At 33.0% G+C, this 144,179-nt stretch overlaps 4 protein-coding genes across 5 annotated transcripts; all 4 read left to right on the top strand.

Moving 5' to 3' along the window:
• Nucleotides 1-60,623: 60,623 nt before the first annotated feature.
• Nucleotides 60,624-119,245, top strand: LOC145324750 (uncharacterized). The gene is made up of 5 exons (XM_080167358.1): nucleotides 60,624-60,720; nucleotides 61,354-61,416; nucleotides 72,014-72,115; nucleotides 117,982-118,073; nucleotides 118,684-119,245. Exons 1-5 carry the CDS (start codon nucleotides 60,697-60,699, stop codon nucleotides 118,724-118,726), a joined length of 324 nt encoding a protein of 107 aa, XP_080023484.1. The 5' UTR covers nucleotides 60,624-60,696; the 3' UTR covers nucleotides 118,727-119,245.
• On the top strand, nucleotides 89,212-93,541 carry LOC145324748 (uncharacterized). 2 transcript variants are annotated; one of them, XM_080167354.1, is made up of 6 exons: nucleotides 89,212-89,288; nucleotides 89,918-89,968; nucleotides 90,167-90,220; nucleotides 91,623-91,697; nucleotides 91,885-91,971; nucleotides 93,133-93,536. In XM_080167354.1, exons 1-6 carry the CDS (start codon nucleotides 89,248-89,250, stop codon nucleotides 93,260-93,262), a joined length of 438 nt encoding a protein of 145 aa, XP_080023480.1. In that variant the 5' UTR covers nucleotides 89,212-89,247; the 3' UTR covers nucleotides 93,263-93,536. The 2 variants fall into 2 exon arrangements, with proteins under 2 accessions (XP_080023480.1, XP_080023481.1); XM_080167355.1 differs by lacking the exon at nucleotides 90,167-90,220 and having other exon boundaries at nucleotides 93,133-93,541.
• LOC145324746 (uncharacterized) lies at nucleotides 94,577-97,422 on the top strand. The gene is made up of 4 exons (XM_080167353.1): nucleotides 94,577-94,694; nucleotides 94,955-95,077; nucleotides 95,997-96,086; nucleotides 96,724-97,422. The coding sequence occupies exons 1-4, from the start codon at nucleotides 94,622-94,624 to the stop codon at nucleotides 97,212-97,214; spliced, it is 777 nt and encodes a 258-aa protein (XP_080023479.1). The 5' UTR covers nucleotides 94,577-94,621; the 3' UTR covers nucleotides 97,215-97,422.
• On the top strand, nucleotides 100,107-102,837 carry LOC145324005 (uncharacterized). Its single transcript, XM_080166642.1, has 3 exons — nucleotides 100,107-100,193; nucleotides 101,542-101,676; nucleotides 102,551-102,837. Exons 1-3 carry the CDS (start codon nucleotides 100,133-100,135, stop codon nucleotides 102,835-102,837), a joined length of 483 nt encoding a protein of 160 aa, XP_080022768.1. The 5' UTR covers nucleotides 100,107-100,132.
• Nucleotides 119,246-144,179: the final 24,934 nt, after the last annotated feature.

Genomic DNA, 144,179 nt, shown 5'->3' with positions numbered 1-144,179 from the left:
TCAAAGTTATTGATTGAGCGCAAAACCTTTCCCCTTTAGTTTTGAAATATATTGAAAACATGTATAACATGACAAAACTTTTTTTTATTCTATTGCTAAATATCCAATCCATTTAAGAGTTGATACAGTAGGAATAAAAACATTTTCATTGTGGCTTCGAAAACGGTTAATATCCACTGGATTAGAACCGATTCTCACCGGTACTCAAAATCATGTATCGTAACGTATTTTATTTTTATGCAATTTCTATTTGATTTCAGCCAGTTATATTTTTTGTGTGTCTTGGGATATATTTGAGGAATGGATATGAAATACGTGGATATTGCGACAGGGGAATTTATTTCGCCAATTTAGGTTGTTAATATAGTCCTTAGCTATTGGTCAATACCTTCTTCTATAGTCAGGGGAGGAAATGAGGTAAAGTCATAAAGGGGGGGGGGGGGTATTGTTATCTTAGCCAACTAAGAGAAACCCCAGGGTATGCGAGTATCCCTCACAATATCCACGTATTCTATATCCATTGTTGTAGATGTTGTAAGAAAAAGGCAAAAGTTGGTGATGAAAATAATGTTGTTGCAGTGGCACCTGCTGAAAATGTGGCTGATAATGATCAACCAGACGATCATTCTGTTCCAGTCAAACAATAGTTTCCATTCCTAAATTCAATTTAAACATATATCATTTACTAAGTATATTTGCGAGTACTTTTATTTAATGAAATCTTCCAATTTTTAACATTTACAAAACGGCCTGCTTCATTGCATCAAGATCTATGACAGATCTATTTAGGAAATAAATGTCTATATATGAGCTCTAGTTTTCCAAGCGATAAGTGTTTAAAACTCATAGTGCTCCAATAATCCATAATAAACTCTCATTGACCAGAACAATAAGACCCATTATTTTACTGTATGAAGAATAAATTCATTTTTTTTTATTTCATGTTGCTATTTGAATTATATTGAAGTATTAAATTTCTATCCATAAAACAAAAAATTTAAATTTATAATATAGTAAATAAAAGAAAACTTAGTTTTAAAATAATTTGATACTAGCGATACGTGCGTAATGTGGTCAGATAATAAACTAAAATTTAACAGTTAACTAAACATTTCAACCCTCTCAAGACGATAATTTGAAATAAAAAAATATTAAGATCTAAAAATAGTTTAAAGAAAGAAATCGTCGGGGAGAAGATGATGGAATAGGGTTAATATTCAGAATTCAGATAACCAAAAAAAAAGTAAATAAATCATTGAATAAACCTAGCCAATAGCGAGATAATTATATCAAGCCCAACTCTAGTACAAACAATATATTATCAATAACAAGATTTGGAGCTTGTATAGCGATAATTGTTGTACATCCTCAACAATGAAACTCAAAATTACCCCTTCTGTAAATAAAATTATTGGTTGAAACGTTTGAACACTCAATTTAATAAACCAATCGATCATAATTCAGTAAAAGTCCACAATGTTCTTGAGCCAACGGATAAAAAAATGTAATTATAAAAATTTGGGACTTGTGTAATAATCACCAAAATGTCTCCTCCCTCTTTAGAAACAAGTCCAGATGACTAGATATTTTGCTTTGTTTTCGAACATACATCAAATATAACTATCAATTTTAAAATTATGTTATACGTAAAATGAAAATCTAGAATTTAGATTCTATTAATCTCCTCTATGTCTGTCTATATCTTGGGTGGCAATACAATTTTATATAAAACCATGCATAAAAGAAGAAGTATATTACATGAAATTTTAAACCAGATTAGGTTTAATAAATCAAACAATAAATAATTAGATAAAAAATAACTAGTTCTATTAAGTACACACTAATTTATCATTTACTTCAATAAGAAATTTACACTGACTTTTCAGTACATTCTTTTAAGTTATTGTGACTTTGAAGTATTTCATATGATGTTGCCATATACTAAGTATCTTAGTTGTTGTCATATATGGGTAGTATGTTCTTACAATGAAGCTTAGTTCTTAGTTCAGTAATAACAGCTAATCTCCCTTACTAAACTGCTTATCTGTAGGGAAGGAGGAGACACTGGGCTGTTTATTACACTAGTCCCTAAATTTTTATAATAGCGTTTTCTAATTTGTTGACTTTACACCTTTGGGGACTTTAATTGCATTTTGATTGGTTGGTTTATTAAGTCAAGTGTTAAATCGTTCAAACAACTAATTTTAATCTGAAAAAATGGATAATTTTGTGTATAATAATTGGAGAAGTACATCATTTTATCGGCCATTGTCTTATCTAGTAAGGTCCCTGCTTATCTGTATAAAGATGGTTTAAAATATCTTGTGGTTTTGAAGGATAACTTTGATTTAATAAACCTTCCCTATATATGCTTGTCATATATTACAATAGGTTATTTCAAAATGTATTATACATATTAAAATAACAATTAATAATTGTCAAGATATAAAGTTAATTTTAATGTTATTATGATTAATTTTAGCTTAAAGATAATCTCTACTTTGATTAATAAATTTATTAAGAAAGTACCCAAAGTCTAAGAAAACACGACTAATGAATTTAGTTCAGAGAAAGGGGATACATTGGACTATTTATTACACTAGTCCCCAAAGTTTTATAATAACTTTTTCTTTATCCTTGACTTATCAACTTTTGATTGATTTGTTCATTAAGTTGAGTGTTAAAACGCTTCAATCACTATTTGTAATCTACAGAAGGGGTAATTTTGAGTGTCGTCAATGCCAAAAGTCGTGAAAGTTAGCCAAGATAAGAAACGTCGCGTTAATTTCAAGTACCCAAATTCCAAGAAAACACAAATCATATATATTTTAGATCCATTGTCCTATCCTTATATTTGCTGTCAATAATAAATATTCTTGACTGACAAAAGTCAGGAGTTTAAAGGGATAAGGCAATGTTCGATAAATTTATATACTTCCCCAATGATGATACACAAAGTTACCCCTTCTGTAGAATACAATTTGTGGTTTAAACGTTTGGACATTCAACTTAATGAACCAACCAAGCAAAATATTTAAAAGTTCCCAACATTTTATAAAGCAAACGGATAAGAAATACTACTATAGAAATTTTGGGACCAGTGCCAAAAACAGCCCAATGTCCCCTCTCTCCCTGGACAAAATTGCATTATAATATTAGTAAATACTTTTTAACCAAGGATCACAACATCAATAAAAGCGAAGCTCCGTAATGACTGGACAAACGAACATTAACACTTGTAGAGTGTAAGAAATGAAATGTAATCAAGTCTTTAAGTAAATTCATTGCAAATTGATTAAATAAAGGATACTGTTTAAGGACATACTTACATTTTTAGGACTTTATTATAGAGAAGCTTCGCCTTTAAAATTGTACTCTGTTGTCCTAGGAATCAGTATTCTGAAAATCAATTGAATGGGATAATTACATCAAAAGAAAATTATTGTCAATAAAGTAAAAAATCACAATATGTTTTAAATGAACGTACGGACTTTATGGTGACGAATATAGAGTTGCGTCGCTTTCTAAATTAAACTGTTTTAGAAAAACAAAGTTTGAAACTGATAGGATAATTATAACATGTGTACACAAACATTAAGACGGACGGGTGGACAGACTTTAACTATAGAAAAGATTCGCTTTTGACATAGGAGAAATCGGTGTAACGGAATAGTCAACATTTATACAAAATAACTACGTACGGTTATACAGAAGCTACGCTGTATACAACACTAAAGGTGTATTTGAAGTGTACAGTGTACACCCAAAGCTAAGTATGATAGATCAATATGATTAATCATTTATACAGAGAGTCATTCTTAACAAATTTATCATGCAGCTAAAAGTGCTTTGAAAATCATCAATGACTATAATTTAAAATTGAAGAACCGCTGTATTAGGTTCTAAGCCATACTGAAAAATAATGTATCGTACCATATTACAAAAAATTCTCCAAAATTGATAAAAAAAATCATAAAAAAATCCTATAATTTTTCAAGGTAAATTAAAATCATAGCGCAGATGTAAAACCAACAAACCAAAATTTTAAAAAAGTATTTAAATGTTTTAAACTAACAAATAAGATAGCGTGGTTTCAAGACGTTGGGTATCACTGTAAATTAGAATAAAATGTCCCCTCCTTACTTACAAATTACAAAGTGCAACAAATTAAAAAAACAAACAAAAAAACTCACAGCTTTGAAAAAAAGAGAGAAAAAATGAAAATCTCCAAGAAAATCAGGAAACCTCAAAAAATTAACGTTTTGAAGCATGACCAACAGACAGACGGACTAACAACAAATATATTAGATGTGCATATGTCTTAGAAATCTCCTTCGAAATTTTAGCTGTCTATCTTTATTGACAGCTACACTGCGAATTTTAAAAGAAAAAAAGTTGACCCTTAAAATTCCACCTTGAAGTGATACTTTTCTAATAGTTTATAGTCCACTAAGTCGTAAGCAGTAAAAATTAAAATCCATTAAGTCCCTTCTAACGAGATATTGGCAACTTTTTGCACACATTTTTGCAAACAGCAATTATTTCCTTTATTTGGAGTTTTGGTTAATAACATTTTCATAAAAGTTTTCAGTAATAATCATTTAAGATCCATTGTTGATAAGAAATGACTGAAAAAGTGTGTTTCCATGCAAAATAAGCTTAAAATCTAATGATTTTAAAAATTAGCGATTTAATAGTAAAAAAAAATATTTTTAACTTTTTGATAGCCTGAATATGTTTAATTTAGTTTTTTTTATATAATCTATTCTTTAAAAAGACAGGCATATTCTTTCAGATTTGAAAAAAATTAAAAAAAATAAAAATCGGAATTAATCCAAATTAATCTATAGCCTTTAAAAAATACTTTTGATATTTTTAACCTATATAATCAATAAAATCAATGGAAAATAAAATATTTTTATAAAACAAACTTTTGGAAAAGGTTTAAGATAACTTCATAAAAGTAGCATTTAAGTAGAATATTTTTCTTGTCTTTTAAAAAAATGCAAATTAAACATAGTTAACGACTATTTAATTAGCAAGAATGGTAATAAAATATTTCAATAACTGCTTAAACCTTTTTGTGGCCATGTTATTTACTGAAACAGAAAATCTATTTTGTCAGAATTATAAAAATAATGAAGTATTTTTAAAAAAGCTTGCAAAATAAACGTAATTTTATCAAACTTCCTCACAGTTTATAGAGGGTATTGTTGTAAAATGTTAATTATCAAAATAAAATCTTCAATTTACAACGTTTAAAACACCTAAAAGTAAATTCTAAGCAAAATTAGATTTATTTCCTAGATTTAGAGTAGCTGCACTACTTAAAAAAACATCTAGTATTAAAACCAATCAGCTGATCAAATTGCTATAGACATTATTTGTTGGGTTGTTATTAACTGAAAAAATTTATTTTCTTTTTAATTCTAAAACGATGCTTGCCATGCTAAACGCTAAAAACGCTACGTCCCCAGCAATCATTATGGGCACTAGAATTTAATCCCCTCTATTTTTTAATTTAAGTTTTACAAAAAAAAAACAAGGACCACATCTGTTCAGCGGATAACGAGTTCCTTTGCTAGAGACAGATATACATACATCCCGTTATTTCCATATAAGGACTAGCGGCTACGTACCCTTAAATCCTCTAGGGACACTTGGGGATAGGAAGGGGAGGGAGGGGGGGTGGGGGGGTGGAGAGTCGCAACTACACTTAAGATCATAGTTTTTCAAAAATTTTATTTTTTATTTTTTGTTAGGAGCAATTTTTATATTGTGGAGGTACCCTTTCCCAAAATAGTTATAAACATGGCCAGGACATATGTATATAAAGCTTTAATGTAAAGAAAAACCATATCTGTCTAGCAGTTAGCGAGATCCTTTGAGAAAAATAGATAAATAGACATCATGTTACTGTTATATAAGGATAAAAATCAAAGACACCCAAGCTTTTTTGGGATTCAAATTTAAAAAAGAGTTATGCGACAGGTTTGTGGGTAAAATGATGCACGGAGTATCAAAATGCAGTTTCACACTAACTTAAAACTTATATTGTGGGATCAGAACGAAAATTTTAGTATTATTTTTTTATGAACATTCTTCTTATTAATATTTTTGACAAACTGAATTTGTGATATATTTTTATTCATGAAAGTACCCCCTTGCAAAAATTTCAGAACAAACTAACATGCTAAAATTTATTGGGTTATACTTTGATCATTGTCAAAATAAAACATTTATGACAACAACCATTAGTAGCAAAGCACAAAAAATCTTGTAATGGTCAAATGCACAAAGTGAGAGCAGATGTTAAGTTTTCTTAACAAATACAAATGAGAGGAGAGAATATGTAATATGTCTTTTGAAGCATGACCAACAGACAGACAAAAAGGCATTGTAAAGAATAAATGTCAAAAGAATCTTCACTGAATATTTCAGTTGTCTCCAATAAGACCTAAGAAAATTACATTTTCCCCTTAGTGTTACGGACTAACTAACACACAGAAAAAGTGAATTATAGAGTAGCTTCACCACTAAAGATTTGATTCTGAATAGTATTAGCTCAAACACCCCCTCACTCCTAAACAAAGCAGCTTCACATTGCTGAAATCTAATATGAATTATCATAAACATTAACAGTCCTTTTAAAGAAGATTGTAATTATAGAGTAGCAGCACTTAACTACTTAACTATAATTAAAGAAGAAAGTTATTTGTAGATACAAATTTATTTAAATATGCTCTGATGAAAATTCAATTGTAGCTCTCAGTAGAAAATAAAATATTAATAAAAAAAAAATAAAGGCAGCCGTTAGTAATATTTAAGTAAAAAAGGACCTAAAAACAAAGGTTGTTAAATAAAAGGATGAAGAAAGCGAAAATTTACTTTGAATCACTTATAGTCGGAAATTTATTATCAAACAGGGGACATACACAGAAATTTTAAGACCTCTAGCTCTAATAGTGGCTCAGATAATAGGGGAGGGGGCGTCGAACACCACCCTCCTCACCCCCGACCGATAAAGATGCGGCAAGGGGCCCGAGTGTTAAGAATTAAGTAAATTATACAATATGACATTTAGTCAAATTTCAAACAAATATTTTTTCATTAATTCATTTATAAAAATCAATATTATAAATATGAACTCACAAAGAGACGTTGTATGTTATCATAATACATTTAGTCTGCTATGTAAAACAAAACAAATTTTTTTCTTCTTTCATTGCAGGGATGATTCTGGTACAAAAAAAACAAATTATTTTTAATTTAATTTGATATTACCGTACAATATTTTTTTATATACATAATTTAAGAAATATATTCATAACATCTTCACCTGTCATAAAGACGACATATAAAATCAACATCCTGATAAGGATATTAAAGTTTATGTTAAAAATTTTCAAATTCATTTTATGCTTAAGAAGGAACGAGAAGGAATTGAATCTCAACATTAACTTGTTATTTTGCTTGTATATTTATCATATTTGTTTACAGTTTATTGGTAAAGTTTGGTAATACTTTATTTCGAGTCTATCATGCAGTGAGCTGAGAAAATCACATTTCATCCATAGCGTTACTGACAGACGTACGCCTATAGCTTGTTGATTTGCCCCGCTACTACTACTAGTCTATAATATTAGCCTAAACAGATACCAAATTTAATTCTTACTAATGTAAAATTAATGTTTGATTAAAATTAATTTATCTCATTTCCTTTTACTTGTACCTTGATGCGTTTTTGACTTCTTTTGGTGACATTTAGTCATTTGTAGTAATCTTTCTCGTATTCATTCGAATCCGGTGGATAGGAACCGGTTCTCATCCATACGAAAAAACTATGTCTAGCATCGTATTATATTCAGCTTTCTATGAATATTAAAATGTACAATCATAAGATTAAAACCAGTTTTTTAGCCCATGCCTTCGGCATCTCGGGGCTAAAAAAACTGGTTTAAATGTTATAACTGTACATTTTGTATCCGCGGAAAGCCGTTTATAATACGATGCGAGAAATAACTATTATTTTCAAGCAATAAAATGCAGGGAGGGAGACGACATTGGGCTGTTTATACCCCAAGTCCCCAAAGTTTTATAATAACGTTTTCTCATTCATTGGCTTCACAACTCTGAGGATTTTTTTTATTGAATTTTGATTGGTAGATTCATTAAGTTGAGTGTTCAAATGTTTCAACCACTAAGGAAGGGGTAATTTTGTTTATCATCATTGGGGATTTACATCATTCTATCTGCATTACTTTATCCTTTAGAATACAGTTTTGTTTCTTGTTGTGACTAATCCCTGTGTGGAGCCCCAACCCTATGGGGCTTATACCTGCGAAGCTCTAACCCTCAAGGCGTACAAGGATGGAGATTTTTTTTTTTTTGTGGGGGGGGGGGGTGTGACCCTCCAATTTCAATTAAGGATTTTAAATGAAAACAAGCAAAACACTTGTGTAGAAATTTTTATTATGGGTGATTTCTACTTTGAGGGCGGAGGTACCCTCCTCAAAATAGGATTAACATTTCCTGAACCTATATTCTATATGAAGATTTGCTGTAAATGATATCCATATTGGTTAAACGGATAGCTAGTTCTTATGCTACACACACACATAGTAAGACATCCTGTTACTTTTATATAAGGATCAACCAAATTGTGCTATAAACAAATTTTAAAAATTGACATATCTTTTAGAATACTCGTATATGCGCAGGGTTTTCAGGGATAAGACTATTGCCGTTAAATAGATGTACATCTTCAATGACGGAGCACAAAATTACCCCTCTGTAGATTTCAATTATTCGTTGAAACACTTGGACATTCAACTTAATGAACCAAACAATAAAAAGTACCAAAATTAGTTAAGCCGACAAAATAGAAAACGTTAATTCAAACTTTGGGGAAGTGTAATAAACAGCCCAATGTCCACTTCGTCCCTGTATTTGCGTATATGTATATATGCTACGCTCAATTGACATTTATAGCTGTCAAAATTTGATGGCTGAAACCTCCCTGAAAAGAGTGTTGAGACGTTATAGCTTAAAAACAATCTTTTTTATTTGAGAAAAAGTTTGCTGAGGGCTCTCCCAAAAAAAAGATCTATACTTTACTAACGATGGGGTTAGTTATATTTTTTTGCGATTTCTTTTGGGAGGGCGGTGGTATCCTCTCCCCTATAAAGCTATAAACCTTGCTAGGACCCATGAGAAGTTACCCTGTAAAGAGAATGCTAACTATTCGGCGGTTGCGAGATCCTTCGGTACACACAGACATACACACAGAGACCCTGTTACTTTATTATTAGGATGGTTAGAACCAAATAAGTCTAATAGAAAGCAAGATCTTTTTGGTAAAGACAAATTAACAGAAACCCAGAAACACAAAAATATTTTGTTTTTTAAAAGCAACACCCTTGAAACTGAACTAAAGAAGCGTAGGCACACCCTTGTAACATGGCCAAAAATATAATATGTTGTGGTATTTACCAGAGATAGAGAGGGGACAATGGGGTGTTTATTACACTTGTCCCCAAAGTTTTATAATAACGTTTTTTATTTGTTGGCTTTAAAACTTTGGGGACAATTAATACATTTTGATTGGTTGGCTTATTAAGTTATAAGTTAATTGTCCAAACGTTTAAACCACTAATTGTAATCTACAGTAGGGGTAATTATGTGTATTAACATTGGGGATAAACATCAATTTAGCTGTCATTGTCTTATTCCTTTAGATCCTTGGGTATTTACATCTGTATCTGGTGGGATGCTAATTCAGGGTCTACTATTGTACAGTATTTTTTTGTACACTGGGGTCTTTCATATATTTAATAAAAGTTTCTTTGCTTAAATGTGTAGCAGCTTATAGTCCCTAAAAAATATTACCAATGATATACCAGTATACATTTTACCATTGGTCAATATAAATTTATACTGGCCTATAATTGGTCATTTGTGTTGTATAACGTCATATTTCTATTAGGCACTATAAGATCATTTTCTTTAAACAAACAATATTTCAATTATATTAAGTTAGGTTAAGTTGGCTAAAGTCTAATTTTTATCTGAGCCCCAAGTGGAGTTAGTATTCCATATAGGGCAGAGGTAATAATCCAATGAAATAATGTTGAAAGCAAAACTTCATGATTCAAATCCATGAGTATATATCTGTTTATAATAAGTGGATTTATAATATACGTGGATATTATGACAGGGAAGAATTGTCATTTCAAATTGTAATGGATCTCGTTTATTGCCCTGGTCGTTCATCTAGTAAGAGGGGATGGAATGGGTTAAAGAGAGGGATGAGATGGATCGTTATTTTAGCTACGAGTTTAACTTCATTGGAAAAACACGAAAATGTGGTGTAAGATCCAAGTGATAATACATCCATTATATAATATTGCATGACTGCATATAAGAAATTATGAATGGTATGTTTTTGGTTTATCATACCCTGAGATAGATTATCAACAGGGATTGAGGGATAAGACAATAAACTATCCTATCCCATAAAGTAATACGGTTTTGTCTGTAGCTTAGGATCTCACTAACCACTGAACCGATTAGGTTCTTCATTTTAGAGAGCCTTCACATAGGTCCCATTGTAATTTCAGAATTTTGCTTTTGATTTAGGCCTTGTGTTGTTTTTGGGCTATTTTTCTGCTCGTTTATATCTTTTCAAATACTAATGCCCTAGAGCCTAGGGGCGCAACCGCTAGTAACTAATATTCATTATTGTACTTTGACTTTATAATCTTGTAAAAATCGAGGGAAGAAAGGTTTTAAGATTAACCTAGTCATTATTGTTACCCTCCACTCTGATTTCAATAAACCTATATTTTATTTTCACACCTGTACTTTTTTATATCCTAAAAGATAGCTTATTTAGATATTGTACATATAATTTACTTTGTCTGTCTGTCCGTCAGTCAATCCGTCCATAAATGTATATTTCTCTTTTTTTTCTTCTTTAACATATGTTCGTTTGTTCTCCCATGATTTTTGTGCTTTCAAAAGCTAGCTTCAAAAATCGTCCAAAAAATTTGTAGGTGTCCAAATTTAGGTACGTAGACACGATAATTACGAATATGTATGAGAGGTATGAAGTTTCATCAAAAGGTGTTTTTAGCTTACTTCAAAACAAACAAAATAAACAAAAAAGGCTTTAGTTAAAATCTACCATGTAATACTCATTTCGTGTTATTGAAGATGCTTATTCTGATTTCTAAGTCATTACATTACAAAACCTATACCTTCCTCTTAATAAAGCAAATTATCAACTTATACAAAATATCATGTCAATGTGTTTTTTTTGTACATAAGACAAACTTCGAAAGTTGTTAGTAAGTTTCGCCAAGGCATTCCATACACTTTTAATGCTGAAGTCACGCATCTGACATATACATATAGTAAAAATTAGTTGAATTGGAAATACATACCCTAAACAAAATTTGAAAATTAATATCCCAAATTCGAAGACTGAGGGGTTTTCTTGTAATGTAGATAAACAAAATTATGAAACCTTTAATTAAAGAAACTATTTATGCTAAACATTTCTACTAAAACCAGTATATCTATTCTTATCTTGAAGTTTTAAAATTTAATATTGTTTGATATAAGTACGTCTAAATGGGGGGGATGTAGGAATACCAAACATCCCAAACAAATTAGATATTATGAGAATATTACTCCCAGCCTTATAGAATCCTAACCCCATTGGCATCGACATCCTTGTTTTCTATGACTACTATTATATTAGTTTGACAGGGTAAAAACATTATTTAGCTTATTCACAGAAACACTGAATGATAGGGGGTAATTTTAAGCAAATACAATATGTCGACACTTCAATTTTAAACAATTTTTTGGTACTCTCACACAAAGTGCCTATTGAACATTGAAACACCCCTCTCCTCTTCTTTTTACATTAATTTTAAAAAGGGGAGGCGATTTTTTTCTACATCCAAACCAAGCACGGGTCTAAAAATTTGGGGTTATTAAGATAGAACATAACCTTACCTAACTTAACCTAAAATGGTTAGGAAAAAAAAACCTCAATCTCTAAAATTTTTTATTTATTTCGAAACAAGGGGATGGGGGGGGGGTACTGTGCTCGATTAGCTTTTTTGAGGGATAAGTTCGTGATTTTACAGGCAACGGTAGGCAATTTTAGTCACCTTGTGGTAATACGGCAACAGACAGACGGGCAGTTTACAGAATTGCTACGCAGTGGCTTATCATAACAAGCCTTCTGCACTAATCCCATTATATCACCATTACCTCATGACCGCCGGTGACCCCGCTGCGCAGCGGTCAAACTGGCCTGGCTAAATATGGGGAGGGGCACGGACACGCAGCTATCACGCGCCCCTCACGCAACTATACAACCGGGAGGCGCTGCCTCCCCTTTTACCACAGCTACCCCCACAGACTGTCTACCGCCGTGGGCTAAGCCCTTGTGTCCCACACCCCCTTCAAACCTAACCTATTGTTGTAATCTGTTGTATATATATAGTAAACATCCATTGTAAATGTATTCAGTTAAATATATAATTTCTGTATGACTAAATCCTGCTAGTTTGTTTTGGTAGAATAATTCAAGGCTAGGGCTCGTTGGATTCGAACTCGCAACCGGTGAGCTGAAACGCTTCGGCTTACCACATCTTGGTGTCAGCTGTGAGATCGAGCCCTACAGAAATTAGCCTATTCTACCTCTGATTGGACCCTTTGGCAAGTAAGGGGACAGTCAGCTGCCAACTGAGAAGCCAACTGACCCGTGAGACGGCCTTTTTAGGTCGATTTTCCATCATTTGAACGCATTATGTAGGCCTTTGGGCCTACGGCAAGCAGATTTAGCCTGCTACAAGCGCCAGTTTACGGCGTTTTTTCCGTACCGTGTAGGAGTAGCGCTAGGTGCGCAGCCACGGTAATCGGATAATTTAGCTCAGACGGCTACAAAACTGAGTCTAAATTGGCAGGTGTAGCTGGGACAAGCCCCAGGACACCCAGGCCAAACCTACGAGACGGACAGCTAAGTGCTGGTCTCCCTGAGAAGGCAATGTGTGGCTGCGAAGCTTCAGCACACAAGTAAGGCCTACCACTGCGACGGATAGCAGAATTTGAGCCAAAGGCACGGCAGGACGGGACATTCCCTGCCGCTGCCTCCCAGGATTCGAACCCGAGGCGCTGCAGGAAGGGCCATTCCCTGCCGCCATCTTTCGGGATTCGAACCAGCGGCGCTGCAGGACGGGACATTCCCTGCCGCCGCCATCCATCTGACCCTTGCAGGACGGACATTCCCCTGCTGCCGGTGCTTCCAGAATCACACCTAGAGCTCCTAGTGATAACTACACATAAGTGTGTATAAATGTCAACCAAGTGATAAAAAGAAATATAAAATTGTTGACCCAGTGATAATTGATAAGCTCTAGTGATTCGAAGCTACAGTCTAAGCCACCACCAGCGGTCTACACACACACACACCATGGTAAGCGATACTACCATAGCTGCGGTTCGGCCACCGCCGAAGTTTCTGCCGACCCCAGCCGAGCGGGAGGCCCCCCTGTCTCAAGGGCAGGACCTCCACTTCCCCTGCCACATCAGGGTGAGGTTTCCTACTCCTGACCCTGCCCAGCACGTACAGGTTGATGCCATGGTAGATTCTGGCAACCGTGTACCAGGGTCTGCCGTCATTTCTGAACACCTCATGCACGCAATGGGCGTGCAGCGCATGTTGGTTCCAGACAACACCCAAATCCTGACTGCTAACGAGGAAGGGCAGCCCCTCCAGGTAATTGGAAAATTATATGAATTATATATGGCAGTTTCACACACTCTTATACTCCATCTGTACCACGTGACTGTGGTACGGAATCTCTCACACCCTCTGAACCTAGGAGGGTATTTTCTCAAGGAGTTCGGAACTAGGCTCTGTTTCAACATGCAACCCCCCTGCTTGTGGGTGCGTGGGGAGTTTATCCCACTCCGTGGCGTCCCCATCGACCGGGAGACAGCCGAGAGAGAGTTGAGTTAGGAGGGGCCTCTGCCAGGCCCACTGCCAGAGCAGCCGCGTGTAGTTGAGAAAGGCACGCACTGGGTGGATGCTGCGCTAAACGCCCATAGGGGGACCAACCTGCTAGCCATGGGGTTGCCCCCAGTGCCCAAGGTGCCTCTGGAGAACCTGCCAACGACGTTTCCCGAGATTTCCAGCCCTCCAGAGCCGATCTTCTCCGCCGACACCTTCATCAACGGCCAGCCGTGTCCACCTGGCCCCCTCTACCTGGGGCCCCCAGCAATTCAACCGGCCAAGTCCGAGTCCAGGCCCATCAAATCTGCACCCGGATGCACCCGGAGCCACGCTCAACCCCCAGGAATCAGCCTCCCCCGGCGCCGTGCCCGTCAAGTCGTGGCTGGACGCCTCCGGAGCCACGCATGGCTCCGATGCATCAGCCTCTCCCAGCGCCGAGCCCGTCAAGTCGCGGCCGAACGCCCACGGAGCCCAGGCTGGTCCCAGCGCCCCGGCCTCTCCCAGCGCCGAGCCCGTCAAATCGTGGCTGGACGCCCTCGGAGCCACGCCTGGCTCCAACACCTCAGCCCCTCCCGACGCCGAGCCCGTCAAATCGCGGCCGGTGGCTCCCGGAGCTGAAGCTGACCCCGTGCCAGCCACGTACAGGCTAAGCGCTGTCACTCCAACTGATGGCCAACCACCCCACCTCCGTACGTAAGAGGGTGGTCTTGCCTGGCCGCGGTGTCATGGCTGTCCCTGTTGAACTAGTGGGGCACCGTACCAAGGATGCCATCCAACTATCTGCCCCAGAACAGAGGTTTGGGGAGGATCTTGTCATCCCAGAAGGTCTGTATGCCCACAGGCCTGGCTCCGCCAGCGTGTTCCGAGTGCTGGTGGTAAATGAAGGGGAGATGCCTCTCCTGCTGGACGCCGGCCTCCCCGTGGCTGGGGAGCTGGTCAAGCCTGACATTCTGGAGGTTTCTGACAAGCCTCCCCCTCGTATTCATTCGTTCCAAGAGCCTGTTGAGCCCCCAGATATGCAGGAGCTGTGGGCAGCCCTTGAGATGGAGGAGAACGAATTTCTGCGCAAGGACCCCCTGCTCAAGAAGGAGGTCTGGACCATGCTATCAGAGTACAGAGACGTCTTCTCAAACTCTACCCCCGGCTGCACTGACGTAGTAGAGTTACAGCTGCGCCTCAAGCCAGGGACCCAGCCGATCCGCCAGAGATTTAGGGATCTGAACCCGCGGCAGGAGGCTGAGCTGGAGAAGCAACTGGACACCTGGCTGCAAGAGGGAGTCATAGAGCCTTCAGACTCCGCCTGGAGCAGCCCCCTGGTGCCCATCAAGAAGAAGGACGGGAGCACCCGCTGGGCCGTCGACTACAGGGCCCTCAACAAGTGCCTTGAGCTGGACAGCTACCCCTTGCCCAGGATCCAGCAGCTGGTAGAACGAGCGGGAGGACACCGCGTCTACAGTGCCTTAGACGCGGTGGCTGCGTACTACACCATCCGAGTGTCCGAGGACAGCCGGCCCTGCACCGCCTTCACCACCCCCAGGGGCTTGTACCAATGGAAAAGGATGCCCTTTGGCCTCGCTACAGCACCGTCTGTCTACTCCAGATTTATTGCAGGAGTCCTGAACCCATTAGGCACGGCCAACCTCCAGTCATATCTTGATGACGTCCTGACCTTTCACCAGGATACCTTGGCCCACCTGGCTAGGCTCCGGGAAGTCTTGGAAGCCCACCGCAGGGGAGGAATCCGCCTCAAGCCAGCCAAGACCAAGCTGTTTCGAGCCAAGGTGGACTATCTGGGCCACACCCTCAGCCGTGAGGGGATAGCCATGCAAGAGGATTATATTGACCGCATCCTTGACTGGCCGGCCCCCATCACCCCCAAGGACTTGCTGGCGCTCCTGGGGTTCTTTGGCTACTACCGCCTGTTCATCCCAGAGTATGCCGACCTCACCTACGAGATGAATCGGCAGAAAACGGCCAAGACACTGACCTGGACGGCTGAGATGGAAGCCCAGCTGCTACAGCTCAAGGACAAGTTTCGCCAAGCCCCCATCCGAGCGCCACCCAGGTTTGACTTACCGGCTGTGTTCCAGCTCACCACAGACTTCAGCAGCCGCGCCATCTCTGCCATACTCAGCCAATGCCAGGACGGCAAGGAGAGGCTTATTGCCGCCGTGGGGCGCAAGACAACCGACCCTGAGACTCGCTACCCGTCCTGGAAGGGAGAGATGGCCGCCATCATGTATGGAATTCGGAAATTCCACGGCATCTTGTCCTATGGCAAAGCCCCAACTAAGGCTGAGCTGCGCGGCAAGGAACGGGACGAGCAGCAGTACGCCAGCCGCTTCGCAGCCCTGGGACTCGACGAGCATGGCTGCCTCACCACCACCGACCAGACCCTGACAGGAGAGAGGACAAGATACCTGCTGCCCTCGGCCCTCCAGCAGGACGCGTTTTTTCTGGCCCATGGGACCCCCATGGCCGGGCGCTTTGGGATGGACGCTACTATTGCCCGCGTCGCCATGCATTTCTGGTGGCCCAACCTGTCCCGTGACGTCCGCCTGATGGTTCAGACTTGCCCTGAGTGTGTACAGAAGGTCACCAAGGAAATGTTGAAGTTAGGAATACACGTGCCCTCCCGCCAGGGGTATCCACAGCAAGTCCTGTTTATTGACCTGGTGGGGCCCCTGCCAGAGACCCCAGCCGGGAACCGCTACATCCTAACCTGTCAGGATGGGTTCAGCCGGTTTGTCAGCCTCTACGCCATCCCCAACAAGCGCACCCTCACGGTGGCTGAAGCCCTACTGCACCGCCACCTGGCCACGTTTGGATGTCCCCTGAAGATCCACTCTGACAATGGGATGGAGTTTACTGGCCAGGTATTCAAGGAACTGGCCTCCAAGCTCGAGATCAGCCTGACACATCCACCGCCCTACAACCCGCAGTCCAACCGGGTGGAGAGGTTCCATCGGACGCTCAACACAGGCATGCGGCTGTTCCTAGACAGAGACGACAACAACTGGGAGCCACACTTGCCTGCCATTGCCTTCGCCTACAATACCAAGGCCTGCAGATCCACGGGCGTGACCCCGTTCCTGGCCTACTTTGGGAGAGAGGCCAAGCTTCCGGTGGACATGGTGCTCCGGCTGCCAGACACTGAGTATGCCTCAGTCCCAGCCAACGTCCAAGCTCTCCTGCAACGCTACCATGCCGTGTACGACGCAATCCAGCAGCGAGAGGAGGGAACCATCTGAAGGAGCGCGGCCGCCTACGAAGGCACGGCCAAGTACGAAGTTGGAGACCTGGTCTGGTATCTGGCCCCCCGCCTGGTGCCAGGGAAGTCAGCCAAGATTACCAAGAGATGGACTGGCCCTTGGAAGATAATGCGACAAGCCACAGACGTCCATTATGTCATCAAACCTGCATCTCCAACAGCCAAGATCTCGGAAATCACCGCGCATGTAGGCCGATTGCGCAAGTACACCGGAGATGTAACTGCCCATCAGATTCCAACAGACATCCAAGGCGACCTGGACGGCGACGAGGACGCCACTGAGCTGCCCGCCGGAGCTGCGGCACTGCCAGCTAGTGACCCAGGACAGTTCCCAGTGTACCAGCCGGCAGCCGCCGCCCCACAGCCTAGCGGCCAGGATTGCGACCCTGTAGAAGAGAACCTGCAGCACCAACCTAACGAACCACCGCCGCCGCCGCCAGCCCCAGAGCCACCTAGGGATGCCATCTGGAACCCAGATACTGACATGGAGCCCCTGCCGGCCAGCAGCGAGCCTGCAGGAGGAGAAGCGGCCACTGAGATGGAAGAGGCGGCCCCAGAGGATGAAGCTGAAGCGATGTGTCCCCTGCTGATGACAGCCGTCCCCATCCGAGTGGGAGCTAGGAGGCCAAGCAACCTGGACCAGGCAGGCGCCCCCATGGAATTTTACGCGCCTTCCTCCATCGTTATTCCCCCCTTGGGAGCCTCCAGAGTTAGCCTAGGCCTCAGTGTCCAGCTACCAGCCGAGACAGAACTAGTCCTGCAAACAAGGCAAAACTTCCAACGACGGGGCCTGGCTGTCGCCAACCCACGGCTGGAAGCCAACCGGGAGTTGACAATGCTGATATCCAACCACAGCCAGACCGAGCAGCGAGTGTCCCGCGGAGCCTGTATAGCCAGAGCTGTCCTCCACCGAGCTGTGCCCCAGGAAGATGTTGTCGTGCGCAGACAGAGGCTGCCGTATCCCCAGGTTCAAGGCCTGGTGGCTCGAGAGCCCCGCAGCCCTTGAAGGGGAGGTTGTGGTAATACGGCAACAGACAGACGGGCAGTTTACAGAATTGCTACGCAGTGGCTTATCATAACAAGCCTTCTGCACTAATCCCATTATATCACCATTACCTCATGACCGCCGGTGACCCCGCTGCGCAGCGGTCAAACTGGCCTGGCTAAATATGGGGAGGGGCACGGACACGCAGCTATCACGCGCCCCTCACGCAACTATACAACCGGGAGGCGCTGCCTCCCCTTTTACCACAGCTACCCCCACAGACTGTCTACCGCCGTGGGCTAAGCCCTTGTGTCCCACACCCCCTTCAAACCTAACCTATTGTTATAATCTGTTGTATATATAATATATAGTAAACATCCATTGTAAATGTATTCAGTTAAATATATAATTTCTGTATGACTAAATCCTGCTAGTTTGTTTTGGTAGAATAATTCAAGGCTAGGGCTCGTTGGATTCGAACTCGCAACCGGTAAGCTGAAACGCTTCGGCTTACCACAACCTCTCTATGATATAGTTTTTTTTGTTGCTTTTTTCCTCCTTCAAGCTTTATTAAATCTTTATATTAACTTTACAACTTTAAATCAGGGCTCGGCAGCCGCCCGTCAGCCTTAGGAAAATCAACCTTTTACATAATTTGTTTTCATTAAATAATAATCCACCATCATATAAATATAACACTTAAACTCTACATATATTTTGAACACATTCATTCTTGTTAAACAAATAAAATTTATCATAAAGAAAGTTAGGTTTTTCATAACAATACATATTTTTTCGCTGATAAAACCTAATGAACCAACTAATAAACAATGATATTACTAAGTGAAATCTATGTATTATTTGTGGAAATAATTATTCTTTTTTAAATTGACATGCGCTTATAAAACTTAATAAACCAACCAATAACAAAATTCATGATCATCCACAAGTTGTTAAACTAACAAATTAGAAAACGTTAAAATAATTGTAATAAACAGCACAATGTCCCCCCCTCATTGGATATTACTGTATGAAATCTATGTACTATTTGTGGACATAATTATCCTTGTCCAAATTGACATGCGCCCCCAGAAAACTTGTAAAACAACTGCACTTATGTAGAACAAAAGTTGGTGCTTTTACACAAATTATATTGTTAAGCACTGCCCCCCCCCCCACTCGCCAGTCCCCCCTTGTTCTTAAAATATGTTCAAAATGAGGATGAGTGTTATTTTTTTATTACTTTAGATTATATTAGGTTAGGTTAAGTGGGTACAAGGATTAGATCACAGAAGGCATAGAAAAAAAACCCTATCACTTATTTCCAATTTTTTTAAAGAGGAGGGGTTAAAAGTGCTTAATATTTACTTTGTGTGAAAGTACCCAAAATTTTTATCAAAAAATTGTGACAAGGAATTAGTCACTCTCGCCAAACAGACATTGCTCAGTTCAGCCCCAAATTATATTAGGTACAATCCTTATATTAAAGTAACAGGATGTCTGTAAGCTATTCACTGGACTGACATGATTTTCTATTTGTCAAAGGAAAGGCTTATAACTTTTTTTGGAGAGAGTAACTCCACCCTCCCTAGAGAAACCTCTCCTGGAAAAAGGAACCCCTGAATGGATGTATATCTGCCAAAGTAGTGGGATGCATGTGTTTCTATCTAAATGAATTTTTTTTATTATAACAAAACTTGTATTTTTCTATTTTAAACCTTTCGTAATATGGGGGATTTTGATCTCACCCCTTTGATTGAAACTGTAGAACAGGTCTTCAGTTACAATTGATGGATTAAAAAGATAACATATTACAATTTTTTATTCGTTTGATTAATTCACATAAAAATATACTTTGTATTAAACATATTCAAAAGTAGTAGGAGCAGGGAGGGAGGAATCATTGGGGATATTATACAAGTTCCCAAAGTTTGATAATAATGTTTTCTAATGGTTTAATAACTTTAGTGACCTGTATTAAATTTTGATTTTGTTCGTTTATTAAGTTGAGTGTCCAAACATTTTAACCACTAATTGAAATCTAAAATTGGGTAAGTTTGTGTATCATCAATGGGGGTGTAGATAAACTTTTCGGTCATTTACCATTTCGAGCAGGAATTACCTGAATGTTGGAACCTAAAGACAAATGTAGTAGACAAGAATTAAATGTTTAAAATGGAAGTACGGACATTCTGTTAATGATTATAGAGCTGCTACGCTTTCTAAATCGTACCTAACTACAACAGGAATCACCATGCAAAGTTTGAAATTGATATGACAAATCTAAGTTAGATTATCTAACATGCATAAATTAACGAAAAAAAGCTATCTGATCCGGACGGACGTACAGACGGGCGGACCGACCCTAATTATAGAAAAACTTCGCTTTAAAAATACATTAATTTATTTTTTTTCATTTATCATCTAAAATAAAACTGTACATAAATAAAGTAAGAAAAGATTAGATCTCCAGCACATTTTAATTGGTTAAGCATTAAGCAATAATATCTGGGATTATTTCCTGGGTCAATAGAAAGCTTCACTAAAAAAGTGTGCTGTTATTTTGAAAAAAAGTGTAAATAGGTTGCGTGATTTTTGATTAAATCTTTAAACCAGTATTCTGGTCCAGTATAGTAGAATAAATGTCGTCTTCTGTGTAAAATAAATTAGAATTTTCTTTCCTTATATAACAGGTTAAGTAAGAGGTTAAGTCTTTGATACTTTTATACTTGCTATTCGTTATTCCTATTTAAATAGGTTCTTGTAGGTCCCAGGAAGGTTTAGACTAATATAGACATTTTTGGAAAGCTTCAAATAGGTCCTTTGTTAGTTATAGATTATCTAATTCTTGAAGACAATTATTTTCAAACACCCTTCCTTCCCTTGTAATAAAGAGCCCCTAGGTGCAAGGTGGCAAAGCTACTAGTCTTGATAGAAAGTGAATTCACCACTAGTTTTAGGGTCTTAAAACTCTCTTTGCGGAAAAAATGCCTAAAAATTTATTGTTTAGTTTTGGATCAAAAAAATTGAAGTTAAAAATCTAAAATTACCTCAAATATTCTATTAATTTTTTTTCTCTTCAAATGTATTTTGTATGTTTCTAAAACTTCATACAAAAGCATATCATCCACGATATGTTGAATGTTGATACATCAGGAAAATATAATTTTATATTGTTGAATACTAGCAGGTGCGCATCTAGCCTCTAGGAGCTCTCAGGAGAGCAGAAAATGGCCTAGAATCATCCAGAGACCTATGGGAAGCTTCCATAAAATGGAGAGCTCTATTGGTTCGTTATTTCAAGAAATCTTATGCTTCATGCCAAAAAAAACCTTACTACTTTATATAATAGGATAATAGTTTACATCTGGCCTGTATAAATTTATCTATTTCTTACTTTATTTATTTTTACTGCAACAATATTTCTTGGGCAGATTTAAATAAAACAAGTAGGACATCATACAAATGTTCAGAAACACTATTACTGAATAAGCTTATGTACAGCAGACGAAAAAAATATCAATCAATTATAATCATTAATCAAATATTCTGAGAAGTATTTTTGAAGGACAGATGAACAAAGTGAATTATAGAGTGAATGTTTAATGGTCGAACAGCAACAAAATTTGTTAGATAGTTATTGCATGGATGTTCAATCTACATAGTAGCTGAGAAAATCCAAGACAAAATATCCCAGCAGTCAAATGGCAGTCACCAAAATCACGCAGTTACCATAGTCGTACAGGGCGATCGACAGATAACAATATTCAATTATAGAGTAATTTTGCTACTACATAATAATTGTTTATTTGTGTAACTAGATTAGATACTTTTGGATTTGAACTTTATTGAGACCTATGATTAAAAGTTCAGCTAGATAAGGAAATTTGACAAGCAAGTGTTCTACCGACAGATTAACCAACCATCAATAAATATGTATCTCGTGTCTTAATAAAAGAAAGACGTCACGTCTTATTAAATGATACTTGTAACGCATAACAGACAAACAATAACATAAAAACTATATGGCAGTATTTATATATATAATATTTGGAGATAACGAAAATACACTATAAGTATTCGTGTCCGTCCGCATTTTAAAAAATCTATGAATAATCTTGTATGATAGTCCGTCGGTTATTTTTGTTTTTAAAGCAGACAAACAAAAAGTTATTTTTGGTAACATTTAAACTTTTTTAAATAGGTAAATTTAAACTTTTTTAAATAGGTAAATTTAAACTTTTTAAAATAGGTGAATTAAAACTTTCTGCCAAACTAACTTTACAGCTAATAAAATTTTTCTAATATTTTATATTTAAATGTATTTTTTTGTTTGTTTGGCTTAGCCACCTTTAAACGTTTTTATTCTTGCTTTATTAGAAACATAATTTATTTATCTTGCTTCCTATCAATGTGATATTTCATCCTTGTTTTTTATTAAATGTATTTGTAAATAATTTTAAAAAAAATTGTCTTAGTTTCGCTAAAAATGAACATTATCATTCTTGCAATGGTTTGGTATGTATGACTCAGAGTAACGTAAAAGCAATATATTTCCCTTGCCATCTAAAGTCACCAAAGTCCTCTCTTTTGCCTTGCCTCCGACAAACCTCCCCCATTTCTCCGTCCCAGTTACACATTGCTCCGAGAAGAATAAAAGTTTTCCCAACAAAGCTACCAATTATCTCAATATTAACATATCAACACAGATTTTAATTTTAATAGATTGATATCTTATAGATGTATGTAAACAGTTAAGATTTTTTGAGTTTGAAGTAAAAAATCTAGCAAATTACAAACCTTTAGGGTAATCTTTGGTAGTGAGCTATTTTTCATCTCTAGAGAAGTCCTTAGAGACTATTAGTGTAGCCAATACCTTAAAGCAATTGGATGTTTCTCAAGGTGTTATATAAAAGTCTTTAAAAATTAAATAAATCAATAATTCGATATTTATTTTTTCTTTTAATATATTAATATTTCTTTGGATTAAGGTTATGTATCTACCAATGAAATGTAAGTAACTATCTAAAATCAAGATAAGTTATGTAAATGATATTATGTAGATCGTTTTCAGCTGTTATGAAGGAATGCTCGAATGAGAAACCATCCCCCATGGCCCTCTTGAAACCTAAAATTACTCCAACCCACCCCATCACACATCTACCTCTTTAATGCCCGAGTTATTTCACATTCTTTCATTGCTCCTCCCCTCACATCTCATTCCCCCTGTGCAAATACACACATCCATTTCTCTGATGTTTATGTTTTAGTAGTAGGTTTTATTCTTTATCATAGTGAGGTGAAACAGTATCAAATGCCTTTCTTAAGTCTGAAAAATATTGTTCTTTAAATTTTTATTAAGTTTAAATATTTGTTAAATTATATTTTATTAGGAATGTTAAATATTATATCAAATCTTCTAAAATAAATCCAATTTGAAATCTAGGAAAATTTCTAATATATTGAAATTGAATCTTGTAAATTAAATTAGGATCAGATTTGTTGAATTTAGAATACCATAAAATACATACTTGTAAGTTTATAGTAGAGTGTTGAAAATCAAGAATAGCAACAGTTGGTTTTGCAAAAAATATATGAGAATTGATAGAGACTTTTTCAGGGGAAAACAATGCAATAAATTATTGTGTAAAAAATAAGAAATTGAAGATTGATATTTTATTCATCTTAAAAAGTAAATTGAAATAGTGAAAATTGTTAAGATTAAAAATTTTAAAATGTAATTTACTTATGCCAAAATCTCTGACTTTTCTCTCACAATTGCTTGGGTCTTGATAATATTAATCATCACAAGAACTAAGGATGGTTCCTATAATAATTTATATCATAGTGTTACAAGAAAATTATACTTTGTTTTAGCATTAAGCTGCAATGATCACCAGATGTTAAAATACCTTTAGTCCCCAACTTAAGCACATTGATGGTTGATATAAAATATAGTGATAGGAACAATATTTATTGGCTCAGTGTGTTCAAGGTAGCACAGTAATTTGGCACAACCTACAATAACAAATAGTTAATCAACAATTGGATGATATCAAAATATGTTGATTCTAAAAACAAGGGTGACAACATCCATAAAAGTGAAGCTCTGAAATGTTGTTTAAAGACATACTTATATTTTTAGGACTTGGTTCTAGAGATGCTCTGCTTTTAACATTATGTTTTGTTGTTTTAGGAATCAGTATTCCAACAATCAGATAAATACGATAATAATATCATATTAACAAGGATGACAACATCCATAAAAGCGAAGCACTGAAACGGTAGGACAAACGGACATTAACACTTGTATAGTGTCAGAACTGAATAACCATAATATAATTGTATAGGAGTCAAAGCAAAATTGTAAGTAGATTTGTTGAATAACTGCTTGATTCATTATAATGTTTATGGACATACTTACATTTTTAGGACTTGATTATAGAGTTGCTTCGCTTATTACATTATATTTTGTTGTCCCAGGAATCAATATACCAAAAATCAGATCAATCGGATGATTAGATCACATAAAAATTTGTTGTTAAAAAAGTAGAAAATCAACATGTTTAGAATGGACGTACGGACATTTTGGTGATGATTATAGAGTTGCTACGCTTTCTAAATCGTACCTAACTACTAAAGGAATCACCATGCAAAATTTGAAATCGATAGGACAATCCTAACATGCCTAAATTAACGAAAAAAGCTATCCGTTACGGACGGATGTACAGACAGACCGACCCTAATTATAGAAAAGCTTTGCTTTTAAAAAGGTTGTAAAAATGTTAAATATATAAGATTTATCCGTTACGGACAGACAGACGCATCGGCTTACCCTATTTATAGAAAAGCTTGGCTTGAAAAAGTAAAGATTTGGAGGATGATTCGTTTTTAAAACAGATGACAATTATGTCCATAAATATTGAAAAGTATTGGACATCAACGAGATAAGACAAATAAACTTGGATAAAATAAAACAATTGTTATCAGGGTAAGAAACTGCTTAAATAGAAAGGCTTATGTATAATGAAAACTTGGCAGAAAATGTATTTACTTATAAGTAATCCTAAGGTTTTTTGTCTGAAGCTTAAGATACCAATCACAACTGAAATGTTAGGGTTTCCTATTTTAGGTCAGCTTCACATAGGTTCCGGGATGGTTTTAATTTTATTAGTTTTCAGATTAAAGTTTTGGGATGGTTTTAGGCGATTTTTCTAGCACCTTTCTGCCCTTAGAATAAATAGTATGTAAATTAAATAGCTAGATTTTTGTAATTCATTCTTAAGATTTTGATGTACTTAGGAACATTAACTTTCAATTGCATTTCTTCTTTTGCAAAAATTCTTGCAAATTTGAAACTAGGCAAGATATTAGATTTAATTATTAAATTTGCTTGCCAATTTAAATTGAGTTCCTAAGAAAATATAAATATTAATGAAAGGTTATTATTGATATTTAAATTAAGATTTTAATATAATTGATAATATATATCATACCTAAATATATATATGGTGCATTATTTGCCAAATGTACCACTTTTCTGCACTACCTCTCCGATTTTGTTAATACTCTATATTTTGGTCCGTTGGGTCATTCAAGGATGCTGGATGGCCAAAAAAAAGTTTCAGAGTCCCTGGATGTCTAGATATCTAGCTATCTATGAAGGTAGGTAACAAAAATGTAAAAAACACCCATTTTTTCACAATTTTAAAAATTATTTTTTAATTAATCTTACATCCAATCTATACATTTTATACACCAAAATGATCGTTTATTCATGTTAAAAGCGCACATAATGCTATTTTGGCCAAAACTCTAATTTTATAGGGTGTCCAACAAAAAGTGTATTTTGGATATCTAGCGTAATACCCAAAATACCTGTCCGAAAAAAATCATTTTTTTTGGCTTAAATCCTGTGTTTTATCTGTGTGCATATGTGGTATATAACGGTTCGGACCACCCGGGACTATAAGGTTGTCAAATTTCACTTTGGGACACCCTGTAAATGTGATTTTTGCGTCTGTAGAGCTAAAACTTGGTCCAAATTGGCTATTTTTTTCAAATTACTCTAATATGTGTCTTAGTATGTTTGGCCATAGTGTTTTCTGACCAGATCAATATTTTCATATTTTTTGGACACCCTGTATTTTCAAAAAAAAGAGAAAAAATTTTGTTGTTTTTTTAAAAAATTTTTTTCTATTTTTAAGTTACTTAAAACTGTCATATAGATACAGATTTTGACTAATAACAATAATATTTGCCTATTTTACAATTTTTTACACTTTTGGGACACCCTGTGCATGTTTTTGAAAAATGATGGTTTTTGCACATTTTTGGGGGAAAGGAGTCGTTTTAGGGCCATAGACTATTTCTTCATTTTTGTAGAACTTTTCAAGACACATCATTTGTTATTTATGCAAAAACTGCAAAAACCGAACCGTTTTGCCGTTATTCAGCGCCAAAGGCAGAATTTTTTACGTTTTTTGCCTTTCCCGAGGTTCTAATGGGCATTTGTGGTAAGAAGACGTTGATTTATCAAGATAACTGTGAAATACTTTTATTTAGGCATTTTAATTTACTAAATTTCATGTGAAGTAAATTTTTTTTGTATATCCAACCGATTTTTGTAAAAAGGAATTTCAAATTCACATGATTTATGTTTCTTTTATCACTTATGTTATAGCAATTATTTATGTTATATTCACTTCATTTTCTTGTTTTAACAATTGAAATCCATTTTGACGAAAAACAGTTAGCTGCACAAAAAATTTTACTGTATATGAAATTTAGTAAATTAAATTACCTAAATAAAAGTATTTAAGAGGGATCTTGATAAATCAACGTTTTCTTACCACAAATGCCCATTAAACCTCCGGAACGGCAAAAACGTAAAAAAATTCCGCCTTTGGCGCTGAATAACGGCAAAACGGTTCGGTTTTTGCGGTTTCTGCATAAATAACATATGATGTGTCTTGAAAAGCTCTACAAAAATGAAGAAATAGTCTATGGCCCTAAAACGACTCCTTCCCCCCAAAAATGGGCAAAAACCATCATTTTTCAAAAACATGCACAGGGTGTCCCAAAAGTGTAAAAAATTGAAAAATAGGCAAATATTATTGTTATTAGTCAAAATCTGTATCTATATGACAGTTTTAAGTAACTTAAAAATAGGAAAAAAAATTAAAAAAAAAACTAAATTTTTTTTTCTCTTTTTTTGAAAATACAGGGTGTCCAAAAAATATGAAAATATTGATCTGGTCAGAAAACACTATGGCCAAACATACTAAGACACATATTAGAGTAATTTGAAAAAAATAGCCAATTTGGACCAAGTTTTAGCTCTACAGACGCAAAAATCACATTTACAGGGTGTCCCAAAGTGAAATTTGACAACCTTATAGTCCCAGGTGGTCCGAACCGTTATATACTACATATGCACACAGATAAAACACAAAATTTAAGCCAAAAAAAATGATTTTTTTCGGACAGGTATTTTGGGTATTACGCTAGATATCCAAAATACACTTTTTGTTGGACACCCTATAAAATTAGAGTTTTGGCCAAAATAGCATTATGTGCGCTTTTAACATGAATAAACGATCATTTTGGTGTATAAAATGTATAGATTGGATGTAAGATTGATGAAAAAATTAATTTTTAAAATTGTGAAAAAATGGGTGTTTTTTACATTTTTGTTACCTACCTTCATAGATAGCTAGATATCTAGACATCCAGGGACTCTGAAACTTTTTTTTGGCCATCCAGCATCCTTGAATGACCCAACGGACCAAAATATAGAGTATTAACAAAATCGGAGAGGTAGTGCAGAAAAGTGGTACATTTGGCAAATAATGCACCATATATACAATTCATTGAGAGGGAGAGAAAGAAAGAAAGATAATAATATGATTTTTGTAAAATAATTTTGTAGGGGAAGAATGGGGAATGTATATTTTTAATAGGGTCTTGTTATATTAACAAGGATGATAACATCCATAAAAGCGAAGCACTGAAACGGTAGGACAAACGTACATTAACACTTGTATAGTATCTAAATTGAATAAACAGAATATAAAAACTTCTTTTACAGAATTATGTTTATGGACATACTTACATTTTTAGGACTTGATTATAGAGTTGCTTCGCTTATAATATTGTACTTTGTTGTCCCAGGAGTCAGTATACCAAAAATCAGATCAATCGGATAATTAGATCCCATAAAAATTTGTTGTTAAACATTTCAAAAATCAACATGTTTAAAATGGACGTACGTACATTCTGGTAATGGTTATAGAGTTGCTTTCTAAATCATACTTTAATACTAAAGGAATCACCATGCAAAATTTAAAATCGATAGGACAATTCTAACATGCCTAAATTAACGAAAAAAGCTATCCGTTACGGACGAACCGACCCTAATTATAGAAAAGCTTCGCTTTTAAAAACATTATTTTAATCAAAATGAAAATAAATAAGATGTTTTAAAAGACACCCTGTATTTTGAGAGAGAATATGTAATAGTTTTGTCTTATTACATGCAATATATTGATTAATAGAGAAACCAATATTGGAGATCATTGGGCCTTTAACGTTACATGAATAACAAATAGCTTCAGGACATAAGGACATATACTCTAATTTTATAGAGACGTTTCTATTTCAGCTTAGCTACTCAATAAGTATGGCTATGGCTTGTCCATCTGTTTATCTTGTTCTTAACTTTAATTCCATCTGTACTATATTTAAACACACAGTTGTAAAGACAAAAATCGTAAAAATATAACATGCATTATTAACTTTACAAAGTGTCTAAAAAATCAGCCATGTGACGTCATAAAAAATGAGGGATAATCCATCTCTTTTTCAGGGGTTTTTTTTCCACTTCTCCTCACATCTCGATAAATTTTATGACGTAACAGGGCTAATTTTGTACACTTTGTAAAATTACCTTTCATTAGCTTTGCTACTGACTGACTATCTAAATGCAGAGTAATTTAATAAAATGGGTAATAAATCTATAATAATATACATTATTTTTAACTACTACTTTATTAAGATTAATTGACTCTAAAAATATTTCAATGTTTTTATAGAGATATATTTGTTGCTTAAAAAAAGATATTTAAAAAAAAATTCTCAAAACTCTTGCCAATAATATTTTTTTTAGATTTGATTTTATATGTCAGCAAATTCTATCCGTCTAAAAATTAAATTATTTAGAATTAAAATATCTCTTGTTAGATAATTTAACGATATAGGTTAAAATTCTATCATAATTTTTAATTAAATACTTTGCAAAAGTCAAGCTGTATCTTAATTGTTTAATGAAAAATATTTTTTATAGAACTAATTAAAACTTTTTACTATGAAAAAATAATTATTTACTATTTTGATTTTCTCTTGATTTGGAGTTATGTTTTACTAATTATTTCAAAATATCCCCTTTTGCTGGTCATTATCACAAAAGGGTATTATTTACATGAAAGTTGTTATTAATGGTACGCCTTGATTACACTAACAATAATAGTTTATCTGGCTTATACTGGACTAAAATCTAGGTTAATTTTTGCAAGTATTTTCCTCACAGAGAGAGGGGACAAAAGGATTTTTATTACACTAGTCCCCAAAGTTTTATAATAACGTATCCTTTTTCGTTGACTTACCAACTTTTGGGACTTTTAATCAATTTTGATTTGGTTTATTGGGTTGAGTGTCCACAAATTGTAACTACAGAAGGGATAATTATGTTTATTAACTATTAACATTGGTAATGTACATTAATTTCAGCCATTACCCTATCCCTTTAGATCACGAAATTTTATTTCTTACAATAAGACTTTCTCTAAGCGATTTTAAGAAGGAGATTTTAACTTTATATTTAATATTTGTAATTGTAGAAAATAAGGAAAATTAAATAAAAGATAATTTAATCTAAATCCAAATTATTTTGTCTTTGTTAAGTTTAAATTTAACTCTTTCATCAAATGCTTCTAAAGAATATATTCATCCTTGTTTGACAATTGCAACCAATATGAGAAAAGAAAATTTCATATTAAAACAAAGATGTATCTTCTTGCATTGTTCTTATCCTTGTTCTACAACATATGTAACTATTATGACAGAGAAAGAAAATATGATTTATTTCTAAACAAAGATGTAGAATGGTTGTTTATGCATGTTATAGATATGTCTATTTACTTGCCAGAAATATATGACAGATGAATAAGGTACTCTACAGTTACTCTGTAAAGGATATTAGGGTGTCACAGTTTTTTATCTTTATTTCCAAGAGGAGTATTTTTTTTATTTGGCTATACAGAATTCAAAATGGAATTACAAAGTTTTAAATAATAAAAACCAAAGCTTCAAAAAGCTTATGTAACAAACTATTCATTTCAGGATCTTTATTTAATACTTTTCTTTATTGTGAAATACAGTAATTTTTATATGAATTAGAAGGAAATTATTCTTATATTATAAAAATGATACAAATATGAATTTTAGTACAGCCCAATATATCAATTTATCAACACCAAACTATCATGAAATTTGATTCACCCTACTCTATAGATACTAAAACTAATACTAATACTAAAACACAAAGCTTTTTAGTATATTATAGTTGAGAGGTTCCAATCAATTATTTTCTTTATCCTAAAAATAACTTATATTACATTATTAGAGCTATTAAAGTAAAAAGGGGGTAATTTTTTCTATCAGCATAGATGATGCAAATTCATTTTCTGCCATTGTCTTATCCTTTAAGATGCCTACTAATAAAGTCATCTATCTAAAAGGATAAGACAATAACCAATAAATTGATGTATATCCCCAATTATTGTACACAAAATTATCCCTTATATAGATTACAATTAGAGGTTGAAGCGTTTGGGCACTTAATGGACTAACCAATCAAAATTCCATTCAAAAATCCTCAAAGTTGTTGAACCAACTATTAAGAAAACAGTTTTATAAAACTTTGGGGACTAGTGCAATAAACACTGGAAAGCCAAATGTCCCCTCACTCCCTTGAATAGATTTTATCTTAAGGGAATATAAATATTTTCAACTTTCCAATTGTATTATAAAAAAGAAATATGAGCTGGGGTGTGTATGTAATGTACACACATAAATAATGTTTACAAGTATATTAATTATATCAGTATAACAACAAAAACTGGAGAATGTTTATAAAGGATCCATTAATATAAAAAAAGCTTTCATCTAAACAGGAAAATCTAAATTCATAAGAAAGTATACAGTATACACTTTGTTTTCCTTAAGCCGGCTTAAAAAGCCAGGTGGCTGAAAAAAACAGGAAATCATAGTGTGATATAGTAAGTCTATTAAGTAAAACTACACTAAGAATTCCTTTCATTTTTCTCACTTTTTCACAGAAATTGGCTTAGAAAATTCAGCCAATATTGAAAAAAATCTCCACTTTGATTCTCATGAAAGCGTTGTTATTGATTATACGTCTGATAATAGAGGTAATAAAATTTTTTTAAAAAGAGAAATATAAATTTAGTAGGTTTAAAATCACAAAACTTATCGTTCAAATCCAAATGAAAATTCAACTGGAGGAAAACCAGTTAGCAAATCCTAACTTCTTTATTTATGAACGGATTTCAAAAATTCTTTCACTAAACCCAGGGTGGGGAGGTATCGAGTGGGGTTGAGGGGGGAGAGGGGGGCGACCTCACCCCCCTAAAATTTTTTATTAAATTTTTGTTTCTTAACCAATTAAAAAAATTCTTTCACACATGACATCACCAACCCCCGGAGAAAGAGGGAGGGGGAGGGGGGCCCGCAGGTATTTCCCCCAAATTTTTGTATAACTTTCTTGTTTCTTAACTAATTTTAAAAATTCTTTCACACACGTAATCACCAAACCTCAAGGGAGGGGGGGGGGAGTAAGTCCCTGCATTCCTTAATCCAAACCTCCTAACAATGCGGGCAAACCTAACCTTAACTAAACACACCCTAACCTAACCTCCCTTTTCTGGACCCTGCGGGAAGCTCCAATCCTAAAAGTCTTTATTTCCAACCCTGTAGGGAACTGCTTAACCATTACTTAACCTTACATAACTAAACTAAAATGACAACATTCAGTTAAGTAAATCTCAAAAAAACAGACGAATATTGAAATATAGAGTAGCTGCAAATTAGCCCTCCTTACTTTAAATAAGGAAAACTTTAAATTTGTCGTTTTTTTTGCTTATTGCTTATTATTGCATGTATATAAATTACTAGGATTCAGGGAGGAGACAATGGAATGTAAATTAAAATTCTCCCCCCCCAAAAAATCGTCTAATTTGTCTTTATGTAGTTGATACTTTCTTATGATAAGATAGGACATTTTTTCGGCATTGACTAATCCCTCCCTGTTGTAATCTGAAAAAGTATATTTCATTTTATTAGAAAAAGTAGCCTTTTGATACTGCCTCGTTGTTGAAAGTTTTAATTAATACCTAAATATTTTCCGAATAAAAAAAGTAAATAAAAAATGCTGCAGTTTTTAATCGCATGGGATGTCAAAGTGACCTATTTCATTGAAAGGCAATACATTTTTTAAACTGTTTCCATGGAGGAAGAATTTTCTTCCTTTTTCATCATACAGGGAAGGGGCATTAGGCTGTTTATTACTCTAGTCCCCAAAGTTTTATAATAACGTTTTTTTTATTTGTAGGTGTAATAACTTTGGGGTTTTTTAGAATTTTATATAGCTTATCCCTTTAAGTCTCTGAGTTTATGGCTAATATACCCATTATACAAGTTTCCGTTTGCTAAAAAACAATAGATTTATTGCTCTAGATGGTTATTCAGAAACACATATTAAAAAGAATTTTTTGGCAGAAGAAGATAATTTTTACAATTGACATATGTGTTACATTGAGTAATAATACCTTCAAAATTAATGATTTGGTCGAAAACTTCCTATACTATTTTCCTTATTGGTATAATTCTGAAATTGTAGATCTAAACCTATTATGTCTATTGCCAAATTTTTCAAATACTTTTAAATAAGTGTTCTTTTAAAACAGCAAAAAAATAGTTTTTCTATGATTAGGGTTAGTACGTCCGTCCGTCAGTGGTTAATTTAGGCAGGTTATAATTGCCATATCAAGTTCAAACTTTCAGGGACAAACCTTTAGCAAATATTACTGTTAATTGTATCCTAAGCTTCACATTCAATCATTTTGTAAGCCTTATTATTTATTCATATAAACAAAAAAACGGAAAAGTTTGTTACCAATGAAATATATGGACGCTAGACTATTGCAGAACAGCGAGGAGGTACAACAAACATTACCAGAAAAATGAAATGTGATAGTTTTTTGTTGTTTTCAATGTACACTTGGTGCATCTGTTTAGATTCCTCTCATAAATTAGCATCTATTTATTCTATTTGTCCCTGTCAGTCATGCTAATAAAGACATAAATAAAAAGAATTGAAACATTGATTTCCCCAAAGTTTTATAATAACATTTTCTTATTCGTTGGCTTTAAAACTTTAGGTACTCTTAATGAATTTTGAATGGTTAGTTTATTAAATTGAGAGTCCATACGTTTCAAGCACCTAACATAAGGGGTTATTTTGTGTATCAACATTGAGGATGTACATCAATTAGTCAGCCATAATCTTATCCCTTTAGATCCCTGTGAATTTTTTTTTATTTAAAAGTTAAAGACAATGTTTAATTTTAACGGAAAGAAGGTGTATCAACTTTTTTTTTATAGCTAGCCGGTTCTTTTAGTAAGTAGTAGATGTAAAATTTTTCATAGAATTCAGATATGCAATCGGTTTTTTTTGTAGACCTCTTATTTTTTAAGTAATTTAAGTTTAATAAAAAAAAAATTAAGTCGATTTTAAGGTACTAAAATGCAACCAAAAAAAGAAAGAAAATGTTCATTATGAACAAAAATAGTAAGATCTTTAATTTGACACCTTACTTTTTCAATTCTGTCAGGTAATTATTGAAAAAATCGATTTTTTTAAACCCACGAGAATAAAAACTCTGAACTTAATTTTATCATTTCACAGGTAAAAAAATATGGGTTCATATATACCTTTAGAATCAGAAAAATATTACCAATCCATTGTAAGCAAAATTGAAAAAAAAAAGTTTACAATATAGTATATAAACTACAATAAAAGAAATTATATGAAAATATCATATTATATTGTACAGGCAACGTCTTAATTCTTGAATTGAGTATAAAAATGGGAAGGGGGTAAAGAGGGGGTAAAGAGGGGGTAAAAAAGGGAAGACGATAGTGTTGCCTGAACAAAAAATATAATTGGCCATTTGTTTATTTTTTTATTTTTTTACTTTTTTTCAATTTTGCTTACAATGGATTCGTAATATTTTTCTGATTCTAAAGGTATATATGAACCCATGTTTTTTATGTCTGTTTGAGAAAATATTTAGGTCTAAAGTTTTTATTAAACCGAGGTTAAAAAAACAGATTTTTTCAATAATTACTCAACAGAATTTTAAAAGTAAGGTGTCAAATTAAAGATCTTACTATTTTTGTTCTTACTGGCCATTTTCTTCTTTTATTTTGTTGCGTTTTAGTATTTTAAAACCGACTTAATTATTTTTTTAAAAAACTTAAATTACTTTAAAAATAAGAGGTCTACAAAAAAACCGATTGCATATCTGAATTCTATGAAAAATTTTACATCTACTACTTACTAAAAGAACCGGCTAGCTATAAAAAAAAAAGTTGATACACCTTCTTTACAAAAAAAGACACATTTTTTTGCAGCTACTCTTCATCTTACTTTGGCTGAATCTTCTCCATAACTACTATGGCTGTCCGTCCGTATGTCAGGTTTAGGTGATAACGCAATATTCTCGGCCCATAATTAAGATAGAGGACTCATTTTTTGTGCCAATTCTGTAAATATTTGTCTCTGAGTCTGTTAGTCAGGTGACCAAAGGCAAAAATGTACAATTATAGAAATGTGAATTTCTGATTTGTTATTTCAGATGGATAGATAGATAGATATATTGTATATTGAATGTCATATATATTGATAGGTATATGATTAGCGCAACTCCCTGGCAAAACCCTGTTCACGCCACTGAATAATGAATTCTACAGAGAGAGAGGGGACATTGCGCTGTTTATTACATTACAAGTCCCCAAAGTGTTATGATAACGTTTTCTTTTTTATTGGCTTCACAACTTTGGGGACTTTTGATAAATTTTGATTGGTTGGTTTATTAAATTAAGTGTCCATACGTTTCAACCACTAATTGTAATCTACATAAGGGGTTATTTTGTGAAATAACATTGGGGATGTACATCAACTTTAACTTTATTTTACAAGGATAAAAAGTTAAAAACATCCTTAAAATCAGATCTTAAAAAATTTACAAATTTTTAATTATAGTTTTGAGCAAGGTAACTATATTTTGGTTGTAAAATTTTTGGTCAAATTATAGAGTTGCTTACCTTATAGAAGAATCGCTATTATAATTCCAAATGGACATACATACTGTCATAGATAAAGATTATAACCATAGAGTTGTTTTGCTTCCAAAATGATAGCTTTTTTGTAATCAGAATCAACAACAATTTTGTTTAAGATTTATAACCGATAAGACAATTCTTTTATTTTACATGAACTTAAGTTTTCTGTTTTGCTGTACATAAACGTATGGACGTACTGGAATACTCAAGTTATAGAGTAGCTATTCCACCAATAAAAAGGAGCTACACCACAATACGTCACCTATTACATTTATATACAGATAATAAAGTTGGGTGGGTGAATATATCTAACTCGAATATCAATTATTAAATTAAAACTATTGCTTACTGTAACCCACTTATCTTTAATATAAATTATTCTTTAATACCTTTTTATATCCGAAACTAGAGTTAACAATTTGCAATAATTATGCTTCAAAACTTGTTTAGCAAAATAAATGATTTTTGAAATAATGATAAAACAAGTTGTCTTTTCAGTTTTCTGTGGTTTTAGAGTGCATTTGTAATCAGAGAAAGAGCTGAGGGGACATTATGCTGTTGTTATACTAGTCCCCAAGTTTTATAATAAAGTTTGTTATTCGTTGGCTCAATAACTTTGGGGACTTTAATTGAATTTTGATCTGTTGGTTTATTAGGTTGAGTGATCAAATGTTTCAACCACTAATTCAATTAACAGAAGGAATAATTTTGTGTATTATCATTGGCGATGTACATCAATTTATGGGCCATAGTCTTATCCCGGATTTATAAATGGATATAGAATATACGTGGATGAAATCAAAGGAGAAAAATTGTCGTCAATTTAGGTTGCAATTTTCCCCTACATTTTTTGGTTGGGCCGTTTATCCAGTAGGAGGAAAGAGGATGGGGGAGATTTTTATTTAAGCCCGCTTCAGAGTTTACTTGATTATTATAGAACATGAAATTCTGGTGTAAGATCCAAGTAATAATACATCCATTGATTTAAAGTACTTTAATTCATAAATTATATTAATTCAGATGCAGCCAAAATCAAACGGCTGAAGGCACAGTTGCCATGCCCTGCTTTTAACAGTAGTTGCCAAGTTGGCAATAGAAGTTTAGAGAGAAGAAAACAATCATTTTTAAGAGAGGAAAAAAATTCAACCTTTCCAACTGTAATATTTAGAATTTAGATAGCATTTTATCTGTTTTCTTGCATTTATTAAATAAATAGCCCAAAACCACAATAAGACACTTAAAATTCAAACAATTGTCAAGATCTTAAGCTTCGCACAAAAAAAAACTTTGTACTAAAGGGATAAGACAATGGATGATAAATTTATTTTGATCTTCAGTGATGTTAAATAAATTGCCCTCTTTCTGTTAATTAAAATAATAGTTTAAAAGATTTTAAAAGTTAGGACACCATTCTAGCTTAATTCGTTCGCTAGTTATCGAAGAAATAAGTAATTTTCAAGATGTAAGTCCATCGATACAAGTTTTGGCTCACTAAAATTGAAGTTACAAGTCGTGGTCCAGCCCCCTTAGAGTTGGAATCTTGACCCCAAATTTTGTACACGTGTGTAGCATATTGAGACGGACATTTTGCCACCTTGAAGTCCAAAATCGGTTGAGAAACAAAAAAGTTTTTCTAGGAAAAACTGATTTTTTGGATTTTAGTGAGCCAAAACTTGCATCAAAAAATCAAACATCGTTTGGTCTACCCCCCTAAAAATTGTCCAAAGTTAACCAAATTTTTTGTGTGAGTCCGTGGGGTCGGGACGGTCATTTAGACACCTTAACATTGATTCTAGCTCAATCCGTTCGCTAGTTATCGAAGAAACATGGATTTTGTCAATTTGGTATTTAATGTTTTTAAACATTTATAAGTGTAATTTTGAAATTTAGTGTATTTTCTTGGGGAACTATGATGTGCGTCTATCTTGGAAAGTCCACGGTGACCCTATATGGACTCGGTGGAGGTTTTAGCATTAAATGGCAACACAAAAGTGTCTACTAAGCTAGTCTATGATGTAAAACTGTCCTTTAGAGGGGAGATAGAGCCCTTTTAGCTTAGCATAGATGGCTTATAAGTAGACTACGGTTGGAGATATCTTAACAACGGTTAAAGATCTTTGGTTCTAGGTTCAAGAGGGCTACTTTGGGGATACCCTGGCTTAGCTGGGTAGTAGATAACCTAGGTATTGGTGTCCTGGCTTAAGAAAGAGTGTCTTTAGGCTGGATTACGGTAGTCTAATTGCGCTTAAGTAGGGAAAGGGAGCCTATAACTGGGCGAGGGTTAAGGGTAGAGTAGTCTAACCTTCTCCCGCTTGACAAGGGTTACTGTATATGCACAATAAATGGTTTCAATATCTCAATAGAAAAACAAGAAATTAAGCCATTTTCTACTTTCAATGCAGGGATTCGAACCTTAAACCTTCAACTAGAACTGTGACCTGTTAGTATGTTATAACTGAAGGTTAGAAATTTCAAAAAATGTAAAGACCAAAATTTTGTAACAAATATTGCCATTTGTAGAAGGGAAAAATAAATAAAAATTAATTTGATAAATAATCAAACTTTGAAAGGGCCTCAAACCTGCAACCTTTGAGATATGAACTTAATTTCTTGTACAAAAATTTCAAATAGATAAGTCTATTAGCTAGCTTTTGAAAAAACCAGAAAAGATAAGTTAGATTAGATTAGAGTTGACTGATTTCCAAAAAATCACTTGGAGGTGGTACATAGTTATAAGAAATGTATATACACAATAAATGGTTTCAATGACTCAATAGACAAACAAGAATTACATTGATGTAACATAAAAAAAATATCAAAACTTTAAAATGGCCTCACACCTGCCACCTTAGAGATATGGCATTGATATGTTGTGCAATAATAGCAAATAAATAAGTCTATTATCAAGTTTTGAAATTTTGTTAAAATCCTAAAAAACCTCGGAACTAGAATGCTATTTAGGTTAAATCAGCAATGTTAGGTTAGGTAAGGTTGTAGTTGACTGATTTTCAAAAATCAACTGGAGGATGTTGATAGTTATGAGAAATGTATATGCACAATAAATGGTTTCAATAAAAGACAAACAAGAAATTGAATTTTTTATGAGCTTATTTCCAAAATACAGCCATTTTCCACTTTCAATGCGGGGTTTCGTACCTTTAACCTTTAGCTAGACCTTTGACCTTTCAGTATGTTATAACTGCACGTCAGACAATTCTAAAAGTATAAAAACCAAAAAATTTGGTCAATTAGGAGCTGAGCTACGATTTTTTAAACATCAAAATTATCATTATGGATTGGTTTTTTGAGGCTCGAGGCCGCCAGAGGCCCCCAATCACTTGCTTAAGAAGGAGCAAAAACGCCAGCTCGTCAAGCTGATATCATTAGACACTTAAACTTAATCTGATTTATTTTGGAAGATTTTTGGATCATGACTAATTTAAAGGGTTTGCAAAAATGCGTACATTTTTAAAAATCAAATAGCGCGGCATGTGTTAATAGTAGAAAAATGTTATGCATATCGTTAGAATCGTCATAAACTCTAGTGGTGTTTAAGAACTATTCCTGTGCTACGTATAGATTAGGAGCTACGTGGTAAAATGTTCCAACTTGCTTAAAATTTTCAACATGTCTCACATTTTCCAATGTAGCTTCTATACTACAAATAGCCTGTATGTGTTACATATATTTCCAAAAACTAGAGTTTATGACAATTCTAACGGTATGTGTAACATTTTTCTACTATTAACACAAGCCGCACAATTTGATTTTTTTAAATGTACGCATTTTTGCAAACCCTTTAAATTAGTCATGATCCAAAAATCTTCCAAAAATAGGTATTTTGGAAAAACTGGTTTTTAAGGCAGAATTTGTTAAAAATCGCCAAATATTTTTTCTCATACAAAATGCCCCACACCAATGAAGAAATTAAGATATAAATTATTAATTTCTGTCAATGGCAAGTGGGTTAAATTAAGCAATACTTTTAACTTATTAAAAAAAAACACCCTGTATAAATATCCAAAATTTTGTGCGAACATCCGAGAGAATGTGTTTGCAAAACTTTGAGCAACAGTATAATTTTCAGACTACTTTGCCTCTAAGAAAGCTTAATTTATTTGAAAATACGAAAAATAATTGAGTATATGCAATGCCATAGGTCCCGTGATGGTTCTAGGCTATTTCAATTTTAGATTTAAGTCTTGGTTTTAAGCTATTTTTTAAGCCCTTTTAGATACAGAACCATCCTAAAAATGAAAGTATGTCCCATATTTAATTTATTTTGCAACAAATCTATGTTGTCTGATGTTGTCATCCTTGTTTTGGTAAATTTATGTGCTTTTATGTGATTTTTAAAAAATCATTATCCAAAATAATCCTTCTATTAAAGTAACAGTGTGTGTGTGTGTGTGTGTGTGTGTTTGTCTGTCTGTGTGTATCGAAGGATCTCGCTAACCACCGAACCGAGATGGTTTTCTTTTACAATGTAGCTTTTTATAGATCATTGTAAGGTTCATAACTATTTTGGGGGAGGGTACCACCACCCTCTGTTACAATACCTATAACCTTTTGATATTCATTTTATATATGTTAAATCATACATGAAAACTTTTTTCATATTTAAGGAGTTAAGAAACATAGAACAATCTTAGAAGTTAAATATTTAAGTTAAATTAATTCAATTTATTTATTAGTAGCAAAGCTTCTCTTTAATTTACTTTGTCTCTTCATCAGTCCGCCAGTCTGTAACGCTATGGGGGACATGCAATTTTCTCAGCTTCCATTGTAGATAGACAGCGAAGATTCTATATCAGTGAGCATTAAGTGTAAATTTATCTTTTACTGTTAAAGAAAACAAGGATGACAACATCCATAAAAAGAAAGGGATCATGGAAAGAAAACAAAGTCATTCCTTAATTAGGACAGAAGTCACCTTCCTAGGAAGGACATAAGTAGCTTCCCTTATGTGAGAATTTGTTAGATGAAGGGCATAACTTGTCTCCCTTAACAAAGATTTTGCAAGATGGAGGACATAAGTAGCCTCCCTTCACCACACAAAACCTAGCTTTTTGGTCCTTCACATAGCAAATTCTTGCAAAACATAGCAAATTCTTGCAAAACATAGCTTTTTGGTCCTTCACATAGCAAATTCTTGCAAAACATAGCAAATTCTTGCAAAACATAGCATTTCTGTCCTTCGCATAGCAAATTCTTGCAAATCATAGCAAATTCTTGCTAAACATAGCAAGTTCTTGCAAAACATAGCAAATTCTTGCAAAACATAGCATTTCTGTCCTTCACATAGCAAATTCTTGCAAAACATAGCAAATTCTTGCAAAACATAGCAAATTCTTGCAAAACATAGCAAATTCTTGCAAAAAATAGCATTTCTGTCCTTCACATAGCAAATTCTTGCAAAACATAGCAAATTCTTGCAAAACATAGCAAATTCTTGCAAAACATAGCAAATTCTTGCAAAACATATATATAGGGGTCCCAAACTCAAAAACAAAGTTTCAGCGCTCTCTGACCACCTGTTCTCGAGATATGGGCACCTGGTGTCCTTGGTACCCGCGGTTAGATTTGGGAAATGGTTTGAATCCTTAAAAAATTTGGCTAAGTACAAAAATATTTTGACACTTAATAATTTTCAAATTTTTGATCAAAATTATTCCAAAAAAATTTTGGACTTATTCTTTTTTTTGCATGTCGACCAGGGTATTTTCTTCAAAAATTTGTTAAGGATTCGAACCATTTCCCAAATCTAACCATGGGTACCAAGGACACCAGGTGCCCGTATCTCAAGAATAGGTGGTCTGAGAGCGCTTAAACTCTGTTTTTGAGTTTGGGACCCCTATATATATGTTTTGCAAGAATTTGCTATGTTTTGCAAGAATTTGCTATGTTTTGCAAGAATTTGCTATGTTTTGCAAGAATTTGCTATGTTTTGCAAGAATTTGCTATGTTTTGCAAGAATTTGCTATGTGAAGGACAGAAATGCTATGTTTTGCAAGAATTTTCTATGTTTTGCAAGAATTTGCTATGTTTTGCAAGAATTTGCTATGTGAAGGACAGAAATGCTATATTTTGCAAGAATTTGCTATGTTTTGCAAGAACTAGCTATGTGAAGGACAGAAATGCTATGTTTTGCAAGAATTTGCTATGTTTTGCAAGAATTTGCTATGCTTTGCAAGAATTTACTATGTGAAGGACAGAAATGCTATGTTTTGCAAGAATTTGCTATGTTTTGCAAGAATTAGCTATGTTTAGCAAGAATTTGCTATGATTTGCAAGAATTTGCTATGTGAAGGACAGAAATGCTATGTTTTGCAAGAATTTGCTATGTTTTGCAAGAATTTGCTATGCTTTGCAAGAATTTGCTATGTTTTGCAAGAATTTGCTATGTTTTGCAAGAATTTGCTATGTGAAGGACAGAAATGCTATGTTTTGTGAGGTTTTGCTAAGTGAAGGACAGAAAAGCTAAGTTTTGCAAGATAAAGGACATAAGCAGCCTTCCTAATGTAAGAATTTGTCAGACAAAGGACATAAGTCACCTCCCTTAAGTTAGATTTTGTTAGATGAAGGACATAAGTAGCCTTCCTTAGACCAATTTCCAGTGACTTCTGTCCTAATTAGGAATGACTTTGTTTTCTTTCCATGATCCAGAAAGCCAAGGACTATAGAACATTAACACATGTAGAGAGTTAAAACTTTGGGTACTTATATTTAAATTGATAAGTGTACTGGCTTCTTAAATTTTAAAATGTCCCAACCTTTTAACCAATAATTTTAATCTAAAGAATAAATAAATTTGATAATCATCATTGAAGACGCATAAAAATTTATCTTATATTGTCTTATCCCTTAGAAATCCTGCATAAAATAGATGTTTTAAAATAATAGAATTAAATAATTTATTGTCTGAGATTTTCACATACTCTAATATTCTGTTTATTCCAGATGGTTAATATAGCGATACCCCCCATCCCCTCCAAACAATAGAGGAACATATTGACCAATATCTGAAAACTATATTAGCATCTAAAAGGATGTCATTTTGTCTGCATGTATGTCCATAAAATCTCGTAATCGGCTAGACCGATCGTTTCACAATTTTAATTGTCCCAATGTCCCCTCCCTTCCTGAATATTTTGATTGTAGAATTTTAGGTAAAATTAACCTATTGTTATTTATTTACATTATTATAAGTAAAATATGAAAATTATTTTACAGGGAGGGATGGGGCATTAGGCGGTATATTACACTAGTCTCCAAAGTTTTATGATAACGCTTTCTTATTCGTTGGCTTAAAAATTTAGGAGTCTTTTAATAAATTTTAAATGGTTAATTTAAAAAAAAGTAAAGGGTCCAAATGTTACAACCACAAATTATAATCTACAGAAGGGGTAATTTTGTGAATCATCATTGGGTATGTAAATCAATTTATCGGCTATTGTCTTATCCCTTTAGATCCCTGTTAAAATAAGACTTTTATTTTATAGTTTCTAGCGGATACGGCCCTAAAGGCCTCAAGAGCACATGAGGGAGGGGAGGTTTGAGAAATTTAATAGTTAAACATTAGACAGATTAAAAGAGAAAATTTTATATTAAAAGCATATACAACAGAAATACATACAGAAAAATAGACAAATATCATTCCATACTAAAAATAATAACTGACTGTCCAATCGACAGACAGACGTACAACAAAATATAGAGTAGCGTCGCTAAAAGAAATAGACAGATACTATAAAGGCTACAAGCCTTCCCCTACATTAAAAAAGATTAATGACTGTCCAATAGACAAACAGATGTATGTACAACAAACAAACTAAATTATTAAATATAGAGTAGCTTCGCTGAAAGAAATATACATATACAATAAAGCTAAAGACCTCCCCTGAAAGCAATAAAATGTTAATGACCGACCAACAAACGGACAGATGTACAACAAACAAACTAAATATAGAGTTGCTTCACTGAAATAGATAGATATGATAAGCCTCAAGAACTCCCATACCAGCCAAAAAAGCATTACTGAACGACCAACAGACAAACAGATGTAAGGCGAAAAATTTTTGAAAAAAATAACATGGTCTCAAATGATTCCAAATTGCCTAATTCGGCGAGAAATGCAATAAAAAAAATTTTACCCCCCCCCGAAAAAAATTTTTTTTTGGGGGGGTGGGGGGTCGACGATAATTTTAAAAGTAAATTTGGCCCCATAGAAGCTTAAATCCAAAATTAGCTCCCTCTAGCTCTAAGGGTTCTCGAGTATCATAGCATTTAAGATATTTTATTTAACATCAAACATAAAGCCCACTAACCAGTCCTACTAGATTTTTATTTTGTGATATCAATGAAAAAAATCAATAGTAAGCTTTGCTCCTACATATTGCCCCAAGAAAAATTTAAAAAGATGTATCCTATATTTAATAACAAGAACAAATAAAAGATGAATTGAAATTTCTTCATAATAGTGGCAAATCTTATTATCATTAGTTTTAAAAAATTTTTTTAATTATTAAACTTTAATAATTAAAGTAAGGCATTAGGCAGTGGACTGGTGCAGGTGTAATATTATATATATTGCTTCGTAAAGCAGGGCGCATTCTGTCACTGAAGAATATGGCTCATCACTTTTCAGAAGCTTCAATAAAAAGGAGATCCATATCAGTCGTGATCTTTGGGTGCAAATAAACACACAGACATATCATTAGAGACAAGTTTGAATAATAATATTAATCAAGTATATAATAGTATATAATCGAGTAAGCAAACTAAAGCGAAGCTACCAAAAATCCTTCTCATTTTGTGTATTTCCGTTAAAATTAAATATTATCCCAGATATTTGAAAGATTGTAACTAAAGATTTCAACTTGAAAACCGACATTTATTCTGAAAGATAAGAAGCAGTAAACAGAAAAAAATTAGCATTTTTAATTTTTAAAACATTTGCTGTTTATTTATTAACAGCATCATTTTGTTCATTGTCATAGGAATCGTTTTATACATTAAATCAATATTGTATATGAATGTAAAATATCACTTTTGATAAAAAGAGACCTTTTCGCTATTATAGAGTTGCATTTATAGCTTATAGATTATAGAAATATTTATTTTTTACTGTTTTTTAGAATATATATCCTTGATTTCTGAATTTTGATGTTTTTGGGGGGAGAAAAAAGGACTCATACAAGAACTTTTTTTCTGGGACATGCGCAGGGTTTCAGGGACAGGTACTCTAAAGATAAGTAAAATTACTGAACATTATTTAAAGAAAAAAACTTATGTAGAATGATATATCTTTTAAACATGGAGGGATTCAATTCGATAAAGAGTACACTTGGGTTTAAGGGCGAAGCTGATACAATTAGTTATAATTAATTTTTGTAACATTAAAATTAGAAGGATTAAATAAAATATACAATAGAGGCAAAAAAAAACTCAGGGAGGGAGAGGAAATCAGGCGTTTTATTACCTTTGTCTCCAAAGTTTTATGGTAAGGTTTTCTTATTCGTTTGCTTAACAACTTTGGATATTTTAGAATTTTGATTGGTTGGTTCATAAAATTAGGGTTGGGCCGGATACTTTTTTGGCCGGATACCGGATATCCGGCTGATTTCAAATGCCGGATATCCGGTAACCGGCCGGATATCCGGCCAACGCCGGATATCCGGCAAATATCCGGTTATCCGGCCAAATAACCGGATATCCGGCCGGATAACCGGCCAAATTACCAGATATTAAAGTAGTAAAAAAAAAAATTTCTTCAGAAATCTTATATAAATTTACATAAAGTTAAACTTATTCAGAAAAAGTGTTCTTCTAGCTTCAATAATAAGAAAATTAGAGCCATTTAAGATTTTAAAAAGCAGAGATTTTTGGTGTAAAGTATAAAAAATTATAGAGCCGGATATCCGGCCGGATAGTTTCAATATCCGGTAACCGGCCGGATATTGAAAATGGCCGGATATCCGGCCACACCGGATATCCGGCCCAACCCTACATAAAATTGAGTGCTACTTTAATAAATGCCAAAAATTAAATGGTAATGCGTTTAGTTCTAGTTTTATATCTTAAACCATTAATAAATAAGGTTTCGTGCTTTTATGGATTTTTAGGTTTTATGGTTTAATGCATCTTAAAATTACTTTTTTGACCTTTACCTTTTAAGGAATTTACCATAAACAAGGATGACAACATCCATAAAAGCGAAGCTCTGAAACGGTGAAACGAACAAACATTATTACTTCAAGAGTATCAGAACTGAATAATCAGAATATAAACGTATATAAGTAGAAACAAAACTGTAAGTAAATTTGTTAAAAAACTACGTAAATACAGGATTTTGTTTTAGGACATACTTACAATTTGAAAACTTGATTATAGAGATGCTTTGCTTATAACATTTTACTTTATTGTCCTAGGAATCATTCGGATAATATTTTCACATAATAATTTATTGTTAAAAAGTAAAAAATCAACATGTTTAAAATAGACTTACGGACATTCTGGTAACACTTATAGAGTTGCTACGCTTTCTAAATCGTACCAAACTACTACAGGAATCACTATGCAAAGTTTGGAATTGATATGAAAATTCTAACCTATTTCAATTAACGAAAAGAGCTATCTGTCTGTGACGTATGGACGTACGTACAGACGGACCAACCCTAATTATAGAAAAGGTTCGCTTTTTAAAAATCAGTAAATACTCTTTTTATAAAAACAAGGATGAAAACATCCATAAAAGAGAAGCACCGAAACGGTAGGACAAACGGACATTAACACTTGTGTAGTGTCAGAACTGAATAATTAGAATATAAATGTATAAGAGTCGAAGCAAAATTGTAAGTAAATTTGTTGAAAAACTGCTTGGTACAGAATAATGTTTATGGACATACTTACATTTTTAGGACTTGATTATATAGTTGCTTCGCTTATAATATTGTTCTTTGTTCTCCCAGGAATCAATATACCAAAAATCAGATCAAACGGATAATTAGATCACATAAAAAATTGTTGTTAAAAAGTAGAAAAATCAACATGTTTAAAATGAACGTACGGACATTCTGGTAATGATTATAGAGTTGCTATGCGTTCTTAATCGTATCTAACTACTACAGGAATCATCATGCAGAGTTTGAAATCGATAGGACAATTCTAACATGCCTAAGTTAACGAATAAAAGCTATCTATCTTGGACGGACGGACGGACCGACCTAAATTATAGAAAAGCTTCGCTTTTAAAAATAGTTCAGCAATCCTGTAATATAAAATAGTAAGGTTTTTTTGTCTAAAGCTTAAAATCTCGATACTGTTTGGTTAATTTGATTGTACTTTTCCGGAAGTTTTATTAATATATTTGGGATCTTAAAAAGGCTTAATTGGATAACAAAAAGGTAGAGTTTCGTGATTTTTTTATTCTGAAAATATAAAAGCTTAAAATCAAATTCATAGTGTAAAATATTCAGCCACTTTTAAGCCAATACACTATGAATCCAAGATTCTTATCTTTACAACCCTGGTATCATATTTCATTTACACTATGAAATCCCCAGTTTACACTATGAATTCCAAAAAATTGGCTTAAAACTTGAATTTTAAGCCGGCTTAGGAATTCATAGAATATACAAAAAATATTATTTCTTGTAAAAATATAAATTTTTACCTCTTTAAAAAAGCAATATAAACTATTATCAAAGCAACTTTATAATTTTTTTGCCAGTCTGGTAATGTGAAATTAATTGTTATTTACACAAATTTAATGAAATAATAATACATTTATTGCATGAGTAATATCTCTATAACTGACTTTGTCCGTACGTAAATATGTATGTGCTCATGTAAATTTAATAGGGTGTTCTATTCATTTACTTTTCATAAAACGTATTGTGAAGTTTTTCTTAATCGATTTAAAACTCATTTGTTGATTCTGTTTATTTCATTTTTGATATTTACATAAGTAATTCACTACTTTATATTGTTATCATCATTGTTTTTTTTGCCTTTAAAAGTATTAAATCTTATTTTCAGCAATGACTTTTAAGTTGTTAATAGGCCTCCTTAATTCAGAGCTGGATCTTTAAATGTGTAGCCGTTGCCGTTGCCGCTGCCAGAGGTACAGCCACTAAAATAATAGTGATCGTTAAATCTAATTGGCTACGCGTTGACACGGCTATAAAGACAACCACTTTTTGATTTTTCAGTAAAAATATTTTTAAAATAATAATAATAATACGTAAAAAATTCAAACACTTAAAAATCCTTGTTTCATTGGCAGCACTGGCATTGGCGACGGCTACGACTACGGCCACGGCTACGGCAACGGCTACACATTTAAAGATCCAGCTTAGGTAAACTCTAAGAAAACACTATAAAGTAGCTAAAGTAACTAATCTACAAAATGTAATCTTCTTAATTTGTATGTTAATTACAAATGAGTTCCCATAAGAAAATTTTAATCAGAGACAATAGTAAAAAAGGGAATTTTTTTAAAAAAAAATTACTTTTTATTTAAACTTTTGTTTTAGAAGGAAGAAGGATAAGAACCGAACACATAATTTTCCACCATATTAAAATAAAAATCATAGAATTTATAACAGTTTTGTAAGCCCGGGCCATCTGTAACTATTCTAGGTATGTTATTTATTTTGCAATGCCTATTTTTAGGGCTGTCTTATTTTCTGCAACATTATACCTGTCCATGATTTTTACACTATTAGTGCTTTGGGGGAAATTTCTGCAACATTATACCTGTCCATGATTTGGACACTATTAGTGCTTTGAGGGAAATTTCTGCAACATTATACCTGTCCATGATTTGGACACTATTAGTGCTTTGGGGGAAATTTCTGCAACATTATACCTGTCCATGATTTGGACACTATTAGTGCTTTGGGGGAAATTTCTGCAACATTATACCTGTCCATGATTTGGACACTATTAGTGCTTTGGGGGAAATTTCTACAACATTATACCTGTCCTTGATTTGGACACTATTAGTGCTTTGGGGGAAATTTCTGCATATAAATGTACATTTTACACATCTAATTAGTGCCAGGACTAAGGTATTATCAACAAGCGAAATAAATCTAAAATAAATTCTGATGGGCAAATGTAGAGGGCGTCAATTTTACGATTTGTTGCCCCCCAAGGACAGCTCAAACAAGGTTTCGTAATTTTTTCTGAATTAATTTCATTGTTAGTTAAAAAAAAACAATTAAATCCAGTACATATGTGGAAATTAAAAAGGAATTAACAAAAAAAGATGATTAATGTAAAACAAATTTAAAAGATTACAATATTTTATTTATAATTATCAGTAATCTTAAGATAACTGATTTTGTCATTTACAAAGTAGCTACACTCTGCCAATAAATTAGCAATACTTAGCTGCCACTTAGATCTTCTTAAACATACAATTATCTTTTATTTTCTCTAGACTTCTCTGGCTAGATTCTATTTCTATAATCTACTCTTATTTAGAAATTTATATCCCACACTTTTTCCACTTTTTCTAGAGATCTGAAATAAGACAATATAAATTAATTTAAAACTCCCATAATGATAAACGGTCTACAATACAGAGTATAATGATGTCTGTCTGTCCTTCTGTCCGTCCGTCTGTCTTTCCGTACTTACGTCTGTCCCTTAAGATCTCGGTAACCATTGAACCAATTAGATTCTACTCTTCATGGAATATACCTACTGGTCCTGTGGTGGTTTTAGGCTATTTTCTTTGTGTGTGGGACACCCCCAACCCTCTAAAAACAAACCCCTCCCCATTTTTATTTTTTTTTATAAAATTTTTTAGAAGTTTTTTTTTGCACAGGTTTTGCGAATTCGCCATTTATTTGCGAAAATTGGCGACTCATTCGCAATTTTTTCAGCTGGGTATGTAATAAAAGATGTAATGATTCCCACGATAGGAACTTAAATAATTTTTTTTAATTGCCTCTTGGGGCTTCGCCAATAGAGGCTAGGGGCGAAAATAAATATATTTTTACATGTAATTTTACATGTAATGCATCCCTGTAAAGAATAGTTCAATGTTAATATTACATTTTTAACATTCAATAAAGTTTTTAAAAAATAATACAAATTTACTTTTCTTAACTTGAAGATTCCGTTGGATTGAATTTAACTAAGTTATCTCAGCTATAAACAATTAACTGACAGCTCGGTAGAGGGAATAACCTCCCACCCACTCTATTATCACAGCTTCTGGTTGAGCCAGAGGGCTAGAAATTTATTTATGCAATTTTCCTCTTTCAGAATTTGCCATTATTGATAGGTCAATGTCATATTTTGCTGCAATCAACTCTTTTTTTAGCATCCTTTGTTTAAACGTTCTTTTAAAGTGAGAATTTTAAAAGAACATTTAATGGTTAAGTATTTCAAAAGTTAGCAAATAAAAATTATTTTCTACAGTGGGTGTGTTAAAGTTCAAATTAATGTTTAGGATATTGCTAGTGCTTAGTGTATTAATAGGAATACAGATACTATCAATATCTCATTAAGAAGCACAAAATAATAGATTAACAACAGATTAATAGATTTTCTTTACTCTTATTACATACCTTGTACTTATAATAAATCATTTCCAATTATTTAGAGTAGTAAAATGTGTTTTGTCTGTAGCAAAGGATCTCGCTGAATACTAAACCGGTTGAGTTCTCCATTTCTAAGTAAGCTTAATATGACTCGGGATAGTTTTAGGCTATTTTATTTTTAGATTTGGGTCTTGGGATTGATTCAGGCTTTTTTTCTGTACTTTACTACCAAACAACACATAGCCCCTAGATCCTCGGGGCGCAGCCGCTAGAACCTAAAATTAGAAAAGCTGTTTTGCAAGTAAAACAAGAAAACTATTATTAAAACATGTATTATTTTCTAAATATAATATTTAATGTTATTATTATTATAGAAATGTTATTTTTTACTGATAAAATTAGATAATGTCCATTAAAACCTTATGTCACATATATAGTAACCAACATAAAGCCATACTTTTATTGAGTAACTGCACTACCAAAAATATAGCTACTATGCCGTATTTTTATCTGGGCTTTAATTCAAATGAGAACTTTTACCTAATCCTGGCTTTTAAAGATATGTTGAGAAGGATAAATTATGTTTCTTGCGTGCGAGGAATCTCACATTCCAGAGTTTTTAAAATAATTTTCCATGATTTTTTTTTCTTGTGTTTTTTTCTTGTTTAGAATTTTAAAATCTTATCTATTCAATACATTATAACATTTATTTGGATGAAGCTTAAGGTATTGCTAACCATTGGACCGTTAGGGCTTTGGTTTTCAGGGCTGGTCATATAATCTGGTGTAGGGGAGGGGAAAACTCCTTTAAAAAAATTCACAGCCTATCGCCCATCCCCCCCCCCCCACCAAAAAAATTATATCTACAAGTGTTTGTTTTTCAATTAATCAAAATAATAAAAATATGTTTAAAAACTGTTTTTAGCCTTTAACAGAAGAATTGTTAATGATGTTATAGGCTGACATTTTACTCAACAGAATACATATCTATCTATCCATCCATTTACAGAAGGATTATAAATAAACTGCATAAGTTCTGGTCCTGATTTATTACGGTAATAAATTTGATTTTTTTTATTTTTTTAAACTTAGAATGTGTACTTGAAGAAGATGATTAAAGTCCCTCCACATATTATGACGTCATACAATAGAATAGTATAAATGAGGCCAATGAGAGGTTAGTATACACTGTAATTGACCAAAGGTAAAATTTATGCTGGTCTCTCATTGGTTATTTTATCTTATGACGTCATAATCTGTGGAGGGACTTTAATCATCTTCGTAGTTAAAATTATTTGTTTGCTCGCAATATATTCACATAATCTGAAATACATTTTTGTGACTGTTTTTCCTTTTCTTCTTTTTATTAAATACTCTATTTAAATACCTGCCTTTCTTTTGTAGGGGGAGAAAGTCACTCAAAAATTAGCCATGTGACGTCAAAACAATATAATAAAAGTTCTTAAGTTTTTAAGACAACCACTGGAGTCTTGTTTTTTTTAAACTATGGGTCCAGTTTAATTTACAGTCCAACATTAGAGCAAAACACTAGAGGGAGAAAGGTTTAAATAATTGTATCTCCCCATCGCATCAACCTTGTGCAACCTTTCCTATTGTGTTCCTTCCTATTAAGAAGCAGACGAAAGAGGTCTTTGAAAAAGGACGGGAGGTAGTTGTCTGTATATACATCTATACTATATCTCTGTTATCCAACCCCACTAATTATAACTTAACCAAAAATATCAAAATCTTATGTAAACAAACTAATATTCTATTCAGGTTTTACAGTTAGGGAGTTGAATCCATTTTTATAGAAGCAGAAATATAATCTATGATTATGGTTTGGACCCTCTAAAACTGTAATCTACCCTTCCACTTTCCCCTTTCTTGGTGAAGATATCTTCAACGCCGATACGATTTTTGAAATATAAGATTCCACTTTTGTCTCTCTTGTTAAAGATATCTTCACCAAGAGAGGCAAAAGTGGAATCTTAAATTTCAAATATCGTATCGGCGTTGAAGATATCTTCACCAAGAGAAGGGAAAGTGGAATCTTACATTTCAAAAATCGTATCGGCGTTGAAGATATCTTCACCAAGAGAGGGGAAAGTAGAATCTTACATTTAAAAAATCGTATCGGCGTTGAAGATATCTTCACCAAGAGAGGGGAAAGTGGAAAGGTAGATTACAGTTTTAGAGGGTCCAAACCATAATCATAGATTATATTTCTGCTTCTATAAAAATGGATTCAACTCCCTAACTGTTTTAATTATATAGTTTAATTTCGGGTTATAATTATATCTTTACAGTATGGCTTCGTAACTGGTTTATATAGACTAGATTAGAACCAGTTCTCCGCCATACTGAAAAATCATTTAAAACATCGTATTACATATAATTTCCATCAACTATTAAAAAACCAAAATTTTATTAATTAATACGAGTTTTGTGAGCCTAGGCCTTCCTCCGCTTTGGATTTTCCATTTTAATATCCGCGGAAATCTGCCTTTAATACGATACTATAAATAACTACTTTCCTTTATCTTTATCATATCCATTTATCTATCTATCTACCTGAGATGGATCTTTAAATCATTTTAGTGGTGAGCCAGATCGGGGTGAGCCAACTTTCCACCAATTAGAGCACAGCATTTTATAAAATGCCGCGCTGTGATTGGCTGAAATTCGGCTCACCCCGATCTGGCTCACCACTAAAATGATTTAAAGATCCAGCTCTGGAATTATAAATGATGGTATATTTATGTTGACATTTAACCGGCTGCAGTCGTATTGTGTTCATATTAAGAACCATACATTAGGTGAGAAGAAAAAGTCGCTCAATAAATCAGCATATGACGTCATAAAAACGAGGGATTATCCATCTCTTTTTTAGGGGTTTTCTTTTCCACTCCTCCTCTCCTCATCCCTCATTTTTATGACGTCACATGCTGATTTTTTGAGCGACTTTCACCCCACGTATACATTAGAATCAAGTAATTAAAGGGATAAGACAATGGGAGATAAATTTTTGTACATCTTCAAAGTGATCGACAAAATTAATTTTTCTTTTTTGGTTGAAAAATTTAGACACTGAGCCAATAAATCATTCCACAAACAAAGGCTCTTTTATTTGATTAGCAAATAGATTCGCTTTAATGGATTTTTTATGTCTTTTTTTCTTATACTTTCTCCTTTATTTAATCAGTATTGTATTTCATCTCCTAATATATATAAGCCATTAATTATATTGCAGATATTCTATAATAGACCTTTTCACTCAGTATTTCTATTAGTTTCTAAAATTGTAGGATTTTATGCTTAGGGCAAATTGATAGGTTTCGTGATTAATTTTGTCTTTATTTTGTTTTAATATTTTTATTTAACTTTAGTGAAGAGTCTTTTTTTCAATACATTTTATATGTTCTAAATAATAGACCGATAGGAAGTTATTTCGGGGATCTTTCTGGACAAACATTTAGCTATTCTTCAATTATAGTTGCTTAACTACTAATTATTTTCTACATTTGTTTATTTACTGGATATGACTATGTTTATTCTTATTTGTAAATATAAATTTTCACATTTGTGTAGGGCTATTATCCTTATACTAAAGTAACAGGATGTTTGTCTGTGTGTCTGTACCGAAGGATCTCGCTAACCGCTGAACCGATCGGGTTCTCCTTAACAAGGTAGCTTCTCATAGGTCCCGGGAAGGTTTATAACAATTTTGGGGAAGGGTACCACCATCCTCCCAAGATAAATCACAATAAAATATTTCCACCGCATAGTGTCGCTAGCGTAGTCGCGCTACGTAGAGACATGAATTTAACAGCTGATATCATAGACAGATTATTTTTCAAATTAGATATTTAAAATAAAAAAACACATTTAAATGCCACTAGAGGCCTCTAAGGGCGTAGCCGCTAGTATGCTATTAAAACATGATAATTATATTAACATGATGTTTGTCTGGCTGTCTGTCTCTCTGTATGTCTGTAGCTAAGGATGATTTCAAAATATGGTTCTGTCCTATTCTAAAGCTTCTTGTAGGTCCAGGGAAGGTTTATACCTATTTTGGGGGAGGGTAACACAATAACTTTATCAACTGACGTCACTGTTTCTTGTGTTTAGGGTAAAGGGAATGCCATTCTGACAAACAATTTTAAAGGAAAATTTCCTCACATCTCCCTTCCCCTTTTTCCTCCCCTTCTTACCCACCCATCTTCAGTCAGATATATGAAAAAACAAGATATACCTCAGCTAACTTCCAAAGGTTTCGTGATTTTTTGTAGAATTGATTGTTACAATATGGACCTCATTTATTGGTGTTTTTGTTCATCAAGTAGGTTTTGAGGGGTTAGGGTATCGTTATTTTAGCCATCTGCGAGTTTTCCTTTATTAGAGTGAAGATGATTAAAGTTCCTCCACATATTATGACGTCATACGATAGAATAGCCAATGAGAGGCAAGTATACACTGTAATTGACCAATAATAAAATTTATGCTGACCTCTCATTGGTTATTCTATCGTATGACGTCATAATCTGTGGAGGGACTTTAATCATCTTCTATGAAAATCTGATGCAACATCCAAGTAATAATATATCTATTATGTATTACTGGAATAAATAAAGTTTTATTTACACATTGCGTTGTGGTTACATAACATCTAGACTTTTCTCTACCTTCTATCAAACAATAATATATTAAAACTTTTATTTTTGTTTTATTCAATACTAGCGGCTACGTCCCTAGAGGCCTCTAGTGGCACTTTAAATGTTTTTTTTTATTTCAAATATCTAGTTAGAAAAAAAATTCTATGTTGCCTACAAATCTCTACGTAAAAAAGTTTTTTTTGTAATTTTTCTTGGAAGGTTGGTGGTACCCTCAAACAAAATATAAACCTTCCCGGGACCTACTAGAGAAGCTAGTCTGTGAAGGAGAACCCGATCGTTTTAGCGGTTAGCGAGATCCTTCGGTACAAACAGACAAACAAACAGAAAACCGGTTACTTTATTATAAGGATTATTGACTTCGTCCCTAGTCTACATACCTCGCTATAAGTTTTTGTTTTGAACCAACAAAGCACATTTAAAAGTCCGTCCGTACGTCCGTCCGTAATGGATAGCTTTTTTCGTTAATTTAGGCATGTTAGAACTGTCCTATCGATTTAAAATTTTGCATGGTGATTAGTTAGGTACGATTTAGAAAGCGTAGCAACTCTATAATCATCACCAAAATGTCCGTACGTCCATTTTAAACATGTTGATTTTTTAACTTTTTTAACAACAAATATTTATGTGATCTAATCATCCGATTGATCTGATTTTTGGTATATTGATTCCTGGGACAACAAAGTATAATGTAATAAGCGAAGCAACTCTATAAGCAAGTCCTAAAAATGTAAGTATGCCCATAAACATTATCCTGAATCAAGCAGTTTTTCAACAAATTTACTTACAATTTTGCTTTGACTCTTATACATTTATATTATGATTATTGAGTTATGACAATATACAAGTGTTAATGTCTGTTTGTCCTAACGTTTCAGTGCACGCTTTTATGGACGTTGTCATCCTTGTTTATAAGAGAGGGGGGGGGGGTTCTGAGATACATATCTTAGAGTAGGAAAGGTTTTGGGTATGATAACCAGGGCTAAGAAGTTTTTGAGATCTTACTTAGCACAGAGACTTTAGTTGAAATAGTAAAAGATTTGTTTTTAATACTAGAAAACAATATTATTATATACCCTCTAAACATTTTTTTCATTTTTAATCCATAAATTTTTACCAAATTGTATCTTTTAATACTTAAGGACCAACTAATAGGACTTGTAAAAAAGCTTTGCTTCTAATTTAATAGAAAATTTGTTTTTGTGATAAATTTATTTATTTGTATATGTCAGTGTGTTTTTTTCAGTAAAGAAAACAGAACAAAAGTTTTACTCACAAAGTTATCTCTTTTCAAAGATTTTAAAGTAAAGTTGTAATAAAATATTTACTTTCCATATAGATGTATTAAAATTTGATTGGATTTTTACCAGAATTTGACAGCCTCGCGTAAGCCACGCGTAAGCCTCAGGTAAATCAACCTTATACAAATTTTAAAAATCAGCTAGAAGTCTAAACCTGACCTAAATATGGCGAGCCTGCTTTTCAAAAGAATTTTAAAAGCATCCATACGGGTTTAAATTTGAGTTCTAATCTGACAGCGCGGCTACAGAGCCCTTATTTTACTAATCAAAAAAGACTGTTTACAATTTTAGTAAATATATAAACGTATATACAACTCAATTTTGGGGCAGATTTATTTTGTTTATTAATAGAAAATCTTGATAATAAGTTAATATGTAATAGGTTGTATGTTTTCTAAGTAATACATTTTTTTTAATGATCATAGTTTTTTGTAGTATTTCAAAACTTTTACAAAAGATTTTCTTTACATGTGTTGTAAATGACACGAAAAGTTGGAAAAAGAAAAAGAAAATAATTAGTAAGTTACTTTTTAAGAAAACTTTTTTTCATCAGTATCCCTTCAACCCCCTTACCCTTCGTACTTGGCAAAAAAAAAAGGAATGTAGTGATGGGGGAGGTGGGGGGTAGCGGGGTATTTCACTAAATGTATTTCTCGTATTCATTCGAATCCGGTGGATAGGAACCGGTTCTCATCCATACGAAAAAACCATGTCTAGCATCGTATTATAAACCGCTTTCTATGAATATAAAAATTTACAATCATAAGACAAAAACCAGTTTTTTAGCCTATGCCTTCGGCACCTCGAGAATAAAAAAAAACTAGTTTTAATCTTATAATTGTACATTCTATATCCGCGGAAAGCCGTTTATAATACGATGAAAGAAATAACTATTCTTTTGTTGCAGTAATCTAGCCTAGGTTAATTAAAATCTGGGACTAATTATAATGGTATCCATAGTATGATTAGTGCTGTATGTAATTTTATCGTCCATTGGCTTATCCCTTTAGATCCCTAGATAACAGTCAAAAGCTAGTAATAAGTAACATATAAAAATAAACTCAAGAACGATGAATAATTTTTTTATAACATAATTTTTTGAATCTTATCGTTCACTGTTCACTTTATTATGAGTGGAAAAACAGGAAATAGATTAAAACCATCCCAATTGTTATGTAAAGGTTCCCTAAAATCGAGACCTCAAACAGTTTAGAGTTAGCGAGATATTAACAAACAAATAAAAACAAAAAAATTATATGGTAGGATTAATTTGTATGTTCATGTACTTTCTGATCACTGAATTAGCTAATTCAACATGTTTTATAAGTCAACAAGGATGACAACATCCATAAAAGCGAAGCACTGAAACGGTAGGACAAACGGACATAAACACTTGTATAGAGTAAAAACTGAATAATGATTTAATATAAATGTATAAGAGTCGAAGCAAAATTGTAAGTAAATTTGTTAAAAACTGCTTAGTACAGGATAATGTTATGGACTTACTTACATTTTTATGACTTGATTATAGAGTTGCTTTGCTAATAACATAATACTTTTTTGTCCCAGAAATCAGTATACCAAAAATCAGATCAATCGGATAATTAGATCACATACAAATTTGTTGTTAAAAAAGTAAAAAAATCAACATGTTTAAAATGGACGTACGGACATTCTGGTAGTGATTATAGAGTTGCTACGCTTTCTAAATTGTACATAACTATTACAGGAATCAACATACAAAGTTTGACATCGATAGGACAATTCTAACATGTCTAAATTAACGAAAAAAGCTATCCGTTACAGACGTACGGACGGACCGACCCTAATTATAGAAAACCTTCGCTTTTAAAAACAAATTGTCAACCTATGGTTGGATTGAAGCAAAGGGGAAAAAAAGCTTGTGTGCTGTTAAAATAATTAGCTGCTCTAAATGTATTATATAATTAATTCTGTGTCAGTAATTGCACACTCATTTTAGCATGCTTTACTTAATTATCATCAATAAAGAAATTAAGTGTACAAGAATATATAATTTTCTTTCTAAAATAATTTGGCTTAGACAATAAGGAAATGTAAAAAATACAAATCATAGTTAACAAGAGCAATTGTGGTCAAATTAACTTTATACATTAAAAAAAAATGTTATAAATAGCTTACATTGTCAATTAATATTTTCATAAAATTTAGGTATGACTGCAGTAAATCTGTTAAGGTTTTGAAGGTTTATTATTTGAAAGATTTACCTTAAAACCTTTTTAGGTTAAGATTATTTGTTGGAAAAGAACGTGTACTAACTTTTGTAATTTTTTTTAAATAGCTAGTCGGTGTTTTTAGTAAGTAGAAGATATAAAATGATTCATAGAATTTATATATGAAATCGTATTTTTTGTAGACCTATTATTTTTTAAAGTAATTTAAGTTTTTTAAAAATAAGTTGTTTTTAAGGTACTGAAACACAACAAAAAAAAGAAGAAAATTGCCATTATGAACAAAAATAGTAAGATCTTTAATTTGGCACCTTACTTTTTGAATTCTGTTGAGTAATTATTGAAAGAATCTATCTTGTTGAAGCCCGGTGAATCAAAACTTTGAACTTTGGGAGCTCGTTGCGAATGGGTTAAATAAAAATCACAAAAGTTAGGATACGTTCTTTAGAGACTTCCAGTATAAAAATTCAAAAGATTTTCAGAAAACGAATGAAAAAACATAGTTATAAAACTTTGATAGCTGTTAATGTCGTATGGATAAATCAGAGAATGATCATTTTAATTACATCATTGTCAGTATACTACTATTTTTACAGACGGACACTCAAATTGTAGAGACGTCTCGCTATGATAATAATTGTTCATTTAACCCTGATATCCTAGTCCTACAAACCTTTTAAACTGAAGTTAATTTTAGGATCTATTCAAGTTTTTAAAACAAGTTGATATTGACCTACCTCTTTTATTAGTAGCTACTCTATAATTCACTTTGTCCGTCAGTCAGTCAGTTCGTAACGCTATGGGGAAAATGTAATTTTCTCAGCTCCTATACAAGATAGACAGCTGAAATTTGTAGGGAAGATTCTTATGACATATGCACATCTAATCTATACAATGTTTTGTCCATCTGTCTGTTATTTAGGGTGCTAGATCGATTTCTAGGTTTTCAAGTTTGCGTGATCTTCTCAATTCCTTTTCAAGATAGAGGGCTAAAATTTTCAGGGATTAATTAATTTTAGATTCTACCTATTTTTACGAAGTTTTGATAGGATTTGTCTATTAATCTGGATGCTAGATCGATTCCTAGATTTTTAGGTTTTCTTGATTTTCTCGATTCCTATTCAAAATTGACGGCTAAAATTATCAGGGATGGAGTATGCTCATATTATAAATATTTCCATCAAGTTTCATAAAGATTTGTTTATTAATTGAGGTGCTAGATCGATTCCTAGATTTTTAGTTTTCAAGATTTTAAAGGTTGCGTGATTTTAAAGGTCTATTTTATCATGTTAAATGTTTATTGTATGACACTGCACTATAGTAAATTTTCCCAATATCCATTCATAATTTTTGAGCTTAGCTACATATGGATGTTATCATCCTTGTTTATATTATAAATGTTGTTTTAAAAGCCAGGGAGTAATTCATTCATAAAGCCATATCCCTCCCCTTAATTTAGAAATTACGTTTTTCATGTATTGGCTTTAGATCTTTCATTAGATCTTGATGGGTTAGAATAAACTAGAAGTGTCCAAACTATTTCGCCAATAATATTTGTATACTGAATTATAATTTTGATATTTATGATTTAGTGAATACATCTATTTATCGTCCATTGTCTTATCTCCTATGATCCCTGTAAATAGCGCACTAAAGGCATTAAATAAAGCATAATTGCTTTATAACTTAATTTGCAAAATACTATAGAAGCATTTAGCATACTTCATTTGCAAAGCACAATTTTATTCAATATATTGTGAAAGAAATGCTACATCATTATGAAACTCTAAAAGCATAGCTTTTATATTTATAAAGTCGGTCAGTCCTTTCGTAACGGATAGATCTGGTCGCTAATTTATGTATGTTAGAATTGTTCTAACAATTTACAACTTTGCTTGGTGATTTTTCAAAATATGGTATAAATATTAGATAATATCTATGATTTTTGCAATTAATGATTTTTAGATTAATATGACACAAAGATATAAACTTTCAAAGCTGACAAAAAATAATGTTAGTTTGTCCAACAGAAGTGAATCTCTTCTACAATTACAAAGTATTCAATGTCTCTCCCAAATCTTTGTATTAGGTTTAACCATCTTATAACATATATTAACAAATATATTTGTTTTCAGAAAAAAAATAAAAATCTGCTTACTATTGAAGTTGACAGATTATCAGAATGACAGAGTTGGAGGAAGTGGAGGTATGAAAAAAGTTTTGGTTTAATTTTTCCAGTATGGCTTTAAAACCGATTAATATCCTCTGGATTAGAACCGGTTCTAAGCCATATATCGTATTACAGAAAATTTTCTAAGATTATTAAAAAAATCATAAGATTAATGCCAGTTTTGTTAACCCGGGCTTTGGTCCCTCGGGACTAACAAAACTTTTCATTTTAATATCCGAGGAAAGCTGTCTTTATTACGTTTTCGATAAATATTTATCTGTTATGCTACTCTAGCAATTAAATGTGTCTGTCTGTCTGTCTGTCCGTCATGAACGTAACTTTGTATTATTTTACTTATTAACAGGTTTGATTCCTAGGACAACAAAGCACAATTTTATAAGCAAAGCATCTCTATAATCGAGTCCTAAATATGTAAATATGTCCTTGGACATTATCCTGTATTCAAGCAGTTTTTCAACCAATTTTTTTACAATTTTGTTTCGACATTTATACATTTATATTCTTATTATTCAGTTCTGACTTTTTACAAGTGTTAATATTCGTTTGTTGTACCGTTTCAAAGCTTAACTTTAAGTGATGTTGTCATCCTTGTTTTTTAAAACTTTTCTGGTAATTTTCATGCTGTCGATTATCCTTTTATTTGTTGAGGTGGTGGTTGAGAAAACTCAAAGAGAAATTGAAGATGAAATCAAGCGGAAAAAAGAGAGACAGGTTTATTTATTTTATGTATATATATATTTACTAGCGGCTAGGCCACTAGAGCCCTCTAGGGGCACTTGAGGAGGGGGGAGTTGAATTTGATAACCCATTTTAAAGTTTAGATTTTAAAAGAAAAAAGAAAAAAAATTAGGGGAGGGGGGCGTGTTGGCCACCCCACATTTAAATTTTTTTTGAGGGGAAATTTATGTAGGGGCGAAATATCTATCTATCTTTCTATTCTATCTATCTATCTATCTATCTATCTATCTATCTATCTATCTATCTATCTATCTATCTATCTATCTATCTATCTATCTATCTATCTATCTATCTATCTATCTATCTATCTATCTATCTATCTATCTATCTATCTATCTATATATATATATATATATATATATATCTATCTATTCTATCTATCTATCTATCTATCTATCAATCTATCAATCTATCAATCTATCAATCTATCGATCTATCTATCGATCTATCTAACTATCTATCTATCTATCTAGCTATCTATCTATCTATCTATATTTCTATCTATCTAGCTATCAATCTATATATCTATCTATCAATCTATATATCTATCTATCTATCTATCTATCTATATATCTATATATCTATCTATATATCTATCTATCTATCATTCTCTGTGTACATCTATCTATCTGTTATATATAAACCAGAGACAAATATTTAAATTAAAAGGTCAAGAGATGAAATATTAGAAAAGAGAATCTAACAATAGAATTTATTGGAAAATATTCTCTACAACATTTCTTTTTATTGCATTTCTTGTGGTTTTCAATAGAAATATTGCTGAAACCTTTTTATCATATGTATTCCTCTATTTAGCATTTTTTATTTTATTTTTTGTACATATTGCATTTGAAATATGAATTGATATAGAGCGGGTTAAGATTAATTTTAATAACTTTTTGATTGATTGGTCTATTTAGTTCAGAGAGTCGGGCTGAGAACACGCATTTTGCAAGCTCTCCCCGCCCTACCCCATGTGTTAAGCTCAGTTCTACCTTCCCCCTCTCTCTCAACTAGTTCCCCTCTCCCCACTGCCCGTGGTCACTCCGCAGTTGGAGGAAAGGGAAGACACTGTAGCCAGAGGGCACCTCGTATTTAGGCCTGGCAATGTGTATGTGTTAACGTATCGGTCAATTGTTAACACAAATAGTGAAAATAAAACATTAATGAATTAAAAAATTTAAATTTATGTGTAACCTAATCGCTTTAATTTAATCTAATGAACAATTTATAGTGAAAACACTCTCTAAATCTTTTTGATAATTTATCGGTCTGGCAACATTTTACCGGCGCAAAGTACTCCCGACAAATAAGCTCTCCCATTGGCTAACATTTTTTCGCGTCCCACTATTGGTCAGCTGATACACACTCACTCAGCGCCCTCGGATCCGCCATCTTCACTTCATCATGGCCTGTAGTACGTGTGACAACCCAGAATATTGGTCAAAATTTAAAACAAATTTGGACGCAGCTTTGGATGTTAAGTTTAAAGAATACGATGCGAATATAGCCAAGGTAAGGGATGAGCTTATTCATAGTACGTTTGCCAGTCATAAAACCGAAATAAACGATATTAAATTGAGAGTCTCAGATTTAAATGTTAAAATACAATCTATCGAAGGCATTGAAAATTTCGTCGATGCTAAATCTGTTGCAAGTGAACAAAAAGCGATTAGGACCACGATTACACAACAAAAAGACTATTTAAACTCTGTCGAATCGTCGAGAGAAAATTTCGTAAAATTTCAACTTCTACAAAACTCGATAAGAGAGCAAAGATGTCGCGATTGGAGTTGTAGAATAGTGAACTTTCAGCAGCCATGGAGCCGTGAAAATATCACTGAGTTTATAATATTCAGAAACATTATAAGGCCCACCCTTGAAGCCGCCGTTAAACGAGGGGAATTAGAATATATCCCCTCACATTTTTGTGATATCGTTGAGCGTGCTCATATGCTCCCATATACAAAGGGCCAGATCCCCGTTTTTATTTTTCGTTTTATGTCTAGATCCTACCTTGACGCGTGGATGAACAATAAGAAGGCTGTGCTTGACCGTTACAACGCCGAGGTCAAGAGGTTCAACCCCAGGAATAACGTGTCACCGGTCCCGTTCTTTCCCAACAGATTAGTCCAGGCGAAACAAGATATGTCAGACCTCAATAGGAAGACCATGACCTTTGTATATGCCACCAACCAGATTTCGAGGGCCAAAGTCGCTGGCCAATATGTTCAATTCCAACTCAAGAACGGCAGCCGCTGGATACGCTGCCTTAACCCGTTCGGCAAAGACCTGAAGGAAATGGCTCAACCCATACCTGGAAGCGAGGATTTTTTTCTGTCTGAGGCACCGCCAATCCTTCGTTTCAACAAGCTAACGCCTGAGGAAAGGAAAACATTCTTCTCGATTCAGGCTGATTTAACAGAAGATGACTTCCCAAGGCAGTTTAGTACAATTACTGCCCACCCAGCCAGCACGATTCAACATAATTTAACGTCTGCCCCTGCCCCAGCTCTTGAGGACCTGGCTGTGTTTCCTCCCATAGTTTCTGCTGTAAGTAGTGCCGCAACTGCAACCGCCGCACATAGTGCCGCACATGCCGCCGTTGCACCAGCTGCACAGTCAGTACCTGCCGCCGCCGCATCCGCCGCCGCCGCTGCCGAGGAATTCACTGCCGCACCTGCCGCCGCGCTCACCGCCGCACCTGCCGCCGTGACCGCCGCCATATCTACACCTACTGCCGCACTTGCCGCCGCGTCTGCCGCCGTACCTGCAGCATCTATTGCCGCACCTACCGCCGCACACGCCGCCGCACTTGCCGCCACGTCTGCCGCCGCATCTGCCGCATCTGCCGCATCTGCATTTGCCGTTGACTCAGCACCTTCTGATCCTGTTGCCACGAGGGCATTTACCGTTGACTCAGCACCTTCTGATCCTGTTGCCACGAGGGCCAAAGCTAGAGAAAGCAAGAAAGCAACAAAGGCGGTAATCTCAACATAGTTAAGTATCTTGTACAGCGAAAAAAGGTACCTAACTAAAAACATTCAGCATAGTTATTGTTTTTTTTCGGAACGATTTGAATATTTTGAGTTAATCCTGATCCATATGACGTGGACTTTATAGCAATAATAATGATATTATATATATATATATATTACTTAAATTTGATAGAGCGTCTATGTCGCATATTAATCTTAAAACTATGATCTCAATCATACCCCTGTTTTCTTTTCTTTTTCTGATTAACATATAAAATATATGGAACTTGTATGAAAATGAGTAGGGGGAACTAAACTAGCTTTTAAATGTGTTGCCACCCCCAACACACACATAAACTAAACGCAATCGGAATAAACATAGCAAATATAGTAATTTTTTTCGTTTCAACGATAATATTTTGTATATTAACTATCTTTATTTGTCCATTAATATCTACTGTGTTTCAGATGTCCATACTTGACGTTAAAACGATTCCTCCTGCGGTGCTCCTGGACCAGCTCTACTATGACAAACCTCCCTAATGAACAGATTAACCAGGATAACGGTAACTTAAACGATAACATTGGTCTAAATCTTATGAATCCGATTTACGGCGATTACTTTAACGACTTCGAAAATGAATTTGGAATAAATTGTGTTTTTTCAAGTGAACAAGGTATCGTACAAAAACTGAAAACATTCAATGAAAACCTTCTCAATATTTTTAGTATTAATTGTCAGTCATTACATTCTAAATATAATGATATTGTCTCCACTGTAGACTTCTTCAGACAACATGATATCCACTTAAATGTTCTATGCTTTCAAGAATTATGGCTAAATAAGGATGTAAATATGGATTGCTATGGAATTAATAATTATGATTGGCACGTTAAACTCCGATCAAATAACAGGGGGGGAGGGGTGGGTATTCTAGTAAGCAAATATTATAAAGTAGATAAACTATTTGATAAGTTCTCATTTAAAGAAAATATCCTTGAATCTATTTGCTTAAAAATTTCCTACAATGGCCTAAAATTTTGTTTATTAAATTGCTACCGCCCACCCAATCAAAGCAATGCTGAAATTGAGGAATTTTTTGAACTTTTTTTAGACTTGATTGATAGAATAGCAGCATTAAATATACCATACTTCATTGTGGGAGATTTCAATTTTGACCTTTTTAAAATAAGTAATATAAACAGCAATTCCATGAGAATTATTGAGTCTTTTTCTTTTAACGGTATAATAAATACTGTTACCAGAGCCACTAGAGTTACTAGAACCACTGCAACCCTTCTTGATTTGTTCGGGGTAGGTAACTTTATTCAAAACCTAATGTCATCTTTTGTTTTAACTTCAAAAATTTCCGATCACTTGCCAATTATTAATTCATTCCGAATAGACAAAGTAAATAAGCCCAAACTTCCAGATTTTTTTGAAAAAAGAGAATTGAATGATGAAAACTTTGATGCCTTAAACTATGCACTCTACCACACTAACTGGAATCACGTTTTAAGTCAGGACAATACAAACATAGCTTACGATAACTTTATTTCAACCTTTTTGAGACTTTATAATGAAAAATGTCCAGTTAGAAAAAAACGAAAAAACAAACGTACCCAGCCCCAGCAGCCTTTCATGTCAGATTACTTATTGCGTTGTAGATTGCATAGAGATATTTTGTACAGCAACTTTTTAAAAGATAAAACAATTGAAAATGAAAGTATTTACAATGTCTATAGGAATAATTACAATAGGCAAGTGAGAAGAGCAAAGATTGACTATTATAGAAAACAAATAAGGGATGCAAATGGAGATGGGAAAAAACTTTGGAAAACTCTTAAGGAAGTCATTGGGTTTAATAAGTCTTCCCCTGAGTGCACATACCTTCAAGTAGGCCCTAACAAAATTGAAAATGACCAAGAAATAGCTAACGAATTTAATCGTTATTTTAGTCAAATTGGGTCTTCCCTAAGGCCTGAAATTCCTTCCACCCCCAAAAATTTCTTTGAATACTTACCACCCCCATGTCAAGATTCCCTCTTCTTTGAACCATTGTACCCCTTCAAAGTTATTAATATTATTCGTAGCATCAAACCTAAGCGTTCCACAGACATCAATGATGTCTCGATGTATGTTCTGTCTCGCTGTGCTGATACCATTGCCACTCCCCTAACACATGTTTATAATTTATCACTTCAAAATGGCACTTTTCCTGAAAAAATGAAAACTTCCAAAATAGTTGTCCTTCACAAATCAGGTTCACTCAGCGAGGCAGATAATCATCGAGGCATTAGTCTCATTGATAACTTTTCCAAACCCATTGAAAAATATGTCTGTGATACGCTGGTTAAGTTTTTAGAGGATAGGTCTTTTTTTAGCAATCGCCAGTTTGGCTTCATGAAAGGGATCTCAACCTTTCACAATGTATTGAACCTAAGCACAATGATCACCCAAGCACTCAGTCGAAACGCTTCCTGCATGGCCATATTCTTGGACATAAGGAAGTGTTTCGACATGATAAATAGGGACATCCTTTTTAGCAAACTGGAGAACTCAGGGATAAGGGGGGTTGCACTCGAGTGGTTCCGCAGTTACTATGCAAATAGGAAGCAGCGTGTATTTTTTAAGGGCCTTTTCTCCTCTACAATTGAATTCATTATCATTGGCGTACTTCAGGGGTCAGTCCTGGGACCAATTCTTTTTTTGATTTTTATCAATGACCTGGTTTCATGCAGTGAAGAGATCCTAATCAATCTCTTTGCTGATGACGCAGTAGGCTTCATTGAAAAGCAGAATATTATTCAATTAATCAACCTTGCAAGGGAGCTTGTCCCCAGACTGACCCAATGGTACAATGCCAATAAGCTTCTCATACACCCCCGCAAGACCAAATGTATGGTCTTTTCCTCCCCCCGAGAGATACTCACCCCCGCTGAGCTCGCTGCTAAGACCAACTTCGAAGTTTATGTAAACATGAACAATCACAATGAAAATGATGAGTCAAAAATCACTAAGTTGGATCTTGTGAGCGGTACCAACGAGGGTAGTATCAAACACTTAGGAATTCAATTAGACGAGAAAATGAAGTTTTCTTATCATCTTGAAAAAGTCTATAGCAAAGTGTCTAAAATAATTTATAGTATGAAAGTAATGCGTCATTTGTTGGACAAGAAACACCTAAAGCTACTCTATACGTCTTACATTAAGTCGAATATCGAATATTGTTGTCTCCTGTTCACTGCCTGCCCTATGTATCTGTTAGCACCAATTATTAAGTTACAAAAGCAAGCCATTAGAATAATTGAAAACTTGCCAAGCAGAGCTCACACAGCTGAATTTTTTAAATCTAATGGCATACTTCCATTCAACCTATTAATTGAATTCAATGTTTGTAAATTCATGCACGCCTATAAATCAGGCATTTTTCCCAAAATCTTTGAAAACACTTGGAACTTTGTTCAAGACAGACATACGTATGGCACAAGGAACAGGAACAACTTTGCTTACGAACCGGGCACCAATAGAAACTTTCTCCTGCACGCCCCTCTTAACTCTTTCCCAACTATTTTTAACAACCTTCCACTTGAAATTAAACTAATTGATAATAAAAATATTTTCAAGCAAAAATGTTTTACTTATTACCTAAATAAGATTGAGTTTTAAAATGCAAATATTTTCTTTTCTTTTTACTCAACAAATGCTTTTCCAATATTAAAACTCTGTTCTTTTGAATTTTGAATTTGAATTTTTGTTTTAAGTTTCTATCCGTACTTTTTAGTACTTTTTAGCCCTCGACTTTCTGTAAGCATTAAATTATTTTGTTAAAATACAATAAAACTGCATTTCCTTAACCTCAAACCACACCGAATAGGTTCCGTAGGAACCGACACACACATACCCAAGTATAGAGTAGCTTGGCATAGTTTGTTTTTTATCCATTTTACTGTTTTACATTTTACATTTGACTTTATATTATTTTTTCCAGTAGCTAACGAATCGCGCAACCTCTATCTATCTATATAATAAAAATAACAAAGTTTTGGTTGAATTTTGGCCGAAAATATATTTTATTTATTTAAATTTAGATATCGAAATTTATTATGATGACTATCGCAGACTGGTTAAGCTCATGAGTAGTGGGCATAGCCATCTACTCGTCGTAGTCGCTGGAGTCGTCGAGGACGTCTGGTTCCTGTTGGAGTAGCTCCTCCAGAAGGTCCTGCTGGACGGTGACCAGGCGGTCCATTGTGGCGATGGCGTCCATGTTGGCCTGGAAGGAACGGGCGTACGTGGGCATTACTGATATTAACCTCACGACTAACCCATAGTTGGAATACAGCATGCGGAGGACTTCCTCATCGATGGCATCGTTGCGGAATCTCCGCCACATCAGCATGTCGCCCTCGTGCACAACGCCCATCAACCTGCGCTTGACCATAAACCAGAGGTCCAGACAGCGCCTGTCTACCCCCGGAAATGGGAGTAGATCAGGCACTGCCGCGAGGTTTAGCAGCTGCTGGACGCCGTGCACGGGTACAGGATCATCGACTTCATCGCTAGAATTGAGCATAGCGATGAGCTCCTGCACCTGATCATGGAGGGGAACATTTTCCTCACCTCCAGCATCCTCCGGAATTTCCGGCGCCCCGTCTGGTATAGCACCTTGGCCTTGTCCTACTTCTTCTTCTTGATCTGACATCTTGGAAACAATTGACCCTTGACCTTACCTACCCCATATTTATACCCCCTTTGTGTTTTAATACCATGCATTATGCAATCTTTAATTCAAATTATTAATTAGTAATAACACTTTCCCCACTTCCGTTTCCCGCGCAATTTTCCCCTATGCTTTACAACCAATTGTTTCCCTCCCGCCCTTTTTTCATTGCCCTTTTTTCATTTTCATTTTTCTTTATTCTGCTGTGCTATACCAGGAAACCACTCTTCCCCCCACCCCATATTTCCACCCCATATTTTCCTCTACCCCCCCCCCCCCCAAATACATGCACATACCAAAAGATAAGCGCCGCTCCGTCTGTCTGGCTGGTAGCCACGACCGCGCACAAACCACTCACCACGCCCCTTTTTCTTCTCTTCGTTTTCCCCCCCCCTCCTCCCCTACACCTTTTCAATTCCTTGTTTTCTCTCCCTTAATAAACTGGTCTCTCACTTCATCAACCTATATCTTTTATCCTTATTCTTTTGATGCTAATACAAGATTATTCCATAGCAACATATTAACATATTAACAGACATCCTATTGCTTTATACATCTTTCAAATAATAAAATAAAAGTTCATAGCAAGATATCTAGGATTTATTAATTAAAACAAACCAATGAATTTATGGTACATTTTGAAATTATGTTTTTTTTAAGTTTTCAAATTCCTTTCCAAATTTTCAAATTTTAACAGTATTATTTCTCACAAAACAGTTTTTTTTTTAATAGCCATATCAGACACATCTTGTAACGATTTTGTAGCTTTTTTTTCTGTTGATATTGTTGATTTTTGTGGATGTTTTGCGGATGTTTTCACGAATATTTTTGCGGATATCTTGTATATGAAGTCGCAAAGAACTTGACCATAACTGGTCCTGACCGGTAGTGGCCACTTTCTGGAGCTAAAGTTGGAGACAGGCCCCCTCTTGTGCAGTTATCCGCTGAGCAATTTCACTTAATTTAGTTTCATGATACTCCAAGTCTTTGTTTGGGTTGTACAGAGTGAGTGCCAACTCGGTTTCTAGATAACCTTGATGGTATAGTAGACGGACTACCTCACGACGCACTTCCTCACTGACATTGCCACCATTAACTTTATTGAGAAGTCGTTGATATGTTATTGTCAATCTATTGCGTAGCGGCTGCCACATTTGTTGGTATTCTTCCTCTCCGAACATTTTCGTGCCTAAACAGCAGTAAGATTAAAACTCCACTAAAAGCTAAGCTATGACCAAATTGTGCGCGCAATAGCACGCCACCTTCTTTTTATCTTACCATGACCTACATTTACCCTTCTCTTTCAAAAAAAAAAGTGAAATTAATGGATTAATGTAAACGTTTTTCGAGCACAAACCACTCTCCCCTCACCTCCCCCCTCCTCTCTCACCCCCCCCCCCCATATTGATGCCCCATTCACAGCTATGCTGTGACCAGTTCTCAAAACATAAAAATCAGATTCCGGAGGAATCGAACCTTACACATCTAGGGATACATTCCCATTATCTCAAAATACCAAAATCAGATTCCGTAGGAATCGCACATGACCTATTTTTATTGTACATTTGTACATTTGAGGATTATTATATCCCTTCTCAAGAAATAAAAATCAGATTCCGTAGGAATCGAAACCAATTATTACACCTTGTTCACTTAGGTACATGATACGTTATATATTATCTTATTTTATTTGGATTTTTGGATTGGACCAGCGTTATCGCGATATTTATCGTTATCCTGTAATTATTGGTGTGGAGATGTCCTTAGACCCGGACATAACTCCACTCTATAATGAAAATAATCTGTTACAAAGGAAACTGTCTAGGTAGAGCTAAAAAGGGATCACAACGGGAATAGCGACTTCTTTTGAAGGTTTTGGTTCCTTAATTGTTCCGAATTTACGCTTGGAGAAGTTGCAACTGATAGTAGGAGGATGTCTGAAATACACAGCAAGATATTGTATTCTATCCTTGTTAAGATTTATTATTTATTTGCACATATAACATTGTATCGGCTTGGCAAGCGTCAAAGTACACCAGTGGCTCCACAACCCTAAATGGGTTATGCCAACTATCTGGTACAATGTTGCATGGAATTTTTCTAGTAAAATGTTATTTTTATCCTATTCGAACTGGCCTGGTAACTAGGTGGAGACGAAGTTCGGTCAATTCCATGCTAGGTACTTAATAATAGTTATTATGTATATTGTTATCAAACCTGCATCAAACATAACAAAACAGAAGAATCAAACCAATCAAAGCATAGTAACTTAATGTATGATATATATCTAATAAAATATGTTGTACCTTTGAGGAAAATAAATCTTATCTTATCTTATCTTATCTTATCTTATTTTTTTACAACTGCTGATCAGTAATTTATTAGATTGAGGTTTTTATATCGTAATAGCATCAAAGGAATCAATACCGGAAAGAGGGGAAGGTATGCAGGAAAAATAATAACCCGAGACTTAAATCTATAAACAAAATACCCTACAACTATCCAGGACCTATGTAAAGCTCCACTGTAATAAGGAACTCAATCGGTTCAGTAATTTTGAAATCTTAAGGTACAGTCAAAAGCTCTTACTTTATTAAACAAAATGGTTACATAACATGTATGTTATTTATAGAACATTTTTACTTTGATTAGACTAATCCTGTAGAATTTTCAGGTTTTTAAATTGCCCTCTTATCCCCTTTTTAAAAATCCAAATCAATAAGACTGAGTTACAGTTACTGAGACTTACATACCTTTGCTATAATATATAAGAAATGATTGTTTAGGTTGTAAATGTCTTGGGGCGGTTTTAAGCTTTTTACTTTCCTATTAGTTAAAGATGAAACTATTACTGTTATATTTTTTTAGATTTTTCTTGATGACGTTGGAGTAGCTGTAGCCATGATAAGCATCACCCTACTTGCAGTCGTTGTTGTCATACTAAAAGTCCTCATTTTTGATCCACCTGCGGTAAGCTATCAATTTTAGTAAATCTTAAATTGTACACAGAAATAAACGACCACACAAAATCATACTGAATAAAAGTCCTGATATCTGTGATTTCACTCAAACCTATTTGTGGACCATGAAATTGCACCTTCTCTGTTTGTTACAGTTTTTTAGGAAAAAGCGAGCCATTTTTATCCCCTGATAATCTAGCTAAGGGTTCCTATGTCTATAGGGTACTATAGACCTGCCCTCTTAACCTTTACCTTAACTAAAAAGAACATTAAACATATTAATCACTTTGTTTTGTTCTTATACAATTTTAGAAAGACTCTACCTTATATTTGAAGTGTATTATAGAATTGCTTAAATTTTGTTTTTGCAATGATGATTTATTTTCTGATATCATTTAGTATCATTTTTGGGCATTTTAGTTGCATCAACTGAAATGTAGGTTATACTCTAAATTAAACTAAAATTCATCTAAAATATTTGCTGTCATCCTTGCCAAAATATCTTATTAGAATTCATGAAGACCAAATAATATACAAGACCTAATTAACTTTTTGCCAATATAGTTTGATCTATAATTATTTTTTTGGATGATTAATTTCCTAATCATGTTAGCAGCTGAAGTGTTAATAACAAATTATGCATTCTTCATCAGGGAGTAAGGGAGGGGACAATGGGCAATTAATTCAATTTAAGAGGGTTCGCTGAAAAGCAACGAAAACCAGATTTTTCAAGAAAATTTTACCAAAATTGTAAGGGGATCATGGTAACCTGATTTAGAACAAAATTAGTTCTAAGAAAAAAATCATTTACTTGAAAATTAAATTATCAACACATCACAATGTAGTAAACATTCTGTAATTAATCACTAGAAAAATCTTGTTTAAACCACCCTCAACCCTTCTAATATATTTATAACTGACCCCAAAATTCAAGCAGTTCTTAAATTATTTAATACATAAATATCACAGTAGAGTTTCTATACATGAAAAGACATTTTCTTGGGAAAAAATATTTGTTAACACCAGCGATAAATAACAAACTTTTCTGTCTGCATATTCAAAACTAGCTCAGATAGTTAGCGGGGCATTGATGCGCAAGTCCCCAAAATCAGTAAGAATCTGCTGTATTCGTGCACATTCCCTTTAAGCCAGTCCCCAAAGTCTGAGACTACTTAAAAATTGAATATTCGATCCATTGTCCCCTCCCTTACTCCCTGATTCTTCATACATACATTAAATAACATATCCTAATAATAAAGTAAAAGGATGTTTGTTTGTTTCTTTCTTTGTCTGTACCGAAGAATCTCTCTAACCGCTGAACCGATTGGGTTATAATTAACAGGGTAGCTTCTCATAGGTACCGGGAAGGTTTATAACTTCAGACAGACGAACATCCTGTAACTTTTACATGAGGATTTTAAATAGTAATTTATACTACAATTTTTAAAAAATATTTAAGAAATATTCTGTTTTTTGTAAACTCTCCTTTCAAGATAATGAGTAATAATAGTTATTTATCGCATTGTATTATAAACAGCTTTCCGCGGATATAGAATGTACAATAATAAGATTAAAACTCGTTTTTTTTAGCCCCGAGGTGCCGAAGGCACGGGCTAAAAAAAACTGGTTTTAATTTTATGATTGTACATTGTTATATTCGTAGAAAGCTGGATATAATACGATGCTATACATAGTTTTTTCGTATGGATGAGAACCGGTTCCTATCCACCGGATTCGAATGAATACGAGAAACACAATTATAAACATAATGCATATCTATTACTATCTTTTGTCAGAAGTCAATATATATAAAAAACATATATTAATATTTATTATCTTCCCATTGCATAATTAGGGAAGCATTAATAATTAAGAATTTAAAAACAGATTTTCAGTAGACATAAATAAAGAATAGATATATAGGGGGGGAGGGGGGATTGATCAAGAAATTTTTTTTTTTTTATGTTTTAATATCTAAATTTGTATATTGACTTCCAGACCGACGGACTGTGTAAATTATATACTTGATGCTCATTGGTTTAGATAATCTTTTAAAAAAATATCTCGAATTGCGGCCGAGATTTCCATTTTCCAGATTGCGTCAGTGATGGACGGGCGGAAAAACAGATAAAATGAATTATAGAAAAGCTACATTAATAAAAAGTTTAAAATTACTGAAAATATATTGTATCAAAAACAAATCTACAACAGCCACATTTTTTGGATACTTGTAAAAGGAAAGTTTAAGATATTAATAAATAAATATTGAATCCACCAAGAAATGCTGCTGTCTATAATGTCTAAATATTTAAAATCAATTTGTAATTTACCATCCTTGTTATGTCACAGCAACCCATTTTTACAGCCCACAAATTGACTGTAAAATTACTCTCTACATGTCCTTTCCTTTCCCTTCTCTCTTTCTCTTTTATTTCCTAGTTCTCTTGGGATCTGTTGATACAATGAAGTAAAAAGACATAAATTTGTAAAATTACATCTTTCTGAGTGAAAAAAGACATTAAGTTTGTACTCTGCTTTTTAGAGATGCATAAAAAAGTTATCCTATTGATTCTAGGAGTGGATACACCCCTATAGAATTGAAAAGATATTGTAACATTAGAGTAAAACAATAGAGGGAAAAGGGGTAAAATAACTGTATGTCACCACCCCATGAACCCTTGTCGACTTTCAATCGGGTCTTTGAATATCAGCAATAACGTCGTTAATTTTAACACAGCCAAGTTCCTTCAAAGGAGCAGAAAGCAATTTGCTAGCAGACAAAAAGTTATGCATCTATACTATAGAGATTTATTATTGTAACTAAAACAAATTAAATCTAAGGTTAATTTTAATTTGTAAGTCTCTATGGCTAAAAAATTAATGCTGTATGGCAGAATCATTCCATCTCTAGGGAGTATTTTGGATAAATCTTTTGTTAGCAGAGCTTAACAATACATCTGGGAATATACATGAATCAAGGTGATAATACCTACAAGTCATATACTTGTTAACAATACAGCTGGGAATATATACATGAATCAAGGTGATGATACCTACAGGCCATATACTTGTTAACAATACAGCTGGGAATATACATAAATCAAGGTGATAATACCTACAAGTAATATACTTGTTAACAATACAGCTGGGAATATACATGAATCAAGGTGATGATACCTACAAGTATATACATTTAATTCTTTCATGCCTAGCAATGAAACATGGCGATTTAAATGGAAATAATTACAAATATTGATTATGCATTTTTTAATCTTGAAAAATATCAACATGCTCTGTACTATTTGTGATAGTTAGGACATAAAAAATATTTTTGATATTTTTGCAAATAATTGAAATAATTGTGAAATGAAAAAAGGCAAATATATGTTTGGCAAAAAAATTTGCAAATTTGTTTGGCAAAATTTTTAAAAAAGGAGCAGTAAAATATGATGACAAGAACGTCGTAGTACCTATCTTCAAATTTGTATATCTACTAAGTATATTTACTCATATTAATAGAAACCCTGTCAAACGTTGCATGATTTTTAAACATTGTGTATATTATCCTTGATGGTAATATCTAATAATAATAACACGGATATATGTAGATTCTTTATTCGTCTCATGGCCTTGTATAAAGGTCCATCAATTAACGTTAATACAAAAAGATTGGCATCCTATGAAAAATAATTTGAGACTTAAGATTTTAAACATAAGCCTAAATAACATATGTCTACTTGGCATAAAAAATAAGATGTTTTTCCGCTGGCTACCGTCAGCGGCGGCTGCCAGCCTTGGCCGAAATTTATATTATGATAATTTTAATATAAAATTTAAATAAAATAAAAATTTTCAAAAATAAGTAAAAAAAAAACATAGGTCATGAAATAAGCACAAATGACTGACTGCCTTATAGTAGCAAATTCTTTATCAAACTTGGGACAAACACATTTTGTTTAGCCCTCCAGCTCTAATAGGAGCTGATATAACAAGATGCAGAAAGGGTTACGAATAAAAATGAGTCCTTTATCAACCAAAACCAATTAGACTACTTTTGTTCGAATTCTAGATAGTTTCTATACAAAATGTATAAAGAACAATAATTGCCACAAAAAGCCTTGATTCTTTGACCCAATAATATACTAACATCTACTTTATTGGTAACGCTCTAATATCTAAATAATAATAAAATGGTTGTTTGTTCATATGTCTTATATTTAACTATCTAATCTTGAAATAGATATAAATAAGAAATTGTTTAATTAAGCCTTTAATATTTTACTTGACTTATAATATAACATATATAAATTCATTTTCTTTAAAAGGATTTCTAAACATTTAAAAAATCTCTCAACCTCACTTTATAATTACAAAACTTTCTAGTTTTTAATGACAAAACCTTCTGTTTTATTAATCATTTGAAACATTAAGTTGAACATTATGTATAAATGCTTGCATTTTTGCCGCTAGATTCTTAAATATTTTTCTAGTATGGCTTCGAAACCAAGTAATATCCGTTGGATTAGAACCGGTTCTTAGCCATACTGAAAAATGTATATCATCGTAGGACAGACTATTAGCATAAGCGTCATAAAATTAATACCAGTTTTGTTATCCCAGGTCTTTTTTCATTTTAATATTCGCGAAAAGCTGTCTATAATAAGATGCGAAAAATAACTATCACAAAGTTTTAACCTATACCTTAAATAATTTTGAATTAAGAAATAAAAAAGCCCCTTTGATAAAATTGGTTTTATGGCCTAGAAGAGAAGGGCCTAGACATATTAAATACTTTATTGTTTTTACAACTATTTGTTAACATAAAAGCAATCAATAAAAATTGTTCAACAACATATTTCATTGACTAATAAAGGTATGAGGAAATAAAGCATATTTAAACATCTTTGCATTGTTACTATTTGAAGGAATTCGGTATGAATTGTGATTCACGATGATTGCAGGATATATTGCACGTCTAGTGTCCATAAATTTTTACAAAGTTAAAAGGGTCCGTGATACTAAACAGTTTTAAAAAGCGAAGCTTTTCTATAATTAGCGTCGGTCCGTACGTAACGGATAGCTCTTTTCGTTAATTAAGACATGTTAGAATTGTTCTATCGATTTTAAACTTTGCATGCTGATTCCGATAGGAGTTAGGTACAAGTTAGAAAGCTAAGAAACTCTATAATTGTTATCAAAAAGTCTGTACGTTCATTTTAAACATGTTGCTTTTTAACTTTTTTAGCATCGAATTTTTATGTAATAAAATTATCCGATTGGCCTTAGATTTTTGGAATACTGATTCTTAGGACAACAAAGTTGTATATAATACAGTACGATGAATAAATTATTATATGACAAATAATCTAAAAAAATCAAGAAGTATTATGATAATTAATTATCTACAGGGTGCGCCACATAAATCCGGACTTTTTTCAAACGGCCATAGCACCAAAACTACTTGACCAATCATGACGTTTGACCACACTATAAAAAGCTTGGGTAGTTATCTTTTTGCCCATAAAAATTTTTAGACGATGGAGGACGTGTTCTCCAAGCTGGCAGCGCTTATGTTCAACATGGCAGAATCGAAACGCGCTGATAGTTTACCCTGGATTCTTGACTAGGGCCCACTAAATCTGACCTCAGCCCATCTGTAGGTGAGGTAGAGTTATGCAACTTGCTGGGGATACTGTTAGATACGTAAGTAAGACACTAAAAAAGACTAGAGCTCTCTATCTGAAATGGCTTGGCCGTAGTACTCCATCAAAGTGAAACGTGACAGATTTTGAGAGGTCAAAAACGTCAAAAATCGTGAAAATTCGTGAAAATTTCTCGGTTCTCGACTACATGGGCCCATTTGTAACCTTAAAACTCGTTTTAGACTATGTGTTGCGATGATAACCCTAGCTTAATCTTCATGCCATTTCCAAAAAGGTATTGCACGTTGTTCTAGCTTAATTGTGGCCCAAATGAGAGCCGCCGTGTCGAAGGGTAGCTTGAAAGTTGGGTGAATTTGGATCCTGCAGTTACTCACGTCCCTAAGGAGATATGGCCTCCCAGCAGCCCCGATCTTCATCCAATTGACTTTTGGGCCTGGAGCGCCATTAAAGCATGAACCAATAAAGGCGCCCATACAACAAAGACCTCCCTCATTACCACTATGAAGGAGAACTTCGCCAGCTTGGACAGGGACATGGTGACCAGGGTCTGGGGGCGGTTCAGGGGGCGGGTAGAGGTGGTGATTGAGGCTGGCGGCGATTTTATTGAATAATCTAATAGTTATATAGCTAGTTTGCTTCCCAGTTTTTAAAATTCAATAAAATCTTTGAAATTGACGATTTTATGTTCATTTTTCTAAAAATAAGAAAAAGTCCGGATTTATGTGGCGCACCCTGTATATCCTTGAGAATTTTGCAAATTTGCCATTTTCCAAATATTCTGAGTATGCCTTTGTTGTATCCTTTACATACATAAATAGATGAGTCAATATATGGTCAGTCAGGAATAAAGGATATCTAGTCTAAATTAATGTCATACACCTGACTTGAATAGCAAGTATTGTTTTGACAATTAAACACGCGCAACTAAATACTATACAACATAGTAGCATAAGGAAGCAGGCTGCAGCTTATAGTACCTTATAAAAAAATGATGTCATACAATACAAATGACCAATGATAGGCCAGTATACATTATATTAACCAATGAAAAATTACGTCATACAATACAAATGACCAATTATAAGCCAGTATACATTATATTAACCAATGATAAATTACGTCATACAATACAAATAACCAATGATAGGCCAGTATACCTTTATATTGACCAATGGTAAAATGAATACTGGTCTATCATTGGTCATTTGTATTGTATGACGTTATTCTTTATCAGTCACTACAAGCTGCTATACAGTTAAGACTTCTATATAAAAGTAGTACAATCAAAGGGATAGTTGTCTGTTATATGTCTGTGCATCGTACCCTTTATCTCTGAAGTTTAAGATATAAATAACCTTCAAGTAACATGACCAATATTTATGTACAAGTACACGGATCATCTTGAGATTTAAGCATAAATTATCATATGTAAGTTTGAAGGCTGTAAATAAAATAAATTATAGTTTAAAACAAGGATAACAACATCCATAAAAGCTAAGCAAAAAACAATGGATAAGAGGGAAAACAGATCTATAGTATAGATGTATATACATATAACTATATCCCCCCTTTTTAATGACCTTTTCGTCTGCTAGCAAATTGTTTTCTGCTAATTGGCTGTGGTAATATTTCCGACACTATTTGATTTTCAATGTCCCAATTGAGAGTCGGAACAAGGTCATTGGTATAGGGAAATACAGTTGGAGGGAATTTTAAAAATATTCAAATAGAATTTTGTGAAATCAAGCATCACGAAACCTTTCTTACATATTATTACATTTTTTTGTATTCATATTTTTAGCATGACGGAGAGACCGACAAACAAAGTTAATTACATATTGGGTGCTCAAAAAAAGATTTATAATACAAAAAATATTTGTGACAAAATTGAGAAATATACTGATTTTATCTATAAAGACTTTGCTGCCAGCCGTTTGACAGCTATCTGTAATCAAAATATTTTGTCAAAACTTTATAGGTGACTTTTTTAAATACTTGCATGAAGTAATCCTGTATTATAGCTTAAGGAAACCGCTCTTTTAAGGTGGGTAAGGTCGTGATTGCTTAAAAAATAATTGAAAAATAAATTGTTGATTTTAAGTGTTGATTTATGGCTACTGATGTAAGCATTGATAAAAGATATTTGTATTGTCTATAACAGGACGGATGTTTAATAAAAAAGTATCTAGCTTTGGGTAGGGTTTTCTCAACGTTTTACAATTCAACTAAGGCGTTAAAAATGTTTAACTAAGAACATCAAAAGTTTTAGGACGACCTTAAATTATAATATTTTCATGAATTTTACACCACGGTTGTAAAAATCAATACTAATATCAATAACCAAACATGCAAAGATTGTTAACATTTTTTGTTTTTCAATTTCGCTTAGATGAAATTTTCTTTTAAAAAATGATATAGACATACCAAACATATGAATGCTACGCATTAAAAAAGTATAATTTGTAAAAAAAAAACTTCAAGTTATGTGACTTCTGTTTATATTTGTCTCAATTTTGGATCCATAGTCTAAAAAACAAAAAAAATTAATTCGAGAATAAAAAAATTTTAAGTTTCTTTATGATTTTGTATGGATTTTTGAACTATTTGTATTTATACATCTTTGTCCAAATCTATGATCGGTCACTTTCATATATCCTAATCAAAAGGAAGGGTAGCTTGCATTTTCTCATATACGTTTTATAGACCCTCTTTTATCTCCTCCCTCTTTCTCGGTTTGCACTTTTTTATATTTAATCTCAGGTTATAAGCCATATTAAAAATGTGAATCGATTTATTATTAATTGGATGCTGCACCAGAGTTTAATGTTCTCTGATGAAGTGCTGCTCGCAATACCCTTCATCCATCCAATTTAGCCCATCCTCTCCTCTTGCAATGGATGATCAAACTAACCAGTAAATCTGGTCCATATTAGCAAGCTAAATTGAGTATTACTGTAAATTAAAGAAATTTTTTTCCTGTCAATATATCCACTTACATTGTATATCCATTTGAATGTGTCATATTCAGTGATTGTATTACAATGACTGATGAAAAAATTTGTATTTTACTCATTAATATTCAATATTTTAAACAAAATTTCTGAAATTATTAATTTCTCTTACATTCAAAAATAATGTTAGCTTGTTTTATCTGTGCTAATTATGGACAAAATTGTCTTTTTGCTGTCAAGTATGATTTGTAAGGAGGCTGTGTAAATAAGATTTATTGAAAATGAAAGGATATTTGAAGATGGATTGCAAATTTTTGCACGCATTCCTTTTCAAATAAGGAGTGTTTTTTTTACATGTCTGTGTTAGAGTATAATTTTGGTAGCGATGATACTCTACGAGTCACATTTGGTGGTCAGTCTGTATTTTCAATACAAGTGTCCAAACGTTTTAACCACTAATTGTAATCTACAGAAGGGGTAATTTTGTGCGTAATAATTAGCGATGTACATCGCTTGTATTTGACGTAATAGTCCTTGTTTCCTTTTTTGGCGAGATACTTTTTTTCTATATTTATCACTTTTTTCTTGCTGCATATATCTGAAAACTCATCATTACTTCTTGGTCGAAGCGGCCATTACTCAATAATTTCAAATATTCACTTGGAATACATTGCAAATATAATTCATCTAAATTTGTTTTGGCTTGCTTAATCATAAATATTAAAACACAAGAACATATACAAAGCACAGATTAGATTGAGTTATGTGTGACGTCATAAAAAAAAACCTTTTATCCATCTCTTTTTTAGGGGTTTCTTTTCCACCTTTAGACGTTTTTTTATTGGCGTCACACATGACACTTTCCACTGTCCCAATTTATTGTTTGAAAGTTTTTGGTTTGATAATTGTGAACAATACTAGGCTTACCAATAAAACTGTGCAATTCTGAATAAAAATAGACAAATTCAACTACTTTCTGAATTAACAAGGTTCACAACATCCATAAAAGCGAAGCTTTGAAATGGAAGTGTTAATGCAAAAGTGCAAACAATATTGTAAGTAAATTTGTTGCAAAACTGCATAAATAGATGATACTGTGATAAATTAGGACATACTTACATTATTAGGACTTGATTGTAGAGATGCTTCGCTTATAAAATTGTACCTTGTTGTAATAGGAATCAGTATTGAAAAAAATCAGATGAAACGGATAATTTTAACATACAAAAATTTGTTGTCAAAAATTTGTCATAGGAATTATCATGCAAAGCTGAAATCGACAGGACAATTCTAACCTGTTTAAATTAACGAATAGAGCTTACCATTACGGACGTAGGGACCAACTCTATTTACTGAAAAGCTTCGCTTTTAAAAATTCTGCATAGGTTTGACAAGAAATGTCCGTAGAAAATTGAAATATCAAAACCACTACTTCTCATCTTTTATCTCATTGAAATGCATAGAAATTTCAGCAACAAAAGGATTTGTAAAGTGCCCCTAGTATTTAGGAGATAGAGGGCAAAAAATAGCCAAAGTTGTATAAAAATGTTTTATTCGTTAAAGGAACCCTGCAAGAAAAGATCTTGGACAAAGTAGCCTCCTAGTGAAAGTAGCCTCGTAAGGAAAGTAGCCTCCACTGTTAATTAAGGTCATGGCCGCAGCGCTCGGCCCCCTGGCCTGCCTAGCCGCAGGTGCTCAGCCCCCTTGCCTATAACCTAACCTAACCCAACCTAAAAATTGCAAAAACAATGTTAAAAATTGTAAAAAAAACATTAAAACTTAAAATCTACCAACCACTTTTTGTAAAATCCACGAAATTCTAAACCATCTATGTATTAACAGTTGAATATATTTTTCTTAAATAAATGTCCTGAGAATAACATAAGTTAGGTTAGGTTAGGTTATAAGCTAGGGGGCCAAGCGCCCGCGGCTAGGCAGGCCAGGGGGCCGAGCGCTGCGGCCATGACCTTTATTAACAGTCAGACATTGTACCTCAAGTGCTCTAAATTCGAAATTAGGCCAATATCTCAAAAATGAATATAACATATTAATTATCTTATATGATTTTGTTTATTTATTTTTATTTTCAAAAAAATAATCATCTATGCAATAATGTGAATATAGCAAAACTAATTGATTTTTATATTTTCTGTATTTTTAAGAAAAGGTAATTAAGTTTGTAATATTGGGTAAGAAAAGGTAATTAGTGATGTAATATTCGTCAATTTAGCATCCTTAATGATGTAAGTAAAAGGAGTTAATTTTCTAATTTTTTGGAGAAGGGGATTTCTATTTATTTCCGAAAAAAATCACTCAACCTTGCATTTATTGACTTTTGAAAATATTAGTACTTGAAGTTTTTAACAAATAATTATATTTGGTTTGTCATTATTGGGTTCATAACAATTTATCTACTTTGGGGCTACTTTGTCCCATCCCTTAAGATCCCTGTTATTAGAAGACAGTCAACCTGCTAGCAAAAGTTGTAAAAATTAGAAGTAACTTCAAAACCTAATGTTACGTACATACCAAAGTCAGTTGTATGGAGACAGTAGCTACCAAATTAAAATCCATAATTTTCTAGGCCTCAGTTTCGCTTCGCTTCTCTTTTAAGAACACCTCTTTATTCTTAGATAAATAAGTTTGGTCAAATCAAGATTTTTTACAGATTTTTTTTTCCCTGAAGAGTAGAATCCAATCAGTGGTTACCGAGATCTTAAGGGACAGACAGACGGACAGACATCAAGCTACTTTGTATTAGAGAATAGAGATATACACATTTTTAATAGCGAAGCTTTTCTATAATAATGGTCAATCCGTCCGTCCGTCCGAGATAGATAGCTTTTATTCGTTAATTTAGGCATGTTAGAATTGTCCTATCAATTATGTTATAATAGTGCTTAAAGTAATAGAGATCTTTTGTAAATAATGCATGTATTTTCTTGTCGTTTTACACCCCAAATTATAGAGTAGACTCAAACTTGAATACTTTGGTCCTTTACAAATTTTTGCAAATAATCAACAAGAGATATATTTGTTTTAAAGTGTTAAAACATACACTTAATCATCCTTTTAAGTTTTCTATATGTCTCTTATGTTTCAGCCAACACCATATAAACAGCCCCAACAAGAACGAACCATACCATGAGACCAATGATTTACATGAAATTATCAAAATCAAACAAAGAATATTAATCATAACCATTACTTATTATACATATTCTACTAAAATATAATAAAGAAAAGAAATTCAGGTGTTATTTTGTTTACAATATATTAGAATATCAATGACGTCAGAAAAAATTAACAATTAACCAACGAGAAGCCAGTATTCACTTTTAGCGGCAATGGTAAAATATATAGCGATCTCTCATTGGTTAATTGTTAATTTTTTCTGACGTCATAGTCAGACACTTTTACGAGGTTCAGAAATAAGGTACGCATTATTATTAAATAATACCTATTCTCACGGAAATCGAATTACAGAGTTCTAAAAATCCAAGAAAAATTTTACGGAACATCCAAAAATATAAAAGCCTCGCTTTTAAAAACTTTTTGGCCATTTGTTTCCTATTTCTTTTCTTATATTTGATGTGAAGAAATGTACATATTTGCCGCCAGTATTTCTATTGGTGGAGGTAGAATTTGCTCATCTGTGATTGGTTGAAAGCGGCGGCATTATTCATATCATCCTTATACTATACTAATTTTGAAGGGAATAATTGTGAACTTTTAGGTTTAATATCTGGTATTTGTTTTATAATATCTTCGAGAAGTTATAGTAGACTTTTTTGGTTGATTTTTCAATCCATCTATCTATCTATATTATATATTATAGAATTAACTTGAATTAGTAGCGCAGAATTTTATAAATAAAGATAAATTTAGCAGGTAATGTCAATAATTATTTTTTGTCCCTAAATAACTAAATATCAAACAAGTGTTTTTTTAAATAATTCATTTGAAATAATGAACAAAAATGATCATTTTCAAAAGCGAAGCTTTTTTAGAATAATGGTCTGGGCGTCTGTCCATCCGAACATAACTTTAGTTTGCAAGGTGAAAACAATAAGTGGGTGGAGATTTTTCGGTTTCTTTTAAAATGTATGAAATGGAATTTATTGGGTAATAGTTGGTGCAGGAAGCAAACTTTAAAATTACACAATACACATACAATATTATTTACTCCACCTTTTTTTTTTGTTTATGATTTGAAATATACATTGTTATATTGGTAGTTTTAATGGAATTTATTGGGTAATAGTTGGTGCAGGAAGCAAACTTTAAAATTACACAATACACATACAATATTATTTACTCCACCTTTTTTTTTTGTTTATGATTTGAAATATACATTGTTATATTGGTAGTTTTAATTTGGTCGTGACCAGATATGCCAGGTCCAATTAGAAGAAAACATGAAAAGCCAAAAGGTAGTTCCGCCGTAATGGGCAATTACCTTGCTCCTACCACCCGAGCCCAAAGTCAAAATCAGGATGCTCCAAAAGTTGTCCTGGGAAACTACTATGGAGCTGGCAAACAAGAACCTCCAGAACATATAAACAGCGCTTTAAAAATTAAAAATATGATCGTCGGCGACGTTCATAGCCAAGCTAACCTGCTAATGAACCAAGAACTAGCAGGAGGAGAACTAGCAGGTACAGGAGGCAACAGACTTGATGTTGGTCTTTTAGTTGTTGGCAACTTGCATATAGGTGGAGACGCTGGTGTTCAACCCCCTCCCCCCCCTGTAGAACTTCCTATCCCAGCTGCAGATCAGGCGGAACCAGAAGGTGGAGACGCTGTTGTTGAACAACCAGAAGTTGACCCACCTGTTGTTGCAGAGGATGAAGTAGTGCCGCGGCCGCCGCTGCAAGTTGTTGGTGAACAGGCTGGACAAGCGGAACTAGAAGTTGGAGCCGTTGCTGTTGAACAACCAGAAGTTGACCCACCTGTTGTTGCAGAGGATGAAGTAGTGCCGCGGCCGCCGCCGCAAGTTGTTGGTGAACAGGCTGGACAAGCGGAACTAGAAGTTGGAGCCGTTGCTGTTGAACAACCAGAAGTTGACCCACCTGTTGTTGCAGAGGATGAAGTAGTGCCGCGGCCGCCGCCGCAAGTTGTTGGTGAACAGGTTGGCCGTAGTGCTGTAAATATAAACATAAACGTTGGAGGGTTAAACCACAATAATATTAATGTTTCATGTACTTTAATGTAAAATGTAAATTGTTTGTAATATAATTGTAGAACTTTATAAACTAATTTATTTATTGTGTCATGATGAGTATTTTAAGTCATTAAGTCAATATAAATAAATATGGTAACAAAATATCACAATTGTTTTTATGAATCAATACACGGACGTAAACACCATAATTGTAAAAACCTTCGCTATCAAAATGTTGTTCTAAAAACAATAAGGCCATACAGTTTGTTCTGTAATTTAATTTTAATCAATTTTACGACCATTTGAATTATATAACATGTGTAAATACTTAATATAAATTTGAAAACCTTAGCTACTCTCAAACTAGGGACTGTTCGTATGCATAGAAAATAAAAACAGTCATTATTTATTAAGATTTAATATCATGTCCTTGTAAATTTAAACGCATTTTTTCTCTTCTATGCCTAAGAAATGTAAAATATTTATTTGGTAGTTTATATTAGAAACAAGGATGAAAACATCCATGAAAGTGAAGCTTTGTAACGGTAGAACAAATGAACATTAACACTTGTAGAGTGTCAGAACTGAATAATCGAAACATAAATATATAAAAGTCGAAACAAAATGTTAAATAAAGGGTATTTTCTAAGGACAAACTTACATTTCTAGGACTAAATTTTAAATATGATTAGCTTATGTCATTGTGTACTTTGTTGTACTAGAGGCTAGGGGCGAAGCAGTAAGTTTTTTTTAAGCTTAAGATCTCAATAACTATTGAACCGATTGAATTTTCTATTTGAGGTAAGCTTCACATAGGTCCCGTGATGGTTTTAGGCTATTTCATTATCTTGGGATGATTTCTAGCCGAAAATCGACATAAACATCTTATCTTTTTCAAATTCAAATTCAAATATTTATTGGTTGGGACAAAACAACATATACATTATTCATAAGTGGTAATTACATTGCATTAAGAATTTATTAATAAACTGTCCTAATATATAAAGTAGTAAGCGTTTTTAGTCTGTAGCGAAGGATCTCGCTGACCGCTAAACCTATCGGGTTCTCCTTAACAGGGTAGCTTCTCATAGGTCCCGGGATGGTTTATAATTATTTTTGCGGAGGGTACCACCACCCTCCGAAGAGGAATCACCCCTAGAAAAAAATTACCCACCCCCAAATTTTTAAAAATTTAGTCTTGGGATTTAAACCTCCTCAAGTGCCCCTAGAGGCCTCTAGGGGCGTAGCCGCTAGTTTTTTATATAAACAATAAATACTATAGGTTTAACACAATATAATACAAGTATCCAAGGACTGAAAAACGCCTGTGGGCGTTGTTGACAGCCTTTTAATTTTAGACTCCGATTTAAATGTTTTTTTTTTAAGCGGTCTTTTATATAAGTAATATATACAGCAATATGCAAGGAAGGGTGTTTAGGAAAAGTAGGGGGGGGGGGGGGGATAGGAAAGTGGAGAAAAAATGGGGTCTCTGTGCGATTATAAAAAATGTATATATTTTAAGCAATCAAAAGGTAAGCTACAGGTTGACTTGAACTTATTTGTTTATAAGGGTTAGGGGGGGGGGTATAGCTTAAAATCCTAGCAATTTCTTTGGAAGGAAGAGTTGTGGTACTTTACCCCAAGTGTTCAAATAATAGTGTCATAGATAGATAGAGTGTTTATTCCTTCCACACCACTGCTGCTCTGTACGTTACTGAGCTGAGCAAAGGGGGAGGGGGGAGGCTTTTTCTTAAACATGGACTTGTATTCTAACTTTTCCACCGGATGAAACTTTTTAAATTGAACTAATATTATGAAAATAGCTTAAAACCTATCCTTAAGTTATATATGTGCTAGCCGCTCAACTAATATGGTTCTCAGCTTCAAATTAAACCACCTCTAATATCTTAGAGGCTTAGATAACAATATTATTTGAGATGCAAAGAATTTAGTGTGAGGGAGGGGGAAAAATGTAAATAATCCCATTCCCTCTTTCCCTCGCCAAACAAGAATCATCATATATCATGTAACAAAATACAACATTTCTTTTTTTGTTTGCGGTCAAATAACATGACCTTGTTTTTTGAGCCCCTTCCCCCATCTCATGATCACACATATCCAGCGATAATTTTAAGAAGCGCAGCTTCTATTTAATTTGTTTGTCTGTACGTCACAACGTATCTTCATCAAAATAAACTTTGTATGTAACCTAAAGTTAAAACAAATGTATTAAACATTTTTTAAACATCAATAAAAGTTTTAGACATGCTTCAAGCTGAAACTGGTTTAAATTTGTAAAATGTTTTCCTTGTTTCACTAATATGTCATGATTATTAGGAAATGAAATCTCGGTGGCGAGGCGACGTCACGTCATATGATATTCTATTCTTTCTTTGGGGGGGGGGGGGGAGGGGCGATGTCTATTTTTAGAAAGCATTGTTGACAATGACATGACAATGGAGGACACGAGAAAAAGGGGACAATGAGCTATAATTACACAAGTCCCCAAAGTTTTTTAATGACGTTTTCTTATTCGTTGGCCCAGCAACTTTGGGGACTTTTGATTGGTTGATTATCTAAGTTGAGTGTTTAATCGTTTCTACTACTAATTTTAATCTACAGAAGTGGTATTTTTGTGTAAAAAATAAGACAAGAAATAAATCCATAAAAGTTTCTAGCTACATAGTTATTTGATATCATAAGAAATAAATCTTTAAGAAATTAACTTTTCATAAACTAATTTAAGAACCAGAAATATTTCTTCGCTTATTACATTACATGATTATACTTTGTGTTGTACAAGTTGTTAAGCCAACGAATAAGTAAACGTTATCATAAAACTTACATCCTAATTATAGAAAAGCTTTGCTTTTAAAAATATTAGTAAAATCCATTCATTAAATGTGTGTCTTTCTTATTTGAGTTTTCTTTAAAATTCATAAATAAATTAAACATGTTATTTATTTTATATATATTACTAGCGGCTACGCCCCTAAAAGCCCCTAGGGGTACTTAATTAGGAGGGGGGAAAGTCGACTCTATCTCATTTTAAATTTGGTGACTGACGGTAGGTATATTCAAAATTCACCTGTGTCATATATAACGTATTTTCCGGTCAAATTTAACAACCCTCCCCTCCCCCCACCCTATACATTTAATCTTTCTTACGGGCCACGGGACGGCAGGCAGAGAGGAATTGATGAAGGGGGAGGGGAGGGCATTCACGTATTTATAATGCTACAACAAGTTTGAAGGGGGAGGGAGGATAGGGTGATATTGTGACATTGTATTGTAAGGCAGTTTATTTTAAGCATTTGTATGTTGTTGACCTTTGCATTATGATTTTTCAGTGAAAACAATCAGAATGAATGATTCAGAAATCAGATATATGGTTCACAAGGACAGGTTATATCTATCAATTTTGTTTCTATTTGTAGACCAGTCTGTCTGTACTACGATGTCGAAGCTATAAAAAAAATGGACTGTTAATAATTGCTACTCTCACACTCTTTTTGTTGCCAGATTTCCCATAAAAATTTTAGAAAAAAACTTCTTCATTTATTAACATTGCATCTGAATTTTTGTTTCTCTTTTACAATATAAAGATAATATTACTTACTTTCAAACCTACAAATGTTTTTTTGCGAAATATTTTACTGTATTCTTATTATGAATATCCAAAAATATGTCAGTGTATGACATATTTTATTTGATCTAATTATCAGATTGATCTGATTTTCGGTATATTGATTCCTGGGACAACAAAGTATAATGTAATAAGCGAGGCAACTCTATAATCAAGTCCTAAAAATGAAAGAATGTCCATAAACATTATCCTGTATAAAGTAGTTTTTCAACTTAAATTTTGCATTGACTCTTACACATTCATATTCTGATTATTCAGTTCTGACACTATGTAAGTGTTAATGTCCGTTTGTCCTACCGTTTCAGTGCTTCGCTTTTATGGATGTTGTCATCCTTGTTTAAGATTTGAAAAATAAGGTTTTAGTTTTTACTTAAATTTTATATTTTAGTGAACCAGATGAAATTTACCTAAATACTGATGTCATTGCCAACCCATCAAGGTAAATTTAACCCATTAATACTGACACGAAGGCGGGAAAATAGCATAAAACCATACCACAAGATATGTATCAAGCTTACCGGATAAGTAAAACCAATTCAGGACGCCAATTTCTGTAATCTTTAGCTGTAAAAAAGGGTTTGGGGGGAAGTCCACTCCTTCTTTCAATTATATTTCTTAAATATTCATTTTGTTATAGTTCTGCAGATCTACAAGCTGTGACAAATCTTGATGGGGTACTGGTTGGGGCAAGGTAAAAAATCAATTATAAACTTCTACTTCCTTGGTGAAAAATTTGGTTTAAATTATATTCTTATTTAATTCGTTAGCGTTATTTACTCCCTTCACCCTTTTATTTGGCAACCTTTTTCCAAAGGTGCTTTCATACTTATTAAAAAAGACAAGTAGAATTTGTGTTTAAAGATTTCTGAGGGATATTTTAGTATTTGGTAACTTAAAATGCTTAGTTTAAGGCAAACAAAATATTTTTACAGGATATTTTAGTATTTGGTAACTTAAAATGCTTAGTTTAAGGCAAACAAAATATTTTTACTCTTTACCTGTATGACCCTGCCAGGTTTGCTGGCATCCTGTGCCAGCAAGGATGGAGATATTTAAAATTTCGCCATTATATTGAAAGATATATGGATACTTATTGCTATTTAAATAAAATTTCTGCAAAATTTTAACGAAATAGATTATAGAGTAGCTTCAATAAAAATAAAAATGCTACCATTTCCTGTTTTGTTATGTACAGCATAAACAGATTACAACTTTTCCTCGGGGAGGGAGAGGACATTGGGCTGTTAATTAGTTTTATATTAACGATTTTTTTATAGGCTTATCATGTTTGGGGATTTTATTGGATTTTGGTTGATTCAGTGTTCAAACATTTAAACCACTAACTTTAATCTACAAAAAGGGAAATTTTGTGTATCATCATTGGGGATGTACACCAATTTTTCGGCCATTGTCTTATCCCTTAAGATCCCTGATATTTACTACATAAGTTTAAAAATATATTTGTAATAATTCTAAAATTTAGTTGATTTTAGTTGATTGATTCATTAAGTTGTGTGTTCAAACGTTTCAGCCAATAATTTTAATCTGCAAAAGGGGAAATTTGTGTATCATCATTAGGGATTTACACCAATTTATCGGCCATTGTCTTATCCCTTAAGATCTCTGGCTTTTCGTACATAAGTTTAAAAATATATTTATAATAATTCTAAAATTTAGTTGATTTTGGTAGATTGATTAGTTAAGTTGAGTGTTCAAACGTTTCAGCCAATAATTTTAATCTACAAAATGAGAAATTTTGTGTATCATCATTTGGGATGTACACTAATTTATTGGCCATTGTCTTTAATTGGATTTATTGAGTAGTGAATATGTAATTGGCGCGAAGCGACAGAAAATTTTTGGATAATTCATGAAACACTGGGAGAATTTTGGTTTGGAGGTTGAAGGGGCAAAATGGGGCATTTTTGTTGACCGAGGGGGGGGGGCAAAATGGGGCATTTTTCGACATTTAGGGTGAGGCAGGGGGGGCAGTGGCTAGGGGGGGGGGGGCAGGGGGGCCGTTTTGGGCGCTAGGGGGGGGGGGGCGATTTCGTAATATTAAACAAATATAGATTAAACAACTAACTATCTAGGAGTACCCTGCAGGAGGCTGATACCTGGTCCCAGGATATCGCAATCGCAGGTCCTTCACATCAATGGGCTGAAAGGTAAATTTCATTGGAAATTGAAGTTTTTAGCAGTAATTGAGCCAAAAAAAGGGTTTCCAAAAAAACAAGGATGAAAACATTACTAAAAGGATTAGTTGAAAGAAATGTCTTTAGCAGGAAGATTTGCACAAACTTTCGTAATATTAAACAAATATAGATTAAACAACTAATGTATCTAACTATCTAGGAGTACCCTGAAGCTGCAAGGGCAGCAGGCTGATTCCTGGTCCCACGATAACGCAATCGCAGGTCCTTCACATCAATGGGCTGAAAGGTAAATTTCATTGAATTTCAATATTTGTTCATCCTTGCTTATTTTTAATGATCTGTCTTTTTGTTTTCCATCATTGTAGTAATTATCAAGAAATAATGCGAGACAATGCGTAAAATAACTAGGGAAGTAGCATTCCATAATTGAATGATCAGTGTCTGCTTTTACGTTACATTTCAAGCAAAGATTATTATCCAATAATTTCATTTCATACAATTTGTTTCTACTTATAAGAGTACGATTAAATTGTTCAAACAGAAAACTTTTATAGTATAAAACAATAGGTAGCGACAGAATTTTATTAAAGCTATTTTTGAAAACCTCAAATTCTGGATTGTATTTTTTATCCATTTTTCTAGTTTTAAATGAAGGGGGGACAAATTGATCTTGCAATAATTCTTTGTTTGTTTTTTTAAAATGAAAGGTATATATTCTGGGAGAGTTTTCAAAAAGCTTTATGATAGGCTTCAAAACAAACTTTTGTTTTGATTCAGTTAAACAAATTAAGTTATTAAATTCAAAACCACTACACATATTTTCCACCACTTTTTGTAGTTTTTATAAAACTGGTTTCTCAGTAAGATTTTCTTTAATGGCAGAATTTAACAATGGCCGATATAAAACTTTGTGCTGTATTTTGATGAAATCAAGAATTGATGCAATGGTGTTTAGTCCATGGTGTTTAGTCCATGCTCGTTTAGTTCCATTATATCAACATTGTTAAATTTGACATTCTTTGCCCATACAGATGAAGTAATATTTGAATGAAGAAAGGTTTCTCTATGCTTTTCTAAAAGTACTAAAAATCCTTTGGCTTTTCTAAACATTAGTCCACTTTCTAATGGATAAAAGGTTCTAAAATTTTTAATATATTTATGAAAGATTTCAGATCCAAGGTTGTCAAAAATACTACTTATTGGTACATGTTTGTGAGACAAAAGTCTTGCAATATTTGAGTTTGGAAAAAGATGGGCGTGCTTTAGTAAATTTAAAAAAGCATTAAACCAAATAATAAATGATTGTTGAGATGGTAGCAACATATTTAGCCCACCATGAGAAAAATCCATCTCTATTCTATTTTTTGCAACCTTGTATCTATAAGAATTATTCGCATAAATAGTATAACTTGTCGGCTTAATTAAACTAAATTAGTTTTCTATTTAGTCATTTTGGGCAAGGGCATACCTCCCTGCATATGGGCCTGAAACGGACTTCATCTACAACATCGACATCCAGTAATAATAGTAATAATAGCAGCGTTAACAGCCAGAACAATTTACAAAGGTATTTTTAAATCCTAAGTGCCCCTAGAAACTTCTAGGGGCGTAGTCACGAGTATAAATATAGATATATATAAACGCCTGTGTAAAATAGAAAATCAGAAGAAATGATGGATCAAGTCAAGCTGAGTATGCCAATAGCCTGTTTTGGCACACGCTACTTGACTTGGGAGAATATTGGCATACTCTACTTGACTAGGGGGAATATTGGCACACTCTGCTTTACTTGGCGTAATATTGGCATACTCTGCTTTACTTGTCAAGATATGCTTTTCCTATAGTTTTGAATTTATGGACGTTATCCTCTTAGAATTTCCTTTTTCAATTTTGAAAATTTGAGTACCCCCCCCCCCCTAATTAATCCCCTAATCCCCTCCTAAATAATTCTTATCTCCGCCCCTTTTAAGACATAAATATATTTATACCAATAACAAGGATGACAACATCCATGAAAGCGAAGCAAAAAAGCTCAAACCTATAGACAAACTAACTATATTCTAACATATTATAGAATGCCATTTATTATAATATAGAAAAAAATAATATTATCTAGAAGCATAATCACAGAACCATTATAAACTTGTCAAAACTTGCTTGATATTATTGACCTTGAATGTAGAGTAGCTTTGCAAACAAATTATTTTTATTGCGTGTGAAAGAAATATGGAATAATGTCGGTCGGAATTTAATCAAATAAATCGGAAAATATGTTAAATTCATATTAATTCATTAATCATTAAATTATATTTTTTTGCAGCTTTGAAAGAGCTAAAGAATGTGAACACAGTATTTGCCAAAGAAGTCTTCGAATGCATGAGAAAGAGATGTCACGCTATAGTGACTGAAAACGGTACTTTTTACATTACCAATAAATGTGTTACTTAAATACACTTTTCAATTATCCTTTCCTTAATAAAGTAATAGGATGTGTTTTTGTCTATCTGTTTTACCGAAGGATCTCGCTAACTGCAGAACCGATCTGGTTCTCCTTAACAGGTCTCATAGGTCCCAGGAAGTTTTTGGAAAGAGTCCCACTACCCTCTCTAGAGAAATCGACGAAAACTAAATTTATTTGGGCCTTTTCAAATCATACTTTGAAAATCCCATTATTTCATGAAAAATTTAAGAATGCATATATAAAAGACTTATAGAATTAATGTAATAGTTCTGCATGTTTTTTATAATTAGGAAACTAAGAATGAGGAATTTAAAAGTATGATATGAAAGCTTTTAAAAATTGTTAAAATCGCCGTGGAAATGTATAGAAATTTATTGCTGATAGATCAAAAAATGATATTTATAAATAATTGTAAATAATTTCAGCTGGTTGGAAGTCAAGTCTGTTTTTAAATATACATTCAAAAACCTGGCTGATGAAACAGCTTAAACAACAGAAACCAAGCCCCCTTCTGAGCTTTAAAGAAATGGAATCAGTATTAGAAGAAGGTATATATCAAAATGATAACAATTTCAAAACCTTATCTACTAAACCCTGAGTGATCAGCCCCACGCCCCAGTAAAGGTTTCTAGGTTTCTAATTTAGAGGAGGGAATCAACACCCTATCAATAAGAATGTTTAAATCTGAAAGTCAATGAAGAAAATGAGATATTTATTATAAATTTTTGTCAGTGGTAAGAGGGTTAAATGAATCAATACTTTTATTCCATTAAATAAAAAATAAAAGACATCTTTATTTTTTTTTCAGGCAAGACAGCATCCAGGCTGATGGGTGAGAGACTCATCTTGCTAAACATAATGCAAGAACGAGGACGGAGCGCCAACGTTGAAGGCCGAGGCCAGCCAATTGCTTTGAATGCTTCTGAAGATGGTATGAAAATTTAAATAATGCTAACCTAGCCTAGTCGCCCCCCCCCCATATAAGGGTAACATAATGTTTTGAGGGTAACATGATGTTTGTCTGATTGGAAAACCATCTCAGGACCTATAAAAGCTCCACTGGAAAGGAGAACCATATCGGTTCAGCAGTTAGCGAAATCCTTCTCTAGATACAAAAAAGCTTACTAATTTATATAGTTAACTAGCGGCTACGGCCCTAGAGGCCTCTAGGGGCACTTGAGGAGGGGAGAGTCAAATTTGATAATCAATTATTATATTAGATTTGAAAAGAAAAAGTTAAAAAAAAATTGGGGGGGGGGGAATATTTTTTTTGGGTGGGGTGGGTTTCCTCCCCCCATTTTTATTTTTAGTTTAAAATTATTTTAAAAAAGTTTTTGGGGGAGTGTAATTTTTTTCTAGGGGCGATTTCTCTTAGGAGGGTGGTGGTACCCTCCCCCAAAATAGTTATAAACCTTCCCAGAGCCTATGAGAAGCTACCCTGTTAAGGAGAACCCGATCGGTTCAGCGGTTAGCGAGATCCTTCGGTACAAACACACAGACACACAAACAAACAGACACGCATCCTGTTACTTTAGTATAAGGATATCACCCAAAAAATAGGCCCGCCCCCACTCTCTTTTTTTACCCCCTCCCCTTTTTCTCTACCCCAAAACCGCCCGCCCAAAACTGCCCGCCCAAAAGAGCCCGCCCAAAATGACAACCCTGGTTGTAAGGGGGTGGGATTACTTGATCATGGGCCTTCTAATACCTATCCCTTCTGTGTGGTTCAAAATGCAGCGCTGTGATTGGCTGAAATTTTGGCGCGTCCCGATCTAAATCACCACTAAAATGATTTAAAGATCAAGCTCTGTTCTAGTTAATGTATAATAAAAATTTGCTATTGTATTTAGATGATACGATGAGCATTGATGACGCCATAGATGAACATTTATACCAGCCACTGAACCCAGACGATTCGGCAGAAAACTCAGAGGAAGAAGGTAAATCTAAATAAGGGCTGTTGACATTGGAGGGGGGGGAGGGGTAGATGTTTCAACCACCTATTGTACTCAACAGAAAGGATAGGTTTGTGTATTGATTCATCATTGGGTATGCACGTCCATTTATCAACCATTGTCTTAGCCATCTAGATCGCTGTACTTAAAGTTAAAACCCCCCTTACCCCCCTGTACCCCCCCCCAACGGTTTTTCATTTTACCCCCCCCCCCCCATTTAAAATTTACCCCCAACCATTTATGAGGGGGTATTTACCCCCCCCCAAAAAAAAAAAATAAAAAATCTGTAATAAAAAAAATTAAACCCCCCAAAAAATTTTACCCCGGGGTAAATTTCAGGTGGGTAATGACCCCCCCTCCCCCAAGCAATTTTTTTTTTTTTTGGGGGGGGGGTAAAAAAATTTGCTCAAAAGACGCATTAAGGGAAAGCACTGAACATCTTTTTTTCCATTAAGTCAATACAAACATAATGTATATATATAAATATAAACAAGTCCCAAAAATGTTGCCATTTCATAGGAAAACTGCAGGAATATTGCTGTAGTTATTATTTTGTTTGAACAATAAAGTGTTATACAGTTAAACTAGAGTTTTAGGAAATTAATTTGCATTGACATTTTAGATTTGCTGGAACTAGTGAAGTTTACCAAGACGCAGCAAGAGAAGAAAGAACCCATTAGGAAGGAAAAGATGTCTTCATTGCAAGAACGCCTGGAATCAGAGCTTAGAGAGGGACTAAATAGCTGGTCTGAGAATACTGAACGAGATGAAATGTTAATGGATCTCTTTTTCAACAATCTGAAAGCAAATAAAATGAAAACATGGAAAGAAAGTACCCTGCATGCTATCAACTACAGTGAAAATAAAGATGAATTAAGTTACCCAAAGAGTATCCGGGCGTTGGCAACGCATATGACAAACCTTCCAGTTGCCAACGCCCACGTCGAGAGGATATTCTCTCAACTTAAATTGCTGTACCACAATAGAAGATTAAACCTTGATCAAGAGCAAGCTAACGAGATTTTATTTCTTGGAATCAACAACTGCATACCAGATGTGACAGTAGAAGATTTGGAGAGAGAAATCTACCAGGGCCGCAGCAAGCATATCTGAGTTTTTGGTTCTTAATCTTAGTTGCAAAACAAAAAATAAGTTGAATGAAAACAATTCTCAATTTACTTTTACATAATTCTGGCTTGAATTACAATAAAAGTTACATAGAAAAGTTCATATCCAAATTAATTATGTTCCTTGTTATATGAAGTACTATGATTATGTTTATCAATCTATTATACTTATGTTATATCTTATTATTTGATAATTGCTGTACATTGTTTATTGTAGAAAATAATAAATATTTAAATGTCAAAATGTTTGTATATTTGTTGTATGTAAAAGCGGCTCAATACCAGCTGAGTATCCACGTGGATATTCCTGTATAATTTGTTAATTTATACATGTTAGAATTGCCATATTGATTTAATACAAAAAGTACGATTCAGGGATTTTTGGTCCAAAGAAAATATTGGATTAGTAGATTGATATACAGAAAGGGTGTGCAAAATAAATGCGGACATCTTTTAAATTGAAATTGCGCGGTTTGTGTGAACAGTAGAGAAATGTTACGCATATCGTTAGAACCGTTAGAAAGCCTACTTTTCGGAAATATAAAAACGATTCCTCTGCTACGTATAGTTTAGGAGCGATGTGGTAAAATGTACCAACTGCCTTAAAACTTGACTTGTGAGTAAATCATTAAAGATTAAAGTATACCAAAAATATGTACTTTTTAAAAATTCAAATTGCCTGGCTTGTGTTAATAGTAGAACAACGTTATGCATACCATTAGAACCGCTATGAAGTCTATTTTATGTAAATATAAAAACCAATACTGTGCTATGTATAATTTAGGAGCTACGTAGTAGAATGTCCCAACTGACTTAAATCTTGACTTGCAAGTAAATCATTAAAGATAAAAAAGGGTGTGCAAAAATGTGGACATTTTTAAAATTCAAATGAGGAATCATTCTTATATTTCCTTTTTAAATTTAAGTTCCAAAGAGTAAAAAAAATATTTTGGGGGGGAAGGGGGGTGAAGAAACCCTAAAAAAATAGTTTAAAACCTTCCTAGGACCTATAAGAAGCTTCACTGTAAAGGAGAACAATATCGGTTCAGCGGTTAGCGAGATCCTTCGGGACAGACAAAAAATGTTTACTACTTTATATAATAGGATATAGGTTTTATTACCTTTTAATGTCATCCAATTCAAACTACAAATATACTACTTTATTTACACAAAATATAGCAGTTGCGTCCCTAGCATCTAGGAGCTCTCTATTCTATTAATTTCAAATAAAAGATCTCACTAATCGACGGACTGTTATGGTTCTTCTTTCAATGAAGCTTCTTATTTTCAGCTATCTCTTCCCTCAAATTCCCCTAGAGATATCGAGGGGGGGGGGGGCGGAGGTGAAGCCGCTAGTATGTATACATTAATAATTATTTATACATCAATTTATCATGCATTGTCTTATCTCTTGAATAAAAGTTTTAAAACAAGAATTACAACATCCATACATACCAAAATATGACTCATGCAGTCTTAACTGTCTGTAATACGATGCAATCAATTGTCTTCTTAACTATTATATTTTTTTAAAGATACCAAAACTTATGGTAATTTAAGCATAATATAAATGTATTATTTTTGACAAAATTATACGTCAAAGTTTACATACAATTGAGTCCATACATACTAACATATTACTGACAAGAATGACAACATCCATACATATTAAAATATTTTATGAATTTTATTTTAGTCATGTTTATTTTTAGGGTCTTTAAAAGCTAAATCTCTGAGTATCCATTAGACATTAGAGGGGAGGAATAAACACTCATTCAAAGATAACGTTTACTGTTTTATATTCACAAAAAGACAAAATAACAATTTGATTCAAGACATGTTGTTTTTTTCAATTATGAGAAATTTGTAAGAAGTGAAACTTGTAGCAGGCTAATATAACGACACCCCTATCCAGCCCCTTTAACCTGTCCAATCCCCTTCTACTAGGTAAACGAACTAACAAATAAATTATGTCCGTTAAAGCAACCTAAAATGACGACTATTTTTCTCCTGCCATAATATGTAATAAGCGGTTTTGATGATTTAAAATGTAATTAAAATGTGGAACCAAGGTTAGGATACAAAATAAAGAAAAGAATTGCTACATTTATAAATTGCAATAGCCATTCCCCGCCCATTTTATACAACCCCTCCCCCCACCCCCCCTCCCCGATTTACCGATTTCCTGACCCCTTTGATTTTATAATATTTCCTTTCCTGGAGACAAACAGGAGACAGACACTGGGGAGACTACTGACTAGTGTAATAAACAGCCCATTGCCCCTCCCTTTTTTTTTGGGGGGGGGGGGGGGGTTATAAAGGTGTCACATGTCAACCTATCTTAAGAGTAAAACCCTTCCTCCCCCACCCCCACCCATATATGTTTGGTATTGAATTGACCTCAAAAGGGTATGTAAAGATAAATTTTTTTCATTTTACATTTTACAAATTTGTAATTTAAATTGTAGGTTGGCGACGAACGAAGTTACTTGGATACTAAGGGGAGAGGCGGATGTCAACAGAGGAACTCAACTAAAAAAAGAGTTGAAGAAACGGCGGCGCAACCGCCGAAAACCGCCGAGAAAAGGCAAAATAAATTTCGGCTTATCTGAAGGTAATTATGAAATTACATTTTCTCGCATACAGCCCCTTTATAATAATGCCTTTCTAGTTTCTATTCCTTTTCAATGCCTTTCTCTTTCCTTTAAATGCGTAATAAATACGCATAAAGTTATTATTTTTTAATATTTTTGTAAAGTGTTAACACGTTTGTTGAGTCATTTTTAATACTTATTATTAATTATAATATAACTGCATTTACATTGTGAAAAATACTAATTATTAATTATTATTTATTAGCTTAATTTATTTCAGTAAATAAAATTATTAAAATATTATAATATAATGAAATCTAGCGTCAGAAGGAGCCAGCGAATCCAAGAACGCCGTCAACGACTTGACCAAGGTATAATATATATTCTATTTATTAAAAGCGAAGCTTTTCTATAATTAGGGTCGGTCCGTCCGTCCGTACGTCCGAACGTCCGTACGTCCGTACGTCCGTCCGAGACAGTTAGCTTTTGTCCGTTAATTTAGGCATGTTAGAATTGTCCTATCGATTTCAAACTTTGCATGGTGATTCCTTTAGTAGTTAGGTACGATTTAGAAAGCGTAGCAACTCTATAATCATTACCAAAATGTCCGTACGTCCATTTTAAACATGTTGATTTTTTTTACTTTTTAAAATATCTTTTTTCCGTTAATTTAGGCATGTTAGAATTGTCCTATCGATTTCAAATTTTGCATGGTGATTCCTGTAATAGTTAGGTACGAGTTAGAAAGCGTAGCAACTCTATAATCATTACCAGAATGTCCGTACGTCCATTTTAAACATGTTAATTTTTTTACATTTTTAACAACAAATTTGTATGTAACCTAATTATCCGATTGGTCTGATTTTTGGTATACTGATTCCTGGAACAACAAAGTATACTATTATAAGCGAAGTAACTCTATAATCAAGTTCTAAAAATGTAAGTATGTCCATAATCATTATCCTGTATCAAGCAGTTTTTCAACAAATTTACTTACAATTTTGCTTTGACTCTTATACATTCGCATTCTAATTATTCAGTTCTGACATTATACAAGTGTTAATGTCCGTTTGTCCTACCTTTTCAGAGCTTCGCTTTTATGGATGTTGTCATCCTTGTTTTTATAGTTATTCCACCAAGTGTAATATAATGAATAAATAATCCTTATACTAAAGGATCTCGCTAACCGATGAACCGATCGGGTTCTCCTTTTTACCTTTTTAAAAGCGAAGCTTTTCTATAATTATGGTCGGTCCGTCCGATTTAGAAAGCGTAGCAACTCTATAATCATTACCAGAATGTCCGTACGTCCATTTTAAACATGTTGATTTTTCGTCCGAGATAGTTAGCTTTTATTCGTTAATTTAGGCATGTTAGAATTGTCCTATCGATTTCAAACTTTGCATGATGTAGTTACGTACGATTTAGAAAGCGAAGCAACTCTATAAGCATTACCAGAATGTCCGTACGTCCCTTTTAAACATGTTGATTTTTCTACTTTTATAACAACAAAATTTTATGTGATCTAATTATCCGTTTGATCTGGTTTTTGGTATATTGATTCCTTGGACAACAAAGAATAATATTATAAGCGAAGCAACTCTATAATTAAGTCCTAGAAATGTAAGTATGACCATAAACATTATCCTGTATGAAGCAGTTTTCCAACAAATTTACTTAAAATTTTGCTTCGACTCTATACATTTATAATTTATTAAGGTGTCGCTGTTCCTCTTCCTGTTCCTGTTGAGGCCCCCCTCCGAGATGATCCGGTTGTGGCTGCTATTGCACCCCAGCCTGATGGCCAGCGTCGAGTTCGACGACAACGACGCCGTAATGCTGCAAGACAATTAGGTAGGTATTATATATAATGGGGACTCCTGCGTTTGTCCAGTAACCTTACTCTAAAATAATAAATTCACCTTTTGGAATTAATTTAATTAATTAATTGCGTTGAGATATTTTACAGTTAGGGAGTTGAATCCATTTTTATAGAAGCAGAAATATAATCTATGATTATGGTTTGGACCCTCTAAAACTGTAATCTACCCTTCCACTTTCCCCTCTCTTGGTGAAGATATCTTCAACGCCGATACGATTTTTGAAATATAAGATTCCACTTTTGTCTCTCTTGTTGAAGATATCTTCACCAAGAGAGGCAAAAGTGGAATCTTAAATTTCAAAAATCGTATCGGCGTTGAAGATATCTTCACCAAGAGAGGGGAAAGTGGAATCTTACATTTCAAAAATCGTATCGGCGTTGAAGATATCTTCACCAAGAGAGGGGAAAGTAGAATCTTACATTTCAAAAATCGTATCGGCGTTGAAGATATCTTCACCAAGAGAGGGGAAAGTGGAAAGGTAGATTACAGTTTTAGAGGGTCCAAACCATAATCATAGATTATATTTCTGCTTCTATAAAAATGGATTCAACTCCCTAACTGTTTTATGGTTTGGAAAAAATAACCATTTATTTTAAATTAATAGTAAATATCATACAGAATTGCTTACATGATTATTATAAAACAAGGATGAAAACATCCATAAAAGAGAAGCTCCAAAAAATGCGTCAAAAAATCTAAGCTGGATCTTTAATTAAAATGTATTTTTTTGGGCTTTTATGGAACTAATTGTAATCTACAGAAGGGAAAATCACTGGGGATGTACATCGATCTATCGACCACCCTCCTGAGAGATTTTAATTTTAATTTTGATTTAATTTATTAAGGTCAACAGGTTATCCAACAGATGGGGAACAACAATCATGTCAATGTTCCCCATCAACCACCACAACCGGACCATCCTCAACAGCCGGACCACCCTCAACAGCAGGACGACCCTCCAGAGCCCCTTCCCGAACCACAGCCACAGCCAGGAGACAACAATCCACCTCCCCCACCCCCGCCACAGCAAGAACGTCAACCTCGGCGTGTTGCACCTATTTTCAATTTGACAATAGGTGCGCACGCCACAGTAAATATCAACAATAATCAATTTGAATTCTATTTACCTTAATATTTATAATTTTGTAATATTATTTCATAATAGAATTCAAATTGATTATTGTTGATATTTACTGTTAATTTATTGTTAATTTTGTAATATTATTTCTATTTTGTGTTGTTATCCCCCCCCCCCCCCCCCCCCCCGACTAAATGACTGGATTAGGTTAGGCTAGGTTAGGTTATATGGCTAGGGGGCCGAGCGCCCGCGGTTATTTTTATTGGTGGGGGGGGGGGGGGGGATAAAAATTGTAAAAATCTATTTTGTATTTTGTATATACTATTTTTGATATATTTACTTTATTTACTAGAATTCCAATTATCCCCCCCCCCCCCCCCCCGACTAAATGACTGGATTAGGTTAGGCTAGGTTAGGTTATATGGCTAGGGGGCCGAGCGCCCGCGGTTATTTTTATTGGTGGGGGGGGGGGGGATAAAAATTTTAAAAATCTATTTTGTATTTTGTATATACTATTTTTGATATATTTATAGTTTATTTACTTGGAACCTCGTAAAAGTGTCGAACTATGACGTCAGAAAAAATTAACAATTAACCAATGAGAAGCCAGTATTCACTGTAATTGACCAATGGTAAATATATAGCGGTCTCTCATTGGTTAATTGTTATTTTTTCTGACGTCATAGTTTGACACTTTCACGAGGTTCATTAACATTTACTTGTCAATATATAATTCATATAATTCATATAATTATTTTTTATTTAATTTTTTAAAATATTTCTATAATTAGGGTCGGTCCGTCTGTACATGTGACCTTAATCTGACCGTCAGAGATGGATGGATAGCTTTTTTAAGTCTATCTCTAGGATTCACAGACTTATGTCAACGATATACTAACTTTAACAAGTGAATATGTTTCTTTAAAAACACTTAAAACTTTTATTGCAAAACCGTAGCAAAATGGTTTAAAAATCTTTTTTAAGTACCTAACCTAGCGAAGCAACAAAAAGAAAGGGCGTTCATGTACAAAATATACATACACCTACATAAATAAAAGTGTGCGAATTAAAATGACCAACTGGACTTTTAGGTATCAAAGCTACTCTATAATAAGGCGTGTTCGTAGGAACATTTTGGGTTACGTAAATTCCTTTGCTATCAATTTAAGATATTATAACCACTGCTCTATAACTCACTTTATCTGTTAGACACTGACAAATGTTAGTTTTTTATTCTGTTCTAATGGATGTTGTCATCCTTGTTAATTGTTTTCCTTGCATTGAAAATTATACTTTTTGGCCCAATAGAAATATTTTACCCCTCTTTCCATCTCTCCAAGGACATTTATACAACTTTGCTTTCAGTTTTTGTTTTGTTAATTTGTTAATTTAGAAATTAGTGGAAATTTCTCAGGAGAAAAAGAGTGGGAGGAGTTTTCCTTGTATAATTTGGTTCAAGATGAAGGAATGGACTATGTTGTAAGCGAAACATCTCAATAATCTAGTCATAAAAATGTCAGTATGTCCTTAAACAGTAGCATATACTTAAGCAGTTTTGCAACAAATTTACTATAATCGCATTAATTTTATATGGACTTATGCATTTTTATCCTGTAAATGTTAGTTTGTCCTTTCATTTCAGAGCTTCGATTTTATATTATTGTCAACTATATTTTTTAGAAGTAATCCTTAATGTTTTCTATCTGCCCAAATACTTAGATATTATTTTCTTTGTTTGAACTTGAAGGGATTACTTGGAAATTCGATATTCTCCCCCCCCCCCCTCACAAAAGATAGAGTTAAAACTATGTTACAGGGATAATGAGTGTGAAAATTGGGAGGAGCAATTTATAAATTCATGTTCAGAGGCGTATATTATAACACAATTAAGAATTATGAAACCATATCCAGGAAGGAGGTAATAAAATTTGAATACCAAGGTTTTTTAAATGGTTGAACCTAGTGTGACAAAGAGGGAGGAGAAATTTATAGATTCCAAGAAAGAGGCGTATATCATAATACAATTAAGAATTATGAAACCATATCCAGGAAGGAGGTAATAAAATTTGAATACCAAGGTTTTTTAAATGGTTGAACCTAGTGTGACAAAGAGGGAGGAGAAATTTATAGATTCCAAGAAAGAGGCGTATATCAAAATACAATTAAGAATTATGAAACCATATTAAGGAAGGATGTAATAAAATTTGAATACCAAGATTCCTAAATCCCTGTGTTTGACTTTCAATTCAGGGTTAAATTGAAAATGAAAGTTAAATAATAAATCAATGTTAATCGTCTCATTTAGTTATTAAGAATAGAGGGTAAGAGGGGGGGGGGGGGGGGTGAAGGTTATTTTTGTCAAATTTTTAACATATTCACTTACTAACAAGGATGACAACATCCATAAAAGCGAAGCACTGAAACAGTAGGACAAACGGACATTAAGACTTGTATAGTGTCTGAACTTAATAATAAGAATATAAATATAAGTCAGCTACTCTATAAATTAATATGCTCGCTCGTCTTTGAAAACGAAATTTCTGACAACTATAATTATATGGTGAATTATATTTTTTACATCTTTCTCAACATCTATATCGTACCTAACTACTAGAGGTATGGTATTAGCGTGCAAAGTTTGAAATCGAAAGGACAATTCTAACATACCTAAATTAATGAATTGATGGACAAACCTAATCCTAATTATATAAAAGCTTCGCTTTTAAAAATATCATCCTTATAATAAAGTAACAGGATGTGTGTTTGTCTTTGTGTACCAAAGGATCTTGATAACTGCTGAACCGGTTGGGTACAGTAACTTCACATAGGTCTCGGGAAGGTATATAATATTTTTGGGGGAGGGTACCACCACCCTCCCAAGAGAAATTGCCCCTAGAAAAATATTACCTCTCTCCCCCCCCCCCAAAAAAAAATAAACTCCCCCCTCATCAAGTAACCCTAGAGGCCTCTAGGGGCGAGGCGTAGCCGCTGGTAATAAGAATAAGAATATTTTTCATTAAAAAGATTTTCGCTAGGTTTAGTGATTTTATAATAAACTAAAATTATCATATTCTTAAAAAAATATTTGAACATAACAAACAAAATCCATTAACCTGGGGATATTTCTTTAATTATACAATATTACAAAGCTGATTGTTTTTTTGCTATATTTTACATTCACAAAATATAATTAAGTCTGTAATATTCTGACTTATTCACAGCTAATGATGTTTACTTCCTTCTTAATGGATGAATATTACATATTTTCAAACAAAATTTTATGTAATTTTGCCTAATTAGTATTGTCGCAAATTGGCTATAAAACACGAATTTTAATTTCGTGAGCTCGAGTTACTATGACTGTTAACAGTGGAGACTACTTTCCTTAGGAGGCTACTTTTCTTAAGTAAATGTCCTGAGGCTACTTTGTCCGGATGTTATTTTGTCCGGAGGCTTCTTTGTCCGATGCTACTTTGTCCAAGGCTACTTTGTCCAAGATCTGCAAGAAATATACTGCTTTAACTACTGAAAGACAGCCATGACCCAATACCCAAAATTTGAAGCCTCCATCTTCAATAACCAATAAGTTATAGACATTTCAAAATGATATTTATAGTTCAATGAAAATTTTGAAAGTTTTTCCTTGCTAATAATAAAAATTCCATTATTAAAAATTATAAGCTTATTTTTTTTCAGAAACTTAGGATGCCAGTAACTGATAACATTTTCACAATAAAAACACCCTTTTTTATAGTCGAAATCATTAAAAAAAATTCAGTTTAATTTGCGTTGTACTGAGAGTACTGTAGTGTGAGAATGAGGACCCAATTTTTAAAATAAATTTTGACTATGAAAATGGGTGTTTTTATTGTAAAAATGTTATCAGTTACTGGCAGCCTAAATTTCTGACAAAAATAAGCTTTCAATTTTGCTTCTAGAAAACATAATTTAATACTGAAATTTCTATCATGAGCAATGAAAATCTTTCAAAATTTTCATTGTACTAAAAAAATTATTTTGAAATGTCTGTAACTTTTTTGTTATTGAAGCTAGAGGCTTCAAATTTTGGGTATTGGGTCTACTTGTGGCAGTCTTTCAGCAGTTAAAACGGTGTATTTCTTGCAGGGTTCCTTTAACTTGTAAACTTTAAAAAACCTAATTGTTTTGTGTTCAAAGTAGCTGTGCCTAAACTTTTTAACCAATAATTATTATCTACAAAATAATTTTGTGTATCAACATTGTAGATGTTCATAAAATTATCATGCATTAACATTACCCTGAAGCTTGCAGATTATGCAAAACCCCTAAAGTGATTCAGGGTATGAAATTATCATTTTCTCTTGAATTTTTAATGTCAGGATATTATAATCCAGGGGTACGACAATGGCAGATAAATTAATGTACATCCCCAATATTAATACACAAAATTATCCCTTCTGTAGACAAACCCCAAACTGTCCAGATTTGAGCAAGACGATTCCAGTTGCGTCATATACGTTTCGGGAAAGAAAAAGGGAAGGGGGGAAGAAAATCTCTTCAAAAGTGATGGGAGAAAAGGGAAGATATTTTCTTTCCCCCTTTTCTTTTTATATGACGTCATAGGAATCGTTTTGCTCAAATCTGGACAGTTTGGGGTTGTCCCTTCTGTAGATTAAAATTAGTGGTTGAAACTTTAGAACACTAAATATAATAACCAATCAAAGTAAACTGAAGTCCCTAAAGTTGCTGAGCCAACGAATAAGAAAACTTTGGGACTAGTGCAATAAGCAGCCCATTGTCCCATCTCTCTCTTATTATGATCTAAGGCAGCCGCTAACAAGTAAGAAACATTTCGCTTTGCGTTAGTTTTCTACGTGATTATGAAGGCAGAAAAATTGTGTTTAGTATAATATAAAACATTAAAGTTACCTTTTTTTTGTAAATTTAATTATAAAAAGAAAACTATTTAATCTAGCCTCTGTAATTTCAACTCATAATAGAGGATAAGTTTTGATAAGTAAAGGAGCCCATGTATAATCAACAATTAAAAAATCTTTTACTTTAGATAAAAACCTGACTGTAGATTGATTTTAAAAATATTTTTTTACTATCCATTCACACTTATTTAATTTAACCAACCAAAGAATTTTTTATCCAATCTTAACCAGACAAATGCCATCTAGCTAAAAAAGATGCGTAGTTTTTATTTCTGGCAACCAGAAAATCCGCAGAAATCGAATTAACGAGATCCAAAAAAGTTTCATTAAAAAAAACCTTACACCAAAAAGAACAAACAATAAATATAACGACGACTTAGTTTCTTTTTCCTTTTTAATACAAATTTTTTAAACTAATTTTCAGGCATGCATATATTTTATAATATTCTTTTCTGAGAAACATAAAAAGGATTTTTAACATGAACAAAAAGTTACTTTTAGTTCTAATGAAAGATACTCTTTTTTCTTGTAATAATATTACTTTTGTACATTAAAAAAAACCGCATTGTCTCTATTTTATATTTAAACATGCATGTCGTAATGAATAATAAAATCCAGCCATTTGATATACCTAGAAAGAAAAAAAAGAATATTTTCTCCCTGTGGGTAAAAGAAATTTTTAATTATAAGGGTGAAAAAAAGGTTTTTGAAAAATATAGTGAATTATTAAAAAGTGAGGTGACATAGTAATATAAAAATAATTGGGTGTAGTCCTTTTCGTAACATCGCACCTTATGGGGCGATTCTTTGTATTTAAAACAGTAGCGTATCTCCTATTTCTAGCCCTTGCGGAGGGGCTCTAACCCTGTGGGGCAATCAACTAACCAAATACAACCTAACCTAACCTAAAATAACCTATAAAAAGCCATTTTAAAAATACGACGAATCACCTCTTATGGGGCCATGTTACGAAAGGGACGATTCCCAAATAATTAAATATGTTTTTTTTTGTGGGACAGTCATTCATTTAGTAGCGAAGCATTGTTATGAAAATTAAATGCCTTTAATTTTTTCAGCAGCTTATTTGTAATGGCTCCAATACTGTATACTATGTCTGTATGTTTATTAGCTCTCTCCATTTCTTCTTTTTGGTATTAAATCTTGTTAGATAAACTTTTTTTCTGTACTGAGAATTTTTAATTTTTGATTACTTTGTTTCCAAGTGACAGGCCTTTAATTACTGATTAAAACTGTGTCTTATTTATGCATAATTTTTTTCACTTTGGGACACCCTAAAAAGGTTAAAAATGAAAATACTTTGTTTTGTCAGGTATGTCCAAGGGTGTGTTTATTGTTTACCCCCTCCCCACATACACACACCCAAAACGCATTTGGGGATGTCATAGGCACCATGTATATTTAAGAAGAAAAAAATGTTATTTTACTCATCCCCCCCCCCCCCAACCAAAAAATTTACCAACAACCATTTTGGTGGAAGTATTTACTCTCCCTTCCCCAAATAAAATAGGATTTTAAAGAATTTCGTCTTTTTATCTCCCCCACCCAAATAAAAAAGCTTTGATGTCCATGATCATGGCTCTGAATACAATATAGTTCCACCTGATAAAAACAATGTAATAGTTTGTTGGATCATATGGCCTTTAAAGTAAACAATGCATTGGGTTTGTCCAATCTCCAATGTCTGAATCAAGACATTAATAATATTTTTAGGTGTTTCTAAACAAATTATATTCTAAGACAAAAAGAAGTAGGATTGTCTAAATTATTTTTAAAAAACGAAAAACAGTTAGCTTGCACCATAAAAATATCTGTTTTGATAAATAATCTTATCTTATATCATACAGGGTGTTTTTTTTAATAGGACAAAAGTATTGCTTAACCCATTAGCTTAAACCCATACCGAGACCAATGTAAAGTTTCCCTAAAATGGAGAACTCAATCAGTTTAGCAGTATCAAACCTTAAGATACTGACAAAATATCTTACTAAGTTTATATAATAGGATAGGCCCAACAAGTGTTATTTATAATTTTAAATTCTATCAGTCTAATAATAAAAGCGGAAAGAGTTTATAAAGACGACACAAAAACATTTATAAAAATTACTTATTTTTTTCTTTTTTTAGATTCTTTAATGATTTTAACGTTTTTATTATGTAAATGAATAAAGTTTTATTCAAACTTAAAGGATTTAATCTTTTTCTTTGAAATTTATATGTCTAAACAGTAAAAATATGAAGTTCTTTACTACGAAATCTCAAATCATTAGATTTTAATTAAGTTTATTTATAAAAATAAAGAATAAATTTGGCAAAAAATATAGCTACAAAAAGGATTACTGCTTTATAAAACTACCTTGATTGTAAAATTGCATTGATTTTGTTTAATAACTATAAAAAATGAGTTTTTATGTGATGCGTTGCTTATTATCAAACCTAAAAGTGCATTTTATTCAATGATAGAGTGAAAAAAACATATACCTTGTTTTATAGTTTTTTTTCTCTCTCTTTTTATTTATTTATATAATATGTATATTAAAAATAAAAAGTATTTATTTCTTTAAATATTCATACTTTGCTAAAATGCCCTGGTTACTTTTTGCAATATATTCGCTCTAAAAAGGATTCAGAATCTGACTTTTGCATTTAAAATGATAGATTTTATACCAATTATTATGTTTACTGCAGAAAAAAATTATTTTTGTGTTTATATGCAATTTTCTATAATAAAATGTGAGAAATGCCTTTTTTCACACGTAGGGCGAAAAAACTAACACTGAAAATAAAATGTATGTCTTGAACATGTCCTAAACTCATAGATAAAAACTTTCATAAGAACATTTATTTCAAAATATGCCATTTAAGGCATGAAATTAATTTTGCAAATTAACATTGCAAATGTTTGCAAATAACTTTTGAAAATGGTTTCTGCGGATTTTCTAATTTACATAGGTGTTTTCTGCACATTTTCCCCTTTCCAAAAATACCTTCCTCGTTAAGATTGGCTTCAAGAAAGTATTTACTTTCCAAAAATGATATGTGCATTGATGGACAACAGAATATTTTTTTACAGTTGTGGCAGACGTACTCCTAAAGTACATACACAGACCATCAAAAGTTGTTTTCTGGTTAATGAATTTATATGAGAATGAAATTTTAATTTTGAATAATTTTACTGCAAGTTGAATAGATATTTTTGTACTTTTGAAAAAAAAAAATTGCTCTAAACATTTTAACGAAAGGCCTTTTCTGTTGTTTCTTACTGCAAATTATTTCAGTAGAAACATTCTCAGATTGTTGTAATACTGAGGGCATGGCGGCTCAAAATTGCTGCACCCTAAAATGATAAAAAACAAGGATAACAACATCCATAAAAGCGAAGCACTGAAACGGTAGGACAAACGGACATTAACACTTGTATAGTGTCTCAACTGAATAATCAGAATATAAAAGTATAAGATTCGAAGCAAAATTGTAAGTAATTTTTTGAAAAACTACTTGATACTGTTTATGATAATGTTTATGATAATGTTTATGGACATACTTACATTTTTAGGACTTGATTATAGAGTTGCTTCGCTTATAATATTGTTTTTTGTTGTTTCAGGAATCAATATACCAAAAATCAGATCAAACGGATAATTAGATCACATAAAAATTTGTTGTTAAAAAAGTAAAAAAATCAACATGTTTAAAATGGACATACGAACATTCTGGTAATGAATAGAGTTGCTATGCTTTCTAAATCGTTTTTAACTCCTACAGGAATCATCATGCAAAGTTTGAAATCGATAAGACAATTCTAACATGCCTAAATTAACGAATAAAAGCTATCTATCTCGGACGGACGGACTTACCCTAATTATAGAAAAGCTTCGCTTTTAAAAAACAGCAAGTTAGTAATGTTTAAATCACTGGGCTACATCTTTAATATTCCTTTCAGCTGGAGTCTTAATTGTTGGTGGGTGATGTAATTGGTTATAGTTTTCAGTGTAGGATAAGAGAATGTAAAAAAAAATTTCAATTAATTATTGAGAAGTTATGATCTAAAAGTCAGTAAAATCGGTATCCCAAGCTTCTCTGCAAAGAGTGTGATTCATTACTGTTATTCAATTTGGAACACCTGCCATTCTCAATAATAAGGTAATAACAAGGGGCTCTTAGGAGATATTGGGTCGTCAAGTATAGTGTCAGAACTGAATAATCAGAATATAAATGTATAAGAGTCAAAGCAAAATTGTAAGTAAATTTGTTAAAAAACTGCTTGATACAGGATAATGTTTATGGACATACTTACATTTTTAGGACTTGATTATAGAGTTGTTTCGTTTATTACATCATACTTTGTTGTCCCAGGAATCAATATACCAAAAATCAGATCAATCCGATGATTAGATCACATAAAGATTTGATGTTAAAAAAGAAAAAAAATCAACATGTTTAAAATGGACATACGGACATTTTGGTAATGATTATAGAGTTGCTACGCTTTCTAAATCGTACCTAACTACTACAGGAATCACCATGCATAGTTTGAAATCATTAGGACAATTCTAACATGCCTAAATTAACGAAAAAAGCTATCCCTTACGGACGGACCGACCTTTATCAAAGAAAAGCTTCGCTTTTAAAAAGGTTATCAATCTATTTTATGACGACCTAGAAACAATGGCTTGTCAATCAAGCAATCAAAGACAAATATATAAACAATTGTTAAACAAAACTTTGTTTCAGAAAAAGGAAATTGAATTTGAAATGATTATGTGTCAAATTTACATATTATTCTATTCTGCCTTGTAAAAAGAGTGGAGTGATGTAGAGATTGATTATTCTGCCAAAAATTTAGATGCAAAAATACACATAAAGGGTGTGCAAAAAAATGCGCAGATTTTTAAAATTCAAATTACGCAGCTGTGTTAATGGTAGAAAAATGATTCGCATACCGTTGAAACTGCCATGAACTGTATTTTTTGTAAATATAAGAACGGTTCCTGTGCTATAAATAATCTAGGAGATAGGTATGTCCTAAAATTTACTCTCAAGTCAAGTTTTAAGTCAGTTGGGACATTTTAACATGTAGCTCCTATACTATGTGTAGCATAGGATCCGTTCTTATATTTCCTAAAAGTAGACTTAATAGTGATTCTTACAGTATGCGTACCTTTTTTCTACTATTAACACAAGCCGCGCAATTTGAACTTTAAAAATCAACGCATTTTTTTGCACACCTTTTGCAATATACTGTAGAAAATGTCATAAATTATATTACATTTTTTTTGTTGTACAATCTAAACTACAAAGCTTTGCAAATGGATTTTTAGATATTTTGATATGATGCATTTTAATGTTCATTTAAATGAAATATAATAAATTTCAGTAAAAACTAAAAATCATCAAATTGTTTTTTTTCTGTGCAAACTTCAATCAGACAAAGCCACCTAAAAATTAAATGAGATATACTATTATTTTCACAATCACTGTACAATTTTAATTCCTTAAAAAATTTGGAATAGTTCTTTTTTCTGAACTGCCTGAACACTCAACGTCATAAATAAGGGTGTAACTCCTGCAACCAAAAATATACTCTAAAGAACCAAGAATATACTAAAAGATAAAATAATTATGATCACACTATACATTTACTGATTTGTAGTTTTACTATTGAATACTTCATAAAAAAAATAAGATGATAGTTAATAAAATGAAATAATAAAAACGAAGATGTTGTTAAGCCAAGAAATTTTATAATTAATGTCCGATATGACAGTTTTTTTTGTAAAGCTAAAATAATTAATCCAAACATTGTTTCATTTCTTACCCTGCATCAAGTATAATGTTGCAAAATACATGCAAAAAAGATATAAATATTACAAATATGACTTTTATAAGGTTATTCCACCTATAACATTAAGTTTTATTATTTTTTCATGCATTTTTGCATGATTTTGTTGCAAAGATTTTCAATGATACCAAAGATCCAAGGAATATTTACCAAAACAAGTGAAGAAAGGACAACTCAGACGTGTTCCATTAGTCAAAAATTTACATTTGTGTCTCTCTTATCCTAAATCTCTATTATCTAAATGGAGATCTTAAATACTTTGCAAATTAGTGCGAAGTTTTAGCAATCTCAAAGATAAAAGTAGTTTAAACATACTATTTTGGTAAAACAAGAATAGCAATTTTCATATATTTATCTTTATAAATTAAATATAAGTGAATTGTACCTGAAGCAAGGTATTTTGAAGAAATGTGGTCTTATTTAGGGAAGCTTTATATATGTTTTGTGCTTTAGCAATGTGCCCCTTTTTTTCAGAGTATTGCCATTAAACAAAAGGACTCTGAGAATATTATCTCTTTCGTTTACTCTATCTACATTTCTATCCATTTTTCTCTTATATACAAAATTCTGTTTAGCATATTGTTTCCAATTTCTTCAATACTTTTGTAATAGCAAAGTCTTATCAATAGAGAAGTTTTGCATATAAAAATGTCTGTTTTTTTTCAGCCACCTGGCTTTTTAAGCCGGCTTAAGGTAAACAAAGTGTATACCATCCTTTTCTTGCAAAAATAAAATGTGCAAGATGTTGGTTTAGGTTGTTTAGTTTTAGATGTCATTTTCCATGTACTATCATTAATGTAAATATTGGTGTAATCTTTTAAGATTTTATATTTATATTTTTACAACCACCCTACAAAGGCCATTTAATGTTTTTTTTTTAATTGGAAGTAGGTAATAGTTTTTATCAATAACATACCTTCAAACATTATTGTTTTGCTTCTAAGAAGATAAGTTTTAGATTGCAAAACTTAATAAGCAAAATGCATAAAAAATTATCATTATATAATAGATTGTCTATTTTAAAACATAGGCTTAAAATTAAAAACGATGATATTAGCAATATTATTCATAAGAAGTTTTCTCGTATTCATTCGAATCCGGTGGATAGGAACCGGTTCTCATCCATACGAAAAAACTATGTCTAGCATCGTATTATATCCAGTTTTCTACAAATATAGAAATGTACAATCATAAGATTAAAACCAGTTTTTTTAGCCGGTGCCTCCGGCACCTCGGGGCTAAAAAAACTAGTTTTAATCTTATAATTGTACACTCTATAACCGCGGAAATCCGTTTATAATACGATACAAGAAATAACTATTATGATGTTTATACATTATTGTTAAGAAAGTTTCTTGATTGATATATAAAAAACATGTTTCTTAAGTTGCCTTATTATATGCAGCTGACTATTCCTAAATGTTTCATTAATTTCAAATTTAATTCTTAGCCTACCATTTGCATATAATGCTTAAAAAGAAGTAACAGGATGTCTGTTTGTTTGTTTGTATGTCTGTTTGTCTGTACCGAAGGATCTTGCTAACCGCTATACTGATCGGGTTCTCCTTAAAAGGGAAGCTTCTCAGGTCCAGGTAAGGTTTAGAACTATTTTGGGGGAGGGTATCACCACCCTTCCAAGAGAAATCATAAAAAAAAAAATATTATACGTAGAGACTTGAACGCAACATAGACATGTTATATAAAAAAAAACATTTTTAGTGCCACTAAAGGCTTCTAGGGGGCGTATTTAACTGATAGTCTGATATATTACATACAAAAGAAGGATAAAATATTTTACTGTTTCTTGGCTAGACATGATTCATCAATTTAATCGCAAAAAAGTATTGGCAAAGTTAGAGATTTTAATTAAGATTTAATACATATTGCACGACCTTATAGCATTTAACTATCAGGGAGTTAGGGAGGGGACAATGGATCAAATATTCAATTTTTTGAAGTCTCAGACTTTGGGTACTGGCTTAAAGGGAATGTGCAAAAATTTAGCCGTTTCTGACTGAGTTTTGGTACTAGCGCATGAAATGCTGCTACTCATTGTGTTAGTTTTGAATATAGCAGACAAAGAGTAGTTTAAATATAAAAGTTAAGAATACACGGCCCTACTCCTATACTTTATTTAACTCCCCTCTCCCACACCTCCCTTTTTTAAAGCAGACAATAGGGAAAGGGAGAAGGGAGGTGGGGGCTAGGGAAATAAAAAGGATAAAAAGGGGCAGGCAGGCGTGCGGGGACATATTCTTGCCAGCCAGATAGCAGTTTGCCGGGTCCAATAATCTTGTAATATAACAATCACACCATAAAACCTCAATATATTTCATCAAAAACAAGTTTTAAATTTGCTTTACATGACTCTATGGAAATATATTATTCTAAGCCCCTTTTTTCCCTGTTCATATCCCTCGCCCCCACCTCTCTTTTCCCTTTCCCTGTCATCCAGAGTTCCAGGGAGATTTTCTAGTATTTATTTACAAAATGGTTAAATAAGACTGATATACTGGTAATCTAATTTTCAAATGATTGCTTTTATTCTTGGAACTTTTTTCTTGGTTTATAGTTTATTAAATCTAATTAACAATCCATTTACAATTTCCTCCAAAATTTCTGGATTAATCTGGATTTCATGGCCTTTCTTTGAAAACTCTTAAATTGAATTAATTTTCCCCTCCCTTACTCCCTATTTAACTATCCTATTATATAAAGTAGTTAGCTTTTTTTGTCTGTAGCGAAGAATCTTGCTAACCGTTGAGCCGATATAGTTCTCCTTAACAGTGAAGTTTCTTATAGGTCCAGGAAAGGTTTTTAACTATTCTTTTAACTGCCCCCCCCCCCTAATGTTTTCCTAGAGGCCTCTAGGGGCGTAGCCGCTAGTAGTATATGATTGGGTAAAGAGCAATGGATAAATAATTAATCATTACCCATATCTTATATGTATCATTATACCTTTAAAAAATCTAGTAAAACAGCGGAAAACAATTGAATTTGCAATGAACTTCCATTGTATTTCAAATTGAAAATATGCTTAACAATATAGGACACAATCGTTATAACTCATTATGTTACTGTCTGCATTTATTTAAAGGCATCATAATCTAACCTTCAATAAACATAATTATTAGTAGCGAAGCTACTCTATAATTTTTAGTAGCGAAGCTACTCTATAATTTGAAATGTCCGTCTGTCCGTCTGTCCGTATGTCCGTCTGTCCGTATGTCCGTCTTAGTTTGGGGGAAACGTGATTTTCTCGGCTCCTATAAAAGATAAAAGGCTGAAATTTTTTGACAACATTCCCATTATCAAGGAGCACAATTAACTAAAAAACATCAATGGCGATAGGACCGCTTTTTTGCAGGTTTTAGGCTATTTTTGTATTTTTCACATTTTTCTCCATATCTTTGGTGTTTATAGTCCGATTTCCAAAATTTTTTCAGTTATAGAATCAAAATTAAATTTCCTGTCGTTTCAAGAAAACAACTATGATGGTCAGACTGCCTTTAGGCAGGTTTTAGGCTATTTTTGTATTTTTCACATTTTTCTCCATACCTTTGGTGTTTATGGCCCAATTTCCAAAGTTTTTCAGTTATAGATATCAAAATTAAATTTCCTTTCGTTTCAAGAACACATCAATGGCGGTCAGACTGCCTTTTTGCAGGTTTTTGGCTATTTTTATATTTTTCACATTTTTCTTCATATCTTTGGTGTTTATGGTCCGTTTTTTTAAAATTTTTGTAGTTAAAAATATCAAAATTAAATTTCCCGTTGTTCTGAGCATCCAGTATGTAATTTACTTTGACCGTCAGTCTGTTAGTCATAGTACTGAAATATAAATAAATATTAAGAAATTAAAAACAAATGTTGAAAAGGTTTCGTGATTTTTTCCTAATATACATGCTTTTGTCAACTAATATCTAAATTCTTAATTTAATTGTTTATGCTTCGCTACTTATGGATGTTGTCATCCTTGTTATTTCTAATAGATCATATGCAACTTAAATTTTGCCTTTGTTCTCATAGAAAATGTATAATTAACACCATTGAAAAAATCAATTATCAGTATTTGATTTATTATTGTTAAAATTTTGGTACTTTAGATAAAATCTCGTAATTTAGGAGCCTTTTAAGTGTATGAAATGTTCGTATTGGTGTGCATTTTAAACCTAAAATTATGAGTTATAAATTGTTTGCATTTTTGGCTTGGTCTATAATATGTACCATAAAATTAACACTTTATCAAAAAAGTTAAAAATTTTAGTTTGTATGATTTATTGTATTTCTAAGTGGTTAAGAGTTTACATAATAAAGTTTAAAATTTAAGCTAAATTTTGCAATTCAAATAATTATCATCTTTGTTTTCTAAGGTGATTTACAAATGAATAAATCTTCCAATTGATAGTTTCTTAATTTCAGCCTGATCCTAGCGTGGTAACATTCAAACCTCTGAGCCAACAAGAATATTCTATTATCAAATACACTGCAAATGGATATATTCCATGCAATGGGTAAGCTTTATCTTATTAGCATAGCTATTCTATAATTTGTATAATATGCTGTTTGCTTACTTTTTGCATTAGGTAAAATAAATCACATTAGAGTTTGGCCTAAGATAAAGTAAGTATTATCTTTATAACTAAGAAGTTAAAGACAAATATATTTTTAAAGAATTGTCATAAACCTTAAGACTGAAAATTCAGGGTTGAACTTATCCTAATACAGCTAGCACCGCAAGGCATTTTGACAACAACAATAAAATAAGTAAAAAAGATTAGAAGTTAGAATTTGGACTTTACTGTACTTGTTGTTTAGATGTTGACAATTTTGATATTGCAAATCTAAAACATACCTAGCTTTCACAAACACTCAAATGATTAAACTTTAAAAAGCAACAAGGATTGTAATCTCAGAAAACAGTAAGTTATTTTAAAAATAACAAAAATTTTATTTGTATTACTTTTATCACTTTTCATTTGGTTAGTTTCTTTGTAAAATTGTTACTGTCATTAAATTTAAAAAAGAGTTATTGAGTTTCACCATGCATAATTCAACAAAATAGGTTTTCAAATTATCAACAAATCATAATATTTTATTGGACCGATTTGTGTTTGTTTGTAGGTATGTGCCTTGCAAGAAGGGGGAAGGAGAGGAGAATACATAAATTTTGTACACAAAAGTTTCTACAAACATATAAAGACATTTATATTTATACTTTTACATATATTATGTAACACATATTGTATTTGGAATTTTTCTTAAAGAGTCTCTTTGACATTCTTTCCGCCCTTCCTTGAAAAAGATTTCGAAAAATATAATATAGGTGTTCTAACTATGTAGTAAATTTTGTAATTTTACATTATATCAAAATTAAAGATTTTTGTGGGATTGAAAAAAACCTCTGAGACTTTAGAAGGAAAATACCATTTACATATTATATAAAAAAATCTTGAAAAGAATCATATAAACAAAATAAATCTTTCTATACAGTTCTTTTAAAGCAGAAAACAAAAATTATAATTGTACATTGCTTTCTATTGGAAAAAGATAGCTTTCTAAAACAAAGGTTTTAATGTTAACTAAAAAAAATTCTGCCTTTAAAAAAATTATAATTTCTTTCTGACATTTAGTTTTTATAATTCAAAAGCTACCAAAACAAGCAACAATTATCTTTTTGCATATAGAAATCCGATCAAGACTGTTAACATTTTCTAGCTTTATTTTTAAGTTACTGGCTTTAATTGTACTTCTAATAAAAGACTTATATTTGAATCAAATTTGTGATTTTCAGCATATGTTGAATGTGTAAAGTAAATTAATTTAATTATTAATAAATTGTTTCAATATTAATGAAGAAAAATTAGTAAACAAGGATGAAACCATTTACTTATAATCAGTATAAAATATAAAAATGTAACTTTCAGAGTTGGTAATCTTCCTAAATACAATTAGTTGATTAAAACCATAAAGAAGATTGCAGTGACATATGATTGTTGAAACCCTCAAGGGTGTAGGGATTTGGCAACTGGAAAAAAAGGATTTACCATACTAATATAGATATTAATGAAAAAGAAGCTTAATTCCTAGATCATATAATGATTAAAATAATTTCCAAAACTATAAAGTAATAATTATTTGCCAAATAAATAATATTTGGTTCTGATTAAGGAAAGACAATGAAAGTTAAATACAAATCTTTATTTTATCAATTTGTTATCAAACCCAAATGACTAAATCTATTTGATTTGTGTCTTTTTCGGAAAGGAGGTACTTTTAATCTTCCATTGTCAAATACCTTAATCCATGAGTGTTATTATGTATTACTGGTTATTATGCTTTAATTTTTGTAAATGTGGTTAATTAAGATAGCCTGATATCTAGTTGCCGAATGTGTACGCAGTTTCCTGGGTGTTTCCTCATCCTCGCTCAATATTTACTACTAGCTACAAATCTTCAAACTTCCCTTAAAAAAATCAAAATTTGAATGTGTAAACGATTTATACAATATACATTATAAATTTGAATTTTTTAAATTTTGATTTTTTTTTTTTGAAGTTTGAAGCTTTTTTAGCTAGTAGTAAATATTGAGCTAGGATGAGGAAACACTCAGGAAACTGCGTACACTTTCGGCAACTAGATATCAGGCTATCTTAATTAATGATGAAAAAACATGCTATGAGTACGTGTCAACAATAAATTTTTAAAATGTACTTTTTTGTTCAAATTTTCTCTTCCTTTTTAGACAAGAATAAACTGTTAAAGCTATTATCAGAGATTAAATACATAGTCATGGACAATTGCCAAAATGTTGCTATGTATTCCTGTTTCCATATGCCACTCAGAAAAGTGTCCACTGAACAATAAAATGGTTGGGCAACTCAAATATGTTTGTTACAAAAATTTTCTTTTTGGTGGGAATGGATATATCATTACTTAAATCTTATATTAGATGTTCATGTTCTCTAATAAAGTGATAAAATAATGTCCCCCCCCCCCTCCTTTTACCGACTCACCACCCCTCTTAATGGATGAACGAACTAATCAATAATTGAGCTCTATGTTAGCAACCTAAATTGATGACCATTTTTCCCCTCTCATAATATTTTTGGGGTTTAGTAAAATTTTAGAATTGTCTTTTATTTTGAAAAAGATGGTTTTCTTTTCAAGATTAATTTTAGAATTGTATTTTATTTTAGTTTTATGAAGAATATATTGAGAATCTTTTTTAAAGAATGTTTTCTCATATGCCCATGGAAATTATCAGAATAAGAAAACAACTGCACTATGTTCCAGAGAGTGACAAATAATCGTTTTTTACATTTTGGAAAATACACTTTTAAACAATTGTTTAGTAATATACACAAGTTTTTGGAAATAAAGCCGAAAGAATTAGCTCTTTACTATGAAAAATAAAACTTTTATGTGTAATTATACCAGAGGTATGGAATTAAGTTCCTTTTCATCATTGTTAACATCTATTTTTAAGGTCAACTAAACTACATTTCAAATCAGTGTGGACCCTTTATTTTTAAAGCTATTTTTAAGTATTATATATTTTTGGAATCAGTATGTAATAATTTATACGTTTAGCCTTTAAAAGAAGTCAAATCTCCATTTTTTGTTGTAATTGTAGATGGTTTTCTTAGCCTACCCGATTTCTGTAAAATAGACAATTTTCTTCTAATGAAAATTTTACGTTTGGTTCCAGATCTCTTAAGCGCAAAAGAGCGCAAGTAAATCCTCTTACATGGTAATATTAGATGTATGTATAATATCAGAGAACTTTACCCTGTGTATGCGAAAGTATGCGAAGTTTTTTTTTTTAAGCCCTAAAGATACTGGGTCTATCAAAAAATAACAATTTTTAAAGATATAAAAGTAATTTATTTTCTACTTATTTAAAACACATATTCATTTAAACTAAAAGTAAAGAAAAGTTTTAAATAAAGATTATCCCCCTAAATGTCTAGGCTCTTATCTGAACCATTTTACCTTTTCATTGGGGGGGGGGGGGGGGAATGCCCACCTTATATCCACATCTGAACCCATTAAAGCTAGAAGTTTAAAAAATTTAATGTCGTTTCGTAGTTCAAATATATATTCTTATTTAATTCGTTAGCATTATTTACTCCCTTCACCCTTTTATAAAGCAACCTTTTTCCAAAGGTGCTTTCATACAAAAAACCAAGTAGAATTTGTATTGTTTAAGATAGAAAATGCTTCCTTTCAAGTAAATTGAAAATAAAATGAAAGTCTTACATATCAGAGATTTATAGGGATTAGACAATGGCCGGGAAATTAATGTACATTCCCAATGCTAATAAACAAAATTACCTCTTCTATAAATTACAATTAGTGATTGAAACGTTTGGACACTCAACTAATAAACCAACCAATCAAAATTCAATAAAAGTCTAGCAAATTGTTATGCCTACCAATAAGAAAACGCTATTTGGTGAATTTGGGGACAATTATAATAAACAGCCCATTGTCCCCTCCCTCCCTACATATACACACAGAAAATAAATAAGAAATAGGCTCATCTGTATGTTAACTTTAGATTAGAAATCTCAAAATATAAATTTCGGCGGCGGTGGTCGGCGGGAAAACGGCGGCAGATTTTCATATGATTTCAGTAGGTCATACATACTTGTTAGAAAAGCTTATGTTTAAATTTACAGGCCAAAAATTGCGGTCTCAAGAGCTGTTTTAAGATTTCTGAGGGATCAGGACCTGCAGGATCATATCTGGACCCTGAAATTGACTTAAACACTTAAATTTGATATTGGCATGTACTAGTATAGGATATTTTAGTATTTGGTAACTTAAAATGCTTAGTTTAAGGCAAACAAAATATTTTTGCTCTTTACCTGTATGACCCTGCCAGGTTTGCTGGCATCCTGTGCCAGCCAGGACGGAGATATTTAAAATTTCGCCATTATATTAATAGATATATGGATACTTATTGCTATTTAAATATAAATTTCATCAAAATTTTAAAATATACACTCTCTATGATTTTTTGTCATTTTTTGGCTTTTCTGGAACACGGTGAACTGGTCACTTCCTTGTTCAGAATATTCAAGATGAAGGTAAGAGGGGAGGAGAGGGGGAGTTAAAGAAGTCATTACCCCTCCGATAATAATTTTACCAATTCTTTTTCAACCAGGAGGTGCACACAAGTCTAAAACCTCCGCAAAATCAAAAAAATATTATGCTGGCATCCTGTGCGGGCCAGAAATGGATATTTTAATAGTTAATTTTCGCATCGTATTATAAACAGCTTTCCGCGGATATAGAATGTACAATTATAAGATTAAAACCAGTTTTTTTAGTCCCGAGATGCTGAAGGCATATTTAAAAGTCACTTAGTTATAGATTAATAATAACAAAATTAGTTAAGGATTTATGTACTTTATAAAAAAGATTTTCTCGTATTCATTCGAATCCGGTGGATAGGAACCGGTTCTCATCCATACGAAAAAACTTTGTCTAGCATCGTTTTATATCCAGCTTTCTACAAATATAAAAATGTACAAATATAAGATTAAAACCAGTTTTTTAGCCGGTGCCTTCCTCGGGGCTTAAAAAACTGGTTTTAATTTTATAATTTTAACAGGGGCGTCCAAGCTTTTTATTTTAGGGGGGGTAAAATTTTTTTAAGTTGGGGGTAATTCGGTTTTAGGGGGGGTAAAATGGCGCGCGAAGAGCGCCGCAAATTTTTTTTACCCCCCCAAAATTTTTACCCCGGGGGTAAAATTTGCTTGGGGGGGGTAATTACCCCCCCTTGAAATCTGTTGGCAGGGGTAAAATTTGTTTACCCCCCCAAAATTTACCCCCAGGGTAAAATTTTTTGGGGGGGTAATTTAAATTTTATTAAAAATTTAGTATTAAAAATGCGCGCAAAAATTTTTTTTGTTAGAGATTTTCTATTTTTGGGGGGGGTATTTACCCCCCCAAAATTGTTTGGGGGGGGTAAATACCCCCTCCTAAATGGTTGGGGGTGCTTACGGCACCCCCAGGGTAGGGGTAAACTTTAAATGGGGGGGGGGGGGTAAAATGAAAAAATTTTGGGGGTGCCTACGGCACCCCCAAATTCGTTTGGGGGGGTAATCGCCCCATTACCCCCCCCCCCTTGGACGTCTATGAATTGTACATTTTTATATTTGTAGAAAGCTGGATATAAAACGATGCTAGAAAAAACTAATTATACCCTACTTGCAATTAATCTTCTTCCGTGTTTGTTTGATGGACAACCTGTAGGATTAAATTAATAATAATATGCCATCACTTAGATTCGGATAAATACTCTCAATGACTTTAAACTTAAAATTCACAAAAGCCAAAAATCTATCTTAAAATTGCTTAAATACAGGATTCTTAATATGGACATACTTACATTTTAAGAATGGATTATACAGACATTTCATCAAAAACATTTTGCCAAGTCGTCCTAGAAATCATTATACCGAAAATGAGAAGAGTAGAATAAATATATCACAAATTTTATTTTAAATTGATAAACTTTTTAGAAGAAATAATTGCTAAGCTTTCTAAATTTTACTTACTGTTAAAATATCATTATACTATGAAATTAATAGGACAATTCTAACAAGGCTTAATTATTATTAAATAAAGGCAATTAATTGTATCTATTAGCCCCAAAAATGTTTAGTATTAATGTCACTCTCGCCATGAGTAATTCGCAAATTATATTTAAATTCAATTACAAATATGTGCAGTGGGTTTAAAGTATGACAAGGTAGAGGTCATATGTCATGCAGACATGCCTACCAAGGATATTAAGGTAGAGGTCATATGTCATGCAGACATGCCTACCAAGGATATTAAGGTAGAGGTCATATGTCATGCAGACATGCCTACCAAGGATATTAAGGTAGAGGTCATATGTCATGCAGACATGCCTACCAAGGATATTAAGGTAGAGGTCATATGTCATGCAGACATGCCTACCAGGTATGACAAGGTAGAGGTCATATGTCATGCAGACATGCCTACCAAGGATATTAAGGTAGAGGTCATATGTCATGCAGACATGCCTACCAGGGATATTAAGGTAGAGGTTATATGTCATGCAGACATGCCTACCAAGGATATTAAGCGGTAGGACAATATAGGATGAATTTATAGACATACCATGAAGATAAACAAAATTATGCCCCATATGTAGATTAAAATAATTGGTGGAAAATGTGGACGTTGCTAGTTTAAACGAAGAAGCCAAGATTTAAGAAGAGTGCCCAAAGTTTTTAAGCCAACGAATAAGAACAAGTATCACTAAACTTTGAATTCCAGTAAAATCAACAACCAAAAGTCCCCTCCTTCTATCCACTTTCTTTTTATAGGAAAGCTTTATACAGGTTCAAAATTTTATTTTAAGTATTATGCTTGTGTTATGCTGCTGGGATAAATTAAATTTTGACTTTTTTTGACTGAGAAACAATTTTACGACTAACAAGAAAGTGCTGGTTTTTAATACTCAATCAGGATTAATAAGTAATTTTGATCCAATGAGATATCTTGCATAAAAAGCAAAGTCTATTGGCTCCTCACTTTATGGATTGTGAATAATCTTAACTATAACACTTTTAATAAAGAATACTTACGATTACGCCCCTAGCATCTAGCACCTAACATAAAATCATCCCTAGATTTAAATCTTAAAACCTAATAGCCTATAATCTATGTGAGTTAATTATCTAAAATAGAGAACCAAATTAGTTCTGTAGTTATTGACACAAAGCAGATATAAAGGTCCTACCCCAAACGTAGGAGTCCCAAACGTCGGAGTGGACAAACGTAGGAGTGGGACAAACGTCGGAGTGGACAAACGTAGGAGTGGAAATTGGTTAAGTAAAACCTAGGAGTGTCCGCTATTTTAATAATATGACAATTTTGAAATTTTTTTATACCCTTGTCTACAAAATAATGACTATGGCCGCAGCGCTCGGCCCCCCTGGCCTATAACCTAACTTGGGACTCCTACGTTTGGCGTGGAACCAAGCCCTTGCTGCTTAATGTAATAGCATACAAATGTTTAAATATAATTAATTGCAACATTTCCTTCAACCTTCATTGTTCTTGTAATCTTACATTTTTATTTATTCAAAGAAATATGTCTCAGTTTTTAAAAGCGAAGCTTTTCTATAATTAAGGTCGGTCCGTCCGTCCGTCAGTCCGGATAGCTTTTTTCGTTAATCTAGGCATGTAAGAATTGTCCTATCGATTTCAAATTTTGCATGGTGATTCCTGTAGTAGTAAGGTACGATTAAGAAAGCGTAGCAACTCTATAATCATTACCAAAATGTCCGTACGTCCATTTAAACATGTTGATTTTATTACTTTTTTAACAACAATTTTTTATGTGATCGAATCATCCGATTGATCTGATTTTTGGTATATTGATTCCTGGGACAACAAAGTATAATGTTATAAGCGAAGCAACTCTAAAATCAAGTCCTAAATATGTCCATAAGCATTATCCTGTATAAAGCAGTTTTCAACAAATTTACTTACAATTTTGCTGCGACTCTTATATATTTATATTTGATTATTCAGTTCTGACACTATATAAGTGTTCATGTCCGTTTGTCCTACCGTTTCAGTGCTTCGCTTTTATGGATGTTGTTATAGATTTATAAATTAGGGGTAAATCACGAAACCTTTTCAATGTATTTTTTATGTATTTTCGTATTTATATTTTGAGTATGACTGACACACCGACGGACAAAGTAAATTACCTACTTTATGCTCATTGCTATAGAGAGTCTTCACAACAACGAAAAATCAGCCGTCTATCTTGAATAGAAGACAATAATATTACATTTCCCCCATTGTATTACGAACTGACGGACGGACGGACGTACTGACGAACTTTAATCGGGGGATGTCAGACTGTTTAAATTGCACTTATTTTTACTACGTTATCTTATTCTTAAAAAAACTTTATAGAATTTTGATTGGTCGATAACAATCTGTCAGAGTCAAAACTTTTCAACCAATAATTTTAATCTGCAGAAGGTTTAATTTCATCATCAATGGGGGAAGTACATCAATTCATTGTCCATTGTCTTATCCCTACTGATTTTTTGGAAGAAGCAAGACAAAGCAGGAAATTGCTGAATGGAATGGCTTTCTTGTAGAGTATCTTAGCTTCTAGGAAGATTTGTAAGACTGTCTATACATATATTCTTAATAAAATATAATAATGTATTGTTTAAAGTTTTAACATTTCTCATGCAACTAATGTAGTGTTTACTTAGTGTAGCAAATAATAAAGATAGCCAAAACAAAAATAAAAAATATAGTTTTTGGAGAATCGTTGTCTTGCAGTATATGACAATAAATCATGAAATATGAAGCTTTTATTTAGTTTGATTTCAAAACATAGAACAAACGAGCAAATATCATAGTTATAAGTAGATTAACTACCAATACTTGAAAATTAGAGTAAGACACTAGAGGAAGAACGGGTTAAATAACTGTATCTTCCCATCGCAACAACCTTGTGCAACATTTCTATTGCGTCATTGAAAATCAACCAATGGTGTCTCTTTTATTAACAAAGCCAAGTAGCAGAAAAAAATTTAGAAGCAGACAAAAGAGGATTTTATAAAGAAATTGAGGTAGTTGTCTGTATATACATCTAAACCATAGATCTGTTACTTGAACAGACTATTGCTGAAAACAATATATCGCAGTTTTGAAAGACATCTGACAAATTTAATAATTATACCATTTTCCGTGGTTTTGTATACCAAGGTTGAAACTTTATTGCTACTTATTAATAATCTTTTTAAAAGCGAAGCTCTTCTATGATTAGAGTCAGTCCGTCCGTCCGAGACATTTTAGGCATGTTATAATTGTCCTATCGATTTCAAACTTTGCATGGTGATTCCTGTAGTAGTTAGGTACGTCCATAAATATTATCCTGTATAAAGCAATTTGTCAACAAATTTACTTACAATTTTGCTTCGACTCTTATACATCTTATTCTGATTATTTAGTTCTGACACTCTACAAATGTTAATGTTCGTTTGTCCTAACGTTTCAGAGCTTCGCTTTTATGGATGTTTTTTAGTAGCGAAACTACTCTATGACTTAAAAGGTATTTCCGTCCAATAATTAATATGTATGTAATACTTTATGTTAAAGGGAATTTACTTGACTAATATTTCAGATAGATATCAATATTCATCTATTGTATTATTATTATTTGAGTTTTATGAATAAAATGAGACATTCTTGCTTCTTTCAAAAGTTTTAGTCCATAAAAGGTCATCTTATTCGTTATAACTAAATTTGCACCTTTACCTCAAACTGACGATGCTGCTGTTCATGACCCTATAACGTCAGGTCCAATAACTTCAAGGATAACTAAGGAAAGTCGTATATCTCCTTTTCTGTCCAAAAAAACCGGGTATTTAGTTAAGCAACATCCAGCAGACAACTAGCTGTGCCTGTTTGGAGGCAAGGCATCTTCCATACTCTGTATATTGCATCTGTCATAGCAGTTTTAGAAACTATTTTTAACGTCTTGAGTTATGACGCTGTGTTGAGCCGATATTCGAACTCCTCGACGACGCTACGTTTTTATCCACGGTCGCGGGTCTAAACAGCGCACCTTTATTACGCCAATATGCAATAAAAACAACACAAATGTTGATTTTAATTTGATCATAAAAAGTTCTTGGTTTTTATTTCATTGTAAAAAACAATGGCATACATTTAATATACATACTTTAATTTACTTTTGGAACACTTTCACAATTTACTAAAACTTACGTTTAGTTATAATGCCTATTTTTTTAAAAGAAAACCATGATTTTTATTAAAATAATCCTTCTGTAGATTAAAGTTGTTGGTTGAACATACCTACCAAAATCTTATAAATCTAAAGGGATAAGACAATTGCCGATAAATTAATGTACATCCCCAATGATGATACACAAATTTACCCTTTCTGTAAATTACAATTAGTTGTCAAAAAAAACATAATAGCCTCTAAAGTTGCTAAGCCAACGAATAAAAAAAAACGTTATTATAAAACTTTGAGGACTATTGTAATAAACAGCCCATGTCCCCTGAATATTGAATTGACTTATTTGACTTCTATGTAAGATTAGTAAAGTAATTTTGTATCAATTTGTATAACATAAATGCATTTATAAAAATACAAAAAATTTAATTTTATTATTAATTTTGCACACATTTTGTCTGTTTACAAACGTATTCATTACTATTGGCTTCGCCTCAAGCATCAAGGTATTACAAACGTACTAGACCGACCTAACTTCACAACATTTTTTTTCAATGAAAAAAATTTAATGCTTTTAAAGTTTTCTTCCATAAAATATAATTTATTAGCCATTTAGTTTGCAAATAGAAAAGTGCCTAAAGGAAACTAGATTTCTAAATAAATTAGGGTGCTCTGAAATAGTGATGCTCAAACTGGACAATAAATGAGGTCCATATTAGCAAGCTAGATGGACGAGAAATTTTGTCCTATCGAAATATAAACGTATATCCAATATCCTTTAGAAGACACCAAATATGAATTTTCAATTTCGGAAATGTTAGAATTGCCCTTTCTTTTACAAACTTGAAATTTTAATTCCTTAAACATCAGCTCTTTGCCAAGGAGCACGTATGTTTGAATTGAACATTTTGATTCTTAGAAATTTTTACTTTATTTTTTTTACATGATGTAATAGTTGTTCTATTTCTAGCAGAATTTTTGAAATGGTAATTCCTATGCTTTAAGTCTAATGTCAATACCTTGTACTTTTTAATGACGTATTTACATGATATGAATGTTGTCATCCTTGTTTAGTATTGTAGCTTTAGTGAATGAATTAATAATTAAAAATTGTTGTATAGTATGTAGCATATTTCTTCAAAATATTCCTATGAAAAGAAATCACGAAACCTTTCTTTTTTTGGTTTACTTCGAAGGTAACTTCAATTTTGATAAAAAAGTTGTCCAAATTTAAAAAATCAAAATCATTTGTTTTCAATTCATTTGGGACTCCTGCAATTGTCCTTGGACCCCCTTGATAAGTATCAAATTGAAGTACTTCAGATTCGAACTCTAAAATCTTATTTTAAACCTACATTTCTTACAAAGACTTAAAAACTGAGCCTCCTAATTAAAGGGCAAAATAAATTTAAGAACTCAGCTCAAGTGTACTAATCTAAGTTTTACAGGACTATTTATACTCTTTGAGTCTGGTTTTATTGCAAATAGTAATAGCTATGTACACACAGATTAAGTCAATAGCTAATCTAACATAGTGTTCATTCAAAACCCTGCAAATGCCTTAAAATGAAACCTTTAAAATAGAGAAGGCGGAGTGTTGGGTTTTTACCGGCTATTCCCTATCCCTGCGGGGTACTCTAGTACACAATATAACTTACCTAACCTGACCTAAAGTAATAACAAAAGAAATGTTTCTCTTTCCCTAATTTTAAATTTTTTTCAAATAAAAGAAGGATATTTTCTGTGCTTCCCTAGGAACAACCTTCTAAAATTTGAATATGACAATGAGGAAATTTTAGAATCAAAATCTTTAGATAGTGCCTATTTAAAAATTACTTTATACAATACAAATGACTAATGATAGGCCAGCATATATCTTAACATTGGTCAATATAAATGTATACTGGCCTATCATTGGTCAATTGTATTGTCTGACGTCATTTTTAAAGAAATATTTGCTGCTTTAAAATCAGTGATTTATCTTAAATAACAGTCAAGTGTATCGCTTTCTCCATACAGCACTAAATTCAGACCATGGGACAAAAAGACACTCGAGTTATAATTTTTTCCCTAATGAACCACTTAACCTGCAGACCCGACAGATATACACTGTTTAAAAAAATAATTGCAGTAATGTAGGAATTCCTTAATTTACAAGGAACATTAAGACTTAATACTAAAGATGCAGATAAAACACATTAGACAGAGTTCTAAATGTAAAATTTACCTAACCTAGCCATTCTAAAAAGAGGAGAAGGACGTTTCCTCATTCATTGGGTTACAAATTTTTCAACCAATATTTTTAATCTACACAATGGGTAATATCATTTTTAGTAGTTGGTGGAGTACAATTTATATTAATAAATTATCTTATCCTGTAAGTCCTTGCAAAAATCTAATGCACTTCATTTTGACTTGTCTTAATGTTTATGTTAGTTTCTTTATTTTGTATCAAGGCTACTCTACAACTCGAAATGTCCGTCTGTCTTGAATAAAAGGAATGCAATGGGGGCAGAGTGAAAATCTCGGCTGCTGCCCAAAATTGTAAACTGAATTTTTTGTGTAGATTTCTTTTTAACCCTTAACAGTCGGGCCCTTTGCCACACCTTAATCGGTCGGTTCCTATAAGAGTTGGAGGGCTAATTTTTTTGTGCAAGGCCCCTGTTTGATAATGAATTTTCAACCTTTCATAAGTCAAAGTCAATTTTTGCTTTCTTCACCCTTTTATTTAACAACCTTTGATTTTAGGTACTTTTTACTTAAAAATTTGCTCTTTACCTGGATGACCCTGCCAAGTTTACTGGCATCCTGTGCCCACCAGGATGGAGATATTCAAAAAATTCTAACTCTCAGTTATTTGTCATACCCATACTTAAAAAGTCACGCAGTTTGGGCTCTTTATCTTTCACACACAGAAAATGAGATAGAAAAAACCGGAGAGGGGGGTGCGTTCAACGCCCCCTCTCCCCCGACCGTTAAATGAGCATTCAGAATTTAATCAATATGTTCTGTCGGTCACACAATAAACCAATACATATTTAATGTAAAAGTAACGTACATTTTTTACTTGAATGTTTATCTTTTATGATACTAAACATCTGCTTTCTAACTAACATTGTCCGTTTGTTTGTCCATCATTTTTGATTATTCGGTATTTATGGATTGTTTCATCCTTTTAAATCTATTGTCTGCTTTATATGCTGAGATCACTATTATGCAGGGTTTAATGGAGGGAACAATGGGCAATTAATTTGAATTTAGGAGTTTCCTTGAAAGGCCATGAAATCCAGATTTATCCTGAAAATTTTAAGCAAATTGTAAAGGGGGTGTTAATGAATTTAGAAAACTATAAAATAAGAAAAAGGTTCCAAGAAAAAAGCATTCATTTGAAAATTAGATTAATTGTACACCAGACTGACGTAACCATTCTGTAATTAATTACTAAAAAAATCTCCCTGAAACTCCTTCAACCCAAATTTCTAAAGTTTTAAAGCCACTATAAATTTAGGGGTTCTTAGATTGTTTATTACATAAATAAAGTTTTTATCTATGAAATGATATTTTTTGGAGACTTTTTTTAAAACCAGCCTTCACATAACAAATATATCCATCTGCAATATTCAAAACTAACACAGCAAGAAGCGGTATTTCATGTGCTAGTACCCAAACTCAGTCAGAAACTTCTAAATTCTTGCACATTCCCTTGAAGCCAGTATCCAAAGTCTGAGACTCCTAAAAATTGAATATTCGATCCATTGTCCCCTCCCTTACTCCCTGACTATTATGGCTCACGCCAGACATTGAACAACAATGAGAGAAAAATCCGCGAACTTGACATCAGACGTAATGCATCCTCTTATTGTAGGGTATGTGATGGGTTAAATCAAAGTTCAACATCGCGATATATCTAATTATAAAGACGCTAAAAATCGTTCCTGTTGGTGCTATGTCAGGTGCGCGACGTCAATAGTTAGAACAGGGGGATTTTCTCTTTGTTTAAACAGGCGCAACTTATAAGGATTATTTTTTATATTATCATTCATCATATTATTTGGGTTTTCAATTATTATAATTGAAAACCCAAAAATATAAAAAAAAACAGCATAACTCTTTTAGCTGCTAAATTTGAAATATTAAAGAAATACATTAACAAAATTAAAACAATAAATTTCTTCGAGTTTTTAAGATCAAACTTGTGCATTTGGCGGTGTGCAGACAATATCACATATTTTCAAAGGGTTTCCTATTCGCCAAAAAAAGAGAGAGAAGCAACATTTCAAAAGTATTGGAAGTTTGGACAAAAAAAAGTTATTTTTATATAAAGGTATTTTCATAATATATAATATAATTAACTTCTTATTAAAAATACTAAAATATAGTAAACCATGAAAATAAAAGTACTTTTAAGTTCGGAAAATTTACTTACATATCCTAGATATAGAGTAGATCTGCTTCAAAAAAAAAACTTTGAGACGAGACGACGAAACTTGTCTTTATAGATTCAAATGTGCATTTGTATGCCCTTAACCCTTAACGGTCGGGGGGGGGGGGGGGGGGCGTTGAACGCCCCCCCATCCGGTTTTTTCTATCTCATTTTCTGTGTGTGAAAGATAAAGAGCCCAAACTGCTTGACTTTTTAAGTATGGGTGTGACACATAACTGAGAGTTGGAATTTTTTGAATATCTCCATCCTGGCGGGCACAGGATGCCAGCAAACCTGGCAGGGTCATCCAGGTAAAGAACAAAAATTTGTTTTTGATTTAAACAAAGCCTTTTATCTTACCAAAATACTAAAATATCCTCTAGTAGTACATCCTCATATTAAATACAGGTGTTCAAGTCAATTTCAGGTTCCAGGTATGATCCTGCAGGTCCTGATCCTCCAGGTCTCCAGAAATCTTAAAAATGCTCCTGTGGCCGCAATTTTTGACTTAGAGACTTTAAATTTTAAACTTAAGCTTTTCTTACATATCTACATAATGTATTAAAATTTCATAAAGATCCGCCGCCGTTTTCCCGCCGACCGCCGACTGCGGCGGCTGGCAGCTGCCAAGTACAGCTGCGGCCGCTGAAACTTATTTTTTGATATTTCAAATATAAAATTTAAATAAAATAAACATTTTCTGCAAAAAAAATTTTCTTCTAGCTTTAAAAATAAAAAAATTACAGCCGTTTGAAATTTTTAAGTAAAAAAGGACCTAAAAACAAAGGTTGTTAAATAAAAGGGTGAAGGAAGCGGAAATTGACCTTGACTTACTTAAGGTCGGAAATTCACCATAACACAGGGGACTTGCACAAAAAATTTTAGCCCTCTAGCTCTAATAGGAACTGAGATAATGAGGGGGGGCGTTGAACGCCCCCCCCCCCCCCCGACTGATTAAGGTGCGGCAAGGGGCCCGACTGTTAAGGGTTAAACAAAACGATAAAATAGTTACATAGATTAGTCAAAGCCGTGTGGTACTTCCTTAAATAATTTACTTCATTTGATAATGATTTGGTCTTGTCTTCAGTCTTTTGGAGTTTATTAGGATCTAGCATATAAGAGCTACTAGTCTTGCTTTTTGTGTCTTATGGAAGGACACATCAAGAAGGTAAAAACATAGATTTCTTTAAATAGTACTGAAAAGTTTATGGCGTTTGTTCATCCATGATTTTGTTTGTGCTTTGCAACTTACGATGTTACGATGTTAAGATGGAAATTAGAAAATAATATTTAGAATAAAGAATGTTTTAATTTTAGATTTGTTATCATATTTTTAAAGGATGCACCTATTAATTTAAAATTTACTTAAATAGCACGAGCGCATATTTGATCTTAATTAAGATAAAAACTCGTTCTTTGCAGTAAAATCTACAAAATTTGGTCCCTAGCCTCAAGTAGAAAATAGCCTAAAACCACCGAAAGACATTAATAAAGATTACTTGAAATATACAACCAATTAGGACCAGTTTTTAGTGGGGTCTTAAGTTTCAGACAAAAAAATATTTACAACTCTATATTATCCTATCCTATTATATAAAGTAGTAAGCGTCTTTTGTCTGTCCCGAAGGATCTTTCTAACCGCTGAACCGATATTGTTCTCCTTTACAGTGAAGCTTCTTATAGGTCCTGGGAAGGTTTTAAACTATTTTTGGGGAGGGTGTCTTCACCCCCCTCCCCCCAAAAAATATTTGGTTTACTCTTTTGAAACTCAAATTTAAAATGGGATGAGGTCGACTTTTCCCCCTCCTACCTTAAGTACCCCTAGAGGCTTCTAGGGGCGTAGCCGCTAGTAGGATAATACAGCAACTAATAATTTTGATTATTCATGCCATTGAAACCTGTATATTTATAATGTTATTTCATAAAGTACAAAAGAAATGCTTCAAAGTTTAAAAATCTGCAGTATTTTACTTGGAAACTTTAATTAGTAATCTTATAGCATATTTTCTGATTTTTACAAGGAGGAAGGGGACATTGAGCAGTTTATTACACTTAAATACAAAGTTTTACATAACGTTATCTTATTTATTGGCTAAGCAACTTAGAGGACTTTGGTTGAATTTTTAAGGGTTGGTCCAGTTAGTTAAGTGTCCAAACGTTTCAACCACTGATTTCAGTCGACAAAAGAAGTAAGTTTGTGTATTATCATTTGGGATGCCCATCAATTTATTGGATAAACTGGATGCTGTAAGTATTGGTGCAAAAAATGGGGACAAATTTCAAATTGATTTGACGGGGCTGATTTTTTTACGTCACAAGTGAAGGAAAAGAAAGGGCAAGGGGGAAAGAAACCCCATAGAAAATAGATGGGGTTTTCCCTTCACTTGTGACGTAAAAAGACCAGCCCCGTCAAATCAATTTGAAATTCGTCCCCATTTTTTGCACCAATACTTACAGCATCGATAAACTGTCTTATCCCTTTAGATCCCTGAATTTTTAAGAGTAGGCCCGCAGAAAATGTGCCTATGATTACCTATTAATCCAAGTTAGACTAGAATTTTGTTTAAGTTAAGTCAATCTGAAAAATATCAAGAAAGTAACCTTGCTTATTTGCCTGATACCAATCCACAAGTATCATACTTGTTGATTGTATGTAAATTTATTTGTCATGACTTGCAGGTTCAACATGAGGTCAGCAATCAATTCTACATATTTTTATAACGCAACTATAATGAATATATAGGGGATGGGATGGGTTTAATGGGGTGAATTGTTATTTAAGCCAGCTACAAGTTTCACTTTATTAGAGTACATGATAATCTGGTGTAACTTCCAAGTAATAATTAATTTCATTGTTGTATTGTAAGCTTGCCACTGAGGTGCTACGGCTATTAAAGCCACAGTAGTAATTTTTATGAGTATTTGCAGAAGTGATGACACACCTGAACAAGAGAATGATTCGTTGTATGACTTTAAATTGCTAATATTAGCAGTTTGAACTCTTTGCATATTAGGTGTGCTATTAATTCCACCAAATATAGATTTTTCTTTGTCAACAAATATCTTGCTATTTACTGAACCATTTTAGGGAAGCTTAATTTTTATCCCAAAATAGTTCTTGGCTATTATATTTCTAAATTCAAGACTTGTATTTTTACTATCCAATTCCTCCCCAAGATGTTAGGGACAAAGCTACCTGTAAGAATTTAATATACTCTATATCATTAACAGGAAATTGTTTGACGCTAATTTGAAACTTGTTAAGTTGTTATTATGTAAAAGTTATTGTATAATATAAGGTCTTAGTACATAGCACATAGGCTAGAGTGAATTTAAAGAATTCTTATAAAACCCCTTATTTAAATAACTAGAGTTTGGCTCGATATAATTATCTCGCTATTGGCTAGGTTTATTCAATGTTTTATATACTTTCTTTTGGTTATCTGAATTCTGTCTATTAATGGATAGAAATTTAATACTTCAATATAATTCAAATAGCAACATGAAATAAAAAAAAATGAATTCATTCTTCATGCAGTAAAATAATGGGTCTTATCGTTCTGGCCAATGAGAGTTTATTACGGATTATTGGAGCACTATGAGTTTTAAACATTTATCGCTTGGAAAACTTGAGCTCATATATAGACGTATATTTCCTATATAGATCTGTCATGGATCTTGATGCAATAAAGCAGGCTGTTTTGTAATTGTTAAAAATTGGAAGATTTCATTAAACAAAAGTTCCCGCAAATATAAGTTTTAAATAAAAGGTCATCTATCTCTAATAGCAGCTGATAAATTTCCACTTCTCTCGAAACATTTCTAATTCCCTAATAGACAAAACAATGGTCATTTATAATTACAGAGTGGCTGGCCCTCTAAAAATCAACATGAGAGAAACTTTGTTACAAGCCACATTAACCAATTAAGAAACCTTTCAAAACTTTGTTTAAAAGTTAGTTTTAGAGGAAAGTTAAGGTTTATGTTCATACTAAATTATATTTTTTTAGTTTTATGGATGTGTTAGTATTGGCATAAAATTTACAGGATAATTTCATGTAAACTTAACCCTTAACGGTCGGGGGGGGGGGCGTTGAACGCCCCCCCCTCCGGTTTTTTCTATCTCATTTTCTGTGTGTGAAAGATAAAGAGCCCAAACTGCGTGACTTTTTAAGTATGGGTATGACACATAACTGAGAGTTGGAATTTTTTGAATATCTCCATCCTGGCGGGCACAGGATGCCAGCAAACCTGGCAGGGTCATCCAAGTAAAGAGCAAAAATATTTTTTTGACTAAAACAAAGCATTTTATCATACCAAAATACTAAAAAATACTCTAGTAGTACATCCTTATATGAAATACAGGTGTTCAAGTAACTTTCAGGTTCCAGGTATGATCCTGCAGGTCCTGATCCTCCAGGTCTCCAGAAATCTTTAAAAGGCTCCAGTGGCCGCAATTTTTGACTTAGAGACTTCAAATTTTAAACTTAAGCTTTTCTTACATGTCTACATAACGTATTAAAATTTCATGAAGATCCGCCGCCGTTTTCCCGCCGACCGCCGACTGCGGCGGCTGGCAGCTGCCAAGTACAGCTGCGGCCGCTGAAATTTATATTTTGATATTTCTAATGTAAAATTTACACAAAAATAAACATTTTCTGCAAAAAAAAATTCTTCTAGCTTTAAAAATAAAAAAATTACAGCCGTTTGAAATTTTTAAGTAAAAAAGGACCTAAAAACAAAGGTTGCTAAATAAAAGGGTGAAGGAAGCGAAAATTGACTTAGACTTATAAAAGATCGGAAATTCATTATCAAACAGGGGACTTGCACAAAAAAATTTAGCCCTCTAGCTCTAATAGGAACTGAGATAATAAGGGGGGGCGTTGAACGCCCCCCCCCCGACTGATTAAGGTGCGGCAAGGGGCCCGACTGTAAAGGGTTAAGAGCATATACATGTGTTTATTTTATATTATCAAGTATGTGCATTTTCTTCAAAAGGCTCTTGGGAAAAACTGTTGAAAACCACGACAAACTTTTTCTGATATAGAACTCACTGTTAATGAAGAAAATGTGATATTGATTATCAACTACTTACTGTCAATAGTAAGTGGGTTAAAGAAAGCAAAAGAAACTCTAGATTTGAACAAATATCAGTTCAAAGTTTAAAGTAAAAGGTATTAGAAGACGACATATACAAACAAAACTTTCAGAATATAATAAAATGTGCTGTTGTTATGGAAAAATGATTTACAGCTTTTTGGATATTGTACTAGTACCCAAACTTTCATCTATACCTTAACACGTTCGAAGATTTGAAAACTATAGGGACTTATTATCAAATCTTAATTTGGTTGTAGATACTTGCAATATTCAAAGATTTCTACCAATTATTTAAACTATATAAGGGTTAATTTTGTTTATCATAATTGGATTGTATCATTCAATGTCTTATCTCTTTAGATTTCTGGTTAACATATAATTTGATAATATATTACAATTAATAGCCGCAAAATTCCGTCTACAACATGTACGGCTGCCAAGCCCTCATGGTAGTCCTTGAAAACAAACTGCTATATATAAGCTCGTAAAATTAATTCTTTTAGCCCGTAAAACCTTAAAAGCGCCAAATTGAAAAGAAAATACAGAAAATTAAGCAATAAAATGTTTAAAATGCATTTATTGTATATCTTATTTAATTTAGTTATACAGTGTGTTTTTTTTATGAGAACTTTTTTGAAAGCAATTTTACCCCACTTATAGTTATCAGAATTTAATGATTAATGGCTTATTTTCTTCGTTTTTTAAGGGAGATTATAAAACAACCAAAAAAAATTACAGTTTTTGTTGAAAAAGTACAGTAAAGTTGAAAATTAAAAACTTAGGTGTCAACATCTAAAAATGGTTTTAGCGCATTTTTATTATGTTCAAATATTCTACCTTTTGCAAGAATGGCTGCAAAACGCTGCAAAAAAGTTGAGATATAGAGCTATACATTTATACAGATACTATTGGGGACATGTACTATAATAGGTCAAAGTTTGAAGGCCATATCTCAATCAGGGAGAAAGTACTGGCCCCCCAAAGTCGACTACTGAAAATCCAATTTTGAGCATAAGAAAAATGCGCTAAAACCATTTTTAGATGTTGTCACCTAAGTTTTTAATTTTCAACTTTACTGTACTTTTTCAACAAAAACTGTAATTTTTTTTGGTTGTTTCATAATTTCCCTTAAAAAACGAAGAAAATAAGCCATTAATCATTAAATTCTGATAACTATAAGTGGGGTAAAATTGCTTTCAAAAAAGTTCTCATAAAAAAAACACACTGTATATACCATACAAAAGGGTATCCACGGATAAATCCATGTTGAAATCAAATTAATGCATTTAAGATATTTTTATTGAATACAAAAATTGCTTTACCCCTAGCCTATTTGAGCTTCTGCTTAGGGTATTTATATGGCTAATCATGTTCCATGTTGATAGAAACAAAAATTAGGAATTTAAGAAAAAAGAAAGAAAATGAAAATAAGAAATGACAACTAAATTCACTGAGACATATAATTGGTTCATTTTAGCGCCTAATTCAGATATTCAAAAATCAGCTAGGATCTGGACACTGATACCAATGATAATTTCCAAGATTAAGACAAAATGTACTATTATTTTCACTTTCAACAAGTAGTGTAATCTAATAGAGTTTTCATACCATAGAGGAGCAAATATAAATACATAAAAGATATACAATGTTTCAGTTGTAAAGCTACTCTATAGTTAACTTTTTCTGTCCATCCGTTGTGGAGAAATATGATTTTCTCGGTTGCTATTTAAGTTAGAAAACTAAAATTTCTGTTGAAGATTACCTGTACCAATAATCTTAAACTTCATCCTTCAGTCTGATGTCATGCTTTAAAAATACACATATTCTTTTTTTCGAAAGGTTTCCTCATTTAATGATTAATCTTACATTTGTATCTTTTTATGACGGTTGAACTTCAGCTATATGCTGAATTCATGATTTTTTGTACTTGTGTATGTTGTCATCCTTGTAAAGGTTAAGATTTTCTAAACTTAAAATCTATTTTCAACATAAATGTGTTCTAAATAAGTGTATTTTGTATTTTTCTATTTAAACCTCTATTTTACATATATTAATTAATCTATACTACGTGATAAAGTTCTTGATAACGAAACAGTACAATATCTCCTGAGATCAGTACTGACCAATGGTAAAATTTAGGCCTCTCATTGGTTATCCTATCGTATGACGTCATAATCTGTGGAGGGACTTTAATCATCTTCCCTTTTAGATAATTCTAAACCAATTGGGTAGATATGACACATTACAAACTTTCCCGATTTTGTATTACTTTTGAGGAACATGATTCCAGTTACGTCATATTTTTCTTTCCCGAAAAAGGGAAGGGGGGAAGAAAATCTCTTCAAAAGAGATGGGGAAAATCCCCTTTTCTCCCATCTCTTTTTTCTTTTCCCCTTCCCTTTTTTTTCTTTCCCCCTTCCCTTTTTCGGGAAAGAAAAATATGACGTAACTGGAATCATGTTCCTCTAAAGTAATACAAAATCGGGAAAGTTTGTAATTTGTTGGTAGATATGACTTCCTATATTTTCAACCCATATAAGGTGAACCCCTGTGTAAGTCACCGAATTTCTGAATGCACTAGAGATGCAAAAAAGGTAGAAAAGGAACACAAGCAAAAGGACGTTTACAACAATTTTACTGCTTTTTGAACATTTTGTTTTATTTTTATCGTATTCTTTTCTAAAGAAAAATTGAATATATTGCACAAAAATACATTCTTCAGTGAATTTATTAGCTATTCTGCTGTCTTATCTCTCTCCCCGTCCGCCCCCCCCCCCAAAAAAAAAAGATAAAAAAGATTGAAATACAAAAAAAGCATAAACAATAGAGTTAGGAACAAAAATACTTTTTAGAATTTTAAACATTTTCTAGCAGCTATCTAGATATTAAACATGCTTTGGGAAACAGCATTAAGTTTGATTTTTTAAACCTGCCTACATATCCAAACTAAAAATAAAACACAATGTCCGATAAGTTCATGCACATCCCTAATGAAGATACACAAAATTATCCCTTATATAAATTAGAAATAAGGGTTGAAACATTTAGACTCTCAAACTTAATGAACTAACAAATCAAAATTTAACATAAGTCCCTAAAGTTGTTAAGCCAACGAATAATAAAACGTTGGAGACTAGTGTAATAAACAGCCCAATGTTCCTTACTTCCCTGATAACATACAGACAAATTGCAATGTTGAATAGTTACACAGCTGAAAATTAGCCCAGGGAAAGACAAAACTTGATTTATTTCACATTTGCAATTCTTGATTAGTTAAAATAAAAATTAAACATTAGATTTCCTATTATCCATAGACACAGTGTTTCGCCCTTTAAAAAGTAATATTTTATTTGATACTTTCTTTATAAAAGCGAAGCTTTTCTATAATTAGAATCGGTCCGTACGTACAGATAGCTCTTTTCGTTGATTTAAAAAGGTTATAATTGTCCTATCGATTCCAATATTTGCAAGGTGATTCCTGTAATAGTTTAGAAATCGTAGAAAATCTATAATAACTGTACGTCCATTTTAAACAGGGATCGGAAGCCGCGCGTAAGCCGCGTGTAAGCCTCAGTGAAATCTTCATGTTATCACTATAAAATTCAGCTGGATGTATAAAAATGCTCTTTAGCAGACAATCCTTCTTTCTGAAATTTTTTTTTATGCTCACAAGCAGGTTTAAAACTGAGGCTTATGCGCGGCTGAGGCGCGGCTTCCGAACCCTGATTTTAAACATGTATATTTTTAACTTTTTAAACAACTAATTTCTATGTGATAAAATTATCCGATTAATCGTATTTTCGATTATTGTTTTCTATTCTTACTATTCAGTTCTAACAGAAATAGAAAGGGACATTAAAACATCTCTATGATCGATCTTTTCTATAAAATCTCTTGGGGTAACTATGAGAAACTGATTTGAATCTATTTTCAGTGAAAAATTGGCCAAATTTCACTTTCGGAAATTCGGAAAATTAAATCATTACTTTCGATCGGTCATAAAATTAATATTGAGTTTACAAAATGGAATTTTATAAGCCCATGAAAAAATAAGTCACAATGGTATACCATTGGTCAATTAAATTGTATAATGGCCTTAAATTGGTAATTTAGTTTGTGTATTGGCATACAATTGGTCGCTATTTTGTATGACGCTGAACGATTCAGTTAAATTGACCATATGAAAAAATTATTTACCTATATACTGTATAGGAGTCTGACATTACTTGCGAAGATTCCCAAATCAACGAATGATTTCTTTACTACTTACTTTAACTGTATGTCTACTATTGTTTTATTGATTTAAAACTTTGTATGACAGTTATTCGGAAAGCATAACATTTATATATGCATTACCAAAAATTTTAATATAAAATGCTTTTTTAAACGATGGATAAGATAAAACTTGCTGATTTAATAATGATTCCTGTGATGATTATGTACACTGTTAAATGCGAAGTTTTCTATATTCAAGTTTTAAAATGTAAGTATGGCCTTATAAACCTTCCTGTATTTTAGTAATTTTAGGATAGATTTATATGGAATTTCATTCACATTTTTAGAAAAATAAGATGAATACTAAGGGCGCTTTTACTTTATATTTAACTAGAGGCCTTTAGGGGCAATTAAGGTGGTGGAGGGTTAAACTCGCCTCCCTCTCCCAATTTTATTTTGTATAAGAAGAATTAAAATCCCGCCATAAATTGAGGTAAGGGTTCAGCCCCCAAAATAGTAAATCTTCTCAGAGCAACATAGTAAAAGGGCACCGAAAAATATTTATAAACCTTCCCATGACATAGGAGAAGCTACATAGCAAAAAAGAGCCATATAGGTTCAGTGTTGTCACCCTTCCATTATCTTACCTTCTGTTTAACTGAGTTTTGTATATTTATGGATGATGTCATCCTTGTTATAACTGAAAATAAACATAGTGTTTCATTTTAACATGGCTTAAAGCAAATAAAGCCTTTTATGAATAGTAATTTTGTTTTGATTTGAGTAGATCAAACCCTTTAGGAAATAACAATATATCATTGTTTAGTTTTAAGAAAAGTGCATGAAAAAAACTATTTATAGTTATAAATTTACTCTTAATTGTAATTAATATCATGTTTTGAAAAATTTTGCTATATATTCTACTATTTAGATGCTTTATCCCTAGCCTATGTGGAAGAGAAAGGGGAAAATCCGAAAAAAAGCCTTAAAACAACTGAATGCATTTATATGCATAGCTTCCAATGAAAGTACAATCAATGCGGACTACAAAATGTCTATAAATACATAGGATATGTCTTTAGTAGTTTTACTATTCATTTGTTGATAATTTTTTTTTGTTATTTTGTCAATAAAAAAAAGCATGTGAAATATTAGGAGGTACTACTATTTTAGTATTTTGGTAAGATAAAATAATTTGTTTAAGTCAAAAAAATATTTTGGCACTTTACCTAGATGACCCTGCCAGGTTCGTGGCATCCTGTGCCCTGCCCGCCAGGATGGATATATTAAAAAAAGTCCAACTCTCAGTTATGTGTCATACCCATACTTAAAAAGTCACGCAGTTTGGGCTCTTTATCTTTCACACACAGAAAATGAGATAGAAAAAACCGGAGGGGGGGGGGGGGGTTGCGTTCAACGCCCCCCGACCCTTAAGGGATAACTTTGGGGAACAGGATAATTGACAATCAAGTTTGCATCCATTCTGATGTAATTTTCATTAACATGCAAACTAATAATGCTAGCGGGATTGTAGACGCACTTTCCTGCGGATATAATCCATCTCATTCTTCGCCTACTCCCGTAACGTAAGAAAGGATATGATATTATACGACGCGCTCTGCATGTTTTGGTATGCCTTTAAAACTGAAAATATTTTTTTTTGTAAAACAGCTAAATTTTATAACTACAAAATTTTCTTTCTATACAAATAAATCCAATAAACAGTAAAATCGGTCATTGCATCGCTGGGTTAGGACTCTCCTTAAGGGAAACATGAATAAATTGATGTACAGTAAAAATCCATAAACATTTTTAATGATCTAATTCAATTAAAGAAGAATGAAATCTTTTTAAATAGTATCATTTGTAAAACATAATAACTATAAACATGTTTTTCCTTTATATTTTATAATCGTCTAATATTTTTTGCTATGACAATTTTTTTTAACTATAACATACAAACACAAATTTTGCCGGCAGACTTATCCATATATGAGTGTGTGTATATGTGTTGGAGTGCGCTGTATGTTTGTGTGTGTTTGAATTAGACAGTCAGGGAGGAGCTGGGCAATGAAGGTTAATTCAATCCAAACCTAATTT

This window comes from Acartia tonsa, chromosome 7 (genome assembly GCF_053477335.1).
Source record: "Acartia tonsa isolate MP-2025a chromosome 7, ASM5347733v1, whole genome shotgun sequence".
Lineage (NCBI taxonomy): Eukaryota > Metazoa > Arthropoda > Copepoda > Calanoida > Acartiidae > Acartia > Acartia tonsa.
Note: the sequence above shows the minus strand (reverse complement) of the source record. Positions and strands in the feature narration are given on the sequence as shown.

Coding starts and splice junctions, on each gene's coding strand:
- LOC145324750 (XM_080167358.1), top strand. CDS start 60,697: ATGACAGAGTTGGAGGAAGTGGAG. Junction 61,417..72,013: donor AGCGGAAAAAAGAGAGACAG/GTTTATTTATTT, acceptor ATATTTTTTTAG/ATTTTTCTTGATGACGTTGG. Junction 72,116..117,981: donor TCATTTTTGATCCACCTGCG/GTAAGCTATCAA, acceptor TCTTAATTTCAG/CCTGATCCTAGCGTGGTAAC.
- LOC145324748 (XM_080167354.1), top strand. CDS start 89,248: ATGAATGATTCAGAAATCAGATATATGGTTCACAAGGACAG. Junction 91,698..91,884: donor TCACATCAATGGGCTGAAAG/GTAAATTTCATT, acceptor CTAACTATCTAG/GAGTACCCTGAAGCTGCAAG. Junction 91,972..93,132: donor TCACATCAATGGGCTGAAAG/GTAAATTTCATT, acceptor TTTTCTATTTAG/TCATTTTGGGCAAGGGCATA.
- LOC145324746 (XM_080167353.1), top strand. CDS start 94,622: ATGAAACAGCTTAAACAACAGAAACCAAGCCCCCTTCTGAGCTTTAAA. Junction 95,078..95,996: donor TTTGAATGCTTCTGAAGATG/GTATGAAAATTT, acceptor TATTGTATTTAG/ATGATACGATGAGCATTGAT. Junction 96,087..96,723: donor AGAAAACTCAGAGGAAGAAG/GTAAATCTAAAT, acceptor TTGACATTTTAG/ATTTGCTGGAACTAGTGAAG.
- LOC145324005 (XM_080166642.1), top strand. CDS start 100,133: ATGAAATCTAGCGTCAGAAGGAGCCAGCGAATCCAAGAACGCCGTCAA. Junction 100,194..101,541: donor CCGTCAACGACTTGACCAAG/GTATAATATATA, acceptor TAATTTATTAAG/GTGTCGCTGTTCCTCTTCCT. Junction 101,677..102,550: donor TAATGCTGCAAGACAATTAG/GTAGGTATTATA, acceptor TAATTTATTAAG/GTCAACAGGTTATCCAACAG.